The following is a 144,179-nucleotide window of genomic DNA, read 5'->3' on the forward strand; positions in this document are numbered from 1 at the left end:
CAATTTGGACTCAGCACCAGACTTGCCAGTTTGAGGCACTCCAAGAAAGATGGTGACCAAAGGAAGAGAGGCGAGAGGAAAGGAACTAAGAAAGATCAGAGCTGTAGCAAAACCAACTAATTGGGTGACTGACGGAACAAATGATGCTTAGTGTGAACAACAGACAGTGAAGTCTGTTAATATAGTTATTACTTAATATAGTGTTGTGTCTTGGTCATGAAGTAATAGGTTAAATGGTTACAAAGAAAAATGAGTCCAGACATTTAGAAAAAAACTCTGAAATTGTAGAGATAAGAAATAAATAGATCATCTGCTGAGGCAGTGAAATCTCCAGCTGTACAGATCTTTAAAACAAGGGGAACAAACTGATTTCAGATAGGATACAGTTAAAGTGATCTTGCTTTGGAAGCCTCCAACTCTCTGATCTTTCCAATTTCGAGTAGCTCGGCTGTAGTCTCAGCAACAGTCCTGAATAGCAGCTTTCCTGCAGTAAAACTCAAATTAATTGCTGCACTTCAGGTCCAGTCCTAAATCTGTCAAGAAATAGAAACAAAAACAAAAATATAAATATAAATATAAATAAATAAAAGAAGTGAATTAAGATTTCAAAAAAAGGATGATCTTTCAAGAACAGAGAATCTGAGATCAACGGAAGCCGAGGTTGCTATTTATTTTAGAAGAATGAGATAGTCTCTACCTCTACAGAGGCAGAAGGGCAGAGTGGCACCTTCTTCTCTTGCACCTTACATTTCCGTACTTAACCAAGTGCAGACCTGTTTATTTTGCTGAGAAAATACAAGGGCTTTTTAAACCTGTGAAAATAGGATGGCTAGACACTTTCCAGAGCTAACTTCCTGTAAGAGATATTGTTTACTAAGCCAATACTCTCCTTTGCTGTACAAAACCCATTGAAGATTAGTGCTTGTCTTGGACTCAGAGTGTTATTTGGGATCGGTCAGCTGTGTGTCCCTGGGATGTGTTCTGGCCCTAAAGATTAGCCAAAGCATATCCTGTAAGGAAAATAACTTCCCTACTGAGCAGGACAAAATAACCCAGCCAAACAAACAAAAACTTCATAGCAATCTTCAAATAACTTCCTCAGGGGAGAAAGAAAAGGCTCCATAAACATGACTTTCTGCATGTTCCTGAAAGTCAACAGTTTTCCTTTGTCAGGTGAAGATGTGTCATTTGGTGAGTCGGGTAAAATGCAGCTACATTGCCTTGATGGCACCTGGACCAGGTGACAGTGCAAGCTGTTTTGGAGTGCACTGGGGACATGGTAAAAGAAAAAAAATCAATTTACATGCAGAGATCCTTAGTCAGGTTCTTATTTGGAAAAATCAGGCCTGAAAGAGCCAGGAACTACAGGAGGACCCTGCTCCCAAAAGAAAAAAAATAATCCCAAATAAATAATTCATGTCCCTTATTAAACTACATCGATAATGAGTGACAGTCAGTGCCTTACAGATGGGATCTGCAAGAGGAAATTATTCCTGCAATCCACTGATGCTTCTCCTTTGGAGGGCTGCTGATTTGTTTAGATTTGTCATTTACATATTTCCAGCCCTTCAACTCTTATGTGAATTGCCAGCTCTACCTCCTCTTTGCCCACAGCTGGCGGTCCACCTCTAAGCTGCGTGAAAAAAATTTGCCCTCCCACAAGTAACTGTTTTGGTTTTTGTATAGGCAGTGATAAGTGTCGAGTGTAAAAGACTCTTTGATAATTTAATTCACTTTGCTGAATTATGATTCTGCATGCACCATTAGTTCAATCACAAACCAGCTACACTAAGAATTAGGTCTGTTTTGCAACATGAGGCAGACAAGGCTGTTCAGTGGAGCAGTCAAGGGTGTTTAATGTTACATTTGTTGTTGAGTTTGAAAACAAACACATGTGCACTGATGTACAGCAATCTGAAAGTCCCATGCAGATGTAACAGCAGTGGCATCTTGGGGATCCTGGGCTTCTGTTCAGAGATGGAAGTGACGGAGTGACAGCAACACTGAGTGGGAGTCTTCCATAGCTGTGCAAGTTGTACCAAGCAGGAGCTGTGGGCAAAGTGGCTTTCCCTGACTTCGTAGGATATCAGAGGATTCAAAAGTGAAAAACTGGAGCTTCCATTTTTAGGAGATATCTGAAGAGCAGCGGGTTTAGATGAAGAGTATGAGCAAGAGCAGTTTAGGTGGGACATCACTCATCTGAATGCAGGCTTGAAATTTTTGAAAGAGGAAATTCCATGTCACTAGGTTACATTTAGTATTGAATTCTGATCAACTTTTCCTTCTAATAACATTTCCCTTGACCTTAGTAGGGCAATTTGTGTCAGAGAGGTAATCTCAACTTCTCCCTCATCACTTCTCCCTCATCACTCTTTCACACCACATTTTAACACTTACTTACGAGAGGTTGGCTGGGAAACCATAACCAAACACCACCTAACTGTGGCTGAGTGCCAGCCTACAGCTACAGTCTAATGCATATATTGCTTAAGAACCTCTCCAATATTTATTTTGGAGAGAATCATCCTGATACTTTCAAAATTAAGTGGTAAAAGATTTAGCATACTCTCTTCTACTTTCCTCTTGGAGCCAGAATTTTCAAAAGGAAGTCCCCAGTCAGAAAAGTGTTCTTGTCAGGGAAATCACTTTTAACCTCTAGTATGTTGTTCACTTATGCTGCTAAAACACAGGCTGGTCAAGGGGGCAAGTCAATAACTATTCTTGAAGAGAGCTGCATGACATGGAGAGGGGTGAGAATTCAGTGATGACAGTTCAGTTATCTCAGCACTCCCCTTATGAAAGAAATGGCACAAAGCCATTTTGGCTGATAGGAAAAGGTAAAGTCACCCCACTCGATAACCTAGGACAACACTAAAAAAATGAAAATGTTGCCATTTACATATGACCAAGGACAGTGAAGGAATTTTTGGTGGTAAATTTTATATCTCTTTTGTTTTCCCAGTCAATGGTGAAACAGACAGTGTAAATTGCTGGATATATATACAAGCAAGAATTTAAGTCACTGTTTGACATACCTTTTCTTAACATAAACAAGAAAATACCTCACTACCCTAAAGGCTAGTGAGCCTGTAGAGCCTTGTGTTTTCCTGCTTTTCCTATAGCACAATTTATAGATTTGAGTTGCTTCATCCAGCACATCCGCCACCTGTAATGTCCAAGGACCTGCTCCAAAATCTATTGAAGTATGTACAAGATCTTTAGATTAGGCCCCAAATATTAAACAGATATTAATTGATTTTTTGTTGTTCCAGATAACGACCTGTTTCCTATCACAAGGTGGTATAGATTTCAGTTCTATCATTATTTTCTAATATTTACATTATAATAGTAGCCTGAGGTCCCAGTCAGATGCTGCCTTGTGCTAGGCTCTGCATGCATATGCCAGAAGCAAAGTCCCTGCCCCAAAGAGCTTATTGCCAATGACATTATCACAGAAGTTTCTTATTGGCATGTTTTTATGTTGTAGGCTTTCATTACACTAAGAAGGCAATAAACCTATGATCTCCATACTATTTATGGATTGGTTCATTACATTTCTTTTAAAAAGCAATATAAGTGTCTAAACTCCTATAAATACATCAGCATTGCTGCTTATCTTGCTTGTTAAACTGGCAGTTTTGTAACCTCAAGACACTGCAGCTGTGTAATCTTTCACATCTATTTGGCACAAGAACCGTGTTTTTTTTTTTCTCTCCCTGGTTTCCATGTATGAAAAGGTGCTTTGATACACTGCTTGTAAACAAACTGTAACTGCTACTGATTGCAAATATATTGGCTTATCCTTAGAAATGCCGGGCTGTAAGGCAAGATAGGAATTTCTGTAGTCATCTGGTATTCCAATCATCAGTGAAAACAAGCCATATAACAACAAAAACATTCTTGTCTTCAGTCATGAATCAAAATCTCTGTCATGATGGAAGTCCACTGGCAAATCCTTGAGAAGGAGATGCTTTAAAATATTCAGAGTTTTCAAGCACTGATGCATCCAAAGACAAGAAGTCTAATCCACATTTCCTCTGATGTTGCTGCATTTGCCATGTCTCAGATGAGAGAAGACAGTGGAGTTCCTAGTCTGAATGAAAATGTCTATGGATTTTGTTATCCTTTGCAGGGATTTTTTTTTTTTTTTTTTTTTTTGTGCTGGACTTAACATGGTATGTCTGCAGTTATGTGCAGCTGCAGTGAGGTTGGTGGCAGAAGAAATAAGAGTTCATTTTACAGCTTAGTAGCTGTTTATTTTTTCTCTTTAGAAGTTTAGTTTTCACATAAAATAACAAAATGAAAAACCAACTCCTTTTAGTTACAAGCAACTTTATGAACTGCACGTCATGAAAGATCTCTTATACTAGGCTGCATAAGTAAGGACCCACTCCAGAAAAGCCATCAAACTCACACTGCCAGGGGGGCAACATACCTGAGATCAGAGTCCAGCCCAGGGAATGCTGAGCTCCTGGGAAAGATCTGCCAAGCTGGCCTGAAAAGCTGTCCCTGAGAAGAACCTGGATTGCTGGCTGCAAATTGCTCATGATGCCTCGAAAGTTTAAGCAGCAGCAGCTCTCTGTATGAGCACAACTTTCTGTCAAAACTGCATGAATCTCATCAGGATGGATGTCAGCTAAACTGATTTTGAAGAACAGCACTGTTGGCTACAACCATTGATAATTGACCTCTTGAAAACTGCAGGCAGTGCGCTACACATGCATACATCCTGTCCCAGCTGCACAAATCATATCTGGAGTGTACCCTTTGGGGAGCAGGGAGGTAAGGAGGAGAGAAGGAGACAGAAAAGAAAAGAAAAAAAACTTAATTCCATAATGTTTTCCAGAGTTGACACTGGTTTTCATTATCTGCTATGTTTCATGCCTGACTTTTACTCTGAGACTTTTGATTTGCATCATCGTAGTTAATTCTGTAGGCCACAGTACGCTTTGGCATCTTTGCTGTTTTAGGAGCCCAAGCAGTTCTTTCTTTTTTTTGTCTGCTTTTAGCAAGAAAAAACTCTCCTTTTCTACAAAGCCCATACTTAATGAGTAATAAGCAATGACACTTTCACTGTGGTGAACTTAGGAAATTAACTCTTAAAACCCTAATTTGCTTCTGTAAATCCATTAAGCAGCCTGGCCTCACCTTATTGCCTTACCTCAAAGAGAACTACAGCCACTGGTCCTTTTTGCCCACTGCCCACCCTACAGAGCACTAGGAGAAAGTTGTGCAATGTGCTGTGTGGTTGTGCTGTAAGGAAAACTGCACAGTGCATCTGGTTGCTTGTGGACTAAGCAGAAAGGGAGACACTGTGCTGGGTAATACTGTGCTGATCTCCAGAGTCGGAGGCCAGCCCTTGTCCAGGCAGCAGCATCTTTTCTGCTTCACATAAGGAGGGGATGGAAGAAGGGGGTAGATTATGCCTGGTTACGGACTTATGATGCAGCCAGGATGTGGTTCTGAGTTCATGACATACATCTGGACATTCAAACTTGATAAAGACTCAAGGGTTAATTCTTTTTTCTCTTCTCACTATGGTATGTACTTGTTTTTCTTTTGCTGTAACAACCTGCCTATGCTTGCTTGGAGTTGGACCCCCTGCCCCTGGGAAGGCTAATCCATACATTGATGCCTCTCCACATTAAGAGTCCTTCTTTAAAACGGAAGGAGAAAAAGTTTACCATGACTAACTTGGATCTTGGAATAGCAGGTGGCAATTTAATTGGAAGATGTAAGCTGCTTACTACTAATTTGCATGATTATAAGATTTTGTAATTGCTCTGTAAAAGTTAATTTGGCATTGGGTTTAGTGAAACTCAACTACGTTAGCATGATATTGATGTGTGTCTGAAATTTGCAGTTGATGTTTGATATGTTTCCTGCTGAAAGACCAAAGGGAAGTTTTGAGCGGGTTATTTTTAAATATATACATGTGCACACAGAGAGGTGAATCTCATTGTAATGACCCCCATGGGGCCTGGATAAATGCGTGTTGTATCAAGGAGTTCACTGAAGCAGGAGTTGGCAATTTGTTCCTTCAAAGTAATGAGGAAATATCTGGTTTGAACTGAATATCAATATCTAGTAATTTTAATGAAGATTACCTCATTGATTAACATTTAACCTGCATTTTTAAAATAATAATAATAATAATAAAAAGTTTAAGAATAAAATGTACACTTAAAAGCTAAATATAGATTGCACTGAGGAAAGTGAGAAAAAATATGATTTTGTATTTAGGTCAACCATGCATTAGTGTTTGCTCTTACACAACTAATTAGGAAGAAAAAATAGCTTTTGTTTTTGGGCATGCACAGAGGGGAGTCTGAAGCAGAGCTTATCCTAGTGCCCCTTGACTCTGTGTGTTTGTGTACCTGCCTGCCTCCTCCCTGCGTATCTTGTGGGCTGCTGTGTATAAAAGGTTTCTTCTGTGCAGAGCAGCTCCCTGTTAAAGGTTTCAGGGCAGGGCTGCAGGAGTGAGGAGCCATGCTGTGCTGAGGAGGGGGATTAGCTGGAGCCTCCAAAGTGGTGCGAGCACTGGGACACGGTGTGCTAGCTTCAGAACCAGCCCCCATGAGGAACAGATTCATCCTCTGTTCCTCGGGGAGCCCAAGGGGAACAGTACCCCTAACAACAAAGCCCTTGAAAACCTGAGAGCAATGCCATGTTTTCTGCTTTCTTCCTTTTCCCTACCTGTAAGTTGGCAGTCCAGAAGGGGGTACTGAGACAGGATAGGTGTAGCAAGGGCTGTGCTAAAATGCTTGATTCCCAACATACATCTACTCTAACAGAAAGCAAACTACCCTGTCCAAGGCGGTAAGGTACAGAAGCATAAACCTAGCTAAAAACAAAGTACTGAAGGCAAACAAAGGAACATGTCCATGTGCTTCAGTGGGCTGGGGCCCAATCTCTCCGAACACACAAACACACACACACGCATGCACACACATCCATATCATTGTTTTAGCCAGTAATATTTGATTTCTGAACTCTTTTTTGGTTCTTCCCTCACCTTTTCTCTCTTTCCCTTCTTGTACTCCATCAGGTCTGAGGACAAGACATTAGGGGGTGGCTGTAGGGGATGTTTGTAGCTGTGATATCTAAATTAGCCTCACCAAGCATGGAAGGGATGGGTGGATGTCCATATGCTGGCATGAAGCAGGCACATAAAGACATGAAAGTAAGAACATTTTATTTGCTCTCCAGCAATGAGAGAATGCCCTGCCAAAAGGGTGCCAGGTCAGGATAGCAGTACTGGCAAGTGCATTGCAACTATATTTCTGTGTAAGAAAGGGAGAAGATTCAGAATAAATTACTACTGCAGGTGAAAGCACAGGCAAATGTATGACAAAGATTTTAATATTGCATTATAGTCCTTATACAAATTCTTTTAGGATAAAAGCGTTGGAAATCTGTTTCTGATGGGATGCTGAAAGATTTGTAGATAAAGAAACAATTAGGAAGGAAATTGGAAATCTGGAGATCTGAACCTATCTTTTAGTAGAATGCTTTAAAGTCATTCAGGTGTTCACAACTATTTAAATCCTTCACTTGTTTTATGTGTCTCAAACAAAGCAATGAAGCAGCACTGTCATAAAGAGGCCGGCCCTGCTCCAGCTGAAATTCGTCTAACATAGACAAAACAAAACAAAACCCCCAGAAGCCCAACAAAGCCATTTCATGTGCAACATTATATCTACTGAATGAGAAGAAATGTAGGCATGCATCAGAGTAAAGTACTCTTAAAAGCTCATTTAGATGGTATGTTTTTTACCTAAAGGGGAAACTACTGTATATGCAAAACTCAGATGAATATTTACAACATCCAGGAATAGGTACCGGGGGGGGGAGGGGGGGGGGGGGGGGGGGGGGGGAACATGCCGCAAATGTAATCATCTTCCGAATGGTCCAAAAACAAATTGTTCTAGCTGCTGTTGCTGAGCAACAGTCCCACGGTGGGATTCAGCCTGAGCAAATGTGTGGTGGGAGAGTCCAACCTACCCGGAGTGAGAAATCAGAGCACGGGGGGAGCTGGCGGAGAGGCCTGGCGTGGCTGAGCTCCTCTTCCCACAGTTGTGACCCCCCTAAGTACATATTTTAGCCATTCTCCTGACCTTTCACTGCCTCCCCGCTCTCATATCTGGCTAAAAATAAATAGTGAAGCCAGACCGGCACTGGAGAGCAATGGGACTCAGGCTGTTGTTGGAGCGGGCCAGTTTGTATCTAGGACATTTTCTGTGAAGTAGAGCATTAGCACTTCTTCTGAGGTGTTCAAAGGCTATGAAACTCTGGGGAGGAAGAGGGGAAAGCAAATAACAAGTCTACCAGACAATTCATGGGATTTAAAAGCAGTGCCCCTCTGTGACTTGAGCTCTGAAGACCACATGTGTTCTCATTAGGTGGTAACACAGTAAAAATCCACTGTCTAAAGGGACAATAATCCACTATATTTTGAAATAAAAATTCTGGAATGCTTAATCATCTGACACAGTGTGATGTCAGTTTTCATTCACTTCCTTCAGTGGGTTATTCTTTATAAACAATTTAGAGACAGAAAGGAAAAGGAAACCACAAAAAATGCATGTTCAAATAATGATAATCAACTGAAGTAAAATTTCTGAAGTGAAAAACAAAAAACACCAAACCAAACCACCATACACACAGACAGAGACACAGACACACACACACACGAAAAGGTGATTTGTGGCTGATGGGACAACTTGACAGAATTCAGTGTACTGAGGTGTGGAAAATGGTACATTGAAATAAAGATATTTCAAGTGTGTGGATGGCAGAACTGGTAATTTAGTACCTAGCTGATTTTGCTGCGATTGTTCATAATGCAGTGTAAAGCTGACAGTCCTCTGGGTGGAGGAGTAAATCGGGGCTTGCCCTGGGTTTTTTAATCAATACGTTTTATAACAGTGTTTATTTTAGCTATTTTTTTTAAAAAGGAAGTTTAAGATTATTATTTTTCTAGGTAGCATTGCCACTGTGCCATGGCATTTGTAGTGTGAAACTTAAACTCTGCCTAGGTTTCCTTTTTTTCCCTAAAAAAATATTATACTATTTGAAACTCTAACTTTAGACTGAGGTAGGAACAGACAGGTTGACCCTTCACAGAAAAAGGCTTACAAGTAAGGAGGGAAGTATAGCAGTAATATGAACTACTTCAGCCCCAAAATGTCATATGAAAGGTGGTTCCCAGTAACTGTTCTTAGTACGAAGCCCACGCAAAGTGTCTGCATCCCAAACTGAGAGCCATTCTGACTGTTTGTGTGACAGCATCAAAATCATCACAGCTGGATCTCACCTCCATACTGGACCAAAACAGAGCACTCAGTGTGAACAATCATAACCTTTCACATGCTCAAAATCAAGATCTCATTCATGCTGGGGGGCAGGAAAAAATCAAAAGCCAGAGAGAGTAACCCCTGTGATTCTACTTCCTTGATTCAAGAGGAAAACTTCCTTTTAACAATATTGGAGAATAAAGTTTTCCTGCTTGTTAGACTGAATACCAATCTGCTGCTATCGGGGTAGCAGTTTAATAGAGTTCCTTGCACATACAACTGGCCAGGCGGGAAATCGCAGAAGAACACAGAGGAAATTCTCACAATATATTTCCCCCCTATTATTTCTCAACCTATTTTGAAATTAGGAAATCATATGGAAGCAGCAGGAGGATTCCTAGCCTTGCGCTATTTCCTTCCCCTGTGATCATGAAGTTTTATTGGTGCATGAGCCCTGCTGCCTACCATTTCAGAGAAGCTCAGCAAGAGGTAAGGTTTTTCTAGTGTGGGTGGTCACGTCCATATATTCAGCGGAAGCAACAGGGCTTTTCAGTTTGAAAAAAGGCAGCTCAAGATGAAGTATGGAAGAATAATTTTCGAAGAGAAAATAATGAAGAGCTAACAAAAGCACCCAGGGAATTCATTCTTTTATTTTTTTTTCCCCTTCAGTAATTACTGTTGAAGAGGCTGGCACTGAAATGACATCATTAAGTCAAGTTATCTCACTTGTACACTTGTGGGAAAAATTGGATGAAATGAAGGGAAATTTCCCCAGGACTCAGCCTGTTGCATTGGAAAGCTCTGCTGCTGCTGAAAAATGTACAAAAAGACATCTTGCTTGGTGATGCAGGCTAACATATGGCCTATAATACATTTCAAAAGTTGGGGAGATAGATATGGAGTTTTTAATATTTTAGTATTATTTGTATGTGTGGCTACTCACGTTCTTATTCACCTTTATGAGTACATTAACATTATCTGTGTCAGATCATGTTGTTCATTTTTCAGAAGGCGTGTACAAACGAGTTTCCTGGAAGGCAATTTCATCAAAACAACCCCTTAAACATTGCTTTTCAGTAAATGGCACATAATATTTCTAGGAAAAATATGTTGATTATTGAATGTCAGTAATGTACTGCTCATGAATGAGCAACAAAGGAATACTGGCACAGTGGGTGTTGAAGAAGGAAGATCTTTCAAGAACATCATATGATTGGAGAAAGATTTTTTTTCCCAGCAAATTAGTGGTTAAAATCAATTTATTCAGTTCAGCTGATATTCCTTAGTCTCTCCCATAGCTATACCAAAGAAAGGCATAACGGCAGAATCCTGTTCTTTTGTTCCTTATAGTATCTTAAATCTCCACAAGCAGTTCAGAGATACATGTCAGAGCATACAGAATACTGTTGGCATGCAATCTCCACTCTGCACCTGTACATAACCTCTCTGAAGACCATAAGGGAAAGAGTACCTCCAAATATGCTACTACACTTGACTTTTTTTTTTTTCCTGAAGCTTGTTAATGAAAAATTCAACGAGCAAAAGAAGAAAACATTTCCATTATCACATATCTGTGCATCTATTTGCTTGCTCACTATAGCAATGGGAAGTTGCTGCAAGCAGAGATATATTTTAAAAAGACAACTATTACCTAGTCTAAATTATGATATTGGTCATCCAAGTTTTCAAAACACATGAAAAATAATGCAGAAAAAGCCTGGAGCTTCCAGTTTCATCAGGAAATGTGGTTAATTTTGGAAGGACAAATCTTGGAAATAATGGTATGGAATAGAAGCTCTTTTCTAACAGAGCAACATTTTTATTTCAAAAATTATGCCAGTAACTTCATAACCAAAGGCACATTTGTCTCTCCTGAGCACCTGGATGCCACAAGCTTTTATTTTAGTTTTGGTCTTCACTTCCTTCCCTCATGCTGATTTTCAGCCTGCTGTGGGAGACAAGTGGTGTTGCAGTGTTCTTGAAAGCAGAAAGAATCAGCCCTTCTGATTTGAATTTACAAAGCAAAATGTTCTCCTTTTCAAGCTCCGCTCCGTGCTTCGTGTACCTTCATATGGTTATAACCGTATTAATTTATTTTCTACACTTTCCCTTATCTCTTCTCTCTTTGGGGTTGCCACATCTCTTGCTCAGACAGGCACAAGAAGGAAGAACTCATCATTGCATTTAGATAGCATTAGAGGAAATATCTAGTCATATCTATAGCTCAGTGTCATACAGATCTTCATGATTCATGAGATCCTCATTGCTGTGCCTCCATGGCCAGGTAGGGAAGCAGCTCTAAAGCTCTAGTTATGATTTGTCCTGTTACTCAGAGTAATTGGCTGCTAAGAGAGGAGCCTAAATTGCTCCTTTTTGCAAGTGAAATATCTCACACAAGACCCCTGCCCCCACTCTAAGCCCTCCAAAGGAGGATACTGTCACTCTTTTCTAGCACACTGCAATTTAGCTACTCCTCTAAATAAGATATTATGTTGAGATTTCCCCATTTTGGTTTTAAGCCACCTTTTCCCCATCTCTGGAGACAGGGGACATGTCAGATCAGGAGAGGGCAAAGCCAGAGCAGCCTGCACCCTCGGTAAATTTTTGCTGGGAGAAAATATCACCCGGCAGCATTTTTGGAGGTACAGCTCAGAGCACGAGGCAGCTGCTGTCCTGGTTTCAGCATTTCAAGAGCTCCCACATGGCACAGCTACCTTACCGCCCTTACCCTCTGCAGCGCAGCACCATTAACCAGGCACAGCGGAGGAGTGAGCCCACGTACATGGGATGCATACAAACTGCTTATTGTCTTTCTGTCAGAAGCATCACCAAATAGTCTCACTTTCCCCAAACAAAAGCAGATATGGATTGCAGAGCTGGCAAGGAAAACAAACAAGAACCCTGTTTAAGCGAAAACACTGCCAGATGCCATGAGTAACACAGAACTAGCACCAGGCAGATATTGGGTAAGAGTAACAATAGTTTTAATATGGGGTTTCTTACCTCTGTCTGGTTATGAGAACAGTTAAGATAAAAATGCTCCCCCCCCCCTTTTTTTTAATGGAGAAATGCATACTCTCTGCTGAGTACCTCAGTGTAATGACTCTTTGCATTCTGTCAACTTAATGCAGTAACCTAAATATCACTGAGCGGGTTGGGGTCTGGGCCAGTCTTAATGAGATAATATCTCATAAGGGATTGATCCCACATACATTTAAGGGGTCTCACAGCTAGTTGTTTTGCAATACGCTGCAGAATCTGCATGGCAGTAAAAGAAACAGAGAATCAGTAAGACGTGTGAAGAAATGCAGAATACAGAGTCTTAGTCCCCAAGACATTTCATGCTCTGTGGATCGCAGACTCTTGTACTGGGCTTATGCAGTCATTTATTTTTTTTGTCTGCCAAGCATGGGTGACATCATTTGACAGTCAGTATGCTTACTTATCGGTTTTCACAAAGTAATGCTTTTGCACATTTTTCTTCATTATAAGCTCTGAACAAGTGAGGTGCAGCGTTCCACTTAAACAGCTTTTGCATGCAAACAGCAGCATCACAAAGCCAGGTTGTAGGAGAAAATACAATAAGAAATAACATTTTAAAAGCAGTACTGCAGGAGCAGGGCAAAAATATGTTTCCTTAAGTGATATTTATCCTTTTCAAATAGTTCACTTTGTGCCGTGACAGGAATGAAATGTATTCCATGGTACAAAATTGTTTCCTGGGAATGAAAAAGTGATTGACATCTACGTTTGAATTACTGTGAATATGTGGAAAAAATGGGATTTTACACATTGACAAAGCCAATCAGAGGTTTGAAAAGCATGTTTATATTGGGAGAATTTTAGCTCAGAACAACCTAGTTTTTAAAAGCAACACCGTCTTCATGCAACAGGCTCTAGTCAAGAATAAAGCGCCATTCAGCAAGAAGGAGCTGATTTAACAGCTCAGTTATTGATGACACTGAGTCAGGAGTCTGTGGATTTAAAGGCTTCTTTTGCTTCGTCACTGGAAGTAGGGAATCAAGCATAATAAAGAAGCCAAAGATTTCTGAGAAACATGCACTGGAAATGATGCATTTCCGAATAAGACGAAATTTCTGTAAGACAAATGATAGATCAGGTACTGAAACCCTTCCTCAGCTATAACTCATCTCCTAGCCAGGCCAGTACTGCTTCAATCCAGTCGAGCTTCCACTGACAAAATAAAAACTGCTATCTGTCCCACACCCATCCAGTCCTGGCACCACCAGGAGTGTGTGCATCCCACCAGTGCTGGGCACTCACCATCTTTGAGAGTATTTGCTAAACTGCAGTTTTTGCATCCTTACATGTGTCGGGTTGGCAAGTACTTGCTGTCCTGCGTGAAGCTGCTCCAGCAGGTGAAGGTGCAACAGCCTGAACACTCACTGTGAGCAGAAGCACAGCCTTCATGTGGAAAAGGCTCCAGATCTGTTCACTCGCCCATGCATTTAACTAATACCACTGCAGTGGAAGCAGCATGTGGGTAAGTAGAATAAAATAACTGAATAGAGTGCTGCCTCTAGTTTTCTCAAATAGAAATTGAAACTACGTTTTGTAAAAGATGAAAGAAACTCTGCTCTCCAATAGAAACATCCAAAGGACAAAGAGGAGCTCATATTGGCAGGGCATTGTTTGGCCACAAGATCAGCCTTTTGCATTCACAGCACTTGGGCTAAATTATGTATTCCTATTGCCTGTATTGTCTGCACACTGCCAAACAAATTATTTTATTCTTCCTCTCTCCAGAAATAAAGGCCACAAGCCTTCATAGTTCTGAGAGAAATTTTTCCCCCCTTTAGACTTTTACTGGGCCATTCCTAATAAACCTTTTTACACAACTACTTTACCTTCCAACCGTTACAGTACTGTACAATTTTTCAAGAATAAAGTGACCATTAGGAGGTATTAGCCAAGAAGTGAGAACCCTAATTACTTCTTCAAGTAAGCAATAAATGAAAGCGGCTGAGTTTCCGGAGCGTCAGCACCTCTGTAGTCATTTTCAATACACCTTTGCTACCCTTGCCTACTTTTATACTAGATGAAGTGGAGCGCTAAATGTAAGGCATTTAGTAGCATTAGTCCTACTGTTTTGTTTTCTTCCTTAAGGAAGAACTTGATCTACCCCACAGCCTCACGCTCACTCTATGAAGAAGCATTGAGGGTGTTGACTTCTTACTGTAAAATATCTTTCACACATGCAGTAAAACTTGGATGTCCATATGGCCTCCAAATGGTCCATGTCCAATTGGGAAACAATGGGGATCTGTTCTTTCTTAGATAAAAGAGTATCAAAGACTGTCTGACTTGTAGAGATAGGTCTGGTTTCTTTTACTTTTAAGTGTATGCAGTTTTCTGGCTCAGTAGGAGACTAGCTGGATGCTGCTTTTTTCAGGTTAAACAATGTCGTCCTTCCTTCAGTATGACTTGATTTGTTGTACCACTGTCTGTTATGTGTCAGTTTTGGAGAGGAAGACAGTGTTCCCCAGAGAGCAGGTGCAGCTTTGCTCCCCACAGACCCTCCACAACCAGAGGGAAGTTCAGAACTCTCTAGTATAAAGTACTCTTGGCTGCTCTATTGCCAATATATATATTTCCTCCATGTATGGGTTGCTTTGTCACCTAGCCATTGTTTTATTTTGTATATATAAATATAGATATATTTTTATACATTATATATTAGTTTATATATATATGTGTGTGCTTGTTTTTTTGTTATTTTTGTTTTTCAAATGCCTCTGTATTCATGTACAAGATGTGGGTGGTATTTTTCCCTTCTTCTCCACATAAATATGTTCTATCCTGATTACAGCAAGCCTTTTGGGAATATTATAGGATTAGGAGCTCCTGAGAAGTGACAGTTAAGTACCTATCATTGGGAACAAGTGAATCAGACCAATTTTCTTTCATTTTTACTTTCAGCCAAATGATTTTTTAGGACAAGGCTTTTTAATTGGATGTCTTGGCACTGAGATAAACACAAATTTTGTTTCTCTGCATAAAGAGAATATATCACAGAGAAGATGGTAGAGTGCAGTAATACCGTCCATTACATGGATATATCTTTCTAGCTCACACTGATTCTCTGCATCTGCCAGGGGTTTTAACACAAATGAAAGCATATTAGCCTCAGAGGCGATCCAGTCAGGAGCATATATTCCCTAATTAGCACTTTGATGTAGTTTTGTCCAGGTAACCATACGTAGCTTTAATCATAGCAAGCCATTGTCTATGATGGTCAGTAAATCCCTAGTCGTCTTTTCATCTTAGGGTCTGATATCTCAAAGATAAATGCCTAAAAATACTTTCTTTTTATACCTGCTTACTAGCAGGTGCATTATGGGAGGCTCACCTTGATCCCTAAGATGCAGAAATTGCTTGGAACAAAGACCCAATAATAATGTAAAACCTTCTCCCAAATGTATCTATTTATCTGATCTTTTCTGGCTAGCCAGCAAGTTTGCTGACAGAAAAAGTGAAATTTTATTTAGAGAGAGTGCTTGTAGACCAGACCCCAACTTCTGAATGTCTGTCAGAAGCAAAAATGTTATAAATTCATCATACATTAATCATATATACCCAACAGGGAATTTTCTGTTTCTGGCCTTATCTGTCATAAAGAAATTCACATAAGCCAAATTATTCCATTTATTTTAATATTAGAAAAAAACAAATTCAGTTTTTGACTCCATGGTTTGTGATGCAGTCAGGCTGACTCAGAAGATGTTGGGAAGGAACAAGCTGGGTCTGTCCCTGAGCTTTACCAGGACTCCCAGCTGCTCACGTCACACGGTGTAGGGCACCATACCATAGGGTTTCCAAGACCTCATTCTAAGCCCACAGCAAGGCTTTATTTCATGAGGCTGGTTACAATGACTAGTACAGACATCTGTACTGCAGGACCAATCTGTTGGCTTGGATGAGAATTATTGTGGCTTGGGAAAGCAACATTGATTGTGAAGTGTTTGCTAAGGGCTTTGATGCAAAGAAGAAATGCTGGGTGATAGTGCAAGGTTGAATATTGTTAGCACGAATCTGTTCAGACAGAAACATGGTCAATGGTTTGCTTTTCACAGTTCAGTTAACATTTATTTCAAGGTTGAGAGGAAAACACTATGGAAATTTCCAACCCACTCAGACACTGTGGACTCGGGAAATTCTTTTAAGACCAAAAATCTCACAAACTATGTAGTAGGATCTTTCTCTTTAGAAGCAGCGAGCAAGAGAGTGTGCATTACATCAGGCCAGCAAATCAAATGACATGGGATTAATGGAGCAGCAGCTTTGGAGGCAGTTGGCAACAGACTTCAAGAGTCTGCTGGATGTGCTGTGTGTCAGGGGTGGCCAAGAAGGTCCCGTTCAGAGGCAGCAATTACCCAGAGCGGATGAAAGAGCAGAGAAATGCTGTGAAAGGGTGGTGGGAAGAGAAGACGCAGGCTGGGCCTGGGCTAGGAGGTGAGGGACATGGCTGCTCCTGTGGCTGGGGAGGGCTGGGAAGGGGAGAGCTGTCAGCAGCCCAGGGAGGAAGGTTTGAGACAACTTACTGGCTGTGACAAATGGGTAGCAAGCACAGATCACACGGAGAAAAAGAAAGAGGAGTACTGGCGGTGGCCGGGTCAGCCATTTCCTGAAGCAGCTGCAAGCAGCCACCCCGGACTAGGTACTGTAGAACAGCCAGCAAAAGGGGACGAGTGAGCTAATTAGCAGCTGTTGGAAGGAAAAAGAATGGCAGAAAAGCCATGCTTCATGTGGAATCTAATCCAGTGTTCGCAATGATCCCTATTCATCTCTGCAGCCTCCCATTCAGCCCCACAGACAGTGAGGAGAACAGCAGGTATGGGAGTCATGTCAGTGTGTGGCCTCCTGTACGGGCTACCACTGTACCCGTATATTGGTCCTGCTCTGTCAATACAACTCAAACTCCTTCTTAAAATTCTGTATGCTCCTAGTCCCGGTCGTTGCCCTTGGTCTGCTACGTGATTCACCCCCTGTGCAAAGAACCCCGCCCCGGCCCCTCTAAGGCCTGCCCTTCGCTGAAGTCCATGCCTCCCTGCCCTCACTGTTGTCACTGGCTCCAAGAACCTGGTATCGTTTCTCCTCTTTTTCCCTTAGGACTGTGTGTACTGCAGCAAGGCCTCCTTTTAATCTTCTATCCTCAGTAATACAAACCTGGATTTCATCTCCAGTCCCTGGATAATCAAGATATTTCAACAGCTGTCAGTTTCTGGCAGAAGCCTATTCTACCATTTTTTTTCAACAACATGTTTTTCATAGCTGGTTAGAAATATGCAATATTTTGTCACAAAACCAGCCTCATTTGCAGGATTTGAATGATTTTTTTTTTCCTGCTTTACAGTTACCTTTCTCTATATTACAGTTTAGAGATTTTTTTCCCACTTTCTTGCTGCTCTTCAGCACTTTTGCTAACAATGTTAGAGTTTTATCCACCACTAACCCCATATACTGCACTTCCTTAATGTCTCATAATGCATGACTATTGAGTGGATTTTTTTTTGTTGTTGTTGTTCCCAGACTCATTACCTTACATACTTTGAAACCTATAAACTACTTATCTGTCTGTGGCTCCTAGACTGTATATTCTGAATTTTGCTGCCCTCCTTCTTTGCTTTGACTGCCCCTTCACTTTATAACATCAGTGAATGTAATCCATTTACTGCATCTTCTTTCTTCCAGGTCACTGATATAGAAAGTGAAGAAAATTGATCCTCATACTAATCCTTGTGACTCTCTTTTAGTCACATCCTTACATGTTAAACTTTTAACATTCACAGATACATCTTAAAAAATACTCATGCTACTTTGTAGCTTATTAAATTTGGATATCCAGAGAAGGCAAATATAGAGAAACAGTATAGGAAGATGGGGCATTACCTGGTAGCCGTCAGACTTTTCTATTGTACCAGAGTCAAACAGGGGTCTCCAGCCGTCTCACATCTCCATGTGCCTCTCTAGCTAGGGGCAAGCTGGCTGTGGGGAGAAGAGGCTGATATGTATCCTGCTCTGGGCTTATATCTCCTTGGTGAGTCTCACTGTGAATGGCCCGATGAGAGACTCCCTCCTTTTTAATGTTTTCAATCATGTTTTGAAGTTTCTGGAGGTTTAAAGCTGTCTTCTCATCCCCATCTCTGATGTGAGAGAGAAGTCTCTGTAGTTTCTAACAGAAAGCTGTCATCAGCAGGTGTTAAAAGAGGATTTCTTTTGCATACCTATAGTCAGACGTAGAACACAAAGAACCTGATCTTTTTTCTACATAAAAATATAGTTAAACAGAATGTATAGCTTCCTGTTATCAGATATTTTTTATTATCCAACCTAAAAAAAATCCCATCAGTGGATTGTTAAGCCCAAGCTTGCTTTTGTGAATCCATGCTGACTTTTTGTAATTAAATCATAATTTCCCCCTTGCCTGACCCTGACTAGCATTTAAATTTCTTCCTACTGCTGCAATTAGACAAGCAATGCAGGTCTCTTGCTTCAGAGGGTTTTCAGTCACATTTCCAGAGGAGAAAGGCAGCCTATCATCTAGTGCAGTGGGCTGAGACTCTGGAGACCTGGCTCTAAACCCAGGCTCAGACAGGTTTCCTGCGTGAATTTAGACAACGGACCTGACCTACCATATGTTCTAGTACCACATTTCTGAGCAGAGATAATAGTTTCCTATCTTTCGGGAATCTTGTGCAGATAACTGTAAGGCACTGAGATCCATGAAAAATAAGTATTAAATGATTGTCACGACAATATAGAGTTTCTTTATCAAATGGTCTTGGTTGAAGATGGAACTCCTCAAAGGTTGTAGGCATCTAACTATGGATTAGACATCTAAGCAAATACTTTTGAGGCATTGGATCCAAGTTTACATCATCAGACTGGTTTTAGCAGGGGGTCCAGCCTCTTTAAACAGAGCTGGCAAAATAACTGCTGACACTGCTGTAGCTCCACTGTAAGTGAAGATGTCTTTGTAGAGACTTGTCTCTGCGGTCACACAGTCTGAGCTGAGCAGGGGCTGCTGGCAGGCACTGTGCTCCACTGGGGTGCGGTTCCCATGTTGTCTTGGCACTGGCTCCTGCTCCCTTTCTCCCGGCCTCCTGAGGAGGAGGACAGAGCAAGTGCCTTTCTCTTTAAAGCTGAGGACCCGCTCAATCTCCTCGGCTGGTTTTCAGAAAGATGTACAATACTGGAGTAACAGGAAGGCTTTAGCTGTAGAAAAATAAAGTAAAAAAAAAAAAAAAAAAAAAAGAGACTTCATGCCTGCTATTGTATCACATTCATTCACCCAGTCACCCCACAGCTAACATTCCTCTGGCAGGACACCCTGTCTCCAGCTTCTTACCAAAAAAAAAAAAAAAAAATAGATTCCTTCACTAGCAGTACATAACATTATTAGGTCTATTTTACAGATGGCCTGGCTTAATAGAAGTAAAATTGTGTCTTTCTTAGGATACCTGAAAGTGCTCTGTGCTGAGAATCCTGGATTTTGTCTCTTTTCTTCAACTCTAAATTTCATTTACAACCAGGAATGAATTTGTCAGGCATGGACAAGAGAGACCGTATCTTTCTCTTGAGCATTGGCTAGTATTGTATGTATTTCTGATCGCATAGTGGGGGAGCAGCTGCAAACTCCTCATCCTCATCCCACATCTCAGATGTGTTCAGCCCTGCACAGTATTCAAGAAGTTTCCCTTTTTTTGTTGTTGTTCGATTTTGATTTTAATACCAAGTTGTAACCTGCAAATCTGCTCCAAAGAGACCAGGGTTTTTGCTAAACATGCAAAGGTCATTCATCAGACAAATAGGTTAGGAAATGGTTTGGGTGCTTAAGAACAAAGAATTAGTCTGGCTACCAAGACAGACATTTTGAATGAGAACAATTTACTATGGAGGGCTGTGCCTTGAGGAAGGGGATAATGATAAGTGTTAGGATCAATTTTGTTCACTTTCTGTACCAACGAAGAAATAAAGAGGCAGTAAGTGGATTCATTTGCTGTTCAATTGTGAAGTGGAAGTCAGGACAAAAGAGGAGGGCAAGGAAGTACAGACTGAAATGATGAGGAGCTGGAGGAAGAAAAGCAACTTAAAAAATTCCATCTAATGTAAGCTTTTTAGCAGGAAACAAAAATAAACACAAAGGAGATATGCTATGCACTCGAAAGTCATAAATGATGAAATGGGTGCATACAGTGAACTTGGATACACAGGTGCTGCCATTATGGATGCATGTTATAAATCTGCAGGGCACTAAAGTGATTACTCTTTCCCCCATGTCTCTGAATGCCATATTTTTCCAGCATGCTGGATCCCATCTGGCCTCAAAGTTCTGTCATTCTTCAGACATTTCAATTTCTTGATTACCTGTCAGGTTATGACCCTCAATTGTTTTTCTTTTTAATATCTCTTCCTCCCCACTTGGGAGATGTCCATGTGTTTCTGACATCTGCCACCCATCCCCCTCTGTAAGCCCTATGACAAAGCACTAATTAATGTATTTATTTCAACAGCGTCCTTACCTCCTTTCAAGAAAAGACTCAGACTTTCTCTCAGAGCACCCATTCCAATCTGACTTCTTATATTTGTGCTCTACCATAGTTTACCTTAACTGTCTCCATGTTTTTCATTGGGAAAGAATGGCCTTTGAATCCAGAGGGATTTGTCTTCAAGGTCATAGCTGAAGGTGTTATGCAGAAACTACTTCCATTACATTACATCAATGGATAAGCTTATTTTCAGTTCTGCCAGGACTGGTTCAGCCACAGCCATATCCCATTCCTTGATCTTTCTCTGAGATTCTGAATAATATCAATCCCACTCATTCTAGATAGAAAAGCACCCACGATTATTTTGAAAAGTAAACATTCTGATGTTAGTGGAAGAATCCAACAGCAAATTTTAAGTTTGGATCCTGATTTCCATCTTCCTTTCACATTCTTCTCATTTTAATGGTTTAATAGTATGAGAAACATATGAGGAAAATCTTGGCCTAAGTAAATATACAGACAGTGTGAAATTTTGATCTGGATGTACATTCTATTCCTTCATCCCTTTGATGACAAATGATTGCTCAGAACCTAGGGTTTAATTTGCATTGCCCCCACTGTTTCTGTGTTATTTTCTGTGACCACAACCACCCTAAGTACCTTTATTTATTTATTTGTTTGTTTGTTTGTTTTTTGTAGAATCCAAAGCTCAAGCTGAACTTCTGCTGCTGCTTGGGCAAGGACTTTCAGTGGAATTCAAAACAGCCAGAAGCTGAGTGAGGACTTATCAATGACAATCAACAGAAAGGGCAAGGGGAAGATGGTAGGACTCTGGTGTTTAGTAGCCAAGTTCTCAACTTCCCAACTAAATGAACCTTTCTCTCACCAAAATAATCATTCTTCCTCCTTTTTTCCCCCCTCTGGTTTAGCTGGGTCTTAATTTCATCTTAATTTTGACAGATGCCATCAACTATCAATGCCTCTGTATTTTGTGGACAATCTGTTTTTTTTTTCCAGTGTGAGCTATCAGTGGGATCACTCCTTTTTAGGATCTAGTTGGGGAATGCTTGATGGTAGACCTTTAATGAGTTTAAGTTTGGTCTAAGTGCCAGCCTGCTTTTGATGGCCAAAGTGGAAGAGGCTTTGAACACCGACAAAACCTTTGTCTCTAAGGGAACTTAATTTGCACAAGTGTAAGTGCATAATTCATTTTGAGAATCCAATTTTTGGACTTAGGTGCCTTAGTTCCATTGAAATCACCCTTTGGGTACTTAGGTAATTTGGGGGGATTTGGGATGAATAGTTGTTTTATTTGTACAGCTGAAGTGCTAGTGCTGCCTAATACTATGAAGATTAGCATATGGAATATACAAGCAGTAATACATCTTTCACTGTACTTATTCCCACCTCTTCCACTTCAATGGTATTTTTCTTAATTCTTATTAATGACACTTAATCATTAATACATAAAATTATATTCTTTATAAAATTGTTTGAATCTCTTCATAATTAAGGCTGTTAAAGCAGCAGATGAAGGTGGAAGAGAGATGTCAGCTTTGTAGGAAATTAAATAATTTTCTTCATTTGTAAATGACCACAGTACTCATAGTGGTAACATCTATATTAAAGTATTAGCATTACAAGCAAGAGCAGGTTACAGTGCTCTGGAAGTGAACTTGGATTGCAGTGTGGTCATTCCTGAAATGAGAGTTAGTTTTGGACAAAATTATGCCCTCAGAGGTTTTACAAGTTCCTCTCTAAAAGTCTCTCCATACAGAGATTAAATCCATACATTGAAACGATGCTGCAGTTTATAGTGTTCAGGAATTGGAGGGTTTTGGAAAAGATATATCAAGTTACATCATTCAATCTACATTTTATTTGATAGTCAGGCAGTATTACAAGAAAACAGGGCTGATAAGCAGTTGTTTGATGAGCAGTAGGCTTCAGACTGCATACCTTAAGTGGGGATAATTTGGAAATACTGATATTTCTTTTGGCTGTGGCCTATAATAATGAAGTGTACAGGATACTGCTTTAGTTATCTCATTATCTTACAACCCCAAGCAACCTTCTGACATATTATATTGATTAAAGCAGGAGAAAGTTGGGCATTTCTGCATAATTTATGCAAACTCAAACCAACAATTAGAACAGCTAATTAGATATTGGTATCTGATTTTATAATAATCTGGGAACTAAGATAACAGAAACAATACACACAAGTCTTGTTTGGTAATAAGGAGTTTGGTTTCTCTAGCCTAGCCGTGATCATTAATTTTGCTGTGTTTTGATTTAGCGTTTGTGTTAATATATTCCAGTATGTCTGAGGATATGAAAGTAACACCTGGTGTGCTCTGTGCAAATGTTTCTCTGCTTCAGGAGAAAAGCCAAAGGGGACATGCAGCTAAACCTAGAGCATCATTATAAACAGTCTGGTGGGGATAAATGCCCATACTTTCTAAGGAAAAAAAAAAACAAAAAACAATGAAAATGTGTGGCTTTGTTTATATATCTGTATATAGGTAAAGAGAGTGTAGGGGGTAGTGCAGAAGGAGCATTTATGCTGAGAAGTTTATTTGGTGTCTATTTGAACAATACATGGGGTTCTACACGCAGGTTTTTGTTTACAGCTATATTCAGTCTATGTTTGCAATTTGTTAGTGAAGGCAGTAAGCCCAATTAAAAGAAAAACCCTCTGTGCTCAGAGTTTTAATTTTGCTGATATTCCAAGACTGTCAAGATTTGAACATTCTGCCTAGATTTAAGCATGCCAGCATCAAGCTTTGCTAGGCTAGAATGAAAATAAAGACACTGCACTGCCTTTTATTTCCTTAGATTCAAAACTGTCTTTTCTCTCTCTGTGAACAATGCTCATCTCCTTATGCAGAACTGAGATCTGGTAACTCACATAGTTAGCTTATTACACACCAAAAAAAGGCTCCAAGAATAACAGGCAGGGCTACCGACCCCGAGACACAAAAGCAGAACATTGTTCACAACAAGCCAAGCTGCTAGATTGCTGGAGAAATGTAGCATAAACTCAGTCAACTTTAGCAAAGACAGAAGTATCTACTTTTTAATTTCAGTACATAAATACATCAATGTCCTTTGAAGATAGCTTTTATTCTATTATGCCTTTTCAAGAAAGGTTGGTAGCTGAATCAGACCCTTTATCAGATGGCATTTCCCACTGGTACAATACCTACAGATGAAAACAAAATTAATCTGGCCCTATCGTTCACTTTATTAAATTCATCTTTAAAATGGGAAAGTGAGCCTACCTTTATGTGACAGAAAGCCAGGAAGATTTGTGCAGACTTCCCATATATCTTGCACTTAATAGGTAAAAGCATCTTCTTTCCTATGTCCACCCACCCCATGAACATGTGCTTCCCACTCTTTTCTACTTACATTCATTATTAAGCATCCTTGTAAGCATTTCTAGCATTATTAACACATGGAAAACAGAACTTATTGCATTCAGTGTATCTCTATATATATGCATCTCCAGCACAATAGGATGTGGCAGATCTTCAGCAGGGATTTTCTAGCCCATGAGGTGAATGCAGTGGTCGGTGGAGCTGACAGGCTACCTACACCAGCTAATTTACACACTGCTAAATGCCTTTTGGGAAGCTGTACTGGAAGAAAATGAAAACCTTACTCTCTAACAAGTCTTTCTGCAAGACAGTATAAGAAAATTATTACATGCACCATGAGTCCATGAAACCTCAAATCTCAGTTTTGGATTATTCAGACCTAGGCTTTTGACCGATGCCCACTTCTGTATAAAAGCTGAAAACCTAAGAAGATTTTGACCTATGGCAATAATACCTTCTGCTTCTTGAATAGCAGCTATTCAAAATGGATTCTAGGATAGTCCTGTCTTATGACTTGGTCCCATAGCCCAGGCTGTCAATTTGAAAGGGCTCCTTTGCCAATGAATAACATATATACCTACCTATACAGAGCAAAGCTACTTGAAAAGAAAGAATGTGAAAATGACTACAAAAATTCAGGTTAAATGTCTGTCTAGGTCAGTCAGCATGTCACCAACAATGGCAAATGGCTTATGGCCAGTAGGGATGAAAATGTCAGTCAAAGGTGAGTATATGGTGACATTTTATATAGCGTTCCAGTTTTCATCAATCTGCAGGTCAGGGCACTCCTGAACCAAAGGAGGTTTCTTCCTTTTGGGTGGACCTTGATGCTGCTTGCTAAGCACTTTTCTAAAAACTTCTTTAAGCCCAGAAATATCCACCATCAACAACAGCCTACGGGTATGTGTTCCATTGTTTTAACTATGCTTTATAAAAGTTGTCTGATCTCACTGTGCTTATGCAAGATTGAGTCCCTTTGCACACACATTGTAAGTCACATTTTTGATTTTCTGCAAATGTGAGGAGTGCAAAGAGCTCCATTTAGTCTTAAGAAACCCTGGCTAATGATCTGGGTTGGTGAAGAATTCACAGCCAATGTTGTTGCTGCAGAAGACCTTTTGAGAAACAAAACCCCCAAGGATTAAAAGAAAGCAACTTTATGGGGATATTCAGTTGATCACCAGCCAGCTTACATTTACAGATGGTTAACAGGGCTCCAAATTCACATGATGCAAGAGCAGAAAGGTCTCTTTGGGCCTCTCTCTTTCCCTGTATCTACCACCTAGGCAGGACTTTATAAGGTTCAGAGGATAGGGGAACAGGAAAACTTACTCAAAGCCATCATGGACACCTTTTTGGAGAGCGGTAAAGGAGAGGTAGCTGCTCCTGTACCATCTCCAAATGCCAGTCAGCACCACAGGAACGTGCCTGGGGAGAGTGCCATAACTACAGAGACAACTCACTCATTTCCCCAAGGACATTTCTAGCCTGTTCTGCCTCTGCAAAGGCTGGGACAATAAATGCTGCATAACCCCTGAGGAAATGCAGTAGTGGCATTTGGGAAGGTTGTGGTTGCTTTCCACAACCACAACTTCCAGTGTCTGAATTTCAGCTGTTGACTCAGTGCCCGAGTTTTTCTACAAGGTGAAGTGAGGCTGATTTCAGCTTTTGGGTTCGATAGATGGTGTTCAAGGTGCCCCATACAGGCTCGTAAAATGGTGGAACACATTGTGGATCATCCCCATCTATGTACATGAGATGTTACATTTTGGACTACATTCAGTGCCTTGAGGCTAAGGGGAAGGAAAGAGTTATGACAGGCTTACTCAGGCTTGGAGTGGTCTGTGTGCAGTCAGCTGTGTCCTCAGTTATGTGAGACTGGTTGCTGTGAATGTACTGCATTTTCAAGCATGTCAAAATTTGTGAAAAAATGACTTTTTGTGAATGTTTGTGGAGGAGCTTATTTGATGTGATCGAGTACGATATTTTCATTCCACTAAAATGTGTGTGTACTTTTATATTTTGCAGTATTTGATCAGTGTTGGAAACAGCCAATTGAGCCACCAATTAGGTTTATTTTAAAAAGTGCAACCAAAATCATAAAGCCAAACAAGGCGGAATTACAAGCAAACCAGACGGTTTCTCTCTTCTGCTAAGGACCTTTGCAGCAAGCTGTTTTACTGTACCTATTCTTCCTCATAACTGTATCCTTTTTCTCCAGGGGATCATTTTAAGCTTTAGAAATCACCGAAGTCATCCTAAAGCCATTTTTCCTGAAGGCAGTATTTAAATGGAAAAGAATCCTCTTCTCTTGATTTAGAGTGTGTAAAATGCTATCCTGATCCTACCAGCCTGAAACCTGCAGCCCTCATTCTTTCCCAAAACTCTTGCATCTGCAAAGAGACCCACTGAATGCAGAAATGCAGTACATGAGCTTAGCAGCGTGCCCATGTGTTTTCCATTATAAGAAGGGGCCTAAGAAGCCATTTTCCTTGCACTTTCCAGAGGAACCTCCCTTTTAGTAAAGAGTACTTAATCTGTTGGGATGAAAATTACAACCAACTGAAAATCCACCCAGAATCTTGAGACAATCCTAAACTGAGCATTTTCAGACACTGAATCTTTCCAGTTGCTTTAAAAGTATATATATATATATATTTCCATCTGTGATGGCTTTCCCTGTCTCCTGGTTTCTTCCCATAAAAAAAAAATCAGGATTGCCAGCATACCACAAGTGATCCTGTGCTTCAAATATTTCCTGCCTGTTGGGAAGTAGTAAACATGATGAGAGAGAAAAATTGTCCCTGAGAGATTTTCAACCTAATTTTGAGGACTTAGGATATCTGATTGTCCTGGGAACTCTGTGCTTGCAGTTCCCATTAACTTCAGTAACAGGTGCCTGAATATTTCTAATGCCCATAGGTTCACATATTTGTAGGTGGATGCAGACAAGTTTTGGATAAGCATATGGCAATTCTCAGGCTAAACAAAGCAGAACTCATTGCCTCTTGCAGTTCACCTATTGCTACTTGTTGTTAGACATAAAATAAGCAGGTGATGAGAACGTACCAAGCTGATCCAAGAGAAAAACAGAGGATGGTGTTCACTTCCAAATGGATAATGACCTCTGTGTAGGACATGGTTTGCTATATGTAAACACTCTTAGTGTATGCACTGCAATTTCTTCACTCAGTTTCTTAAAGTTTGGGAGAAAAAAAAAAGGGGGGGGGGGGAATGAAGGTCATTGACCTTATCCTCTGTTTTCAGAGATTTGTTTGCTTAATCCAAGCCACTTTTCTCATTCCCTCACCTCTTTTTTGGTTCTTGTAGGGAAGGTATCCCTATCCCACAATAAACTTGCTGTGATTCAGAAGAAAGGAAGCCCACAAGTATCAAAAAGTACATGACTCACTCTTCCAAGGAGACCTCTTGCTACTAACGTAGTGCAGTGGTTTTAAAACAGCTCTAGTAGAGTAGGATGGTAGCACAAGTGTTCTCTAAAAGTTCATTTTCTCCTTTGCTGGTGGCAAATAAATAAGTAAATAAATAAATCATACTTACTTTGCATCTGATGGCTTCCACTGAGCAAATAGTTGTGAAATGACAAATCAGCATGTCTTAGCCCAGCACAGCAAGGGTATGCACATATGTGTCACTTCCCCAGTGCCCTCAGATCAGGGAAAGCCATCCCCAAAGCTGGCTGCAGGCTCACCCGCAGATGCAGCCTGTGAGTTGTACACCCATGTCAGGGAAATGGTGTTTAGCAGCAGCTGCAGTGCAGCAGACACTCAAACTGAGATGACTATATTTAACTTAAGGAGTTGTCAGCGAGAGTCTGTCTGAGTAGGATGAGTGCAGCCTTTTTTTTTCCCCTTTTTCTCCAGTAGAGAAGAACATGTGATGCTCATGTCCATCTCCTCTTTGACTTGCTGGGTTGCAGCCTTTGGCATGCCAGGATGAAAAGTGCATGTCCTTAATATTTCTGGGAGAAAAACATGACAGATTCTTTCCTACTGAGAATTAAAATTGCAGATTCAAGATTTGATTCATAAAGTGAGCATTACAACCCTGTCTATATACCCAGATTAATCCAAGGGGACCCTGGTCATGTAGCAACCATTTATTTCTGGCATGTTAAATGATCTGAGAAGTACTTTTTTACTTTTTTTTTTTTTTTTCAGTTGAGTTTGGTTCCTTGCTATTTAGTCAGTTGTTTTCCTTTTATCACTGAAGAAAGTCTTCAGAAGGATTGTTGTAGAAAAAATTCCTGATAACAATACTGGAGCTGATAAAGGGAGGTAGCCTGAGAAGCTGGTTTTGATAGATGCAAAGCTAATATTCAAGTACTTTTTATTAAACAAAACAAATAAACAAACAAACAAAAAGCCCTGCAACATGCCTGAGTATTGGATATGTAAGAATCAAATTTTTACTCTTTATTTTGATTCTTTTTATCTCTTGTGATTTTGTTTCTTTTTTACCTCCTTAAAAGTGTTGATATATTAATGCAAAACTGGATAGGGCAATCAGAATGATAAAACAGGGTAATGACAATGAGATAAAATGCTTCGAAAAGAGACATTATTTTAATATTTGTGGTTTTGATCTGGATCTAGGCTAGTGTCTCACCGGATTCCTTTTTTATCTGTTCATTTCCTGAGTCTCCTTCCCACTTCATTAAGACATCCTTTAATTTGCATTAAGCAACTAGAATCAGGCACTAAGAATCATATAATAAAGGTGTCTTAAGAGTTGGGCAGTTCATGTACTTGCTCATACGTCTTACATTGCCAGTTTTCTCTGAACTCTATGAGATAATGGTGAGATATTACTTAGTTTTTTTAGTTTTTTTTTTTAAAAAAAAGTTTTTTTTTTTCACTTAGTTTTTTTTTTAGGTTTTTGTGCTTTTCTGATATAAAAGTGTTCCTTTGATTTGTTAGATTTTCTTGCCCTTTAACTTCAGACATATCTTGAATGTCAAGCTTGATTTTTTCATGTTTTAGTCATGTGCATTCATTTAGTGAGCTCAAATAATTTTCCTGCCTTTCTGGTTAAATTATGCCTTTTTAAAAGGTGTCCTTTAGACAAATAGCAGTCTTAGTTAACAAGAACCAAAATTTACAGACAGACTAGTACTTTTTTTTCCTCCGAAATCTGATTGCCATGCTCCTGACTTTCTTTTGAATTGTATTTTTATAAATTTTAGAGAGGAAGTGTAGATACTGATAGTATATATAAGCTTATTTATTTATTTATTTATTTATTTGATATGTATTGATGATTAGTGGATGGACTACAAGTTGAAATCAATTATTCCTACAGCAGCTTTGGAACACTAGTTATCCAGTAGCTAGATCTGTTGCAGATACTCTGTTTTACATTTCAAAGCACAAGTGTTGTAATTCCCCTCAGTGAAGGATTGAGGAAAGTGAGTGAACTAAATTTGTCCATTTGATGCAAGTGCAAAATAGCTATGGGATATATAATTAAGAGTAAGCTGGAAATTAATGTTTTAATGTGCCAGAAATATCCTGATTTCATTTTACTATGCTGAAAACAAGTAATAGCTGTGACTGTGACCTTACCAACAACAGTAAGAATCTAGTTATGGGGAATCCTTGTTGAAGAAGAATCCCTGCATGATCCCTGGATGATGCACATCTGCTGAACCTCCCGCAGACGTGGCCCTGCTGGCTGGACCACTGCAGCAATTTGTCTCCATTAACAGTAGATGAGTAGATGAGAAATCACAGTGGTATAACATGTTAGACTGAGAAACACCAGGTAGTTGAGATATAGCTGGGATAGGGCAAAATCAGTTCTTTTGTTGTTTTTTTTTTACAGGGCAGGTAAGGAAAATCTTACTAAATTGCTATATATTTTTTTCTGCAATTCCTGCCTATAAAAGTTTTAGTTCTTTGCCTCATGCCCTTGTCCTACCCCATAAAATGGATCTTTCACAAAACAATATCTTCAGTAATGCATATGGGTCTCCTTTTTGGGCCAATACTGGCAGCAGGTTCACGTGGTTACTGCATGTTTCTGAAAAAACAAAACCCTGGCTTTGCAGTGCATGCAGTAGTTTACTGTTGTCAAGAACAACAGAAACATAAATCTGCGTTTAAATTAAATCCCACAAATGCTATGGTTCTTTGACAGTTGTTTCTGTGTTGTTTTTGTTGTTGTTGTTGTTTTGTTTTGTTTTGTTTTTTTGAGGGTCGTAATTTCCAAGTTAGTTTAAATATCAGTATTTTTCAATGTATTTAAAAAATAAGATATAACAGCCATTGATGAGGAAAGCAGTGATGAATCCTGGCATTAGAACCACTGGCACCACATTCATGCTTTTCTGTACAATGCATTACACCTCTCTGAAACACTCAGTTCTGCCCAAGGACAGTGCAGCAAAGAATTAAAATTCAAGCACTAGAGGCAGTCTCTTTCTTTCTTGCTGAATAAATGAAGGAAAACAGAGAAGAAGGAAAAATACAGAAAACAAAGCAATGGATGATTCTGCCAAGATTCACACTAAATATTGCTGTGCTTATTCAATACAGGTGTAATGTTTCCTGTTTGAAAATCACAGTGACTATGAAAATGCATGGTACAGTATCCTAATGCTTACTTTATGGTTACTACTGGCTGCACTGGGATTGCACAGAGCGCCACTCAAAAGGGGGCCCAGGCTCCCTGTGTTCGACACATGAATGCATTTGGGTAGCTGGTTACATATGAGATCTGCCTTGCCTACATATCCTTAAGAGAACATAGGCTTGCCAGATTTTAGCCTTTGTGTCTCATTTGCAAACTAAATGGTTTGCTCAAGAATTTTCTGAAAAGATAGAGGAGAAATGGCCTCTCTGCCATAAATGGAAGACAGAAGAATCCCATCCGAGTACCTACGACTAAAGCAGAGTGAATAAATCAATACGTGCAGCATTCTGCAGGGAAAGCAGAGTCAGCTGAAAGGTGCCGCTACACAAGGGCTAAATCATTTCTCCCCACCCATCTGTGGGGATGCCAGAGGAGGGAAAGCAGGGAGAGCCCCTGGGGCAGGGGGTAGCAGAGGGAAGGGAAAAGGGAATAACCAGCAGGAAGGCGAGGGCAGGATTGATGGAGGGGCCGGGAGAGGCAGAGCAGCACACCTGCCCCCCAGTACCCCAGTGCCTTGCCGTGCCCAGCAGCCAGGGCATCGCGGCTTTGGCAGGGGGCCCTGCGCCTCCCTCCCCGAAAGCGCCTCTGCCTCCTGTGAGGCTTGACTGAGCCTCAACTGTCCTGAGGCAGTGGTGTTTTCCTGGAAAAACACATCTTTATTGCTTTACAAATTCATTATAACAAGGGACTCATGTTCAGACTGAAGGACACACTTATTATCGTCCTGTGGTTTTCAATTAATAAGTTCACAGCTAACAGTTTTTAAGTACAGTGAATCATGCAAATTTCCATATCACAGCAGCTAATTTATTTGTTTATTGGGGAATAGCAGGCACCACATGAATCTGTTTTTGAAATGAATTCCAAGTAAGGCAGACAATTTTGGTCCGAGCTGTGGGGGGGGGGAGCAGGAGGGACCAGCAGGATAATGTAACGCAGCCTCTGCACAGCGCAGGGTGTCTAACACGGGATACGAACATGAAATGAGCAGCAGCACAGACCTAATATCCAGGGGACTGATCCTGAAGCCCAGCCCTCCCTGACTGGTGGATTTCTGGCCAGAGCCAACGTGAGTGTATCTCCAGGTCAGAATGATAAAATCCAGGTGCTTTCAGTATATGATTGCCGATGACTTCATTCTGTCTTCCACGTACAGTTCCAGCTTTTGTTCCCCAGGCAGTTTTCAATGCTGGTTGCAAACACAAGGATCATTAAGTTACAAGCTGGATTTATTTACCGTTTGCAGCTAGATCTGAGAGTAGTTGTCTGTTATACCAGATTTTAATTTCAAGCCTGTCTGATGGGCATATAAGATGTGTTCTTACCTGTTCTTGCAACTTTGCACAATTATGCTTTGGATTCTGTTCTGCCTCTAAGAGCCATAACAGAGCTCAGAGGAAGACTCAGGCAAGAAAGATGTAGCAGAGTGGCGTGCCAGAGGTTTGCAGGGCACAGGAATGTTGTGACTCGAGGTGTTGCTGCTGCAGAGCTCAGGCATGGGCTTGACACCTGCAGATAGCTTTGCAGAAAGCGCATTAATCTGTGGGCATTGCTAGAGGTTTGCTGGATTCCAGCAGCGCAACGGCTCTTCTCTACGTGCATGGCTTTCATTCCGCATTCATACAAATAATCTTCTGCAACCCATGGGTCTGCTCTCAGATTGAAGCTGCCACTGTGCTTTTGGCCTGCTCTTTGTGGGGAGGGAAACCAGGTAGAGATGGTGGTGACTTGTTCCAAGGGAGCAATGCCTTAGGCAAGGGGCTGGGCTCCAGATTCGTCAAACTAAATTTTAGGCACCTGAGACCTAAGCTATATCATTGGTGAAGGGAGGTTGAGAGGTTATCTGTCAGCTATGACCTCGTGCCTTGATTTCAAGTTTGGCTGTCAATGCAGTGCAGGAGGACTGAGGTCCAAACAGTGACTTGGTGAGATGTCAAAAGCAAGGGGGTGGTTCTGCACCAGCAGTGCCCTTCCTGCAGGTGGTGGGTCACAGGATCACCTTTCTCAGCCCTCTTCCCAGTCATCTTTCTCTTATTATTTTTCCAATCAAGCTGAGATATGGGCTAAACATGTCCACAACCTGTGCATTTTGGCTGCTGTATAAAACAGAACTAGTCTGTCTTATTGTAGTCATTTTCACAAATTATATCCCTTAAATGCTTATACAATGAGGCTATAATTTAAACCATAATTTAAATGTAAAAGTGACAGGGGGCCTTAGCAGGCTATCTAAGGGAGAGGTTGACTGATGTACATGATGTTTGAAAGGAGATGAAAGAGTCACTGATACAGAGAAGCCCATTCCAGATAATGGCAGCGGAAGAGGAAATGGTTCCTGCAACATGACAGATGAAAGTGGAAGAGGGAAACACTTATGTAGCTGTGAGAAGGAATTTGTCTGGCTGTGACTGAAAAAGAAAAGATGCTGAAAAGAAACAACACCATGAAAAGGGAGAAAAAAAAAAAAAGATGAATATTTTTTAATAGGGAAATAGACCATTGGTCAGAAGTAGGCAACAACTTCAGCAGAGTGATACAACTCAAACATTTCCCAATGCCTTTCTTCATGCAGGATGGATATTCACATCAAATGCTGAGATTTAATTAAAAACATATTCAACTGAAGAACTCTTCTGTCCTATATATGTATTTTTTTTCATGTTTTTCATTTTCTCTAACTATCCAGAATGGAGAAAAGGCATAATTCCTGCAATTCAAGGAACCTGACTTGAATTTGATGGTTCCTTTTACAACCCATAAAACTCATATGGCTAATAAAGAGCATTTCTGACCTTTCACATTAAGATCACTCTGACTGCTTCCCACATATTCAGCCCATCTGTCTTCCTCTGGATCTGTACTTCTTCTCATCAGGGAAAAAAAAAACCATACACACACACACAAAAAAAAAAAACAACTCAACAACAACAAAAAACAAACAACAGAAATAGGTGACAAAAAAGTGACTATTTAAACTGCAGAAAGCAGCAAAATACTCAAATATTGTCTTCAGAAGTAGATTACGTTTTGCTGTTTAAAAGAATAAAACTCAGCTGTCCCACTGTTTTCACTCAGTGAAGATGAATCCAGAGCATCATGGCAGATGGAGTCTAGAATACCCCAAAAGCTAACATCAACATATTTTCACAAGCACAGGGTTGCTGTAGCATCACTTTTGTCAGGAAAATTTGTTCCTTTTAAACAGAATGGAGCATTAGCAGGTCCCCAACTCAGACCATGTTTCTCCAACAAAATTTCACGTGTCTTTAATAAGAAATAAATAGGTAACAGGAAAAAAAATATATTTTTATTGTGAATTAAGTGATCTCAGTGCAGTACACCGAGTGCAAACTCTGGCCACAAACATGCTTAATATGTAAATAGTTCTGTTTGTAATCAAAGCCTTCAGAAATTCAGTTTCTGGAAGAAAAAAAAAAGTCATACAAGCTTCAGCACTAGGGCTGACCCACTGAAGTCAGCAGAGGTACCTTCTTTGCCAAGGTGGACTTTGACCCATGGATTCACAATGAACAAAAATTATTTCTTGAAGAGTTGTTTAAATAAGTAACAACAGGCTCACACAGGAGAAGAGAGCATGAAAAAGAGAAAAAGAGAGAAGGGGAATGAAACAATCAGAAGGGAGGAAGGAAGGGAAAAAAAGAGAAAAAAAAGAGGCTAGAAATGATCTAGAGGACAAATAAAGACAAAGGGCATGCTTAAAGCACAGGAGAAGAAGATGACAGACAAAAGAAACAGGAATAATGACAGGGAGAGAGTGAAAAATTAAAAGAAAAAAGAAAAACAAAGGCTTAAAATAAGAGTGGGTACTCGGAATGCTGAAAAGAGAGATAGAAACAATAGTAAGAGGGGAAGAGAAGAAAGACTGGCATGAGGCCTTGGTGGCACTGTGAGGAGAGAGGCTTGAAAAAAGCCTCAGCACAACAATAGAGGGATGAGAGACAGAGGCACGAGGGGGGCAGCACAGATTAAATGAGAACCAAATGTAACCGTAACAAAGGTTCTGAGATGTAGGCAATGAAAACATCTTAACAGGGAAATGTTTTGTATGTGTGTGTGCACGTGTGTGTATTTTCACATACTCAAAAAGATTCTTTATCTCAGCCAAGAAACACTCCCTCCCCGCTCCCCCCCCCGCCAACCCAGAACAGCTCAGTCTCAAAAACAAAGGCAAGGAACACTCAATGTCACTCTGGACTTCAATTATTATTTCTTTTTCTTTTCTTTTCCTTTCTCAATTTTCAAACAAGCACCTCTGTGGAGGCTGCCCCTCCTTAAAATCCATTTTTAAAATTCTCTCTTGCTGTGATGGCTGCAAAAGATGTGACAATTGGCAGGCTGCTGCTGTGCTGAAACTAGTGTTTGTTGTGCTGACCAGTTTTCTAGCTGTTTCCTTGTAATTCTTAGATAGCTTTTCATACCCGCTTATTGTCTTTTCTCTTGGAGTGGAAGAACTTTAAGATGGGGCTGTCTCTGTGCCTGTGCAGCAGCCAGTGAAGGGCAATATTAGCAAAGGTTCTCCCGTGATTTTTGCAAGTCACTTTTGAAAATTTGTTCCTGTTCCTGAGGGATTCAAAAACGGCCTTTATCTTGGTTGAAAAGAAGTATTTAGCTGTAACACTGCATTTCTGTTTACACATGCCACAGCAGAGCTCCCACAGAAGCCTCCAGACCTGAAGGGAAGTCATAGCAGCATCTACACGGACTGATGGCTATGGCTCCCATGATGCTGGTGCAGTGGGGTGGTAGGGGCTGTGTAGCATGGACTTGTCATGCCAAACCCTGCAAGCTCCCTTCTCACTTTCCCGTGACCCACTCTGGCAGGTGAGTGTCCTTGTTTGCGCACAGTCCCACAGGGTGGGCTTGTATTGGCCCAGTCACCCACAGAGCACAGCAGGAGCCAAGAGAGCATGAGGCAGAGAAGCAAAAAGTGTTCTCGTTTATGGTGTGTTGTGTGCTTGGGGGAAGTAGTAAATCCTGCTTCCTTTGTGCCCTTGTGAAGTGTGCAGGAGAACTCCCTTGCATGTGGACCTTCTCTGGAGAGGGTTAGAATTTTGTCCTCTCCAACCCGGGTGGCTGTCCCCTGTCACACAGCTTTGGTCTGCTCTGCCCTGACTACCATTTCGTTCCTGGTGCCTGGGACAGCAGATACCTCATGACCATATGACAGGAATGCATCTATACTGCTCAAACATCTGATGGAAAAGACGGCTGTTGATCCTGCTGGGGAATGAGTGGCTTTATGAAGCACGTGCAGGGTAGTTGTTCAGTTCTCTTCTGTAAAACAGCACAGAAAGATAGCAACAGCTTCTGCTACCTGCTGCTCAGACAGGTGGTACAAGAGCCCCTAAATCTGTGTGCAGCAGTACGGGGATATATTGAAGATGTACCTTAAATATTGACTGTCACTGATATTTCTTGTCGATTTCTGTTTTTCAAAAGACAGCTGCTGCCAGACTCAAACAGGTCACTCGGGACAAGAAGGAGAACATGGGAGAGGAATAAAATGCAATTATTTACAGTGTAAACGAGCAGTTTTTACACAGAGGGTGATATAAAAGTGAGGGAAGCAACAGAAGTGAGGAACAGTTGCTATCTTAATAGAAGAGCAGCTTCCTGCAGCTTCCTGGTTCCTTAGATTTTTATTTTAATACGTTTGTACCAAGACCAAGCAAAAGAAACTCTTGAACTACTAAGTGCAAATTACGGGGCAAAGTGGGGAACTGCCGTGAGTACTGTGCTTCAGAGGAGCCAGTGCTCCTAATGTACTGCTCAGGTACCGTTCAACACACAGGTTGAAATAGGCTTAAGTTGTAAAGTTTGGATAAAAAACTGCAGAGAATTCCAAGTTTCTCTAAACCTATTTGTGCATATGTTACGGGGAGGTTGCAAGAATGAAGTTCTGCAAGTGAATTTGAATTTCCCAAAGGTCCGGGCTGTACTTTCATGCCAAGAAATCGCATTATTGAGTTTTTAAACAAATGATCATTAATGATGATCTTAACGATCATTGACATTGTTCTTGTAGAGGAGCCAGGGAAATGTCACCCAGTGCAATCCTTGCTGCTAAAGGGTTAAACACTTTCTTGGCTGAGGCAGCTTGCTGACCTAGCTGAGAGAAAAAAGCTATAGGTCAGCGAGTGAGATTGCCCTTCCTTTAGAAGAACTGCCCAGACAGTCCAGGAAGATTACAATAAGTGTGTAGAGACTAAGCTAGGAATTAGAGACTAGGGAGTGCTGATTTCAATTCTTTTATGTGCAGTCTTTGGGCTGAAATCCAGGGAGTTGAATTAGCATAAACTGTTCCGGTAACCCCGAGGATATATTGCTCAGCCCCACCTAGCTGGAGGGCTTGAGCACCACCATACTTGGAACTGCTGACACTCAGACAGGGAGCTGACAGACAGAAAGATAGATTGGTCTGATCGGGTAAGCGGAGGCATGGCTAAATGATTTACACAGGGCAAAAGGGAATGAGGAAGGGAAAAAGACATTATTAATAATCTTTAGATTTCTTTCATTCTCCTCTCATTGAGGCTTTCTCTTGTTCTCCAGCTCTGAGATAAAAGCAGGTGGTGAAGGCAATGCTGAACACATTCAGCACACTCAGCTGAACACAATTCACAGAAATGGAGTTGCATTTCAGTCAATGCACAGGAAGGTAGGTTGTATCAAAGAAATAAAATCTGGATAATGCAGGACATGATCCTACTGTTGGCCCATTAAAAGGGTTTGGAGCCTTGGAACAACAGCAACAGAGAGGGTCCTCAATCTACTACTTCTCTAGGTGGAGCAGTAGCAGAACAAAGAAAATGTGGATGCTTTGACAGTCGTCAACTGTAGATACTAGAGCTGATAATTTACCAGCAGCACTATCTCCAAATTAGCATCCTGAGTGTTTGGAGATGCCAGACAGCCAATGGCAGCCAGATTTACAACTGATAAGCTCGCTGTTTGAGCTCACAAGTACCCAGCATCCTGTGTCAGCTGGCTGGCACCTGTTCTCACAAAAATAATGCAACTAGTGTATTACACTCTGCAACAGCAGTGACAATGTGACCATGAGTAGCACCATGTTTAATTACAGTCATACTTCACCTTCTGGAATTAAACAGTGGGAAATACCAACTGTGAATTCATCAAGAAGAGATTTGGTTAGGAGAAGAGGGGAGTGGCTGTGCATTGGTTCAAAACTAAAGTCACAGATGGAGCTGGTAAGGCAGAGGCCTGGAAATGTCTGTAAGAAGCTGAACGGGGAATCTGAAAGCAATTCCTTAAAGTTCTGCCAGCTGAAGAAGACAGTGCAAAACCCTAATTAGAAGTCTGGTGAGAAATCTTTCTGGGGAAAACCACCTGCAGGCAGATTGCTTTCAAATGTGGTCTTGCAAATCACTCTGAAACCAAGGGAGCCAGCCCTAGCCATAGTGCTTTTAATGCATGGAGACAAGGACCATCTCCCCTCCATGCTGACCTGTGCTCCAATGCAATTACCTCTGCAGCTGATTGTACAAGCCTCTTCCTCACAAGTGGGAGCTATTTTCATAGACCTCATTGTTTTAGACAGTTTTAGAAATGATGGTCTATTTCTAATGTAAGAGAGCCCTGACAGTGGCATCCCTGCTAATGGACTGTAATTACAGGATTGATCCCACATCCCTGCCAATATGAACCCTTCTGTGCTTTCTAAGGCAACAACAACAGCATAAATCAATGGTCTGCCACGACAAGCTTCAGTGGATTCAGGGTGAGTAGACTTTCCTCTATACACAGTAAAGCTTGCTAAATGGGGACAACACACACCTGATTAGCATAGTATCATTAGCTTATCTCCGTGGACATGTGAAGGACTGTCCTTGCATTGTGCTTCATTTAACAGCTGGCAAGAAGCTGATCGTTTTCAACATAGGTCTTTACACTTGAGAGTGGCATTATCTGTGTTAGAAGCAGCAGCAGGAGCTGCAGAAGACATAGAACAGATGTTGAACAAGACTCTCCCCTTGGGGGAGAATGATCTTTTTCTTCTGTGAAGACATGGCACTGACATGTTATTGGATAGGAGCAGGGAAACTATCAGAGCACAGACATTGGCTTTACAGTCTCTCATGGATCAAGCAAGGAAAATCATGCTAATAAAGAGGAACACTTCTTTATGGAGCAATAAAGACTTTTTTGGTATATTCATGAAAAAGGATAGCTACTTCATATTTTTGTATTTGAAAGTGAGGCGTCTGTTATGTCACATTACTAAAACTAAACTTGTAAAGGATAACAGATCTGATTCACCCTATATGTTTTGACAGGAACCATTAAACCTGTTGCTCAAAAGCCTTGGTCCTATTCTGAGCAAAGTTTCAGCTATTTCTGTTCCTGGCTATACAACCTACTGAGGTAGGTTCTGACCCTGAAAAACAGATTTGGCCTCCTGGTTTGACTTCAGACCTGCCTGGTCACTACAGGCTTGTCTAGTAATCTTGACTCTTAGCTGAAGCCAGCTTCTGTCCCTGGACCTGCTTTGCCCGCGTTGCTGGGGTGCTGCAGGGCTAGGTTGCTGAGAGCCATGCCCTACTTGCTTTGCTGCTGTGCTCAGCTCCTGACTTGCCTTCCTTTACTGAGCAGCCCACTCTCCCGTTCCCTGACATCTAGGGTCTTTTTTTGTGTGTGTGGTCACTTGTGTGTACCCAGCAAAGACACCTAGATGCAGTAATTCTCATTTCATTGACAGTAGTGTCCTTGACATGATGGGGTCCTGTAGCAAGCTTATGCAGAATACAATTCTTTTATGGTCTTTTACAGTCAGACCTGCTACTCAGTAACCTAGCTGGATCTAATAACACCCAATGTCTTTGTCAGATTCAAATGTTCTGAATGTCCTAAAGGATGATCTCTAAGTGAACAACAAAATAATATGTGCTTCTAATGAATCAAGAATCTGTGTATGCTGTCATGTGAATCAAACTGATGAGTTAGTGCAGTGGTTCAATTAAACTCAGAGGGAAATGATCAAGTGATTTATGTAAACCAATTGCTTGAACTAGAAGATATTGCTGCTTATTAACAGATAGAATTGTTTCATCAGGCTTTCCCCTTTTTGGCATCCTATGTGGTCCAAGTCCAACAAAAAAAATGTTGTCTGAGGGGACAGGAAAACAATGCCCCTGCCATCATGAAGTATACCCAGAAACTAAAAGGTTGGCTAAGGAATTTATGAGACTTTGCACAACATCATGTCTACTGGGTCCAGATAAAAGCAAGAACAAACAGATCAAAAAGGGGCCAGAGAAAGAAAATGTGAGTCTGGAACTGAATCTTGGTGTTAGTGTCCAGCTGGCCACATTATTAGACAGATGGCAGGTTCAATATCAAGCCCTTGGAAGGGTCATCCCAGCAAATTACAAAATCTGCCAACTGGATATGGGAAAAGAAGAAAAAAGACAAAAAGCCAGATCTATCATGTCCATCTGTTGGGCAGACGGACAGCCAGAGAAGGAGTTCTCATCGTCCCATGTAAGTATGGTCCAGGGCTGGACCTAACTGATAATTCCTCAGAGTACAGATTATACCAAACAGATATCTATCTTTGCACAATACAAAACGATGACTTGTCTTGTAGACGTGTTCCAGGCAATCTTTTTCTAGATCTATTAGATGAAGTATCTCCTATCTTCTAGTACTCATTTCCATACTCCCATTTGGTTGTCCAATCTCCTTTGTGAGGGCACAAGGACTGGCAACAGAAGAACTGTAGAAATGTAGAAAAAGAAAGCATTTGGTACAGGGTCATTGATCTTAGTACTAGCCCAAAGTAGCAGTGGAAAGTTCTGCAATGGCCTCCCAGAGATATGCATTTGAATTAACTTGTTCCCTGTGCTGGGCATAGGACAAGCATGGTACTTGTCCCTAAAATGAACCTACCAAACTTTAGGTAGATATCCATTCCTTAGGTACCCCTTTCTTTTTCAATCAATATTTCTCTGTCCTGAGGACTGTTGTCCATTATACAACACACAGCAGCAATATTTCAATGGAAAAGTCTTACAACCTCACAGAGATTACGTGGGACTTCAAATAATGGTGTGAATTGGAAATATCATCTGGAGAGGAGATCCCATTGCAATACTCCCTGAAAATTTTGTTCTAAGCAGTAGATCCTTCAAATAAGTGACTAGAGGATATAGTACCAGCAATACCAGTTAGGACCATGACATCACTGCAAACTTGCCATTCAAGGCTGCTTAATCTTTGTGGCCAAGTGAGAACTATTGTGCAGCTATTATATGATTTTTTTTATGCTGAACTTGATGCATCTTTTGCGGATCTAACCTAGACATCTTTTGTTTGGAGCACAAAGGTTTAGTACATTGAGCCTTGAGATTTTAGATGGCACCTTTAAAACCTTAACTATTTTACACATGATAGCACTGTTACAGGAACATGAAGAAAAAGTATATCAAATGTTGTATTCAAGCCCCAAGGCTCAACGTGGTAATGAAGGTCGCCTCCAATGTTCAAAGGTACATTGAGACACTGAAATACTTTTTTTAACAGTAACATTTTATTTTGATTTACCTACCATAGCTAGTAGCTTGGGAATTATGATACTGTCACTAACTTACAATCATTTTATTTCATGGTGCAGTATTGCCCTCAATGACAGAGAATATTTGCACCCTGTGTTTTGTTCAGGATGGGATTTAGGGTAACAGGAAACTTTAATCAGGAAATTAGTTTCTAATACACACTTCATATCTGAACTAAAACTGATGTGGATGCACCTGTAGCCAACTGATACAGCACAGTTCATGTCTACCTAACCTCTCTCTCACTCTGTCTAACTCCCAGGCAGGGTAAATGTATCTACATGGAGAACTGGGAACAGTCTCTAGCCCATGCTGAACCCTGAGCCATGCCCATTACTTGTCTGAGAGAACGTTGGATTGTCTGATCCAAAGACATGTCACGTACCATGTTAGTAGTTTTACAGTATGGATAGTGTGTGCCAGTGCTTGGGGCATGCCCTAATCTTACTCAGTTTACTGGCACAGCTGTAGCTGTAGCATCCCAGAAAAAGGGTAGGGGTTTTGAGGATAGAGAGAGGCAAACCAGATTCAATTACCAGCTCCAGTAGATGTGCTGCTGAAGCCTACATAGATGAGTGGTTCATATTTCATGGGGCTAGAAACTTTTAACACTGTAAGAGATTATGGTCATCCAGATCTGTCACAAAGAAGTAGAAAGAATGATTTTTATGGAGGTCTAGCATAATAACTGGAAATTTGAATAGGAAAGTAATGGAGAGCCCATGACAAACCTTTAACTTTCCTCTGCTTTTTCTGAGCTGCAAGAGGGGAAAAGCTGACAAAGGCAGACTCCGAATGAAAGCGAGCTGGTACTCAGTTAAAGGTGCTTTATCATCTGCACTGCACACTGCTGCATCCGTAAGACAAAGCATCTTACATGCACATTGTTAACATGCACTTGCTAGGGACCCAAGGGTCAAAGACTCGGGGGGGGGAAGGGGGGGGGGGGGGAAACGACAACGACACAGTTTGTGAAATAAACAGTAATGAACTGAAGATTTTTAAAACACTCAGTAAACATGTGATTTTTATAAGGCTCATGAAGGCATCAGAGACACTATTTCTCAGCTTTCCACGTTTTCACATTCACTATGATTTCCTGAGATTTCTGAGAATTTTTGGGTTTGTTAAGAAGTGAATGAAAGTGGGGGCAGTGGCTCAGTTTCTCAGAGAGGACAAAGAAACACATGGGTTGATGTGCTAGTATCACAACAAACTAAGATAGACACCAACCAAATTAGGAGAAACAGAGCTGGGGTTGTGCCTCCTGAGCAGGGGAGCACTTGCAGACTTGGACAAAGCAGCGTTTCTACACCAGTCACAAAGGATCCCGCCACTGCTTGAGTCAGCAAGAGCAATGCTAACTTGTCTCGTCCAGAAGAAATTTTCATCACTCTTGACTCAGTGAAATCCTTCAGGAGGCAATATTTATCCAGGCAGTATCTTAGTGTCAGTAGGCAGAGCAGCAACACAGCAGCACCCATGTAATTGAAGCCACAGCATGCCATTGCACGTAGTGAAAGCAGCTCCAGACAAGGTTACCAGATCTGGTGAAGCAAAGCCCATATGAGATATTGTGGCCATTAACTTTCTTTGTCTTTATCCTTTTCATTATGTTTGACAGCAGCAGGCAGCAAAGAGAAGGTTTTGCCATGATGCAATACCCAGAGACAAAACGTGTGACAAAATTGTACTCAGTAGGCAAGGTCCCATTTATAGTTTGATTGGGGATGGTCTTATCTGTTTTCCTTTATGCACAGAGACAGTGATTAAAGACTCATTTTCATTTCCTTTTATACCGTACTGTTATCATCCAGATAATTTCAGTATCCTTAATCAACATTTGGAGGAGTAAACAATGTTATGCTAGTAACAGTCTTGTGCCATAAACATTTCTTAAGTCACACAACAAGATCACAAGGAGGGTAAATAGCAGATTGTCCCATTTTTATAGAGAGAGAAATGGAAAAGGAGACTGGTAAAGTGACTGGTCTATGATTATAATAGCATGTGTCGGGCTGGGGATTCCCAGCTGTCCTGTATTTAAAAAACAGAGAGTTCTGCATCTCAGGTTTTGCCATTCTGCATGAAAATCTCATAAGTGAATTAGTCTATAGATTTTAGCATGAAGAAAAAATCCAGCTTATGGAAAGATTTACTCCCATTCAGTACAGGACAATTGCTTCGGTAACAGGGCAGTGGATGACTAGAGAAAAAGATACACAAGTTACCACTCATTACCTGTTCCACAAGGAAAAAGCAAAGATGATGAACAAGCTTGTTAACAGATATGACACCCCAAGCAACCATGAAGCACTTGCTGAAACAGTTGGGATTTTAGTGCCAAACATCTTGATCTTATCACTATCACATTACATGACTAAATAATACAGAAGTGAATGTGATGTGTTCCCTCCAGTGACAACGTTATCCCATAAATGGAAAAGTGTGCAAGAAAGAATGTGCTATATAAGCATAAAATATAGATGTAGGCCTTAATTTCTACTAAAATCAATGAGCCTGGCCTGTGCTTTGCACTTGTGTAGCACATTCCATCTTCCCTATGTTATTGCCTCACCAATTAGAAAAATTAAAAAGCCAAGATAGGGCGAGCAGCTGCAATATCCAACAAACAACACAGAGTCCAGCACCTCAAGAAAATAATTCATATTCTCCATAAAAAGAAAAAATGATAGCAAACTTAAATGCCTAAAATATGTGACTAGTCCATTATCTTTATCTCATATTCTTCCAGTTTGCTTATCGCTCAATAATCATGGCACTCCTGACAAATCCTCTGAGTTTGGACAGCCTAGATAGAATTTTAGTCTGCATACAGGTCTCATCTTAAGAAGCTGGGCAAGAGATCTATTTTTGACCTCCTGTAATGTTATGATTTACCTTTCTAAATTGCATTCTCTTTTTCCTGAAGTGCTGAAGACATGACATTTTTTTTCCTTTTCTTGTTTTGTTTTGAATGCCACTATGACTCAGCTTGTCTGTAATCACTAAACAATGGGAACATGACAGTTTCTGGCAGAGCATGTGAGACATTTTATCACTGTAACAGACACTCAAGATGGTATGATTGCAAGGGGAAAAATATGTCGGGTCAAATTAAAATACAGACCAGACAAGAAAAATTAGCATCAAACCTATATTTCAGACACCATGCAATGAAGTTTCATTACATGTGTATACATAAACAGTATGAGCCACAGGAACAGGATACAAAACAAGGAAGAGAGTGCTCTCTTCTTCCACAAAGCCAGATATCCTCCTCCAAGTGCCTGCAGGAAAGACATCCTAGCCAGTGCAAGCACCTGACCTGTGCATGCTATTGTACAGGTCAAAGCAGCACTAGGGATCCTGTACCTGTAAACAGTGGGGACCAAGTCTTGATCCTGTGCTCAATGACTGTTAATTGCACAGTATAGACACATTAAATGTTCAAACTGTCACGTAGGTGTCCATCCCAGCCCCACCAAGCCTGCCTGTTGAGGCTTGTTAACAGATATGACACTGAACCACTGGGGCTGCCCTGGGTAAGCCCAGGCAGGTTTGCTGGTTTGTAGGGTTCATGCTCATGCTGGATGCATTGTATATGGGCAGGGCTGGACGTGTCCAACAGCTGGGAGTCTGAACTCAGTCACTGTGTGGCCCCACTGAGGCTGGTCAATAGACCAATTAAAGCCAACGGTGAGGAAAGGAAGATCACAGTCATGGTACTTTTACCTATTTGACTATTTCATTCTTCTGATACAGCGGACATGGCCAAGAGATCTCAGTGCTCCAGCTAATGACTGGGATCTGGACATACAGAACAAAATGGAGGGGCAGAACTAATTCTATGTTCACCTGAACCTTTTGAAGATCCTTCTGTCATAAGTGTTTTCCCTAAGTTCCAGAGATCCCTGAGTTTATGTGGTTCTAATGACAGATGAGGTACAGTTAGGTCTAAAACTGCAAACCCAGGATTTTTTGTGTGGATGCTTCTGAGAAAATATGGTTAAAATTGTGTGAAAATTAAAATGGTCTCTACACATCCTGATTCTTGTCAGAATTAGTATCTAGCCAGTTAGAAGATATTTAGATGTTATTCTGACCTTGTTGTCTACAAGAACTGTCAGAAAGCCTGTTCTTACAGGAAAAAAAGCAAACAAACAAAGAAAAAAAAAACTATTCCAAATAACCAAGTAGTGGAGACTTCTGTGGGCAAAAGAGCTCTCAATTCAAAGCTCTGTTAAGACAAAACTCTCCTTGGCCTCTATGAACTTTGAATAAACTTAAAAGTAGATCATGGATATCACATTACTTCAAATACTTTATTTTCTGCATAAATCCAGCCTACAATGTCCATGAAGGAAAAAGACCTAATTACTATCCGGGAAATGACTGCCTTATCCACTGGGGAAGAATGCCACACATTCCTCCTGTTCTTTCCTACTTTGATTCTTAGGAGACAAAATATTTGGTTTCATTTTTCTTTTAGTAGATAATATGCCAACATTAGCTGATATGAGGCTGTCACCCGCTCACTCTTTATAAGTAAATTACTACAAGCTTACTGTTTAATCTTGCTGATTGGCAAGTCTAAGAAATATATATCTGTAAAGGGACCTGAGCTGTTAATCAGTGTGCCAGCATCAAATTAAAAAATGTTCTCTGTCATGCAGATGATTGGCTGGCTAAAGCAAATAAGACAGAAGTCCAAGAAGCTGCTGTGCCTTTTTCTGTGAAGTGAACAAACTCTTTCATGTCACGTATTTCTATACAACAGAATCTAAGCAGAACACCCAGGGAAACCACACAAGAAAGGCAGATGTTTGGACTGACTTCCAATCACTACTTTTTGATTGACAGGTTGGTTGGCTTTGTGTAGCTGCTGAGGAGACCTGCATGGGAAGTGGGACCTTTCCCAGGAATTGTGAGGCCACCTGCGACTTTAAACCTTCCTTCCTTCTACAAGCTAAATGGTACCATGAGGATTCCAGTACTAGGAATGCTGGTATGTCTGATCCCTCTGCTTGAGTTCAGGGAAATGGTTTTAAATGGTTTAGAGATTGAGCTCATGCAGTAAATCACATGCAAGATTTTGTTAAATTATTTCATGCAAATATTTAAAAATCAATTACCTATATTCTTCCTTGAGTTCTGTAGCTGGTCAGTCGGTTGCCAATTTAGGTTGCTGTTGCTGGCCCACGAGCCTGCAATATATCAACCAGTATGTGGAAGTTGGTATATTTTGAATAAATTAGGTCTAAAGAGAATAAAACATTGCAGATTGCTTTTTAGCCCAGACATTCCTAAAAGACATATTCAGGGAAGTGGTAATTCAAGAATAACTGGATAGGAAATTGCCCAATCAATGTAGTTTGATGTTTACATATAATTTCACAATATGTTATTATGCTAACCACTTGATTGGCATATATTTATATTGTCATGCTTTCCAAGCACTCAGGAAATGTGGACCTAAGGAAGGGGTGATTTCTTTGGGAGATGAAATAGTTGTCAAATGCAAAGAATACTGATTGCTGCTCCACTTTGCTTACCCATTTCTGCCATCCTTAACAGAGAAATAAAATGGCAAAGCCCAGTGCGGCTGACAGGTCACAGATGAAGAACAACATTTTCTGAATCCAAGAGAGTTCAGCATCTTTGTGCTAATGGCTTTTTACCATTTTGACCATAAAGTGCTTCGAAAATCTGTTGCAAAAACTTTCAGCCCTAACCTGCTTTTCACACCATCATACAGCGTGGAGTTGAGTCTATGTTAACTCCGGTAAGTCTACATTTTAATATAGTTTCCATTAAGCCTGTGCAATAGTGCTTTCTCCTCACAAAGGAAGGGTTTTCACTCTAAATAAGCAAGCAAACATTTCATATTGGTCCTTGCTTATCACAGTTAGTCCTGTCCTTATAAATAACATTAATAGTTCAATAGCTTTTGTACTTTTGCCACACTACCACTTAGTCAGTTTCCATCAATCACATGCTGAAATAAATCTCTGATAGAATCAAATTAAGTGCTCTGTGAACAGTTTACATCACTTCCCGAGCTTGGTCCCTGAACAAGGACTCTCCAGTGCCTATTGAATATTTACTTCTTGCTACCCACTGCACAATACATTCTATTGCTCTTATCCAGAATCCCCATCCTTAATGAGTCTTTTAGCATGTAGAAGGGAAAGGTTTATAAATAACTACGCGATCAGAAAACGCCCTCAAGCACTTCCTTTTGCAGTATTTACTAACAGCTTTTCTATGTTATTTTTTATTATTTATCTTGAGTTTAAAATCAGACTTTATTGTGTCATGTTCAATATTCTACGGGAAAATATATATAGCAGATCTTGTCTCGCCAACTGCCATTCACAAATTGCCTGTAAGATGCAAAGCAAAGTGACATGTAGCCCAGAAAGTCATTATATGCTATGATAGATCCAATTGTGTCTGTCCCTAATGGATTCTTATATAAGTTCTGCCCTTAAGGTTACTTCCATGAAAAGCAACATTCAAGAAGCTAGTCCCCATTCTGGAAATGGCTGCATGGACATATCTCTCAACAGGTGGTTCCTGTTCTTTGGCCTGAATTCAAAGTAACCCCTACAGAGCAACTCTTTGCAGACTATTGTGATAATTAGGAAAAGTATAATATCCCTGGACATATTCAGAATAAATGAACCTAAATGTGGCATGAGTAAGCTTAACTAAAAGTGTTGCACTGCTCTCCTTCTGCCTTTGATTATGAGCAGGAATCGGTGTTAAAAATCCCATCCATGTGAAAAACTAGGAATCTGTCCATCATTCTAGAGCAAGTCCAAAACCAATTTAGAAAAAAAGGCTTATAACCTGCAGTTCCCATTTCTCCCATTATGAAACCTATAGAATAAAACCATTCCTTGGAGAAGAATTGCTGCCATTGTTGATTAATTTGACTGTTCATATTCTTGAAGTAATTATCTAAAGAGTAAAAAAAAAAAAAAAAAAAAAAGCAAAACAAAAAACCCTAGGTTTAGAATGAACAGTTGTATTTACTTCTATCTTACACAATATTAAATAGTCTTAAGTAGAAAATAATCTCTCCTTTCATTCTTCTAGCAGCATTTACCTGTTGGCTTTTACCTGTATACAGCATTTACCTGTATACACCTATTCATTTAAGGAGGAAGAAATATCTGCTTCTGCTTGTTTTTTATATATGTTTTTCCTTTTACACAGGTTTCCATCAGATCAGAACTGGAAAGACTGACTATAGGTTCATAGAATCCTGGTTTCGTTATTTCTCTTGTTGTAGAAGATATATATCATCTGATGGGTCAAATTCATAATCATTTTCAGATTAATCAGATTTTTTTCTCTGATTTTGCAAATAATTATCATCACAGCAAGAATTATGAATATTATAAATGGAAAATCTTCCTCTTTATCAATAAAGTCATTGGTTTCTTGCAGAATTTGAAATGAAAATCTTTGGTGAATACAGTAGAATTATGTACAAATGCATCTTACTTTATTTTACTTTATTTTTGTTTTTAATCCTGTAGAAAAATGTTTCACATTTTAAAGCATATTTGCTAGAAAAAGGAAACCTGAGGTGGAGTTTTTCCAGGAATTTCCATGAAGAACATGGACATGGAATTTTGCCACCTTTATTCTTCTCAGAAAGTGTTTTCATGTTAATATGCTAAGGGACTCAATTTTGCACTTTTGCAACACATTTTCAAAGAAATGTGTTCATATAAAAACAAAAACAGGTACATTTTGTTAAGAAACTCTTGGCTTTAATCTTTTTACACATATAAAGATTTTTAGGTTTTGTACAAATAAGGACTTTTAATGTAGCTTTATGTTTACTTGATATTATTCTGCACAGTTTTATATGCGAACTTGCCAAAAAGTATTTCTAGATACATTTTGCTTGATACAATGTAGGATCTTCAGTTTCATGTCCATTACTGCAATGTATATGTGATTCTGGTGTGCCACTTCACTGTACAACGTACTTTGCTATTTCACAATGATGAATGGAATAGGATGGTAGCACAAACTTTTAACAAAGTTCAGAGACCACAATAAAGGTGGATCTAAGAGCTAATTCCTTCTGTCAAAACCACTTACATAACTGAAGGACCTAAGCATTGCTCTTCCTTTACAACTGCAGTAAAGCCACTAAGATGTCAACTCAAAGTAATGGGAAGGTCCTTATTCTCCACTTCAGTAGTGCTAAAGAAGCTAATGATTATTTATTTATTTATTTTGTAAATAAGTCAACATGCAGCAGAACCATAAAACATCATTTTGCTCCTTCCAAAAGTGCTACCATGTAATGTCTGTAGCTTTGGTTTTTATTTAATTTTGTGATTAAAGTTTTTATTGATTTCCCTGCTGTGTAGAATATATCAATATCTTTGGTTTCAAAGGAGCATTCAGTAGCACAGAAACACGTAAGGACTCAACATAGAAGCAGGTGCTTTATTTTAAATTTATGAAACCTCCATAGCAAATCCCCCGAGCATGCTCCCAGCAATACCTTTCAATTGTGCAACTCAGACTCTCTTGTTGAACCAAGTCCCTTTGGTGCCTCCCCATTTGCAGGCCTGTGTTTTTTAACTAGAAAAAGGCTTGTTTAGGAGTCAGTAGGAACCAATATTGTTATATAGAAAGCTTTTAAGCCATCAAGTGAATTCCATTAAAGTTACTGTAAATCATGTGTGCTTATCCCTTCTCTGCCATTGGCAGGTTATCGCATGCTGCCTAGGAGATGCTGCCTGGGAAAGGAGGCGAGAGAGGTCCTTTTGTCAGAGCCTATAAGGATGAGTATGCTTTGCACTTCTCCTGAAGAATTATAGCCTGGGCACAGCATGAACAATGACACCAATGTCCTGGCCACTGGTAGACACACACCTATACATTTTATGATGTTTTACACCTGTGATAAAAATTCCATTTGTTCATGTTTACAAGACTTCAGACAAAGCCATTGTCCAATTTCCACACGTGTTCTCCCTCCAGAGCTCAGCTGTTGTATAGTAACATGTTTTGAAAATGAACATACTGGCAACCTTGTATGGGGAAATCATTACAACTCATCTCTGAGTGCATGTACATAACTCCTGGTATGTCATGAGGAGACCAGGCCATGGAGGATGAGTGAACTAGTAAATAACATAGGTAGAAAACCCTTTCACAGAAAATACAACCCAAATCCCCTACAATACTTGAGAACTTTATTGAATAAACAGAGAAAAAGACAAAGAAGCAATAAATAATACAAATTAATAAATATTTATTTATAATAATTATTATATTAAACTCTTTAATTTATAGAAATTAAATAAATAAAACTGGAGCAGAATTTACCTGAATGAACATACGAGATCATTGATGTGGTTTCTTTGGACAGGAAGGAGGCTGCCTAATAGCCTCCTTGACAGGCCTCTGTCTGATCAGTTCCCATTTCTACTTGAGAGACATTCCACATCTAAGTGGTTTGTAAAGGGTTAATCAATTATTAATGATGTCTGAATAAATAATAGACACAAGCCATGCCACAGCCGGATGTAAGTGTTCTGGCATACAGTACTATTGTTAGTGATGAACCATGGATAAAGCAACCTGTTGACCGATTGGACTGCTTACAACCTTATTAAACATCTTTGAACAGCTATGAAAGGTGTTAGCAAACCTTTGAATGTATTTTGCAGGTAAATCCTCAGTAGAACATGTAATCCTTTTCCCTTTCATTTTATCAATCCATTGCTTTTAATCTCTAAAATCAGAGTGGAGCATAAGGCAAGGTGGCAGAGGCGTATGTGCATAAACAACAGAGAGAGAGCGAATGTTAGGAGGGCCGAAGCAAGCATGCTGTGGCCTGTGCTGGGAGAGGAGGCGGGCTGAGATGGCTTCTCTTCAGTAAAAACAACATGCTGAAAGAATTCCATAAACACAGATGAACTTTGTTTTACTACAAGGGTGGCCATTCCTCTTGGCCCTATGAGCCACGTGCCTGAATCTTTGTGTGGCTGAGCGCCATGAGACGCATACCTCAGGGACCCGAAGGGAAGGGGACCTCCAGGAGAGTTTCGGAGGCAAGAAACACTAGCTGCTCCCCAGGGCCCTGTCGTCACAGCCGAGGACTTGGTGGTGTGCAGTGGCTGCTCTGCTGAGTTTCCCAGTGACCCCCCCCCTCAATGGCAATTTTGGCTGCCTCTGCTGCCAGGGCTCTGGCTCGCTCAACAGAGTGCAGCCCACATACCACCTCCCTGCACAGTCCCTTTGCCACATTTTGCCCAGGTTTAGCCCCAGGACAAGTACCACATTTCAGCTGCTTGCCAGCCTCAAGCCACCACTATTCTACAAGAACAAAAATGAAAAATAACCTGGAGAAAGGGAAAAGTGTGCTTATTTTACTAACTATGGCTGTTATCTCATGCTGTCTTTGTTAGTTTGTCCCATCTGTCTATTTCTTATTGTGTGTAGATTAGGTGACCTGGCCAGTAATCCTGTTTTCGTGATGAGATTATCCCAATTCCTAAACAAATTGATAAAAAAATCTGCACATCCTTGTATCTTCCAAAATCTAAGAGGGGACCGCATTCACCTGACTGACCACTGCACTGCACTACAAGACTCAGTCCTCCAGTCTTGACAAAAACCATTAAATTCCTTGGGAATTTTGTCTCAGAAGTTATGAGGTACTATTCCTGTTATGGCTTTTAAAATGAATTTGTTCCACTCTCAGGTCATGTTCAAACCACCACCAACTAGTTAGTAATATTATTATTAAGGTCTTAAAACAGCATGTTTTAGTACACAGATGCATGGTCTCTTTTTAAGCATTGGCAGAATATTTCCATCCTGCCAGGCTTAGTTTCAGATATCTTAACCCCACAAAAACCTTATCACTCTTCAATGGAACACCACAAAAACCCCTAACAAGCAGACAGGGAAACATTTGTTCCTCCTTTCCCCTTCCAGAACATCTGATCATTCAGGACCCAGCATAAATATTTCCTGGCTGACTTCACCTTGCATATGAACCATACTTTGAGGGTTTTTCTCCCTTTCTTTTCTTTTCTTTTTCTTTTTCTTTTTCTTTTTCTTTTTCTTTCTTTTTCTTTTTCTTTTTCTTTTTCTTTTTCTTTTTCTTTTTCTTTTTCTTTTTCTTTTTCTTTTTCTTTTTCTTTTTTTTTCTTTTTCTTTTTCTTTTTCTTTCTTTTTTTTCTTTTTCTGTTTCATCTTTTTCTTTTTCCTTTTTCCTTTTTCTTTTCTTTTTCTTTTTTCCTTTTTCTTTTCTTTTTCTTTTTTCCTTTTTTTTCTCTTTCTCCTTTTTCTTTCTCTCTCTCTCTTTTTTTTTTTTTTTTTATTTACAAGCATCGTTGTAATTTGTCAGCAAGCAACTTGGGCCAATCTCACAAATAGTTTAGTTAACAGCTTATGAAATGAAATGATGTAAGGGACCACTCTAAACAGGGTCAATTTAAACAGGCTGCCAAGTCTGTAATCTCAAGGGACTTGGATTGGGTTTAGGGGAGGAACCAAGCAGTGTGGGCTTGCAAAGATTGCTGCCAGGTGGGCTACAGATGTTCAGATTCAGTCCACTTGCATGGCATTCACCTAGGGAGATGCTAATGCAATCCTGTGCATGTAGAAAATTAGCATGCACATACACATTTACCCCGCAAAGGCCTCTCTGCAGCTCTGCATTTTAAAGCACCAAGGTTTATAGGTACAGTAAAATGGCTTCATAGGAAGCCACAGAGCTGCTTATATCAGCCCTGAGTTTGAATTCGTTTAGTCAGCTATCTCAAAAAAGCAAAAACATAGCAACCCTTACTGTAGATGGAAGCTGGGTTTCACGGCACATGCAGCTGCGGTCACTGTCTTGCAGCTGTTAAATGAAGAAATACCATGTGAACACTTGGTCTGGTTTCAAAAGACCTAAAAACACTAGCCAAGAAAAATGGTACATCACGGTGCTGCTTGGCCACTTGCCAAGACAAAGAAACTTGTAGATTTCTAGGGACAAGAGGCCATGTGAAAGGAATTTTCCTCCTTTCAAAGGCACATCAAAATATACTGGAGGATTTATTTATTTATTTATTTTGCGTGCTCTTGGCAAAGCTTTGATTGATCACTAATGCAGTATCAGCAGTAAACTCGCATCACTTAAAGAACAACCAAGAAAACAAGGCAAAGGGGGATATTTTAAAACTGTCGGCCCAAGGTGCAACAAAGAAGTTTAATGCAGAATTATTTTACATAAAGAAAAACAAGTAAATGGATAAGAGTCCCCAAAAGGCAATTAAAGCTCGATGTTTATGGGGAGAAAAGGATTATTCTGTGGCAAAGGCTCAAGAAAAAACGCTATTGGAGTAAAAGGATTTTTTTTTTTTTTGACTCAGGCTCAGACATTGGTATGAGCATGTCAGCAGGCCAAAAATGCAGTGATGCAAAGCAGAGATTTACAAGTTGTCTCTGTAAGACCTACCTTGGCTCCCCAAATGATATAGATGCAATGCTCTGCTAATGGCCAATATTAATTTGGAGATGACAGTGCTCCACACAGGGCTTACCACACTGCCTGAGCTGATGCACATGCCCCCCCATGGAGCTGCAACTGTAACCTCCTTTCACCACCTGCAAAAGAGGTACTGTTCCACTGCATCTCATTTGCATGAGGAACAACCACATGTGTATCAGGAAACTGTCTTAGAGTCAACGGGAAATTTCACTTGAAACGCAGCACAAAAATAGCAAGCTTTCTTGTTGCTTTTGTTTGGCAGTTTTTCCAAAAGGATGGAGAGGGATGTTTAAAAAGCCAGGCATAGGAACATAGGACACCCAAAAACAGATCAGGTCCTGTGGGGAGAATTATCTACTTCATTGGAAAGCATCTTCCGTAGTTAGCTGTGCAAAATGTCTGGCTTGGGCCAGCTCCTGGGCTTGTTTATGTACTGGAGACTGAATGCCAAACTCCCCTGACAGGAAATGAGTGAGACTGCAAAAAGGATAGTTCGACAATACAAGAGAAACTCATAAGTTTCAGTAACCATGTCATTTTATTGGTTTGCTTGCTTAACGTTGGTACTATATTAAAGGTCAAAGGTGCGTTAGATGTTAGGGGAAATAAATATGCTGGTGAACAGATAAACAACACTATAGAAGCCCCAGTAATTAACAAAGTCCGTATGTATACGGACTCATAAGAGAACAAACAATTCTTCCAATCTGAACAGACATCATTTTTTTTGCTAAATCTATGTGCAGGGTTTATGAGCCAAACCTTGCCGCCGTTTCTTAAGGGAAACTCCCATTGAGCTCAGGGGGATTTACCTCTGAATAAGACTTCAGTATTTGGCCTGTTTTTTTGGCCTTGTTTCTTTACCTTGCCCTTGAAAGGCCCCTTCAGCCTAAGTCTCTATAAAACTCAGTGTTGGAGTCATCAGATACTGAACACGCTTCTGTAAGCAGAGGACACACTCCCAGGCCCTTTGTCTGGTTCTCAGAAATAACATTTCCATTTCTATTCCATTTTCTTGCTTGCATTCCTCTGAGTGTACAAAGTTAATGGAGGAAGTTAAACTTCCTGGACGCGCTAGTCTGAAATAGCATCTGAGGACTGGAAGCAGTGGTTGCGTTATGGACTTAGTCCAAAGCCCTGAGAAGTCAAGAGAAAGATTTCTGTGATATCTCCAGCTAGGAGTAGCTTAGGAGTAGAGTCCACTTGCAATAGAGAACTCAAGAAAGACATTGGTCCTGGTCACAGTACACTGGCTGGATAGTCTTTGCCAAGAATGTCCTGCAGATCTTTGGTAGAAGAAAGAGGCTAAAATGAAAGCCATCAGAACACATGGTTAACTGCATTACATCTCATATGAAATATGCTTAGGAATCACCCACAGGAGATTACTATGGAGGCAAAACGCTGTTTGGAATTGAAGCCAAATGCTGATTAAAGGAAGCTGAATGTTTCATGCAGTGATCCCTCCCACAAACACATCCTGCATTTACATTCCCTTTGCGCTCCTGCAGTCCTCTACGTCTGCATCATTATCCCATTCAAAGTACCCACCCCAAATGCTGAAGAATTAGGACTGGTCGATAGTCTCATTTTCTCCCCAGCATTCTCCAGAGCCCTTGTGAGCTGAGCTGGGATTCCAGCCTTCAGCTGCTGGCCCCCCAGAGCCCTCCCAGCCATGGCTCTGGACTTGTCTTGGAAAGTTAGTTCAGCAGCTGAACTTATAAAAATAACGTGAAGAGTCAAAATCAGTATGGCACCTAACATTTATAGGAAAGAAATGTAAGTATTGTATTACCCCCTTTAGGGACAATTAATGTTTTTTTATAAAACCTTTCAGAGGTGTCATGTTCTGTGAGGAACTTTAGAAAGGGAAGCCCATGGGTTTTGGATGATGTTCTTTAGTTACCAAAGCAACAAATCACAACCCTCACCAGAAGCATCTCTGAGCCCATACAGAGGCTAAGTGCTAATTCCCTCTCCCCCCTCCCTGTGAGCAGTTGCATCAGACAGGCCACTGGGACAACTGACCTGAGGGGCTGGTAGGGGAGCTGAGGGGGCAAACCGCAGACCTTGTGTTCAGTGGCTGAGGACTTTGAAGGGCTGCCAGTCTAGGATCTTTCACTAGTAATAATATTTGTTTCCAAATAAATAAATAAATAAATAAATAAATCCAAAGGTAATAAATTACAGGGAGTACAAGGTATTTTATGCTTTGTGGTGTGATGATCAAAAGATGTTATCTTTCCCTTTCACATATTTGCAGACAGTTAGCTGTTACTCTGGGAAAGCGAAAGCTACAGGCAGCTTTTGTCTCCCTTGAATACTGAAACTTTATCTTCTTGTTAACGGATGGACTGTGGGTGAGTGCACAAGGGAAAGAAGAAGCTCTTCTCCTTTCTAGCTCCCCTTACTCCCCTGTCCAGGATCCAGCCTCAGCTTCTTCTCCAAAAGGAAGACTGACACTGAGAGCAACAGTGGGAAATTGAGAGAACAGAGGCAAAGATGCCTTTCTGGTTAGTATTTCCAGCTCCCCCTTGAGAAATTCTGCTGAAATATCCCAAGGGCTTAGGATGAGACACAGTTCTAGAAAAGAACAGATATTGGTAAAGCATTTGCACAATGGCACTCTGGGCTCCATTACTGGACTATCAGGGCAGACCTCCTCCAAATGCTACATCCTGACAGACACTGTGGTTTAGCCATCACCAAGGGAAAGGCCAGGCCTTTTTTCCTTAACCCAAAGTAATCAGAAATCTTTAATTTCAGGGTGTTTTGTTCTATTTTCTCTGTTGTTCTGTATTTCCAGTTTCCATCTGGTACCTGAAATTAAAATGTTGCGGGAAGCAGTTCTGGTGGTACAGCTGAGATGGCAAAGAGCAAAATTAAATCCCAATACAAAAGCCAGACACATCTTAGGCTGACATCTAGTCTTGATTAGGTTTTTAACAATTCTTTGAAAGTTTCTACTTTGCATCTCAGAAAATAATTCCTACATTTAAGCCATTGGATAAACTGAATCTTGGGGGGGGGGGAGATACATTTGTAACGCAACATCAAACAGTTGTTCTATTGGCACACCTTCATAATGGTTTCTTTATGCAAACTTTATAGCCTTCGCACCGTTTCCTGATTCTGTTGTTTCCAGTACATTTATTTCAATGAAAGCAGCTGTAAACGTTTTAAACAATCCTGAAGATTGGTCCTTATTCTTGTGCTTTAGGATGTGCAGTTATACTTAGAGCTTGCGTAAACTGCTAGTGGATAGCATAAGTGGAGCATTCTCCTCTTCAAGCTACACTATTTGCAATCCCTGTGTAAATATGTACTGTTTATGGTACACCTCCATGCTTCTTTTTATTTTCTACAGAAATCTTTCTTTATGGTGTTAGATGAAGAACAAAACAAGAGCACAGGGTAAATTGCTTTGAATAAATAAAACCTGACCAGATCCTTTAGCTGGACCTTGAACAGAACAAAACCTAAACCTTTTTAGATGTTTACGTAAAAGTGTTCACTTCCTTCTACTTTCTGGTTTGATCCAGCCCTCTGAAGATTAATCTGTCAGTATACTGATCCACTCACAACCCAACAATACTGCAACCTTTCAGGATACTCTGCTCTATCTGGTTTTCTAACCTGGTTTCCACTCCATATGTTCTAAATTTGCAGATATTTCCCTGGACCTCCAAACCTCAAGATATGAACAGATGTAACCTGAGCTTTGGGCAAAATTGGCTGCTGAATCTCACGCTATGGCTTGAGTCCCATCTCTAGGTTTAAGGTTTGTTTGTCATCAAACCAGAATAGTGATAATATCATACAAAATATCCTTCAACTTCTATCTCAGCAATTTAAGTACCATAATATTTGTATAATAGCAAAATTTACATTGCTTTCTTGTCTTTGCTACGTCTTCAAAGAATGTGGGGGATTTATTATGATCATTATTCTTCTTTGGTATTTTATCTGTCTCCTCATCTTTGTTTGTTTTGCTGAGAATGAAAAAGTGAGGTAGACGCAATAAGTTTTGTTCCTGACTTTGGAAGTTATGAGATCTGCAATCACACTTACCTTTTTCAGAAGAGAACATTGTAATCTTTGGCCATATGTTAAGAGGATTCTGTGACTTGCTGAACTTTAACAGAAATGTCAGCTTCCCTAATCAAAGAATGTGTCAAGGTTGCTCTTTATAATACTGGAGATACCATCTCAAACACTTCATTTATGGTGTCAGACTGTTGAAAAAGATTTGCTTAAATTTGCTAAGGCCATTGAGAATCACATCCTTAATGTTGTGTGGTTGGTATTGTCCTATTTGTCTTAGTAACCTTATCTCTCAGCAAAGTAGCTAGATGACAAAGATCTTTTCTCTAAGGATCTTTAACCTCTTGTGTTGCATGTAGACTGTGTGCAGAGAGCTTGCAAGAAAGTAAATTAAAAGATATGGTTTCTCTTACCCTTTACACAGGCATTAGTCGAATATTGCTGAATTCTACCACTCTGAATGGGCTACTCTATGAATAGCTGCAAGAAAGATTGGAAAGATACCTGGGTGAAGATTTTGCAGCGTTTTCCCCTGAAAGGTGACCAACTACTGGAGCTATCCCAGAGTCTCTTTTCATGATCTGGTTTAGCTCAACTAGCCAGCCCCTGGCAGTACAATGTTAGCAGCAGACATAGCCCCAAGTCTGCATCCCATATAAAATGTCCTGAGCTGTGCTCAGAATACAAGATAAAGCTTTAAAACAGTGTATTTCAGGGCATGATGGTGTTTTCCCTGAGTGTTTTCAATTTTTATTGAAATCAGTATGTGTGAAGGCTGCTCAGATCCTTAACAATTTCCTTTTGAATTGATGAGTTTGCATACTGAAAGTAGTTTTACATATATCTTCCTTTAATTCACATGGGAAAGATATTCCCTAAACTATTTCACTTCTTTTTCTCATGGGAGAGAGAGCTGCTGCACCCACCTGTACTTCTGTTCTCATTAACTGTTTTCAAAAATCCAAGCTTAGATCTTGTGGCTTTCATTCAGGAAGGAATCCAAATGAAATATGGGTGAATTTAACCTGACCAGAGAACATAAGATTGGATTTTAAGATTTTAATGGAAATGCAACCCTGTCCTTTGAGAGAGATTTTTCCCAGTCAGGACTAAAACAGGATTACAGTTTGTTAAGAACTTTATAACAGAAGCATTCATATCTTCACCTGTTGTGGAATTATGTCAGCTTCATTAAAACCACATTTTAAGAAATGTGAAATATTTAAATAGCTTATTTTTGACACTGCTTTTCCTTTTAAATGTTTGGATTGTGGATTATAACAGAACGTTTATAGAAACAAAATAAAAATACATTTTTCTAATAGTAATTAATGTGAAGAATTTTGGACAAGCCATAAGAATTGTTCTTGTTTTGTAATATGCAAAGCCAAAAAAAAAAAAAAAAAGCTATTTTTGAGATATCTAAACAATTCTGGAAAGGTTTTTCATTCCCAGCTCCACTTTACCTGCAGCCTTGCCAGGTTCTTGATGGAGTCAATGGCACTACATGGCACCTGGGTGTTTCTACGCAGCAGTCACAGAGGCCCACGTAGGCATGAACGAGCCAGCTCCTGGAAGGTTAACAGCCAGAATACTTACTCATCACTCTGCAGCACTAGCCAGCACAACCAGCTCAAAGTCCCCTCAGATACTCCAGTGCATATTGCTGTGACAGCAGGCTATGTAAGGACCCAACTGAGCAACCTGCTCTTGATCTCCAGAGGCATCTTCACACCTCAACCAATTCCGTGATTCTGGAATATCTCATCTTTCCTCCCCTCTATACACATGTTCAAATGTTTAAGTACTTCACCTTATTTCATGAAGCAGATTAACCCAGTATCACCTTATAAAACTAACAGCTTCCATTCCCGGGGCAATTCCTGCCCCTCTCCATCCTTCCCGGCCCATGGCTTGTAGCAAAGAGCCCCAGCAGATCTGTTTTTAGGGTGGCATCCATGTCTGCACCACCTCAGTGATGCAGAGCTCCAGAGCTGGACCCCGTCTGCAGTTCTGAGGGCACAAGAGGCACGGCCAGGCTGCTGCTGTTCCTCCAGTTCATCCTCTTGCAGATGGTGTAATGAGGAATAAATTGGGACCTGCATGAATGCTCAATAAAAGGATGCAAGAAACTGTCCCTCTGTCAATGGAGCTTTTGCATGGCCCTTATTTTGATTGCTGAATCCATTTAAAGTTTATCTCTGCCCTGCGGTACTAGTAAGCAAGGCTGGCAATTCCCTCAGTCCAGCAGCCTCGCTTTGCTGCCCTTTTCTTGGATGTGAGCATTTCCTTTTAAAAGGATTCAATTTAAAACCCTGCAGATTATCTAGGGTGGAGCAGAGCTATTTATTTTGTAAGCCTGATGCTGTGGATTGAAATTGCTTTTCTTTATCATGGCATGTGGCAGGGGGAGAGCATCACCCTCCTCCCACAGGCCCCCAGCACCCTGATGCAGCCTGCCTTCCCCAGCAGGTAAACCTGGCTTCTTCTGGGGGCAGGATGAAAAAAAAAAAAAAAAAAAAAAAAGGAACAGATGTGACACACACAAGCAGCTGTTTGAAGAGGCTCAATTCTTGAAAGAAAATGAGGCTTCAGTCTGCTTAACACTGCCTGAAGGAAAGTAAAGCTTTGAAAAGGCTCACCCTTCGCACCTGGGGTTTGTACCCAGATATATACTCAAGTCACAGTTCCATGTTCAAGGAAATTAATTAGGGGTCCTGGCACTGCCCCTCCCAAGCCAAATGAATGCAGAGGAAAATCACATAGGGAGATATTGGTGTCATTTGCTTCCTCCAGATTGCTTTATAAACTGAAAAACATTAAATCTGGAGGAAGGAATCCCCAAACTTCCTGTTTTTCTGAAAGCAAAGCTGCCTTGGAGTTGTCTCAAATTAGAAAGAGGATACAAAACAGCAGACTCATTTGTTTGATACAGTTTAGCAAAGAACTCCACTGCAAAATGCATAACTCAACATTTTCTTTTGTGAAATACTTGCCAACATACAAAGGAAAGGAAGTTTAAAGCTATATGAAGCACACATCTTTCCCCCCTCCTCCACATATTTGTTTCTCTACCACCATTTATCTTTATGGGAATAACTGAAAGCTCCAGCCAAATTATACCCCATAGCATAGATATAATTCAAACAGACATTAAGAATCATTCAACAGAATGCATTTCCACATTATTTAGCAGCATTTAGAAGGGGATTTGGTATGGATATGAATAACGATAACAGCTTGTAATAGCTAAAATAAATTTGTCCAGATAGAAAACTTCATGCTTCATGGTTTAGGTCAATCTCTAATTTCTAGGGATTAGAGTGAATCTTTCATAAAGGTGGATTATGCTACTGTTCCTTTCCCTGGAGTATCTTGCACAGTCTTCTGAAGATCCACTCTTAGTCACTGCCAGAGGGAAAGTATTGTGTTTGATGTGTTTGATTTCATAAGGCAGTTCCTACTTCTTCATGATTTATATTCAAAGTAGGCCAGAAAAGTAAAGAAAGGGAGAAATAAAGTAATATCATTCTTTCTTTAGCAATGGAAGATGAAGGCTCACACATACTTGTGGCATTTTTCAAGGGCATTTAAAGAATCTGTGGCAAAGTCAGACCTCTTGATTGTCTTATCCACAAGAACAATGTCATTCTCAAACATTTTGTTTTTACTTTGATGGAACAGCATCCTTGTTTTTACTCCTGTTCCAGAATGAAAATCACAAAGAAGATGCCTTGTCTTGAGACTCCCAGAGTTCAACAGAGTTTGATTTTCAAATGGGATGCAGTGAAGTTGGCTTACTTGTTATTGACTCCAATTCTAGAATGTGAACACTCATTTAAAATCATGAAAGTCATGGAATCTGAGATTCATGTCATGGGCACAAGAGATATGGACTGCTGAGGAATAAAAATATGTTTGTGGGTAATTCGTTAGAGAAACTACTCATAGAAGATGTAGTTGATCATGATTTCCCTGTAGTGTTGTGAAAATTAGTATCTGCCTGGCTTATATCTGCCCTGTAAATGAAAAGACCTCAAGAGAAATGTCAACTTCAGCCATGTTTTAAGAATGTGTAAATCTGGGGGGTCTGAATAACCTAACTTGCTTTGATCCCAGTTCTTTCTCTTTGTTTCTGTTCTTCAGGCAGAATTTGAACATAATTCAATGTTGTCTGTAACACAGGTGTCTGCTGCCACAAGGAGGAAATAAATCCCACACTATCTGTTTTACTAGGATATGCTCGCTATCTCACTAATGGAAAAAAATAATTATATTTTATTTTCAAATAAAATTTACATATTTTTTTTACTAGTTGTCATGTCATTTTAAATTATCTCTCTTGTCTCATCTTTCTCAGTCTGTAAAATACAGTTAATACAACTAACATGGGAAGTTCTGTGATTAGAGCTCTTTCTTAACATGAAATGATAGTACAATACAAGTTGTGTCAGGTATCAAGAATGGGAAAATTTGTTCCAGTTTAAGACCCAAGAATAAAGATGAGCCGAGAAGAGAGAAAGAAAGAGTATATATTTCTCTGTCTCTCTTAATTTAGAGAGGATTTAAAGCTAAACTCTCTACAATATTTTTGTAACTATGAGCTATCCTTGAGCTATGTAATGTATGTCTCATAGAAGACATACTTCAAGATAATTGATAAATGTATTGAAGTAAATACTTCAAGGTAATTGATGAATTTTAGTTTAGAATACTGATTCTAAATTTGTATTTGAAGACAAGAAGAATCATGATTTTGCTACCTGGTTTGTTCTTCCAAAATCTTTGGTTTCTACATCTTTCTTTACTCATATCTGCCTGGTTTGTGCATGGGAAATTAAAATTATCACATAAAACCAGATGGAGTTCGATGAACGAAAAACCTCCATGTAGAGGAAGTCTCCAGCCTCTCCACTGTGAGGGAGAGGGCAATCAGCGAGAGTGTGCCTTGCACAATCTGCAGATTTGACAGTGAAGCAAAGACAGGGAAGTACATTTCCTTTCCCTAAATATGCATTGCACCAGCCTTGATGTTTTGGAAGCAAATGAAGTTCCTTTCCTCTGGTCTTACTGTCGTGTGGAGTGGCTGAAGGCTGCTGCACAGCTTCCATTCACAGGGCTTTACATACTCAGAGGTTACTGAAGGGTCTGACTGGTCTGGTTCTTCAGCTAGTGTTTTTCCAGGGTTAAGAAATTCCTGGTATTTTCCCTATGATATACTGGATACCTATTCACAAATAATGAAACAACTGTGAGGTGATAGATGCACAAGTGCAACTGCTGTTACCTGCATATATCCTGAGCTGAGGGTCAAACATGCAGGTCTGTTGCAAGCTTATTCCTTTTCTCTGTTTTATATTTCATGACAGAATGGCTTGAAAAATTTGGAGGTGAAATAAACAAATCAGACTAACTGAACAGGAGAAAAGCAGCTTAAGAAGAGCCTGTCAGCACAGCCTCCTCCCTTTTCTAACCTGGCAGCAATTCCCGCTGGGTTCCTGTCGTTCTCACATGTATTTCCCTTTCAGCCCTTGTTTCCCTATGGAGTTCCCTCAGCCCATCCGATTTGGAACATCTGCTGGCACTGAACTCCTGCAACTCTCAATCTGTTTCCCCTTGGCTTCCGTCTTCCTTCCAGTTCATCCTTCTTATTTTAGTCTTGATGAGACTTCCTTTCTTCTCTCAGTCTTCCTGCTGCTTTCACCATTTCCATCTCTCTGCCGTCCAGGTGACACTAGTCCAAGTCTCACCATGAGGAGAGCTGCACGAACAAGTCCTCCCTACCACCCAAGGGTCAGTCCTGCTATTCTCCTCCAGGCTACCAGAATCCCCTTACTCCCCTTTTGCTCGTTCTAATTCTCATCTCACCTTAAATAAACTGACAAGTCAACCTCTGGGAAACTAACCCAGTATAAAACAGTGAATAATTTTCTGCCTGCTCAGTGAGTTAAACTGGTCATTGATGGATGAAGGAAGTGTCAGCACTGTGTGTGGAAGGAAAGGTGCCTTGCTGAGAGGGGGGACACTGCTGCTTCAGGAGGTTTCGTTTTCTTGCCCGGTATACTCACAGTCCCTAGTGGCAAGGTCACATTGCAGAGAAACAACTGCAGCTTGACTTGATCTGTCCCACCACATGGGATATATTCCACAGGCTGAGAAATGCTATGATCTTATACACACAGGGCCAATACATTGCTGCCTCAGGCCTCTCAGGTGGTGTAGTGCAGCAGCCTGCATGAGTCTGACCAGGCTGAGTATAAGCCCGGGAGTGCTAGAGTAACCCAGGCCTCGGTCTGGAGGAGCAGAGGGCTTCTATAACTCCTATCTTTGTATGAGGGTTCTTCAGACACTAAGCTGTGTTTCATCTCATCAAAAGGCCAAATAAACATAAATATCCATGTTAATTTTATTATAATTCAGCCTTAAAGTGTAAGAAACTGAGACTGCAGAGGTTAAGTGATCTGTGTCTACACAGAGAACAGCCTGAGATCGGCCCCTGCCTCCACTGTCAGAAGTCAGGAGGTTAACTCCTTAGCTGGGAGAAATGCTATTAAAGTCAGCAGGTTCTAACAGACTAAGCATAAAGCCTGAGTTTGACTTTAAGTTCTTCCAATAACTTCTTGAGTAGCCTCCAATGAGCAATTTACTTCTCTAATGTAAAACAATAAGGGGCAACTGTACTCTGACAGGCATATCATTCTTATTTCAGTACAAATGGGAAACCTAATGTTGGGAAAAATTAAGTAGGGGAATTAGAAATTAATATATAGAAATAAGAAACTGATTTTAGAAAGCATATATGAAGTTATATTAGAAGGGTTTGGGTAAGGCTGATGTACATCTTTCCCAAGGAACACATTTAAGGCCTGTTGTTCACCTATTCATTTCTTGCACAGAAACACCAGCCAAGCTTGTAAGTTACCCCTAAACACATAGCATGATGATTTTCTTCCTACTACCTCAGGCTTTGAAATACTGAAATTAGACTAAGCTATTCCTGATTCATGCCAATTTAAATGAGAGGAATTCAGCCCTGTTAGATGTCTGACCTGAAAAATATTATGCATGTTTCCAATGCAGCAGTCTGCCTGATATTCCTTATGTTGTCTAATACCTTGTTGTACCAACAGGCAGGTAAGCAACTTGTCTAAAACACTGACAAATATACAGAAATGTATTGTTAGTGTAAAGTAGCTGTACTTAATTTTTATTTTATTTTATTTTACTTTATTTTTTGTGGAATCTTTTGTAGTCAGCCTTTTCCATTCCTGTATGTCTGCAGTTGATAAATTATTTCTGTTCACTTTAATCCATTTTTTATTATTTCTCCAGATCTTTTTATTTTTCTGGTGTTGCTGAAAATAAATCTTTTCAAGAACTCAGCAGTATATTCAGAGGTATATTTTGAACAGCGTGGGTGCTTCTCCTAGGGATTAATGAATTAGAAAATGAGGAAATAGTGATTTGAAATTAGTTAATTGTCTTAACTTTAAAAAACACATGTATTAATGAATGTTGTTAGCTTAATTGTCATGTATTGTTTTTGACATACTCCCCACTTGAGTTTTCTTGCTGTCTCTTTGTTTCCATGCTGAGTGCATGAGCGGTATCCTAATGCACCACAGATCTGCAGCCTCGTTTCCTATGGAAACAAGGCTTCTGCAGTCAGCTCTCAGGCTTGTACTCGTCTAAATTTTGAACCTGTTGACTGATTCTGGCAGAGAGGTAGAAGTCCAAAAGACAACCAAGTTCCTAAAAGCTTCAATAAATCAAGTCGCCACATACAGAAAGACCTAAGTCACTTGACTGAAGGCAAGGTGCATTATACATACGTGTGGTCAGACTTCAGAGAATCCAAGCAGAAGAGAGACCATATGAAAATGTATCTCAAACAGAAATAAGCTTTAGTCAAAAGCTCCTTAAATACCAAAGTCAATCAACCGAGAAACATAAATCGTTACAAATCAGACTTCATTAATGCTAAGGCTCACCAACATTAATTATTTTCTTGTGCCAGCTCAACACTCTCAATTTGTTTTCTTAGGTGACCTTACATCTATAGCCAGTGTATTTTTATTACTGTTTATGCTCAAATCAGATCCTGTTGCATCTGCACTTTTTCCCAGGCTCCTGTTGGTTTCACCTCTACTATATTTCCAAGTATTTATTTTGCTTACAATGAATCAAGCTCTATCTAGATTTTAACAGACTGGTGAGTCAACTGAATCAGCACTGTGCCCATGAATAGGACCTATGGCTACATCTGCATTAGTAAATTAAGCATGCCCAGGAACATTTGCTGGCACTGAGGCAAGCTGATGCAGAACAGTCTGCGTCCGTACTATTGAGTTAACGTGCCCTCCAGAACATAGTGGCTGAATGCAAACTGCCTATGGAGGAGGGCTCCTTCCCCTTGCTGTTCTTGGGAATTACTTGGCAGTGTGTTAGCTGGCGGTGTTCGTGTCTTTGCCAAAAACATGCCAGCCATCATCCTAACAATTTCATAGTATAAATAATCAAGCTCCAGTGCCTGGGAATGTCCCCTGACCCTGCTAATTAACCGTATAACATGAGACTCCTATATCCTTAACCATGGGCAGTTTGTGCATAGCCATCTCCGCTTCCAGTGTGCCGATTGAGTGCTCGGTGTGCTTATGTCAGTTATGCATAACCTATAAGCTGAGCATATGAGCTGAGCATCCCTAATCTGTTCAATTAATAATAATAATAATAATAATAATAATAATAATAATAATAATGAGCTCAGACCTTCCCTTTAAATTAGCTCAGCATGTTTTGTCCAAAGCAAAGAGCTGCATCTTATGCAACTGTGTCATCGGAAGGCTAAAAGGGATAGGATTTCCAACAGGGAGTCTGAATGAGAATGGCAAACCAAAGATATGTGAGTAAAACTGATCCTACAGAGTCCTGAAGCTACAAGTTCTCAGGTGGTATCCTCTTTTTTCTCTAAAAAGTATAAATTTCCTCAATTTTTCAGTGCAGTTATTTTGATATAAGGCCAATGGTTGTTGAATCATTTCTGCAAGTATTGTATATTTCTCTTTGGTCTCAAGCAGAAGCACTGGATACTCATCTCCTCCTGTGATGCTCAGTTTGAGTTTGTTGTTTTCTAACCTAAGCCAGGCTTCCTTCCTTCCTTCCTTCCTTCCTTCCTTCCTTCCTTCCTTCCTTCCTTGTACTCCTTCCCACAATACAACATATATAACTAATCCTTACACTCCTTTTAAAAGCCACAGTCCAGAAAAGCACCTGACCACATGCTAATCTCAAGTGAATAGGCTACTCATATGCTTGAAGTTATGCAAGTACATAAGTGTTTTTGTAGATCAAAGTCTGGATTTACTGATGTATATCTGAACATCAGAGGCTGATCCATTACTCCAGAACACCTTAGAAATAGGTTTTATGTTTGCTCCTTCTTCTCTGTTTGCATTCCTGTGAGGCTCAGGTAACAAAAGAGACTATTTTCTCACTATTTATGTTCTCGACTGGAAAGCAGAAATCCTATTTTTAGTAGTACATTATTCTGTTTCAAAAGGGAGAAGTAGAGGGAAGGATGGAAATTGTTTATGAATATAATATACCTTGGATTCAGATATAAGGCTACTTTATCAGGGCTTGTTTTGTTACAGATGTTACGGGCACCTGCTAAGCATGAAAGGAATTAGAACTGAGGCTCATGGCATCACAGTGCCTATGCCTGAATCAGGGCTCCTGTGCTCCTAGGTACCGTTTCTCAGGGCTTTCCTCCTCAGCAGCAAAAGCCACACACTCCTCAAAGCAAAGGAGCAAAGTCTTGGCTCAGGGAAAATATTTTTATTTTTATTAATTTGTTTCTATACCTTATTTTTCTGTAATTTATTCACATTTTAGAAGAAATTTACATGCCTGAAATACTAAAGCTGATTTAATTTTATTCTTCAAGCCTGAGTTAATTAAAAAGAAAACTTAACTAGAAAGCAGACAATTATTTCACAGTCACTCAAATCCATATCTGTCCCCTGTTCTGTGAGCAGCAACTTGAGGAAAGAAGTGGAGCTGGCTGATCTGTGGGAGAGGTGAAAACAAGGCAACCTGCTCCCTTAGAGCCTTGAGTCCTACTTGGACATAGGGGAAAGTCCTCAGTAAACAAACCACGGGATCAAAATTTTCCGTTAAGCTTAGAGGCAGAGAAAACCTTTGTCTTTCTTCTTTGTAAACATTCTGATTTTCCTGTTGGAAATCTGGTAGGGAATTAATGGAGACGTAACCCTCAGATCACTGACTGTAGAAGGAGGTTCCCTCCTTTCCCCAATTACTCAGTAGGTATTTGTTTTCTCTTGGCAGGCTACAGTCTTTTCTGTCCTCTAGATCTGCTCTCATGTTTAACTTGTGACTTCTGAGCAGGGTGTCCCCAGTCAAAAAGTCTGGCATGTATCAGGCCGTTGTAATGCCCACTCTTCTCAATGGTCCCTGTGGTTTGCATAGATGCTGTATTTGGAAGCAGGATGATTCTGCCTATGCTGGGATCCGGGCATGGCCAGAAAAGAGACCCAGGGCTTCGCTCTCGGAGCAGCCACCTGGGCTGTAGGTCTCTTCATAAGGGTTCACCAGCACGGAGAGGAACAGTAAAACAGCACAGATGTTCTCTTGATCCTTGGAGGGGACCTTGCTTGCTTGTGGCAAACAAACAGCTAAAATCCAACTTGAAGGGCATGCTGAAATCATCCCTTAAAGCCTGCAAGATCTTTATCAATAAGAGGGAAAAAAGTCTTTGGAAAAACTATCTGATTTTTGAAGATACAACAGACTATGAGGCAAAATGTGTAATAAAATGGAGGCCAAGAAAGCCTCAAGGAAGAAAGCTCAAGGAGAATCAATTAGCACTTTCCAGTCATCAAAAACAAACATGCACAACCATAGATGTTCAACACAGTTGAATCTATTCTCACACAAACAAATACATGGGTGGTGAAAGTAAATAGCTGCATTACCCTAAGTGCCTCGTAATCATCCTTAATTATGAAGAACAGCCATTATTACGATTATTATTACTATTAGACCTGTTAGACATAATACTGGCTTCAGAAGGCTTTGAATTAGGCCTTAAAGTGTCCCACACTAATATTGCACTGGTCTATGATTTCCATCTGTATTTTCTGATGCTTCCTCTACTTGTGCTTTACCATAATTTAAAATACAGCTATTCCAGTGGAAGGAATTTCGTCTCTCATTTTCAAACTCTGCTTTTGCTCAATCACTAACAGAATTTTATTGTGTCTTAGTTTGGTTTTTCATTTCCATAGTGTTTGCAACAGTCTGCATATAAGACTCTGACAGATATAAACAGTTTCTATAAGAGCAAAGATTTCTCCGTAACATCATTACACTAATGCTTTGTGAGCATAGCACCTATGGGAATTTCATGTTGTCAAGGTTTTTTCTAAAAGGCATGTGTTATGCCATTGTATAATATACACTGTCTCTGCTGCAACATTAAACCAAGGGAGAGGAGAAAATTTAATCCAACTTGCAGAGCAATTATTCAGAACTAAATAGAGCAGTCACTTGCAGTAGAGATAACAGCAAAACAAAACTCTGGTACAAACCAAATTCCTGACATTTTATTTCACTCCCTACCTTTTTTTTTTTTTTTTTTAATCGCTGTGCACGTCTGATTGGAGTAAATTGGGTCAGACTGTCCTTTTCTGTCTATAGAATCTGTTTTTATTTGGTTTGTTTGGTTTTTTAATTATTATTATATTTATTATTATTGTTATGACAGATTTTTCCAAGCAGCATTAAATGATTTTCTGTTATGGACTGGGAAATTCTAAATTACATTCCTAGATACAATTTTCTTTGCATACAACTGCCCACACTCCCAGTCCTCTTGTGAGTGGACCACACGTTACATGTCAGCTACTCCTCCGAAAAGAATTCCATGATTTAAAACGCAGACTCATCTATTATGCAAAATCCATGATTACAATGCAAGTTGCTGGCTTCCTAAGAGCGTAGTCCAGCTCTTTCATAATGGAGACTCGATGTCATTGAGTATTTTATAGTGAATGTAAGCACTTTAATAAGAAAGTGATTGATTTTGCAGCTGGCACAAGATTCTAATGATTTAAAATAATGTATTGATTTTTTTTTATTTATTTTATTTTTTAAATTAAAGCCATATTTCCATTCATAATGGAAGGTCCTGCCCTTCTTGAGATTTATCACCATAGACCGCGGATGAAGCCTGCAATTTTGCTCTACACAGTGACCATAAAGGAAGAAACAAACAATTAAGATAGATGCCTTTTTTATTTTATTTATTTAAACTTTGTTAGTATTAGATTTTTATGTAGACAGAGAATTGTGAGCAAGAAAATCTGGGAAATTATATGGGAAGAGAAGAACCAAAAGAAATGGAAGCCTTGATTCTATATCCTGCTTTACCCAGGGTAGTCCTTAAGGACCGAGACTTCAGGCTTTCAGCTGCCTGCCCTCAGCTGTGAATGCCTGATTGGAAAGGTAAGACTCAAGGCATATACCTAAAAAAAAAAGTCACTCTGTGCCAGTGACCTGGCTCTGTACTTGAAAGCACAAGAAAAAAGGAGGCAGTGCACTGAATTACAGGTGTCTTGTCTCATCACAAACGTAGACTTGATCCCTCTAAGGTAAGTTTGCCATTGCTGTGGCAAACTTACGCTGCTTTTAGGGTTTTCTCTGGGCTAATGGGATCACACGTGCAAGGTCTGAGGCTTTTGATCCAGAATAATCCACAAGAATATGGTGTCCCTTTGCCTCTCTTCATTGTTTTTGTTGATGTACAGCATTGTTTTTGTATGTTCTTAAGCCAATATTTGTAATTATTGTTGAATTTATTATTGCTTATTTTACTAGTTTATAACACCTTCTGCCTAGCAAAAGTGACTTTAATATATATTTAAATTTTAAAAATCCCCATGAATTAACATGTCATCCCCAACAAGTGCCGGTACTAAAGCCATCACTAACTTGTCACTAGCTGATGATTAAAGCAAGGGGCAGAACAATAATCTACCTAAAGCCACGCAGCAGCAAAAGCTGCATGTACAATATGCAGAGAAGGAGCCTTGTTCCTCCTTACAAGCAGTATCACGTTGAGTCCAGCAGACAGGAGACCAACTGTGGGAAGAGGAGTGTGTCTTTCTGGCTCAGTAACAGTGGTTTTGAATTTGTCCAGCCTATTTATGTTATGATGATGTTTTTCTCAGTCTGCATGCTGGTATAACTAAGTACAGTTACTTTGCGCCTGTCACCTGATATAATCTGTGCCCAATGCTAAAAGCATCTAGGCTTAAATATTCCAGAGCAGAGTGCATGGGCCAGATTTTCCTGGTGGTGTAAAGTAGCTCCACTGAGGAAGGGAATAAATAAAAGCCAATCACTGGACAGGAGTGGTGGAATCTCAGGGTACCCTGAAGTTGTTTCTGTTCCAGTTGTATTCACAGTCACAGCTGTACCAGCAACACACAGAGGTCTCCTATTTACCTTTCTACCTGCCTCTAATTTTAAGGCCTGATCCAATGATCACTAAAGCCAATGGAAATCTTTCAGTTGAGTGAGATTTGGAACTTGCTGCATTGTTGCTAATCAGAAACACTCAACCTGTGCTCTATGGGCCCTGTGCAGTTCGCTAGGATAATTTATATATGCCATGGCCTGCCCTGAGCCTCCCTCTTTCCCTGGGAAAACATTGCCTCCCCATCATGTGATGATGATTTGGAAAGATTGCAGATCAGGCAGGCTGGATTGCTGGAGAAGAAGACATCCCTGCCTGTCTCCCTGCTCTTTCAGGGATGTCTCAGGAACCAACAGGCTCCTACCTGTATGCTGCTACTCTACAACGTGTGCAGAGTCAGTCACATAAACACAAGCATATTAAAACTGTGCATGTAGCAGCAAGCCCACAGAAGCCCCACGAATAGCCTCTGCTCCACAGAACAAGGTATGCTCTCCTCTTGGCTGGAAGCACTGGGTCCCACATGATCACAATCATAATATCATGTACCCAGACCGTGCAGACGGCGTGCTGGGTTAGTCTGCGGTCGGGGGAAAGGAGGTGTGTAGTTTTTGCTGCTCCTGCTGTAACCGACTTTCCATTCTTTCATAATGTAAAATTCTCCCTGGGTTGCAGCCCAAGCCTTTCAGGAGGCAAAACCACTTGCTGAATGTCATGAAGAAAGCAAGTTGCTATGCTAAAATACTGGCAGGAGTTCAAACCCAGCAGAAAGTTTAGAGCAGTATGAAAATACAACACAGAAAACTCGTGTGAACAGCACCTTTTGTCTGCTGCAAATAGTGTGCATTTGGGTGACTTTTTCTATTATACAACAGTGGTTTGGCTTTTGTTTTTGTTTTGTCAAAAAAAGAAAGAAAGCGAAAGAGCATTTTCTTAAAGGGAGACCACCTGGAATGAACATAGCCATGGTTGTTAGCTTTGGCAGTAATTAAGAGGGGGCAGTTATTCATCAGCATAGTCTTGTTGGCAGTCTCTGCTCAGTGCCTATTGCTCTGGTGTTCATAATCACTGACCGAGGACACGGAGCAGGAAAATGAAGGGTTTGAATGGGTTTGGAAGGCAGTGACCCGTTGTTCAGCTGTCTCTGGAGTGACTCTTTCTTACAAAGATACGCTGAGTCTGCTTAACCCTGCAAAGTGCGGATTACTGATACGTGCAACAAATTAGGGGTATTAGCCCACTTAAATTAATCTGAGCAGTGCTAATATGCATAGACTGCTTCTGAGGCTTGGCTAAGAAGCTCAGAGCGAGCTCCTCAGTTTTATGCAGCGCAGACATACTTTCACAGGGCTGCGTGGGACTTCATCACTGTCACACACTGAGCACTTCTTCTGTCTCCCAGTGCTAACACTTACTGTCTTGTGCCAACACTATCTAGTCCCTCTATAAAAACACTTGGTTGCACATTTTGTAGCTTCTGTAAGCCATGTACTTGGCTTAGTCTCCTGAGGCTGCAGTCTTCCCTGTCTCTCTCCTGACATGTCAACCTCCTGTTGGTTTTTATTTCTTCACTTCCCTGCAATGCCTCCTCCCTGCTCCTTCATGCCAAGGAGTCGATAGAGCATTAGTTTCATTCCTTTTTATTCTGTTTTACAGATCGGGGAACCTAAAGGCTCTCAATTCAAACTCTCTTCCTGACTCCCCCATTCCATACTCACATTGTTTTGACTCCATTTGCCTCAGTTATATGTCTCATGCACTTTCTTCCTCCGTATCTGAGTTTCAGTTTGACCCCGGCTCCCCCTCGTCTTTTCCTGCTCCCTTGCATAGTTTCCTTCATGTTTTCAGGTCAAAAGATACCCGTATCAAACCTTCAAGTTCTGGCCAGCCTAGCAGTTATCACAAAACAGAGCATTTATTTGACCTTAAATTGCTGTGATGTTTAAGGGTTGTTGTTCTGTGTTTTTTTTTTTTGTTGGTGCTAGTGTTTTTTTGTTGCTGTTGTTTTTTTTTAAAGAGCTTTCTCTTTTTACAGGGGATGTGTTCCTAACCAGAAAGACAACAGTCAGTCCCTGGGTGTCTGTCAAGGTGGATGGCATTGCAAGTAACTGTTTGCCAGTAGTCACCCCGATATTGAACATGGATATCCTCGGATGTGCAGCTGTAGGTTTGTGTACCCAATAAATACACATTTCTTTCTGTGACTCACATTCTTTTGCCATGGTTGGCAAAAGGACCCTTGCTTCTCACTTCCCTTCCTTCCTTCTCCTATGGAGTATCTTGCAGATAGGTCTCAAAGTTTTAGTGGTGTTTTAATGGAAACGAGATAACCAGTCCATGTAATGGGCAGTTAACTGGCAGATTCCCTTTTCTTAAAAGTACTAAGTTTAATGAGTTGAAGCTCACAAGTATAATTAGCTAAAGGCTTAAGATACTACTCTCTGAACTTAATTGAATTTAATTTACAGTCTGAACAATTACATTTACATGTTCAAGCAAATGTTTGCCTTTATTTTAAAGTCTTCATCTCTTCTTATCTTCCAGGCCTTAGTGAGGCAAAAGTTCACTCATTAAGCTTTGTGGTGCTAGGACTTCTGACTTTATTTGGCTTGGAAACCAAATTTGTGCAACGTGATCCCTGAACATATTGTAGAAGGATTTAAGCTCTTCTAATGGGAAAAAAATGTTATCAGCTTTTAAAATGTATGTGCTTAAGCCTTAAAGGAATGCTGTGTAGTATTAGCACAGCAACCTGCAAGTTCACGAGAAAAAAAATTCTTACGGTAATTAAGTTGTGGACTGTTTTTGAAAGAGGTAGAGTGTTTTGTTTTGTTTTTAATTTCAGAAGAATTTCTAAGCTTATTGCTACAGGTCACTTTGTTGCTTTAAAGTATGTTCATTTTACTCTCTCACTGTAGGACTTTGTTGAAAGAGTTTGTAAATTATATCTGTATAAGCCACAGGACTGTTTTTCTATGGCATCTTCTAATACGCAGGTATCATAGTTAGCCAAGAACATTGTGCTTACAGATCTGAGCAACTTGGACAGAAATCCTCCTTCACCAGCCAGAAGTCATGAAACCAAAGGCAGAAATCAGCATAAGGAGACCAGGCACCTCAGACTGATGGCAGAGTTAATCTTCAGAGCCCATTAAGGTAAATAAAGGCTTCTTCTGTTCTGTTCTGGACTTGGAGAGAAAATTCAGTAGCAGTTGGGGCCTTTCTTTGAAATGACAAGAAGCCAACTATTCATCAGAATATGAAGTGTTGGAAAGCCATGGATGGCAATATCCTGTAGCAGCAGGTGCAGAGGCTGGTTAGCCCGAGTAGGGGAAGATGTAAAAGGTGAGAAAAATATCAATCTGTGAGCAGCAGAATGCTCCCAGGGCAGGCTGTGGAGAAGGGCGCTCTGAACAGATTCTCGACTGTCCTCCTGCCACTCCTATATCAATATTTTTGGAGAGAAACTGCTTCTTAAGAAAACCAATTAAAGAGAACTGAGTGCAAAAGCAACACTGTTCTGCAGTTACAGGCTGTGTGACGGCAACCAGAAGACAGGTTTTACTTGCAGATATTCCTATTTGGTCCTCCTTTGGCAAACAGCAGAAAATTGTGGCCTAAGCAGAACAATAAAGACTATATTCTGACTCTTTTTCTCTCACCAAAGCAGTAAATGGAATCTTACAGCAAACAGGCTCCCAGATGCCCCAGCTCGCGTGGCCTTCTTTCTTACTAGCTAAGAAGGGTCTCTGTTCTCTTCCTCAGCATCACATGTGGAGCAATCAATAAGCAAGTTCCTGATTTCAAATTTGGTAGTGGTCAGAAGCCCCAAGCAGGAATCACTGAAGTGTAAAACCAGTCGGTCTACAATGCACTTAGTATTTGTCTCCAGTAATATTAGGGCAAGGTAAAAGTAAGGCATTAGGTTTGAAGGAGTATCTCTGATTGGTTCTGTGCTGCAGCACGTCTGGAAGCGTGCCCGATGCCTTTGGACTGGCCAGGCTGAGGGCAGCTGGCACAGTGCCTGCAGCAGCAGCATTGCAGGGGCACCTCCAGGAGCAGGCACTGGTGGGTAATGGTGGTAAGTTCGTTTAAAATTTAGTCTGGTTATGTCTGCAAGACCTGCAGGAATGTTTAATATTGCCTGAGTGTAAGCCTGGAGCAAGTCCACACTGTCTTACTTAGTTAAATTTGCAAAGTCCAGGTCCAAACAGAAGTCTGTTTTGTTTGTGATGGGTGAAGGTGCTCTGAGTCCTCTCAGTGTCCGTGGGATTCACTTGGCTGTATCAACGACCCGCCAGGCCTGCAAATGTTTGTACATTAAGTTGTCTCCTTTTAACATTACACCTGTGTGAAAACTGACTGGGGAGCTGCTAACAGACTCTCACTCTGTGGTTCCACAAAGCCCGTGCCATAAAAGCTGTTGTCTTTTATTACACTAACCATCAGCATCAACATATACAAAGGTGCTCATTTTAATTTGACAGCTCTTTCCAAATAGGTGTGCATGGGAAAGGTCTGATTCACTGTGTGGGGTCAGCTGTGACATTGGCCTTTTGGGAAACCATTTGGCTTCTGGACCCTTGTGCAGCTGTTATCCTGCAAGCGCTGGTCTGGTGGTGTGGGAGCCCCACTGCCCCCTCCTGCAGTCACAGTGCTGCGTGGTGGAATTTGCTCTGGGTTTTGTAAAACCCTCCTGTGGGTTATACAAGTCTTACCTGCTTCCTCTCTCTCCTCTCGTTTCAAAGCCAGGAGAATGCTCACAAGGTTTTCCAGCCCCAAGGTTATCAAGTTTTCCAGCCCCATCAGAATGACAGGGAAACACACTGGCACAGTGTGTTCAGTCCCAAACACATGCCGCACTCTGGGATGTCAAGGAGAGCTGCTTGGGTGCAAGGAGTAAGGATAGATCCCTCGCTTCTGCTTTTCTCTCACACCCACACACCCGCTCATGTGCATAAGGACGAAGCTCTGATCCCATGCCTGTGGCTACCCTGCTTCCTCTCAAATCACACCACCCACAATGTAAGCAGGCTTTAAAACTTGGCATTGAGAAAAACAGAAGTAGATTTCCCTGCTGGTAAATTAATCTGCCAAGGCAGACCCATCCCTTATAACATGAAACTTTAACAAGCTCTTGCATTGAGATGCCCTAATTTGAACAAGGAAAAGTTTGCAGAGAACTGAAACCTGACTTTTCGCTTGGAGATAAGGCTATATACATCTCTGCCTACAAGCCCACGGGTATTTAAAAAAACCCACAAAACAAAACAGAATGTCTTTACATATTTAAATGAATTAGAATGAATCTGTTCTAGATGAAACATTCAATTCAATTCCTTAACTGAGTTTCTAAGGAGTGAGTTCCACTACAAAAGAAACTTATTAAAGAATAATGAAGACTGTCAAAAACCATATGCTTAAAAGCTAGTAAATAACAAAGTAAGGCTTTTAGTCATCTTGACTGGACAAGGTGAGGTCAGAAAGAAACAACAACACATCCGGCACCATGGCAATGGGCTTTTCATGCTTCTTGTCTTTAGTAACTGCTTTTTTAGAGAAGTCTTGCTTTTCCTTGGTCATATATTCTCTTCTGTTATCATTGTCTTTACTCTGACCTTCTGATATAGAAATTGTCTTTCATGCAATATTTTACTTGACATGGTATCTTTTTTTCTTTGTTTTTCTTTTTTTAACTGAAGCTATAGTTCCCTCATTTGGAATTACAGACAGCAGAATGAAAGAATAACATATTTTAAGCCACTAGTGAAATATTTTCTCAAACAATGCAATTTTGGATAGGTCCTGGGGCTGTCGTTAGTTTCTTGACATCCATTTATACTGAATCAGTTAATAAGTCAGATCCGATGTCATGTAAAACATTTTTCCATGTTTATTTTCTTTGCATTAATGGCTATATTGTAATTGTACACAATGCCCTGAGCAAAATTTAATTCACTGGCACTGATTTACATCTGTAGAACATGTTCTGATGGGGATAGCTGTTGAAAAAAATTATGTTTAAAACATGCACAGCTGTAAAGAACTGATTGGTTGACATTTAGTTTTTTCTGTGTGGGAATGAATCATTAGTTAATTATTTTAGTTTTGTTGTTGTTTTTCATTCCTTAGCATATTCTCTTTTCTTCTTTATAAGTAGGCAAATGATCAATGGTGATCAGGTGCTGTTCCATCTTAAATGCTGTTTGACAGCCTTAGGGTTAACAGAAATCTCATTGCAAAATGTTCGTAAACTTATGGTGACAAGAGCAGAGACTTGCAGTACTGTGCTCATTCATGTAACAATGCATCTGAAATCGAACTTAGAAGACAATGGTATCTCAACAATCAGCACTGCAGATGTTACACATTTTTCAAGTAAAGCAAATGGTTTTCCAGTGTGATCTTGATGTGTAAATAAGGTAATTCATGAAGACATTAGTGCAATTTTATAGAACACAAATCTCCCCCTCCAAAATCTTAGCAAGGAAAATCAAAGTATATTTTGTTATTTTTAACGGCAATGGCATTAAAAAACAAAAAAAGCTTAAGTTACCGAAGAAGGCTTTGATGGCCAGAATACACTGGAGGGATGATAAGGAAATGCTTTTAATAAAATGCAATGCTTATTCCTGTCCCTGAGACTAACATGGTGGTGTAGTTCTGCAGCTTGTAACATCCATTTCTGCCTCTCTCTTCTTCCAACTCTTTTACAGCAGCCAAGTAAATAATAAAATATTCTTATCCTCACCTTAATATAAAAACTCTAAACCTGTAAACAATGTATCATTCATAATAAGAAGGCATTCTAAAACTAAAAAGTTTTGTCTGAGTACAACTCTGACAGAGCTGAAGAAGATTTTTGACATAAATCTCATGCATAAGAAAAAAGAAAAAAAAGAAAACATGTTTAACGTAGGCCATCTGCAATTTCTGTGCCAGTAGTGAGTTACATAATTGTTTTGAAAATATACACCATTCATTTTATGTGAAGATTTATATAACCCAAAAAAGACATCACGTAAATCATTTGAACAAAAGGGACCAATCCAATTTTGGCCCCGCTGAGTGTGTGAGGCACTCATTTCCAAAATATGAAGTATATTTTACAATAACCAAGTCAATTTCTTAAATGTTGTATCAAACTGATGTACAGTTGCATACTTAGAGTGACAGAAGTGTTTAACTTTGCTTTCCAGTTGTCTTACCCTAAAAGCCTGTGAGGCCTCCTGCCATAAGAAATAAAATATCATTTTTTTAAAGTTTAGAAAAGGAGAAAAAAAGGAAAAAAATAAGGCAGGGAGGAACAGAAGATTGGAGAAGATGGGAACAAGAAAGTAAGGAAGAAAGGAAGTAAAGAAAGAATGGAGGGACACATATGGGCAAAACTTGTGACTCCATACCTAGAAAAGTAACCCATACTATCATTTTCAAACAAGGGTTCCTAAATTTTATTGTACATAATTATCTCTTCTTGCAAATTTAAGCCTCAGAACTAATTGTTAGGCATCACAGGTAGCATTTACAAAGCATGTGCAATGATCTGTAACGTCTACTTAGTCTGTGGCATTGAAAAGTCAAACTGTGAGTGTGAGGTAGGACACTCATTTAATGTCTCATGACTACAGTTTAATCTCCCTTTGTTGATAGTCTAGTGGTAGCTACCTTGCCTGCTATAATTTTATTTGTCTCAAATTTTTGCACTGAAAGTCTAACAGAAATTTATTCAACTTTTGTTTGTTTTCCCCAAAGATAATTTCTATTTCTAGTAGAATTTGTGCTCTTTAGCACTGGACATAACCAAGATTTAAAAAAAAAAAAAAAAAAAAAAAAAAAAAAAAAAAACCACCTTTGGCACTGTTTTTGAGATTTATTTACTTATTTATTTATTTATTTATTTTGCATTTCAAATCAGAAGAATAAAAATGTTCTGCAAAATAGAATTCCAAAACAATTGTTTGTACTCTGAAAAATATACAATTTTAACTTCTTTAATATTCTTTGCATATATTTAGTTAGTTTATGATGTCATAGTATGGCATATCATCATTTCTGTTATTTTAAAGATAAATGAGAGCTGTACTCACATTGATTATGTTTATACAACTTTTCTAGATTAGAACCTCCTGTTTATTCTATAGTGAAATGGCTTACAAAAAAAAGAGTTGCATTTACAGACTAAGGCAAATATTACACAAATCAGGGTTCTCATTATATTTTCAATATAATTTTGTTACGTATTTTAGCATTGATAAAAGTATTGTTCATCTAATTCATGCCTTGAATAACTTCTCTGCTAAAGTAGGGTTTTGCAATGAAACATTAAGTATCAAACAATTCCATTACAACATGTGTTCTTGAAAAGATTAGGCATTTCAATTAAAACCAATTAATGGCTGTTTATATTTATTTTAACAATTATGTGAAATGAAGACTTTTGATATGTTTACACATGATGTACCATAGTTCTAAACTGCTGCCGCTAACATTTCATGCAGAATTGTAAATAAATAAAAATGAAGCCAAAGGAAAACCATGTGGAACCCATGCTGACCTGACACTGAAGTTTGCACATTGATAAAAGTGATGGTAGCTATCAAATTAGTGCTTGGTCATTCACTCTGTTTGCATGTATGCATAAGTTGCTTCAACATCTTGGCCTTTTCAATGTATAATACAAGTTAAGACACCCATGTATACAAAACTGTGATCAGTATTAAAAAGAAGCAATAAAATGGAAATCACATTTGGTAGAACTCTGGAGCAGGCTTAGCTTAGAGGTAAGCAGCAGCCATTAAGAGACGAAGAGTCCTCATGAAACCTCAGTCCAAACTGGAATGAAACCTTGAGTAAGTTCTGAAGTTTCTAGTTTTTTTAACATTCAGACTTGCTGGCCAAGTGCAGATGGTAAGCACACCATCAGGTTGTGAAGAGGGCTGTTCCTGCAGTATTGATGACTGCAGCTAGAGAGGGAAACATTTTCATGCAAGATTCTTACCAGTTTTGCAAACTCAGAAACAAACACACTGACAAAATTTGAGCCTGATATGCCTGCACAGATAATAGAAGCCTCAGCAGCTGAAAGACACATTATCTACAGCTTGGCAAAAATAAGACACTTTCCAGGCCACAGGATCTCTAAATATTCATTTGTTATTTGTTTCTTCTTTTATTGCACTGCTGTAGATCATTTCTCTTGTTCTGTCTCACATTGTTCTTGGTTAGTGGCACTTGCCTGAAATTAGTTTCTAATTGGGATAAATGAACTGCATGTATTCATGGGGCCTGGGCAGTTGTTTTTGGCTTCCAGCAAAAAGCAGTGAACAAGCAGAATCTGGTGGCTGCTGACAGCTGTTTCTCATAGGCTCATGTTATCAGGGCAAACACATGTAAACGATATGAATAAATAACATGCAAATGTTTATAAATTGAGTTAATTTAACTTTATCAGATTATCCCCAAGCTAGTTTTAGACTGAATTTAGTGACACAAAATCCTTTAGCAAGTACCACAGAACAATGTTTCCTATTAGCACAGTTAAAGGTATAATGCTTTATTTTTTTAGTCAACTTTCCACTTGATACCTACAGTGCAATAACTTATAGCTCATGACAAAGCAAGGGCAGCATGCAGTGTGCACCAGCCATCCCCAGGTGTGTACCAGGGGAAGCAGTTCACCATCCTCCTGCCAACAAGCTCACCAAACCCACAACATTCAGAGGCGTCCTTATTTTCTTGCCAAAAACATTTCTGTGTTTTGGCTTTCAGATGCCAACATCTACAAAATATAGTACATAGAAATGTCTAATGTGAACTGTAAAGCGAAGTGGGTGTTGGACAACGGTTCAGTTTGCTTGGATGCCAAGAATGGATTCAGAAATTGGACACAGAATTCTTCACTCATTTTCTTTGTATTTATTACTATGTATTTATTACTTATATAGTTTATTTATATATTTATTTATTAGAAATTCACTGAAGGAAAAAAAAAAAAAAGAGAGAGAGAGAGATTCATGCAGAGTAAGTGATCTTAGTCCCCTGTGTCCTAAACAGAAATCCCTGCAAGAAGTAACCAAACATACTCAGGATCTAAGCTAATATTCCCATGGCAACTACTTCCACTGAAGTATGGTGAATGCTTACCCTTGTTATGAATAGTATCCACTCTCACCACTCTCCATCACTTTTCTGTAACATCGGTAAACACCAATCCAGTCATTTTCCAAATTATACAGTGTTCTTTTTCGACCAGGTGTTTACACTGTGACACCTTCTACTGATCTGTAAGCTGGCAATGTATAGTGTCATTGCATAAGGATAGTCTTTTTTAACTAGAGAGTTTATTTAACAATTTCCACTTTCTGCTTCTGCTGGGGTCTGCTTTTGTCTCTATTTTATTTATGTCAAATTGCTAGTTGTCCTTCAATATGCTAAATTGCAATTTTATTGCTTCTGCTAAATATGCTTTATCCATAATCCTATAGTGGTTAAATTCATCTGTATGGTTAAAACCTTTGATTCAATTACACTCTGCATGAATATTGCATATTGAATTCTAGTCTTCTTTTTGTTTAATATGCATGGGAACTAACCATATAAGATTTTGATGTAAATCAAGAACTAAAATATTAGAGATGTATAAATATTTTTACCTCCAGAAGTCCTTGGAGATACACTAAAGAAGTAATGCTTATAGCAGAATTGAGTTAGAGTGACATTCAAAGCTGAATCCAGAACAAGTCTGAGTTTAGATGCAAAGCGACAAAACTTTCTCTAATTCTTTAGTATAAAAACATTGCATGGTCAATTTATTTTTTATTTTTTACTAAAGATTTGAATTTTGATAGTTAGCAGATATTACAGTAGCTCTTTCCACTGCATGTTAAAAATTCATTTCATTTCTAGCTAACTTTTCCTGGCCTTTCATCTTTTCTTGCTGGATCTTCATATGCTGAATTTAAGAATTTGCTATAAAATAGCTTCTCCCTTTTAGACCAAGCCACCTCTTTTTTTTTTTCTTTTCTTGATCAACAGAATAGATGGAGATCCTTGTTTGTCTTGAGTGCTCTCTCTAGTTTTGAAAACAGTACAATGCATTATCTGTTCACATAATGTCTTGCCTGTAGACTAGAGCTGGGTTTGTTCTTTGTCTCCTATGAAATTAGAAGAAATGCAGATATTAACATGCTGGGCTTTTTACTATTTTCTTGCTTCCTCCTTTCTTCTCTGGCTTGCTGTCTTTTTGATTTTACAAAATTCTGATTACACCTGCTTTGAGAATAATGGTGTCATTGGTTGTTCCTTCTGAGACGACTTTTCCTTACCAGAAATACAGTTTGATGCTTAAATGACCTTGGGAGCGAATCACTTCTTCCCCACTGGGCCATAGATTTGGAACAAAGTAATTCTGGGGAAAAGATCTGGCAGATGACATTATTTTCTTTCTTTCTCTGGCATTCTGTCAAGGTACATTTACCTGTGATAAAAGCACCAAACGAAATTCTTTAAAAATAAATACTGGTAGAGTAAAGTTTCTTTCTGTTAGGTCTCATAAGAATTATGTGCAGTGACTAGTTCATGTGCTTAGACATTAAGAAATATTTTTGGTCTTCATTTCCGAGTAAAAGATTTGATTGAAAATAAATGATCCCTCTCAGAATAATCTGTATTTGAAAGCACTTGCTCAGAATGTTGTGTTTGATACCAAGAAAACCAGATCTTGGGAGAAGACCTGAGCACCTTCCACCATGTTATTTGTTATTTATTAGATAATCACTGTTTTCTTGAAAGGAACTCGTTTGTTGGCCAAATCGAGGCACAGATATGATTTCTGCACAGTACCACAGTGTATCAATGAGGAGGAGGCAATCACTGTGTTCCTGTAGAGCACCTATGAGGGCGTTCAGTTACCAAATCATGCAGGCACATCCCTCATGCCTGAAGCCCTCAGTCTGCAGTGCAAGTGTCAGTGGATCCTGTCTTCTGTTTCTACATCCACTGGTAACAGCAATCCTTATAAACAATCTTGAAAAACAGATGCTCCTGAAAAGTATATGTGCTATATTAGCCACACTGAGGTCAAAATGCCATTACAGAGACTGCAGCACTTGCATATGCCCCAAAGCAGAGGTTTCACTCTGGCTAAAAAGCACCATGTAACAGAGGTAGCAGATGTTTAATAGCTGCACCATTGACAATGTGTTTAACTGTTATTAATATTTATAATTCAGTAATGATAACCATGGCTCCAAAGTGCACTAAATGCACTATCATTATTGCTTTAAGTTAAACCTTTGTCTCAGTTAATTGGCTATGTGTCCCACTTCTATGCAGCCCATATGGCAAGTCCAGGAAATAATAATATTGTTATGCTGGAAAAAATGAGTGACTGCTCTCAACTGACGCTTTGGTCCCCAGACAATTATTGAACTGGTTTAAGCAATGGTCATGCTAAACAGCCACTCTTCAGCCTTAAGGAAAGGAGTAATTAAACAACTTCATTTAGTGAGAACCCCAGAAACAGCAGAAGCCATTGTCTGAGGCAGTGGGTAACATGGCAAAACTTGATAAAAATTGCTACCTGTGGTTTGAGAGGTTGACTAGTTAAAACTGCAGGGATAAAAGGCTGATGTGGCAATCTATGGATAGGTGTTTCAGAAGAGGAAGTGAATATAAAAAGCCATCAGAGTGAGAGTTAGTCATAGGCACAGGAAAGGAAAATGGAGAAAACATTGCTTTGTCTTGGAGCTAAGTAGAAAGATAGGTTAGGGATTTCTCTGTGGAAGAGTGGCTATTTATAGCTAGTGAGCTCCAGCAAAGAGCCTGTGTTGTGTAGCTTTTCAAAACAAGGAGGATGCACCAAAGAATATACCCAGGAAGTTTTCCTTCCTTCTATTACAAGGAGTACCTTGTAATGGAAAGCAAGGCTACTGGCATTAGGATAAGTGCTTGTGTCAAAAGGGTTAACAACCTTACAGCTTTGGTCTTATACAATGCATTTGTCTGATAGTCTATTTGTCTGATAGTCTAACTGATCAACAGATAATAACAACAGTATTGTACGTCATGTATGTATGAAGTACTTCATACGTACTTATGTATAAGAAAATTTTCAATGTTTGTATCTTTGGTTAGGCTTCATTCCTCCCTTTAATGTAATTAGAGAAAATATTTTTATTCCTGCACAAGGTTGGATCTGACCAAAGGCAAATGAGGATCCAAATATTGGATGAGGGCTGGAAATAGCAGACTGCAATTTTGGTGATACCTATATGACATATCTAACATCCAGGTATATTCAGCTTAGAGATGCTTCCACTCACCTCCTGGGGAGCTCAGGAGAGGAGAATGAGTCTGCTTGATTCGTCCATGGCAGTTTTCCTTTCCAATGTCTTGTCCTGCAAAGCTTCCCAGATGTGCACTGGTCTAAGCCATCACTGATAGTCTATTCCCATATCTGTTACATTTGTAAGCTAAATTAGGATGTCTTGTTTCACTGGAATCTTTTTTTTTTTTTTTTTTTTTTTTTTTGGGGGGTGGGAGGGAGCATGCTGTTGCCTTTATTCTGCATAAAATGAATGTTAATTCTACCTCTCCCATAAAAATTGTTTCTTGGCCTTCTCAAATACTAGTGACAAGACAACCTGACTGCTTTCTGATGACTGTTCCCATTATTAAATAGGTTACATGGTACCTGCTTCCTGCAGGTCTGGCTGGCTGATCCCCAGATGAACTCAAAGGGTTTACAAACCCAATTTCCCTCCTCTCTTTGCCCAGTCTGCACTCTTGTTCAAAAGATCCCCACCTTGACAAAGTGCATGTGCATGGGGAAGTTAGAGGCAATGACAGAGAGGGATGCAGAAGAGGTGGAGGGGCAACCCCTAGCTGTGCAGCATCTGGACCAGCCAAAAAATCCTTCTGGCCACTGGGCCAAAATATTAAGCACATTGACAATCTGGATTGAAACCATGAAGAATTGATAAATAAATACTGTCACTTCTTTGTAATTTTCCTCCTTCATAACAAGTATTGTAGCATTAAAAGTCAGTTAGTTATTAAATCACACTGTGCAAGGGTGTATTTCTAAATATGTGACAGCTTCACGTCTAAAACCATAAAGAAGAAATGAACATCAATCAAGATATTTTTAATATTTAGATTAAAAATGAAATTCAAGGAATCAAAAAGAAAACAAGAAATTAGAAAAAAAAAAAAAAGTTGCTAGATGAAAATCTTCTTCCATGAAGCTGCTGCAGTCTGGAACTGTTTTTGCCTACTTCACCAGATGTCAATTTAAAATACATTCCTTGCCTCTGATCATTTCCTCTTTCTCATTTCAGTATACACAAAGAAGTCTTGCCCTGTCATTGATTGAAAAGCATTGTAGCATCACGTGCTAGGTTCATACATATATACTTTACCAATATGTTTTGAATACCAGTAGAAAATAATAACGAATCACATTTATACATGCAGATAAATTCACTGTTGCCAGGATGATCAACATTTCTTGACAAACAGAAATCCTGATTCTTGAATGTTATGTTAATAAAATGAAGAGTATAGTTGCTGATTGTTCTGACATACATTCCTCATAGTTCCAGGATCTTCTAGAAGCTGCGAGGTATTCAGGGAAATGTTTGAGTCCTAAAAGTTACATGAATTATGTATCTCTTGTATGAAATTTCAGATGATCCAATATTTGTTATACCCTATTGGCTATTCATCATTTGCTATTCATTATACTTGTATTTATAAGTTTCAGTTACCCAATCAGGGAGTGCAGACAATGCGATATGATTTGGTTGACCAGTCAAACACTTCAAATAGTGAATAAATGACACTAACAATTTGAGAACAAAAAATAGGCTGAAATCTGTTCGCATAAAACTGTTCAGTGAATACTTACAAAGAACAAATGTGTTCGTAGAAATCAGGATTGTTTCCAGAATGATTAATGAACAGCAAAACGGCCAAATTAGCAACAAACTATTTGCAATGGATAATTCAATCAGTCATAGATAAAACAGAATTCAGCAGATTTTCCTCTCAGGAAATGTTGAGAAGCGTTTTCCTTCTCTGCTCTACCATCAAAGCTGACTGGAAAACATGCTCTTTTCTTGCAAACTTCAGTTTATATGAGACATTAGCAATACTTTTAATCTTAACAGCATTCTGAAAAATGTTGTCCTCTCTTTCTTGAGTCCCCACGTATTTTTAGCCACATTGATTGGCAATAAACCGAGGCATGACTGTATTTGATTAAACCTGAGAATCCATGCCTGCTTGACGTACCTAAATAATCAATCAATTTTGATACTTAACTTTAGAAAGCTGGTTTTAACTATTTTGGGAAAACCCCAGAAAGATGTTGTCAGGGCTGGATCTTCTCCCCCTTCAGTGTCCTTAGATTATCTGTGAGATCCACAGAGACCACTGAAGTTTGTGACTGCTCCTTTTCTGTTCAGGCAGTGACACCAGTGGTATCATCATGTTCCAGTGGGATGACTGATGGCTGAGCTGTATCATACAGATACAAAATATTGTATGGATTTGGCAACTCTTTTTGAATAATATTCTAGTATAGGGATTGACATTCCCTACCTTTAGCTATGTAAAATATCAGGGCCCACTCCATTTAGTCATCTAGACTCTTTCAATAAAAAGAGAAAAAATCTACACCAAGTTGCCTGGGATAGATGACTGGCAGTGGAACGAGATTGGATGAACAGCCTTTTCCAGATGAACAAGGTGAGATTCGTGGGGTGGTGTTAGAAACACCAGGTGTCCCATAAGGCCTCCCAAGGCCTCTCCAGAAATCTGTGGATCTCTCTGAGGTCCTGTGACATACGTGCCAGCTCTGCACTGGTGTTCTGCATACACCAAGCTGCATAAAATTGCAGTGGCTGTCTGTACACATTGCTCTAACTTTTAGATTACATAGAAAGAGTTTACCACTGGTATTAAATAACTACTCTCAAATCTCTGTGCTTACCTGTGCTTTGAGCAGATGCTCAATACCACTTAGATGATTTTTATTTAAAACCCAAAAAGTGTCTTAGGAAATGTTAGCTGTTATATACTATACTAAATAAGTGAGGATAATATGGAAAGATCACACATTTTCAGTTATGAGATGGTGAATTATCTTCTTTTGTTTTAATTGTATTCACACTGTTACCTCCTTCCATGTGTGCACCACTTTGTTCACAGCCCAGGAATGAAGGCTAGCAGGAAAGACAGGAGAGAATGCATTTGCAACCTGTACAAGAGCTTAGGAGAGGAGCTGTGAATCACATATATGGCCCCATCCTGACTCCCTGCCTGCTTCGTCCTCCTTGGAGAGCAAGAAAAAGAGGATGTGATACTGTTTGTCTCCCACTTGACCAATACTTATAGGGATCCTCTCACACCTGTTTTGTTACATATATCAAATGTTTCTTGTTTTCCTTACCAGGTCCCCGCACCAAGCAGACATGCAAAGGGGGGAAAAGTGTCATAAAGAGCTGATGGATCAAATATTCTCTCAATTTATTCATATGCCATGTACGTTATGTACTTCCATCTCCTCATAAACAACTCTGTCATCACTTTTATATATGGCATCAGGCTGAAAAACCTGTATTAATTGCCCCACTTCTTAAATTGTGAGAACTGTTTCTTCTGCTGCCCACAGTTTAGATACATATGATTATATGAAAAATCTGCTGTATATTTCCAAGTGTTCTCTTTGATGTGTATAACTATGTTTGTTAAGTAACAAACCCGTGAAAATAGAAGGCAACAGAATGAAGTACATCAGGACAGTACTGAAAAAAAATTGTTCTTTTTAGCTTACAGCACTTGTCACAATGAAATCTCAACTTGAAATTCACATTTACATTTGTTTATGTATTATTTTAATACTGGGAGGCTTTAATCTTCAGTCCTGGAAATGTGGATAAATTTAACATCAATGATTTGCTCACCTACTTTATTGTGTTTCTTCCCTTTTTTAATATATCTGCAGTCTATATCCTAACCATGCAGCTATCTTTCCTCTCTCTCTCTCTCCCTCTCTTTTTAAACAGGAACATGTTGCTATTTTGCAAGCCATAAAGGATTTTTTTTTCCAGATTAATTAAAAAAGGCTTACCAGGCTTGTACTAGAAAAAAACAGATGGGATGGCTCTTTAAGTAGAGAGTCATTCATTTACTTCAGAGCTTGAAATGAGTGGGGCTACTCAAGTGAGTCAAGTTACATAAGTAAAGAATGGTTTGGACAATAAAATAGACTATTACAGCTAATCAAATGTTAATACTTGGAGTCCAAGGATGACCTTAGGTTACTGAATCTGGCAAGATGCTTTTACCCACCTTGAGTTGAAAAGTGTCACAGAGGAAAGCCTGAATGTTCACCGGAGAAACTTTAAAATAGAAGCATCATAATGTCTCTGAGTCACAGAGCTTTACAGAAAGCAAAGAGGTCATAGTGTGGTCATCCCCTTGAGGAAATCTGAGTAATATAAAAATTTTCTGCCCTCTGACTTGACTTCATGGGTGGTTGAGCTATTTTACCACTCAGGAAGTCTTGAACAGAAAAAATGCTGATCAGAGAACAAAAGTTGCAGCACTGTTTTCCTTCCTCATTCAGTTTCTTTCACATTTATTTTGATATTGGGGGTTTTAAACTGCATGGAATGACTTGGATGATAATGTTTACTGAAATATCCTGGAAAGAAAATCCTATCAGCCTTGTATAACAGAAAAGGGTTTTGCTTTAAGAAATGTATATGAGGGAAGCAGAAGGTAAATTAAATTTTAGAGAAAGGAAGGAAAATGGGATAGCTCAGCCATATGTAGAAAGACATGAGTGCTCACAAATGTACATTCTTTGTGAGTGTAAAAATAATATCTAAATATATGCAAACAGATCAACTCACGCAAACATTTGTATAGTCATATAGGGATACTAGCATAAGCATACATTTTTACATTCCTTATACATCTTACAAAATTACATATAAACTGGCACATACCACATCATATTCATATTCATTGATCTAATTAGAAATCTTTTAGTCCAGCATCATTGTTTTTTAATCATTTCCACAGTTTATTTGTGCCAGAATATAGTGTTTCTGAGATTAATGTAGGAACGGTCTTACTGCCTGATTGGAGGCAGTATATTTCCTGAAAGAACTCACATTTGCTTTTATTTGTAGTGCTTTTTCATCTCAGTGTATTCCCAAACTTATCGACAAATTTCTTGAACTATGAAAAGCATTATAGGGATGTTTAAGAACAAAGTAAAGAACTTAGAAGTGCTAAACTCATGAAGAACTTCCTAACAAAATGCACCTACAGATACACCCAAACACCTGATTGTTTTCTGGCTCCTATTCACACATTCATATGTGCTAAAGGCAAAGTGTTGAAAAACTTGCTGAACTAGTTGCTTGGTTAGGTTTCTTCCCATCTACCCCTATACAGGTTATATCTTGCCATAAAGATAAGATTTTGTGGATTAGGACTATCTCTTGACTCTGTATTTGTATAACTATCACAGTGACTACAGCAAAACACCACAAAAAAGAAAATTCCTACTCACAAGGCCGTGGTTAGAAGATTGCAAAAACTGCTGTTCTGGTTTAGGCCAATGGTCCACCTAGCTGAATATCTTGTTTCTATCAGTATCCACAAGTAAAAATCCAAGGAAGAACAAGCATACATACATAATGCTTTGCATATTCAGACTCAAACTATTTTCATTTCAAAGATTCTTCGTTTTGATTAGATTTGTCTATTTAGCAATATCCAGAGGGTGACTCTTTCAAGTATTTGTCCAGGCTCCAATTGATATCATGCTAATTTTATGCACAAGACCCTCTGGCAAGCTGTCTCATAGGTCCAGCACCTGCCACATGGAGAACCACCCTTTGAAATTTATTCTGAACATGGTCCTTATGCATGCACATGAAGGTTACATTTCTTGTTTTTGGCAAAGAAAGTGAGCTGTCAGTCATCACATCACTCATAATTATACGGAGCTCTACGAAATCCTCCCTAAGTTTCTCTTCTGACTTAGAAGCTCCAGACTATGCAGTTGCTGTTTGTGCAGAAACCATTTAAAAAAATAAAAAAAAAAAAAAAGGATCAAAATAGGATCATCATCCTTGATGCCCCTCTCTGGACCTTCCCAAATTCTAATATACCTCAGAGGCCATTTTATAAGTGGAGATGGGACTGTTTTCCCTCATATGCATCACTTTACATATATCTACATTGCATTTCATCTATCATTTTATTGCCCAGTCATTCAGTCTTTGTAATACTTCACAGTCTGCCCTTGTCCTGCAAGTCTGAATAACATTGTATCATCAGCATATTTTCTTACCTTACTGCCTACTCTCTTTTTCAGGTCGTTTTTGACATTTCTGTCTGAGGCAGTGCTGGCTTAACCAGCTTGTACCTGCTGCACACCCTCAGCATAGCTGGAATAGTTCTCCATGACCTGGTCTGGGGTAGCACAGTGAATTGGATCAGGCAAGTGACCTGCAGGTTTTCTTTCTGGGCTATTTTTAAACAGAGAGGCAGAAATAGAATAAACTGATACTGCCAGACATAGAAGCATTATCTTCCACTGCCCCAGTGGTAAGGTGAATGAGCAAGCTTAACCTTGAAATCATCAGCTTACAATGACTGCAAAACTCACATGTTTAAAACGTCACGGCCACTGTATGTAATGGCCTTAGCTGATAAATAAAGCAAAGGATAGGGAAAAGAGGCACAGGTATGTAAGTTCCACTTCTGTGTGGTGATTTTGTGTGGGTTTGCAAAGCCTTTTTCTGTGTTAATTGTGAGAGATAAAATAGAATAGCTTACGAAAGAGGACACAGAAGGAGGAGGTAAAAAGGAGGGAGGTAAAGACAAGAAGAAGACTAAGTGAGGAAGAAAGTGCAGTGAATATACTAGGGGGTTGTCAATCTACTAAACCTTACCATGTTGCTATACCTTTATTTCTGTCTTCACCATCATGTGCCTGAGAATATATCCCATTGGACAGAGATACTCTGGAAGGTTGTGGTTTTTTTTTTCAGTTAGTTGTGGCAGTTGCCAAAGAACCCTTTCATCCATCAGGGAAAATGTGGGAGTGCCTTGGAAGTTGCTTCATCAGCATCCTAACTGAAGAGTACAGAGCACCTCATCTAAGTGAAAATGGAAATGAAGACTAAATTATTTTTGCAGCTGTATTGACTATCCCAAACTTAAGGTACTCCATACTTGGATTAAAAATTTTCATGTGTGTGTCATAAGAGATTGCAGCTAAAACATAGGCAGGACGCCTTATGGACTCTGTATGGATATTATACTTGTGATCTTAAGAGGAAGAAGATGGAAGAAATGTGGATCCAAATGAGTATGTTTTGGAGTAGGTCTCTAAGCTTCAATCATTAGACAACTATACCTAGGCTCATCACTCCAAACTCCATTTAGCCAGCAAAGGCAGATATTTTTTATATATTTATATTTATATTTATATTTTATTATATTTTATAATATATTATATTATTAATTTATTATATATTTATATTTTATTATAAATAATTATTATAATAATAATATAATATAATATAATATATTATAATAATATAATATATAATATATTATAATATAATAATATTATAAATATAATAATTATATTTTATTATATATTATATATTTATATTATATATATATATTTTATATTTATAGAAGTAATTCACACAAAAGTAATTCACAAAACCTCTTTTGCATGTCCCTATTGGAATAGATTGTGCCTTTGATTCCAATGGCAGTAATGATTACATCACCATTGCCTGTAAAAAAAGCTTAGGACAGTTAGTTCAGGAGTAGACATCTTGTTTGTAGAGCCCCAATTTATGTCCTTTATGTCTTGCTTGTGTCTAGAAATAGTTAAGTAATTTGTGAGTTGGCATCTCATGCATTGGTTCTGAAGGGCTTAGTCCCTTTGGTTGAACTTTTCAGCACTTTCTATCCCCAGAAGACTCCTTAAATAATTTCATTCATCCTAGGACATCCAAGATAGACATCACGGATAGTATCTTCAATTTTTCTTATCACATTTGTCACAATAAATTTGCTGAAAAATCTGTTCAGCATTTCCAGTATGAGCTATTTACATGCTCCTAGCTTAAAAAAAAAAAAAAATCTACTTCAAATTGTCTACAGCAATCTCATCTGCAGCTGTTTACCCATAGTTATTTAGTTATTTGAGTGGCAGAGTCATTTAAAAACAGTGACCAGAACTGCTTAATAATAAAGAAAAAGATAGGTGTTTTGTTTTGTTTTGTTTTGTTTTTTTACATTTATTTCCCTTATTCAAAAACAATTAAGTGAATGCTTTAGAAACTTATGAAATATTGAAAATAAAGTGTGAGAATGGAAAATATTATACACAATCAATTATAGTTATCGCTGTTGCCATGATTGGGATTTACAACACGTATCTCTCCTTGCAGTAAAAAAGACATAAAACAGGACATGAAATTAGTTGAACAGCAATACCTTTTTCTCTATGTTTTCCTGAGTACCAGACTTCTAAAAATTCCCTAACTATGACCAGTTTCCTCCTGTATCACAATCACATTGGGAGTAGCTTTTATTTTCCAATATGAGAGGCATTAGACAGCACAACTATGTGAAAATACAAGGTTAGCTAGCCTTCCTTAAGGCAAGTAAATGAAGTCAAATAGGATGCTGAAAAGTGGGACAACCTTAAAACAGTGGGACATCTGGCTAGCCTATCTGAGATGGAATTGAGCAGCTGCTGAACTGTCAGAGGAATGCTCCACAAAGGCGCACAGGAATTGCTGTTCCAGTTCAAACTAATGGTACCAGTACCAGATGCTTCAGAGGAAGACGTAAAACTCCCATAATAGGCAATTATACAACAACATGTTGGTGAGGGAAGTTTCTCCTTTAAGACCCAGACATTTAGTGCATGATTTATAGCCTGAAGAATGTAGGTTGATTTATGTCCTGGAGAAACCACAGTTATCCTTATAATTCATATAATGTCTAACCCTTTCTTTTGAAACATCTACATTCTTTGTCTCAGTTACATGTTATGGTAGTTGTGTATTATTAGGAACCAAATATGAAGAAATACTGCAACCAACTGAAATGCAAGGAGGAATGCAGAGGGAAAAGGCAGTCGGTGACGTAAATTAGAATATGGCCAAGAGGCCAGGCATAATCTTAATAAATAAATAAATAAATAAATAATAAAAATAAAAATTTTCACTTCTAACCACATGACAGCACTAGGAATGGCAAAAACATAGCCAACAAAGCACAGGTTGGAGGCATCCAGGTGTGAGGCTGTGTGGATGGAGGGAGATGGGGAAGAGCACTGCCAGTTGCCTGAATGTGGCCCCCTGTGCTTCCTTGTGTCAGAGCTGCTAACAGCCACTCTGCCAGAGAGGAGAAGTACCAACAGTGAGGCTCTCTAATCCGGTTTCCTTAGGCACCGAAATGTGGCCTGAAAAGGAGCATGTCTTAAGTCCCATCCTTCTCAGATACTTAGATTGCTTACTCTCATCACACAGTACATAGTCCGGTATTATCTCTGGGCAGCTTGAAGTTCAAATTTTGACCAGGCTGTTGAACTGGTTCTGAGAGTTGTTAAATGATAGACTAAGCCAGTAGATTTGTGTCATTGAGATGGCTTCTCTAAAGAGGGCATTAAATCCCATTGGTCAGGGTTGCTACAGTAGACTGAGCAATTTTTTTCTCTCTCAGAGCATGAGCATGTACTCTAAACTATTTATGTTAAGAAAATGCATGCCAGGATCTGAATGCTTGCTAGGGGTATGACATGACAGGCACACATGCTACAGCTGTGTACATCCTGCTGCTGCCAGAGACTGTATTTCATTTTGCACTGCTTAAAGGAGTAGTTTAAATTTTATGGCAACCCACAAACTGCATCAGCATATAAACACATTCTCATCTGAGAAAGGAGTTTTGGTCCATGCTACCATTTTCGAGCCAGCAAAAAATGGTAATAAACAAATGGAAGAAGTTCATTTAAACATGAGCAGACTAAATAGTTAAGTCACCCAAACATTTCTGAGATTATAAAACTGTGAGGAACTACTGTGTTAATCTAATCCAATCTTTCTGAAAGACAACCTATTGTGACTTACAGATTGCCAGAGACAGAGATTCCACCATTATCCTTGTTAAATATTTCCCAAGGTTAATCATTTTCCTTATAAAACTACTGCCTGTAAATATGATTTTTTTTCAGCTTCAGTGTCCATCTACTTCATCTTGTTATGTCTTTGTCTGTTGGACTAAAGAACCCATAATTATCAAATATATTCTCTCCATGGAGATACTTATAAACTGTGATTATGTCATCTCTTAACCTTTCTTTTGATAAACTAAACAGATTGAACCCATTAAGTTTACAAGCAGTATTTTCTTGTCTTTTAACCATCCCTGTACTTCTTCTCCAGATTACCCCTTTCTCCTCACCAGTTAACAAATGTCTTTGTAAAATGGCAAACCCTAAAATTGGATCCATTAATCCAGTCACAGCCATACAGATACAAAATATAAAGATATAACAGCCCAACTCCTCTACACTCTTCCAAGACTCACAAAAGCCATATTTGTTCAGTTATGAGACCGTTTACATTTTGAGACCTACCAGTTAGCGAGTTCTAATAAACTCAATGTGTGCTGTGTTGACTTTTAGTCATTACAGTTCCTTAAAGAAAATGTTTGCTGGGCAATCAAATGAATGCCTGACATAAATCTATGTATATTGTATCAATGCTATTTACCTTTATTAATCCAGTTTGTAATCCCATCAGAGAAAGACATCTGCTTGGTTTGACAAGAACTATTTTCATAAACTCATGTTGATTGACATTTAATATATTATGCTCTTTTGGAAATTGCAGTATCCCAGTTGATAACATTTCATGAGGAATTATTCCATCAACTGCTGAAAGACTATATTCTGCCCCTGTGGAAATTCTGTGGGTCACTTTGTATTAAGTAGATTCTAACTTATATTAAACCTATTTCAAACTTTTGTCATATACTATAAAGCAGCCATCACTGCAAAGAGGCTGCCTTATACTAGTGAAACAGCTGTGGTAAGAGTGTAAACACTTCACTACAAATTAAACTAAGCAGGTAGTCATATTTAAGCCTTAGGCTTCCAGAAAATCAATCTTCCCATGTGAGAAAAACTCACTGATCTATAGCCTACATGAGTGTGTTTATTTAAAAAATACATTACATTTATTATGATAACATAGGTCAGTATATAAAAAGATGCATTAAACCCAAACCACTTAGATTTCTGCAAAGCCCATGTACCAATGATAATACCATACTAGCAGACAAAGAAAATTCTCGTCATTTATTACAAAACAGTTTACCCTCTTAAAGGCAGCAGAAGTAATAATCTGTATTCCAGAAGTGAACTGCAATGGACAGAAGAATAATAACATGAAATGTAATCAAAATGCCCAAAGTTCACATAGAATAGGTCTGAAAACCAGTAGTGGGCTCTAGGGTCCTACAACATAGACCATATAATCAAATTAAAAATAAATTGAGGGAAAGTTACTACCTAGGCTTTCCTGGTAGTCTGTAATCCTACGATTAGGTCAATGAGAGTATTGCAGTTTAGAGCACTGCGGCATCTTGTCTTTAATTTATCCATCCAGGCTTGTTATATACACAAAGGATTGGGATAGATAAGCCTGTAAGAAGTTTTACCTAAGACAGCAAGCTGAATTTTCTTAAACAGGATAGTAAGAAATTACAATAAAATCATTCGTTCCTCATCCTTCTTCCTTGATCTCTGGGGCCTGGACACCCGTTTCTCCCATTGCTACCTTTCTTCCATGGAGACAGATCTTTTTTTTTGAAACCCAACTAGAGAAGAAAAAGGTGTTATTCCTCACCCCTATTTCCAGAGCTTCCAAGGGCTGGAACAGAATTAGGGGATCTGGGTTTGATTCCGTTCTGTGTCTAAAGAATCTGAACTTCCATCCAACTCCCTAATACACCATAGTCAATAAGAAGAGACGTAAGGGTGTTAAGAAGTATTGTTCTCATTTCCGTGTGCTGAAGTTCTTCCACTATATGTGACCCATTTAAACAATGAAATAGAAAAGAGAGCAATGGCTCTAAATCCCAGGGCTTAAATCACTCACAAGGATGTCCAATAATAAAACGTTTTATTAAATGAGACACTCTCCTACCCCAACCTCTGTTATTTGTACTTATTTTCTCTTTCTCAGTGAATGTTAGTTCAGCCATACAAAGTAGAAGAGCCTCAGCATGGGAGAACAAGGGTGTCCACACCTTCCCACTCAGGCTAGTGGCAAAGACACACTTCAGGACACAGGAGATGAAGGCTTAAACCCACCTAGACCTAAGAAGAAGCTGAGCATTTGTCCTGGACTGGTGTTCTACCCACTGATGAAGAACACCACTTGCTGCATTCCTGTTTCCTGGCTTTGTTAGAGATACATCAGCTGTTAGGTTTGCTCTAGAATGCACTGATCCTTTTAGGAGAATCTTTGTGATTTACAACAAGATTTAGGCCAGAGATATGTCTAGAGATGTTTTGGGAGTCTACCTAGGCTGGAAATTTAAGACATCCAAGGAGTATTAATCTCACCAAATTTGAGTTGCCTAACACTTATGTGCTTAGCCTAATTTGTCTAAGTTCAGTCTATACAGGCTGTGATTAAATACATGCTGCAGAGAGCACGTCACTCCAGCTATCATGAAAAGGACACCTTGCACACATACCTGTTGCTCCAGTGACTACAGAGGGAAGCTAAACAACTCACTCAGATTAGACACCTTTTTTTTTTTTTTTTTTTTATGGCTAAATTAAGGTAAAATGAAACCTAATCTTGAAGTCACAGATATACAAAACCTTCAGGTTTAAGGGACAGTTAGTAAAGGAGTTGTGGTGCTAATTTGTGCATCTGAGGTGACCAATCCCATCTAATAGTCCTTCTGGTTATGGCCCAGTCTTTTATAGTGAGATTGAAGAAAAAAAATATCTTGCTTATTTCTTTTCCAGAAATTCAAAATCATCCCTTTGGAATTCACCTTGCAAGTCTAGCACTATATATAAAGTGTGATTCCTGCTTTCTGTAACACAGGACTCGCCTGTCCTTTTCCCTTTGACTGCACCTGTATAATCCCAAGAAAACATTATTTTCAGAGCTTAACTCCACAGATTGGTTGTGTTCAGTTGTGCCAGACCAAATGTACTTTTCTAAGCTCCAATTCAGATATCAACACAGTTGACACAAAGCTGACCTGAAGGCATAAGATAAAGTCCAAGACTACCTGGCCAGAAGCAATCAAAATTTCTTTGTATTAAAGTAAAGATAACCGCTTATTAATTGAATTTTCTATATCCTTGTCTTATCTGGCTGATCATCAGAAATGTATCTGCTCTGACTGCTGGCCACTGACTGGTAAATTGATTCCTTTCCTGAGTATAGGCTTGTGACGAGTGACCACAGAGAGTGATTCTGCACAGATGATAGATATCTGAAATTTCCACACTCCAGATCTCCTGAGTTCCTGGAGAACATGTGAATTATTGTTTACTGTGGGGGAGAAGGATAAAACTAAAAGAACGTTACTGATCTCACAGAAATTGAGTTTACTATTTGATAAATTATTCTGATAAAACATTCCCAAGTAATGTTTGTGGTTTTTTGTTTGTTTGTTTGTTTGTTTTTTCATTCAATCAACTATATTTTTGTTCTCTAAGAATGGCACAATGTGGACAAGGCTGTCAAAAGGGTAAAACTCAGAGCAGAAAAGACTTGCATGCATCTTCCACCATATTACTGAGATCTTTTCTGAGATTGTCTGAGTTGTCTAGATTAGCACTTTTATCATTGCTTGCAATGGTTGTAAGACCATGTATGTAAATACCATGCATGCGTCGCCAGAACTAACAATAAAGAGAAGGAAATAGGGTGGGATTAACTTCTGGAAAACCTGGAAGATTCTTCCAGCACTTTTGTGTTTCTAAGCATCGTTGCCAAGGCCTAAAATTATACACATTAGATTCTTGCACCTGGGTTAATGGCATAAGCAAGTCTGAGAGCCAAGCCAAAATTGTCATGTGACATAGAGTCAGCTGCAAATCACAGACACGCTGAATCAAATAATTTCTAAAACTTTCTTTGCAAACTCTCCAGGAGCTTAGTTGACCCCTGTCAACCTTCCAGTATGTTATAGCTAAAAAATGAAAAATGCAGAGCTTGAAATGAAATGTACAGAAAACTGATTCAGCTGTCATTTTCTGATACTGAGAAAAACAGATACACTAAATAGGAAGTGCTTCATCTTCTTTCTTCTACCCCCACTTCAATTTTTAAGGACAGAAAGTCACGTTTTCCTATACACAGAAAAAGGCAACTCATTTTCCAACTAAAACAAATATTTTTCTTAAACCAAATTTTATTTTCCCAAATATTTCACAGGAGCAGACTGTATGGTTCTGAAGAAGTTTAGTCAGCTGTGCAGATTGACTTTTGAAGTGTAAAATAAACCTTTACTTAACAGATGTCAAGAATATGACTTTGTGAGATAATGACAGGTTTTGTAATAGGTTGGTGGTGGTTCTTTCTAAGTGGAATGAATGAAGTTTTGGTGCCAACTCTTTAAACTCTTTAAAAATGACAACATGATTATTAACAATTGACTGGAATCAAGAAAGAAAAAGCAACAACAAAATTAGCTATATTTCTTTTTTGTGTGCTTGGAAGGCACACATTGCTCACTACATTTGTGAGCCAAATTGTGCCAAAACACAACTGTCTTTAATGGGTACACTCATCCTTCATTTGGGAGCTGCAATGGAACTGAAATAAGATAACCCAGGACGATGGTCTTAGACCCAGTCTTGAGATATCAGGAAAAACTGACCTTTCCCTTAGGCCCATCTTCTTCCACAGGACCTGGATATCTTGATCCCACACCAATCTGATGACAATTTCAGGAACTGACTCATCCCTTATCCAGTCAAAACCTGCCCACTGCTCCACCAGTTCCTACAGTTTCTACTTTTAGGGAAGAAAAGTGGGAACCACTGCAAGAATAATGGTTTCTACCATCTTCCCAGGCAACAGGGCTGGTCAGTAGTCAGCATGGTCAACTGCACAAGGAAGGCATTAACACTCCCTCTGAAAGTTTCACACAGAGCCAACCCTTTGCTGTGCAAAACACCAGCCGTGAAGGCTTGGAAAAGTTGATGCACCTGAGGTGAGTGGCACTAACTTTCACTTCTGGCTGAACCCATTGGTATTTGGTAGTGATTCCAGCAAACTTTCTCATCTTCCAAAAATAGCCCTGTGGACTGTCACGGTGCTGTCTGGCTGGCTGCGATTGTTCTATACTGTCAGCCAAAGTATATCATCCTGAGCTGTAAACTGAAATGTGGGCTTATTGCAGGATTTGGAGAAAAGATGAGGGACAATTTTATCTCTGGTGGCCCCACTCTGAACTTGCTTGATGGCAATCAGGAGCTGCTCTGTGCAAACCTGAGAGCATGAGCTTTCACAGAGGCTGGGTCCCATTAGAAGGGAGTACTAACATGGACATGTGTACTGACTCTTTTCTTACTTGCTGGCCTTGTGCCTGAGAGCCAGACCTGCTTCTATATATATCAAAACTGTTGAAGTCCCATGGGAACAGCTATCCCCTGTCAGTGAAACCACGTGCTGCTCATCTCCCTGTTAATGCTATACTGCCAGCTCCCAGCCCTGCCAGCTGACACACCACTGCAGTGACGGCCAGTTGTCCCCACCTGCCTTTTGGGTCACCCATGGGCCAGTGCTCATCACCTCTCAGGCTTATTACTGTTGTTCAGACTGACCTTTCCAGTTCTTCTCCTGTAACCCCAACTTGTCACTATTTCTGTCCTTTGCTCATTCTGCCCACTTTTATTGGGATTTTCTTCTTCTTGTTGGCTCCTCACTGCTTTGTTGAAATGATGTATTTTCTTTCCTCTCTTCTTCCCTTTTATTTGCAGTTTACACTGTTGTTTCTCAGATTTCCTACCCAACCTTCAGGATCGTATGAATCTTCTGCAGCCAGTTTTTTTGGCTCTCCTCCACACATTACTTCACCTTTCCTTCCATCCTATCAATACACACTTGACAGCCCTCTCCACTCTGTTGCTCCTGATTCCCCCGTCTGCTATAACCCTGAATATTCAGGACGGGGCTGTAAGGAGGAGAGGGATGAGGTAAAATCACCCAAAATTGCACTCACCATTGTACATAGGTACAAATGCCATTGCAAGTATGAGGTTTGAGAGGCCAGGCTATTAAAAGGTGACCATTAGTAACCAGGCCAAACGTTATTTCAAAGCATCCCCTCCCTTCCCTCTCTGAGTTGCTATATATTTGCTTTCCAACAGAAGCTAATGAAGAAAAGGAAAAATCTTTGCTCTGCATAGGGAATTAATGCAGCAGGCCTGCAGTGGCTCTTCTGGAGCCTTCCTCATCTACAAAGAAAATCCCGTAAGTCCCCTGTAAATACACACCCTCAGCATTTCTGTTAAATGCATGCTATTTACACAATAGCCCATTACAACAGCCCATCTGTCAACCCTCTTTCATGACCACAGGTGTAGGATGAAAAATTCTTTTCAGTGGAGCACTGAGGGTCTTTGGAGGAAATCTTGTTTGCCACTGTGTAGCTGGGCCTCCCACAGAGCCAAGAGCTGCAGCCTTCTGGGGCTTCCATCCATGGCTGGCCTTTAGTCAAAGAGTGCCCAGGGCAAGCCAGAATTTCATGCCTTTCCAAAACGCTAATTGATTGGGGATAAACATTAACCTAGAATTTCAGTCATGCACTCTAATCTTAAGCATGCCGGGCAGATGCCCAGCTAACCCACCCCTCAGGCTTACCCTACTTCAAGGGTCTTTGTATAAGACCCAGGAGGTCATGGAGGTTCAGTTCATTTTATTGTACAGAGGACTACAAAGCATCTAAATGTTTTTATTTTTAAGAGCTTCCCTGTGATTCAGAAACTAATTGTGAAAGCATGGACAGAGACATGGCATGTCCCAACCTCTTAAGATGGACTTACTGGTTCAGAGATCAGAGCAATGAACCAGCACCTCAGCTCAGACTGCAAACTGAAGCCAGTGATTATTTAGATTACATAAACACTTATAGTGACAGATAATCCACCCATTCCCTGAACTCTAAGAGACATCTTGCCCTTCCAAAAATGTCATCACAGGTTCTCAGCAGATCTGGCAGAGTATGGGCCGTTCCAATACCACTGGCCAGAGTCCAACACAGAGCATGTAAATCATGGCCTCCCACCCCACCACCAGTGTGGGAATAAAGTTTCTAAGAGGCAGTTGGAAATCAAAGAAAGAATGACAGATTTTTGTGACACTCTGAAACTATTTGCTGAGAGTTGTAAGATTGCTAGCCTCCTCTTTTTTTTTTTTTTTTTTTTCCCCAGAATGATTCAATTACTCAAGTAGAAAACAAATGAGCCACATTGGCACACAATTCAGGCTAAAAAAAAAAAAAAAAAATGCCAGCATGCAGTAACCTGTCCTTAAAGCCAGCTTGCCCCTTGCATTGACTACATGCTACATGGAATGTATTTACTGTATTAATTTTTCCATTAACTTTTTCTCTTATTCTGCTCATCTCGACATCTGTTTATAACTCTGCAAAACTCTTTCTCTTTCCTTTTTTATATATTTTTCTTCTTTTATTGGAAATGATTCTTTCTAGGCCTGCTACCCCAACTTTATCCTAACAGAACATGAAACCAGTAGTATTGAAATTAAACTTTCGAACCCAAAGTGTTTGAGTTGGTTCAAACTCAAGTAAAACCACCCAGAGACCAAAGTTCCTCCTTATGTTGAAAGAAGAAATTGGAAGATAAGACATGGAAGAAGTGATGCAGATAAACCTCTAATTCTCTGAAGCATCACCAGCTGAGGATGTGTCCACACTTTCCAATGCAATGCTACACCTTGGTCTGTTGCCCAAATCCACTTCAAGCAAAAGCACCTTGACACCACCATCTTAGCTCAGGTCCTGGAGGCAGAAGATTTACATTTTCTTAGCACAGGACCCCAGCTAAATTAACTCTGCTCCTCAGCATGGCTAATTACAAAAGGAACTACTCTGTCCTGAAGCCAGATAAGAAACTGGCTTGGGAATATCTATAGTATGTTTTATGGTACAATATAGACATGCCAAATCAAAGCTACTTTTCAGTACAATCTTTCCCGTGAATGCTACTCCCACAAATGTCAGTCAGAATCATATTTCTGACACAAAATGCCCAATGACAGCAACTGCGAAGTGTTTGGGAGTGTGCTGCCTTCCAAATTTTAAGTTTTGTATGCATTTAAGATGTATAGCTGTCAAAAATAGAAATTCTTCCATTATTCTTTGTCTTTTCAATCTTTTATTTTACAACTAGGCATCTTCTCTCCCATCTGCCTTGTTTCCCACAGATAGTCAAGTCTTCTGCCTGTGGTGCATAAATGCAAAGTAATGGGTTATGTAGGCAGGGATGGGGGGATCATAAGACAACAAAATATAGTAAATTCTATGAAAAATGCGCATATCTAGAATACTCAGTTCTAAAAACCTAACTGTCCCATTGAAGTCCTAATTGCCCCATCAATGGCCTATTTCAAACTCCAGAAGTGTTGAGGTCTGAGCTGTGGGAGAGAAAAGTGTATATATATATATATATATATGTGTGTGTGTGTATACACACTTTATATATATATATAGCGTGTGTGTATATATATATATGTGTATATATATGTCCTGGGTATTTCCTATGTTCTTGACTATAGATCAGTTCTAAACATCTATACAATTTTCTCTGGGTGCTGCCCAGATTAGGCTTGTGAAAAGTGGTACAGAACAGTATAATTCTTTTATTCTAGGTCTGCAGTGTCTGCCTGTCTTATTTGTAGCTGATGGCTAAATTTCTGATACAATTGCTGAAATAGCCTTGAAATGGGAACTGCCTGTAACTGATGTAGTGATGTCTATGAGCATTTGCAGAATCTAAATGATGAGCTCCAAACACTGGCCTCTGCTGGAGTTACACATCCAGTTCTGTTTCTCCCTGTTCCAAAAAGACATATTCAAACTGGTGCAGGCCAGGAAAATCACTCCCAGTTTGATATGGGGAATAGCTTTTATATTAGGAAAGGAGACGGGGAACAAGATTACGTAAGAGGATAGAGATTTAAGCTGTCCTTAGAGAATACTAGCCAGATCACAGCACTCTACTCCCATGACACAGCTGGGTCACATTTGACCCATTCAGAGCATGGCAAGAGTGATTTTGGTTTGTCTGTATCTACACACTTGTGGTAGGTTTAGCCTACGAAGACAGAAGGTGTGTTTACACCAGTGTTTTGATTCAGATCAAGAGTATGCTTTTGAAGTAGATCTCCTGATCTGTTTGCTTCACTTTGCAGAATGTTTCTAGGGGGCACCCTCTGGATTCCTTTCAGATTAAATTTATCTAGCATGTGATAAAAGTTCACCTTGTGATTTCCAGCCACTGTTAGGGGTTCAATCCATGGGATCAGGCTCAGCCAAGCAGAGTAGGTAAAATCCCCAAAATGTTTGTAATGTGGATGTGGATTCTTCAGCAACAAGTATCATTCTACAGATTTGGTCATACTATGCCATGCCTCTGTGTAGACATAGCCAAATATGTCTACTTACTCAGAAGCAAACCAAGAGAGTCCATGCTTAGCACCACTGCCCAGATAGATTGTTTCAAAGGCTGCTTGTTTAAAATTAGCCCAAGCATTTTCACACTGCTCTAAGTTAACAACAGTGACTGCAGAGAAGAAATTAAAAAGAGCCATTAGAGTGATGAAGTCCTGGATCATTCTTTCAGCAAGACCATAAAAAAGTAAAAATTTTTTTTTACGTTTTAACTTTTTTGAAAGAATTACACAATCTGACTGCCTATGTTAAACAGGGGATGGGGAAGACTTTGTCATCCCAAGAGTTTCTCCCACCTCTGCCTACTTATAAGGTATCATGTGTTACATTTATTTCAATATGTGTTGGCTAAGAACTAGAAAACAGTACTTTGAATAACAATGAAGCAAGGAAGTAATGGTTTGAAAGAGAACTTTACTTCTTCCCCGTCCCTGTAGTAAACATCAAGGAGCCAAGGCAAGGTCTGTAGCACCAAGCAGGGAAAACTTGAGTCAAAAAGTGTCCCCCTCCCCTCCCCACCCCCCCCCTCCCCAGCATCACATCTGACTAAAGCAAGCCAGCTTTGGGAAACACAAGAAATGCATCTTTGTTCTTAAACCTGAACTAGATTCAGGGAATCATGTCAATTTAATTTAAAGAGGCAGATTTAGATTGGATATTAGGAAGAAATTCTTTATTATGTGGCTGATGAGGTACTGGGACAGGTTGCTCATAGAAGCTGTGGATGCCCCATCCCTGGAAGTGTTCAGGGCCAGGTTGGATGGGGCTTTGGGCAACCTGTGCTAGTGGGAGGTGTCTCTGCCCATGGCAGAGGGGCTGGAATTAGATGATTACCAAGGTCCCTTCCAACACAAACAATTCTATGATTCTATGGTTCTAACCCAGAAGAAGTATAGGATTATATGTGGAATATCTTTGCAATATAGATATATATTTGCAATATAGATCATCTCTGCAACATAGAACAGGTTGCCCAGGTCGGTGGTGGAGTCACTGTCCCTGGGGGTGTTTAAGGAAAGGTTGGATGTGGTGCTTAGGGACGTGGTTTAGTGGGTGACATTGGTGGTAGGGGGATGATTGGACCAGATGATCTTGGAGGTCTTTTCCAACCTTAATGATTCTATGATAGATAAACATTTGCACACATAGATGGACCCTCTTTCACAGACAATGGGTTTACTTCCTTTTTCAGTCAGTAGAGAAGCATTGGGGAGTTTCTTATGACTCCTTAATTCTTTGTCAGGCTTACAAACAAAATTAGAGTAACTTGAAGGTGGTTTTAAATTTTACAGACTTGTTCCCAGGGGATTGTGTCTCTTGTGGCCTGTCAGAATGTACTCAGCTCCAGCACTTCTGCAATCACTGGAGCACACACAGTCTAGCTGGCACACACACAGTCTAACCCAGCAAGACCATCAATATTTGGGCTCAGTCCTTTGACCATAACAGATCTTTACACTTCTCAGGCATATGCCCCATGCTATGGCCTAAGCAAAGAAGACCTGGAGCTGTGATTAGAGTCTGTCGGGGACTGATGCAGCAGAAACACATCTCTTGCATTTCCTAAGGCTAATATGACAATAATTAGATTCTGGCCCTTTAACTGTTTACTTTAAAAGTTTTGTTAAATTATACTTGCTACACAGTGAATTTTGCAGAAAAGTCTCAGTACATAGACATCTCTGAATGGTCAGGAATAGAAAAAATCTCTGAGGTACACAGAAGATGAGTGGTTTTGTGATTTGTAAGCAGGACAAAGAATTTGGGAATTCTGGGCTTCTCATCTGTTCAGGGTTTCCTCTGAGTCCCTGGGAATGTCACTTGAACTTCTGTGCCTCAGAACCCGCATCTCTGAAATAGAGATCATGAAACTACTGACATGATCTGATAATGTCTGTAAAGTCACTTTACATCCTCCAGTGGCAGGATTCTACAGGTCCTAACAATCATTACTGTGGGCTGAGAGATATACAAAGTGAATAGATAGAGTTCCACTCTAAAAGTTATTTAAGGAAAGTGTGGGTGTAAGACCAATATAAGTCATATTGAAGAAACACACTTTCTTTTTTTTTATTATTAATTTCTTACTTGGCATTCAAAACATTGAGAGACTAATGAATGTTAACACTTGTGTGTTTTTTTTTCTGTTACTGAGGATGCAGTAGTTCATAAAAGTTGGACAAGTTTTTAAGGAACAAAGTAGAAAGACATAAACTTAAGAAATTTGAGCAAAAAATAATACCCTCTTAAGGGGGAAACTTTGTTTCTGTCTTTCTGGCTCTACTTGTGAGAAACTTAAAATAGCATTACAACTAATTTTTCAACAATGAGGAACTCCAAAAATTTCAGTGTGATTGTTACTTAATTCTGCACTTTTTTTAATAGTGTTGTTTTGAATGACCTTCTTAAAGTGAATGACATTAAATCATGTATCAGTAACAGCCTTATGGAATTACATCAGGCACCATGTGTTGGCTCTGCCTGCTGTGTCTGCCCATCTCTTTTTAGTGCCACAGCTGTTTAGTGCTTGTTCATAATCAGAATGTCTATACGATTCCAACAAGAAGTAGTAAATCAAGTATCATAATCAGAGTTATCTTGAAAGCCCCGCAGCAGTCACCAAACCCTCTGAACGCTCTGCTACCTGACATTTATCCTACATATGTGAAGGTCAAAGGCTGACATTAGGGCAAATGAGGGATGTTCAGATTGTGTCAAAACTAGAGTAGGTCTGGAGAGAGCTGGGACTGAAACCATGATTCAGTTGGTTCCAGGATCAGTATTTTGGGACAACCCCATAAAACATTCTAGGTAAATTTTAGTTCTGTATAGATATAATCTGTACAAGCAACAGAATGAGGAGAATTTAAGCTAACAAATAGATATGCAAATATAACTGTCATTACATATGCACTTTAAGGCAGAATCAGTCAGAACTCATGCCAAGAAAAGTGATCTTGCACCTACCACTGCAGGCTGCTTGTTCATGCCTTTATGTCACCATTTCTCTGATTAAGTTCATAAGAGAGTTCATATGAATGGTTTTGCCAGCATAACAGAAAGAGCAGTGGGAGGACAGTGATGAACAGCAGAAGTAGAAGGGTGCTGGAACTTCTAAGTGACACCAGTAACTCATGTTGCTGTAAAAGTGCAGCTTATGCCTGCAGCAGAAAAAACAATAAATCTGTTTTCAAGAGGGGGTAATTTGTGTGACTTGTATGACTACAAGACTCGTCTCCTTATCTGTTCATGTTTGTGACCATGGGAAAATCAGCAATGGGCTTCCAACAGCCTGATGACTTGACACTGACTTATAGTTTTTGATGTGGTTTTCATACAGGCTTTTCTTCTTGAAAAGAAATGGAGGAAAGATAGATTTGCTTTCACATTTTTGAAATTAGAGGAGGTTTCAGCTGTACTGGCCCTGTAGAAACCTCACTTGTGAGATTTCTGAGACAATGTCAGTTTTGCATTTCAGATGTTCTTGTAAGAATTTCAGCTATTCTTTATGGCATTTAATTTTGATCTGAGAAATTGGATCTTTCTGGCTTGAATTCAGTCCAAAGCCACAGGGAAAGCTGAGGTCTAGAACTTGGGCAAAAATCCCACTAAAGACACAAGAACCACTGCTGAGGAAATTCTTATACAAATCACATTCAGTTACACCTCAGTAAAATGCCAGATCAAGTGCCTGCCAGTCACCGTGCAAGTTAGATTCAAAACAATACTGTGGTCACTGGCACACTTTGAGTCGCTATTGTTCCTCATAAGAACAAGCTAGGGAAGAATGTGCAAACCAATCAAGGCTCACACACTGGGAGCAAAGCCTGCACATTCAGTTCCCAAAACACACACTGGCAAACAGACCTCTTCAATTTCCACAGCAGTGCTTAAGCTGTTCTGCTTTGACTCAGGTGCCAGACCCATCTGGACAGCCATCTACCATCATTTCTGCTCAGCACCTGTGTGGCATACAGGGGCAGAGGGGGTTTAGTTCCCATCTGAGCCTGACACTACAGAATGTGGCTGACCAGTCACATGACCTGAAGCCCTACAGCTCACTCACAGAAAGTCCCACAGATCTCTGTCTTAAATGCCTTGTCTCATTAACAGGTCTGCAATGGGCACTGAGTGTTGCCCAAAATAAAGCAATCCGGGCAAGACAGAGCCAAGGAGATATTCACGGAGAACCAGAAAAATTTCTGAAAAAGTACAGACTCTTACTTCCCTGCTTGCCATGAGGCTGTGAAAGGGACGGTGGCCACCCCAGGCACAGTCACTACTTAGGATGTCCCTTGAGCAGCTTTGTGCAGCTCCCATAGCTGTCTTACCTCTTCTTTCATTTTACAAAGACATTTGGTATAAGTGTTGTCCATGCCAATGCATTTTCCTCCTTTGTTAGTGACACCTGTGAAATCGCCTCAAAGGTTTTGAGAGTATTCATTCAGGATTTATGAATGGGCTTAAAAGCAGAAAACCTGCTGCTGAATATCCATGCTCTGTCACAGTTTGAAAACCAGTTGCTTAGATGGTTAAAATATAACTTCTGTGAGATGGGTTTCCTCCCACTTGGACAATTACTAAAAAAAGACTTCGCAGACTGGGACGTCTCACAACAGAGCCCTTCTTCCTGTTTCTCTGCCTATGGCTTCATAAATCTCTGCCTGTGACATCATAATCTGTTGCTGTGGGAATCCTGCTGGTATCACAAACAGGGGATTACGACCTCAAAGTGGGAGCAAACAGAAAGAAGAGATTGGTTCCGTGAGAAACAAAACATCATAAGGGAAGATAAATAGATCGTCCTCCCAGACCTTTCAAGATCAGGTCCTGGAAACCTGAGATCAGATTCCAGATTGCCGTGTCATAGTAACCTTATGGACAGTGTAAAGGACTTGCTAAAGACTCCCTTCACATTCCCTACAAAAAGCTGGATATGGATGCAAGGCAGATAGGCATATAGAACAGGCTCTTAGGCAAAGAATAGAAAAAGATCTGTTTTTTAATGATAGGGTAAATACATTCCTACTAGACAGGATAAAGTAGCTATATTCAAATATCTGTGTAAACTGAGTTTATACAAAGAAAGTTCCATTCAACCTCAATCTCCTGCTCATTTAATGACTTTTTTCTTGCACACTCATCTTTAAAGAAGAGCATGCATGAGGTTTTGGTGGTACCACTGTGGAGACCTATGGATAGGGTCCCTAATGGGAACAACTACAAAAGGCACTCTGTGCAGGGTGCTTACATCTGAGCAGCTCGGGGACACAGCGAGTCACAGGCAGGCATTAGCAGTATCGTGCTCCTTATGCTTGCTTTGGTAAGAGGGAGGAGAGTGCCTGAGGACATTCAGCGCGCCCACGCTAGGGCTGACAGAGATCCCCAAGAGTCTCTGCAGACTTGGAGCCAAGGTCAGGGCTCACAGCAGCACTGCAGCTGGGAAAGAACACGGGGTTTGGTGCTGTCCTTCAGTCTTTCCACACAGGGCTCCTCCAGTGTTTATCCTTTATTACTAATCTATTCAAAAAGAATACGAAGGAAATGCAAGATCAGTAAAGGCATATGCAAATATAACTTTTTTCTTGTAGGTCATTGCCATAGAAACTATTGCTACAGGATCTAGAGAGACATGGCTGGATCATCAGGGCACAGAAATGAGGGTCTCAGGCTCTTGGGTCCAGTACCATTAACACTTATGATGGTTTGCCCCATTTTCAGACAAATTATTTATGTTCTTTTTCTTAGTATTTATATCTGCTAAGTGAGAATAAAAATCCCAGTCCATCTCACTGGAGTGTTAAGAGGAAAAACTCATTTTGTGTGGGTAGGCAGCTAGACAAGGCAACCCAAGTGCTTTCTTGAGCAACTTTTAAGTGAGGTTCAACCTCTGTTACTGACTCAGGCCTAGGGAGTCCTCGCATCCCACCATCCCAAAGACCCTGTTTGTGTCTTGGGATAATAACTGAGTGTCACCCAGCTGGCACTTACTCTTCACCAAGCAATGAATGTGCCTACAGTCACTGCAATATTCTGTGTTGCATCTTATGTGCAATGCTGCTGCACCATGGGAGGCACATGGAGGTCCCTGGAATGGCTCTTGCATGATGCCCAAGTCAGCATCATTCTCGTTCCTCTGGGTAGGTACTGAGAACTCCACTTTAATTTTGTTTCATTACAGTTGCTTCCCAAATTTTCCTGGGCAGGCAAAGATACAGGTAACGTGGCAGACTGTATTACATCTTGAGAGAGTACTGGAGTGGAGGGTACTTTGGAAGACTGCAATAGTTGTTGAAAGCTATTTGCTGTCTGGTTTCTAGGAGACAGCATGACTCATTGCATCTTTCCTTGTAGTCTGCACCTCTCAACCATTTATCAACTAACACACTTGATCAAGACTGATAAAAAATCTTTTAGAAAAATTATAGAGAGCTTCACTATAGAATGGGGACATTAAAGTGTGGAAATAAAATGATTGCTGAAGATAAGGTCTGCTCCAGCAGCATTGAAGAATGTAGGCTCACATTCATCCCGAGGGATTTATTAGTGGAACTCCCACTAGTGCAAGTAATAAATGCATGCATAAATCCCTTTGTATCTTGACAATTTCCCTTAAACATGCTTTCACTGAACTTCATAGTCAGCAGTCTTTCTGTATGTGGGGTGTGTTTATGTCTTTAAATTACTATTGCCATTATTTAATTCAGCGCTCTCTAAATATATTGAAATTAGAAAAGAGCCTTAATTTTAGTTGAAAAGTATCATTTACATATGCACACCTTTATAATGACAATAAATAACAGTAATAGCAATAAAAACAGTAATGGTCCAGAACATGATTTCAGAACTGCAAAAAAAGCAGATGTGGATTTGGTGCAGTAATCATAAATAAGTAATAGGTTGCAATTAACACATTGCATTTCAAGCTTTGAAAGGAAAATGACACTAGTGTGATAAGGCTGTTTACTGCAGATCGTTTAGAATAGAGGTGTAAATGGCATATATGACATTTCACAACTGTATATGCCCAGAGATTAGAATGCAGGAAGGAAGGCAGGGACATCACATATAGATTTCAAAGGAAAGTTCAGCTATTGCTGTAGAATGTAAAGATTAGGTCTTATAAAAACAGCACTCTGAATGCCTTTTCTGACAAGCAAGAAAATGTCAAAAATTTGATTCATCAGATGTTATCTTCACTATACAAGAAAAATATTCTAAGACCTGACAAAGCTCAGAAAGCAGAAAGTAAAATAAAATAAAATAAAATAAAAAGACAACTTTGCTGCCAAGACAGAAAAAATAAAAATGACCACTGAAAATGAGAAAAGTCCTTTTTATGCAAATATAGGCTTCCATTTGGAGGTTCATGTGGTGAAATACTCCATCATGAAATATTTTAAAAGGCAGAGCTGAAAAGTATGGGTGACATTTTCCTAAGTGCATACCTGCTTTAAAACTGTAAACCCCATTTTACTTGGTTTAGACATCTGTAAGTGACATGTTCAGGATGGAGACCCTAAATGTCATGGATGTGCACCAGAGGATGCAGTTTCAGATCATCCAGACCTACTCCTGAACCTAGGAGGAAACCAGGTGAGGGGAGTTCTATGAATGAAAAAAATGAAGACCCAAACTCTGGCTGAGGTCACTCTCTTGTGCCGCCCACCTCACCATGAGTGCCGGGGCAGCTGCTCCCCGTGTAAACCAGGGCTTGACGCTGCCGTGTTGCTAAGCCTACTGGAACCAGAGACGGCTGCCTCCTGGCCACAGGCTCCATGGTGCCATGGGTGGGCAGTCGGCACAGAAAGGGGGCAGCCGTCCGTGCAGGGCAGCCTGGTGGAAGAGCCAGGGGCAGTGGCAGCCTGGTGCCCCCTGCCCTCCGCGCTTGGACCTGCCGCTCTGTGACTCATGGTGAAGCTTGGCCTTCTTTCCCAAGCATGTTTCCTTTCACTAGAAAGGCGGGAATATGAAATACTTCATCCAGCTGAAAACTTTGCAGTGTTGTTTCAGTAAAATTTCCACCACGTGCCCACCAGAGTGTACACCACACTAATTTTAAAATGTGTTAATTTAACCAGCAAAATGACTATTTCAACTAAATGTGCAGCCTGCCTCCTAGATGCCCGTGGCACTTTACTGATCTGTGTTAGGATTACCTTGGATATTTCCAATTTAAATCATTAAAAATTAATACATGACCCATTTTGCTGGACAGAGCTTCAATTCCTGTGCATATCTATTAAAACTATATATATATAAGGGGTTTTTTTGTTTGTTTGTTGTTTTGTTTGTTTTTTTGCTACAGCATGAAGCATGCAGCATATAGACACATTTACCATGGGGGGTGTGGGGAAGGCTGGTGGCTGGGTGATCTGTTCTCCACTAGCATGTGGGAGAAGCAGGTTCTCTTCCAACCCTCTTGTTCCCCAGGCTGTCATGGGCACCGAGTGCTGCAGAGATAGCAGCAGCAGCTTCTCCAGCTGATTAACCAGAGACAGTGACAGACTTTAGCAGGAGTGCTACCCGGCACTCCAGAGCCAGAAGAATAGTTGCCTCAAAATAGAAGCAGATGGGGCTGTGCAAAACGATGGGACTTTGGAATTCAAAAAAAAAAAAAAAAGTGTGTTAGTGGGGAGGGAAAGAGGGAATTGTATATCTCATTTTAAAGGAATATGTACATGCTGTCTCTCACTATCTTTTCCAGTAGGAAGATAAGGAGGTCAGGCTGTGCTAAAACATAATGAGCTGTAGTAAACTGTGATTTAAAAATATGTTGAAATCTTTAGTAATAACAGTAGAAGATATTTGTGAAAGTACTATATTATAGATCATTTATATAGGCATAGTTATCCTGATAAAAAATCTAAATGGGAACAAATATTTTTTCTGTCATATTTGGACAAGCTAAATGGACTGTATGAAAAATAAGGAAATGTCTTATTTCACAAATCATTTTTGAGTATGGAGCTGGATTTGAAATTACTCACTGAGATTTCCTGAGTTTTCTGGTGTTAAAGACTGAGCTCTGAAGTCAGTAGTCCTGAGTCTCCAGCAGCTTTTACACCAGGGTAACACCTTACATCTCAGTGAAATTGCCATGATCTGTGCTCTGGCACTGAAAAAGAGAATTTTCCTCAAAGGAGCGTTTCCCATTCACTGTAGAAAAAAATAATGGATTGGACTTTAATTTATTGATATGATCCCAATATGACAAATATATATCTTAAGGGCACGTTGCAGGGTTTTAGGACTGTTTTATACTGTGCTGACATGGAACTTATTTCTTCCCACACTATATCACAGGTGTGCTGTAGTACTCTCCAAAACACTGAAAATTATGTTTACTGTAGGATTCAGCTCATCTTTGGTTACAAACCTCGAGAAATTCACACTAGAAAATGAGACTGGACCCACTCTCTGACTCTGAGCTAACTTTCTCAGATCCATACAATTCTCTCAGTCCCCAAAGCAGACTAACTACATTAATTCACTTACTGAGAATGTGTCAGGCCCACGCTGAGCCCTGAGCTGTGTGTGGGCACTGTCTGGGAGAGCATTGGGATGTCACTGACGGTGCTCACAATCTGACCATATGGATGGTCATGCGCTGGTGTGCAGGGCTGTGTGATTGCCTGGCTCAGCTGAGTAGTGTAGAAATAGTCTGTGTCTAAGTCTCTCTTCTGTCTCTTCAACACCCTTCTCAGATAAATCAACATCTAGAGATGCCCATTTCTCCCCACTGAGTCTAGAAGTCTATGGAGACTAACACACCTAGACTTTACCTTTCTCATGCCTGAGTGAAGTGTCTGCTAGCCAGAGTGTTTCGGGGACACAAGATACATCAGTGAAGAAAGAAAAAGGAGGGCAGATTTCTTGCTGTGTGTGTCTGGATTTAGTATCTGGTAAAGTTGATTCTTTGTGTAAAGAACTAGAGAGTGAAAATAAGGCAGTCTCTGCCACATGTAGATCAATGCAGAAGCAAGCACTCATTGAGCCAGGCAAGATGCTGACACCATGCCTTTTGCCTCTCTGCTCTGTAAGCAATATAAACAGTAATAGACATTGTATCATTTTAAATTGCCTCCGCATTGTAATGCTGATTTTAGACTTGGTTTGAGCTACTGTGGAGCAGAGAATATTTACTCTCATCTTAGAAGATCTTACCTGGCGCGACAGAATGAGCAGCAGTCAATACCATTAGGGTGAACGAGGCCCTTCTGCACTCCCAGCAATTCTTCAGGGCATCATCCCCGCAGAGCTCTGGAGAATCTCAGAATCAACTGGAAAAACAGAGTAATGGGCATGTCAGTGCAGACTGATTAATCATCAGTCAAGTCAGAGTTTGGGGGACACACGTACACTTATCCTAATGTAAGGAGAGTAAGCCCCCACTTACTGCTCCTGTTACCTAATGCTTGACATTGCCTCAGTACTCACTTAAGCCTGGCAGAGACCCAGTGAGAGATGCTGACACTCAAAGCTGCAGTTGCTGATTCTTAGAGTGTCCCTTGATGCATCTGATTAAAGCAAATGATCAATACTAAACTTTGAGAAAAACTAGTGTGGGGATGTTACAGATGACAGCCCATGAATAAATAACTCTGATAATGGCATTTGTCTTACTATAAAGCTCATTCATAATTTAGCAAGAATAATGCCCATTAAAGAACACCTAGAATGATCACTGCCAAAATAAAGACCTATTTGGTTTCTATCTTCTGGGAACTCTCTCATAATTAGCTCAGTATGGAAAAGTGGCTACAAACTCCATATAGTGATTATAAAAGTATCTACTTTACATTTTACCTCCTCATTTAGTCTTTCTTCAGCACTTTTTGGATGTCTGCTTTTGCTATATGTCCTTTAACTCTGAAAAAAAAAAAAAAAAGTCCCATCTCTATCTCTTTTTCTTAAAAAAAAAAATAAAAATAAAAATAAAAAATAAAAGGAAGGATTTGACCCAGTCTCCACTGCAGCCATCAGAAACTGATTTAGGTTCCAAAGTTAATACCATGGGAATCTTAAAGTAAATATTGCTCTTTATTAAGCAAATCAGTGTTGCTGTATGCTAAATTTAGAGGAAGAAATAACCCAGTTATGTCAGAGAAGTTATATACTTTAATAAAATGGAGCTTGAATATTCATACTGTACAGTTATGTAATGCCTATAAAACGTTTCCTGCCCCTCCACCAGAAAAACAGTTTGCAGATGTGTTTTAATCTCGAAATACTGTCTGTCTAAGGCAAGGGGAGAACGGCAATACCAGAACCTTGCTCTAACAAAATACAAGTGGTTTGTATTTTCACATAAGGGTTGTGCATATGCACTGGCACATCTGTTCACTATGCAGTCCCACAGCCTGGAATGGATAACACTGACTTCAGGGATTAATGCCAGCCACACTCGAATAACAAACACTTGTACTCTTACAGTCTTTGCAGCGCTAAAGCAGGATATGTTTCTGTGGACATCATGTCAAAATGCAGAGTACCAGCTGATCCTGCCCTCACCAGGTGATCACCTGTTTCTATTTAACATCTTCTATTTAACAAGTATAGTACAATAGTGATGGAGCCAAAGAGTTTCAAAAGCATCCTGGAACAATACTCCATGTGGAAAATTAAGGTGTCCCATAGTGTTTCGCATCTACCTCAACTATATTAAACACTACATAAAACAAGCCAAATTCCAGACGTTCTCTCTAGATATTGTAAGTATTTATGAGATCAAAAACATGCCAGAGCTTTAAATCCGTGATTCTGTATAGAAACTTTGGTTTTCGTGCAATACTAAGCTTTCAGCACACTCTCTCCTTCCCTGAACATGGCACAGCTACAACCCGGAATATGACCACAAATGTCACCACTGTCTCTTCTTTTGAGTCAAAATACAGAAAAGGAGGAGGGTGTATAACAGTGTGCTCCATAGCTCTGCTTTCTGAGATCAAATAGTTCAGAGGACCACTACTGAAATCCAGTCACTCCTACAGATCATCTCATCTGATGCCTCTGCACACAGTCCCTGGCAGTGCCTCTTCTGCCTCTTGTGCATAAGGATCAACATCAGGAAACAGTCATTGCTAATTGGCATTGTTTTAGCAGTCACATAAGTAAGAGAAACAGTTTCACAGGCCTGAAGGAAAAGGCCAGGGAGACTTGTAAGAGGGCAGGGGTGGTGGATCAGCTCCCCGCAGTCCCACCAACCACAGTGTTTACTGAGATCTCAAACAATGCCCAGAATTTGCACTGCTATCCCCTTGTACCACCATCCCCCGCATTACTGAGGTTTCACCTCTCTTTCCAGGTTGCTTCAGCCCCTTTTACATGCTTAGGTCTATAGGAATACAGAGAGTAGGGTGCTGAGGTATCAGGGCAGATGGATGCAGCAAAGCAGGAGACAGGGCAGGGGAAAAAATCTGGAAGGAAAAGGGCTCTTGTGCTTCTGCCCCCTGGGCAGAGGTATTGCAGGAAGAAAAACACCCTGCACAATATGAGGGGAACCATTGCAGGACAACTGCACAGCGTGCGTGCACACAAACACACACAGACACACACACAAGTAGCTATTCTGGAGAAAATGAGATTGGAGCACCTTGAGCTCAGTTCCACCGCAGACCAAAGGGCTATGCCATGCGGTCAGTTTTCTGGTGGTTTTTCTTTTTCCCAGGGGCAAATGGGGTTTTCCTGGAATAATACACATACACCTCCATGCCCTGAATTACACTTTCCTCCTGTGGCTGTCCAGAGTGAATTGTGGAGAAGCAAAGCACGCTAATGCAGAAAGCTCACTCTGTGTACACTATAGGAGGTGCACTAGGGAGATTCTACTCTCCAAGGACAGCAGCCCTACACATTTAATGAACATTGTTGCTTCCTATTATTTACTGCAAGAGAAAGTTGAGACAGATGATTCACTAAGGACATCTGCATAATTGGGGTCCATCATTTCCTCCAGAGAGGAACATCACAGACAAAGCAGACAATCCCGCCCCCACCACCCCCACACCCCTTCATCAATTCTCCTCAAGTAATTGTTACCTCCGCCTCTCAGAGGACTAAAGGCAGAGTTATACCAAAGAAACCTTCACCAGGATAACTGCTTCCTGCAACTACCACGTTACCGCAGCTTTCTAATGCTCAATATCCTGTTTAGGAAATGTTCTGATCCATTCACTTTATAAACCATGCACTAACCTAAAACCGAATTTTGGCCTGGCAGCTCAGGAACAGAACAGCAATCCACTGAAGCCTAGTCTGCGTCAGGATCTGCCAGGTGCCACAGGCATGGTGCAGACTGTCGTAGGATCAGTCCTGGAGGGCAGCATCATGAGTTACTGCTTCAGCCAACTTCATATTTTGCTCTACTTCTTTCCCAGCAGACCGGGTGACTGCTGTGCATGACTCACGTAGAAGGGTTTCTCCAACCTGTGGTCACCCAGAGGGAAAGAGGGCATGAAAGAGGATGTTGAACAGTTCAAAATGGGGAGGGGAACATCGGGAAATTACAGAATAACAGAATGCTTGAGGTTAGAAAGGGCCTTTGGAGGCCATCTGGTCCGAACTCCTGTTCAAGAAAAGCCACCTAGAGCAGGTTGCCCATGGCTGTGTCCAGATGGCTCCACAACCTCTCTGGGCAACGTGCTCCACCATATGCACTGTAAAGAAATGTTTCTTGATTTAGATGGAATAGAATAGAATAGAATAGAATAGAATAGAATAGAATAGAATAGAATAGAATAGAATGGTTAGAATGGTTCAGTTGGAAGGGGCCTTCAAAGATCATCTAGTCCAACTTCCTGACTACTCTAACCAAAAGTTATGCATATTACTGAAGGCATCATCCAACAGCCTCTTGAACTCTGACAGGCATGAGACATCAACCACCTCACTAGGAAGCCTGTTCCAGTGTTTTCCCACCCTCCCAGTAAAGACTTTTTATTTTCCTAGTGTCCAGTTTGAACCTCTCCTGCACAGCCTTGTGCCATTCACTTTTGTTCTATTTGTGGTTACCAGCGGAACCTCCTGTTTTCCAGTTAGTGCCTATTGCCTTTTTCCTGGCACTGGGCACCACAGAAAAGAGCCTGGCTCCATCTTCATCGGACTCTCTCTTCAAGTATTTTTAGACATTGATAAGATCCCCCCGAGCTTTTTCTTCTCCAGGCTGAATGGTCCCAGCTTTCTCAACCTTTCCTCATAGAAGAAGTGCTCCAGTCCTTTAGATTCTTGTATTTCATACAAGTGTTAGTAGATGTTGGAAATGTATAGTCATGATTTATATATTTCATATTAGTTCACCAGAAGTTAGTAGCATAAAATTCTGATGTCATAAAAAAATCTAAGTAGTTCTGGAGCATGAGCTGGAGTTCACTGCTACCAACAAATGGGAGGTCCCACTCTACTCCACCATTCCCACCTGTGAAACATTACCTCCTATTTCAGACTATCTGTGGCATCTGTTTGCACAGCCCTATTCCCTTCCTTGTGCTGGTTTGACTTGCTACTCAGGCAGAAAACCGATTTAAGATATGGGAGGAGAAGAATAGATTTCTGCTGGCTCAGTGAGCTAAAACAGCCCAGGGAGGCACATGGAAATGATAGAGCAAGTGCAAAGGAGAAAGTAGGGCCTTAGGGGTAGAGACAGAAGAGGTGAAGAGGGCAGTGGTGAGAAGAGAGAGAGGAGATCAGCATTTCAATAGCAGCTAACTCTTTTACAGTCTCAGTTGCTCTTAGGAAAGGTCTCTCCTTTGTATCAACATTAAGGTAGGTAATACCAGCTTAGGACATATATAAATTAGGACACAATCACAATGCTTCTACTTTTAAAGCTACTTCAACATAAACATCACCTGTAAGCAAAAGCAGAGAGGAAGATTTAAAATGTGCAAATCAGACCTGAGTTTATCTTCATTCAGAAGCTCTGAGCAGCTTAGTAATATCGCGTTGGAATGTCTCACTTGGGGACATCTACAGGACTGCTCTTCCTTCAAAACTTTTTCCAACTTTTCTCAGCTGAGTGTGCACATTTTACATCTTCTCTTATTTGGCTATTGTTTTTCTTATTTCTGCAGCTGATAGGAGAATCCTGGAACTTGGATTGCTTTATATGTTAATATAATTTTTATTTTTTTAAGGTCTTTTTAAAATAAATTATATGACAAATGAACAGAAAAGTCTTCAAAAGAAAATAGAATAATATACTTTATGCAGAGTCAATCAAATTAGGAATCAAACAGATTTTCTAAAAAGTGTCCTTGTGACAACAGATGATCATAATCTTGATTTTCTGTAAAGCACATGGACTGTATACTTTCCAATTTGTTCCCCCCCCCCCCCCCCTTTGATTGCTAACATTGAATTATTTTATCTCCGGTGTTCACACACCTTTCTCTGATTAGTCACTCAATATATTATCTAAGGAATCATTTTACACACCTTCTCTCTCAGGTCCAGCAAAAGCAGGAAGTTTCATAAATCACGTGAGAAAGTCTTTCCTTGTAAGGGTCTAAGAGTTAATCAGTCTGGATAAGTTTTGTATACAGTCCTAAGCACCTCATTTTTCAGCTAAGCCTTCAAAAGTCAGAAATCAGCCCCTCTGCATTCCACCTTTTAAGATGAGAATAATTACCCTCAACTCCACGGTAGCTGGAAGCTTCAAAGCTACATCTAAAACCTGTGCTGTACCTAAAGACAATTTCAAATGTTTTGTTCCCTTGTTTGTTTGTTTTCTCCCAGTCCTGTTAATACTTTTATTGCTTTGTAGATCAATAGTAACTTTTCCCAAGCAATCACATGCTTGGTAAATCAGAGTCCGGTTTGGGGCATTAATAGGCGGTCAGCTTATGTTAGCTATTTTTTGTGACGTGATTGGTTTATTACAAAGCATTCACCAGCCCCCATCTGTAGGGAAGTGAGGGCTGGGAAGAGGGATAACAAATGGCAATCTGCCTCTCACGGAGACCACAGACATCACTCCTTTGCCCGAAACGCAACTGCCTGAGATTTCTTATCTCTTCTAGAGTTTCACACTAAATCAAGGATCTTGACAAGAACTTCCTGTACCCCCTGTAAACGCCCCTCACTTAAAAAGCTGCGGGAAACCTGTGGCCTTCAAAGGGTGAGATTGAATATATCTCTCTCACCTGTGCCGCTTTGCAATACAAGGAGCCTCTTAGCTTTAATTGTCAGACAAAAGAGAGTGCCTTAACCTACAGTCCCTTTAATTAGGGTCTGCATGTGTATACACAGTGACCTTTAATGGCAGGCCAGTAGCACCTTAAAACATTACACCCACATGGCTTAGAGTCTGTGTGCAGAGGTTTTTGGTCTTAAAGGTCTCTTTAATCTAAGGGAAAGGATAATACGATCCATTACCTGGAAACAGAAGTGCAGAATTTGCATCTGCTCATTTCACAATTAGGATATTTGGCCACTGAAACACCTTCCCCAGAGCTGGTCTCTCTTGGAAGCTACAGCCCCGACTGTTGACAAAATTAAACCAGTCAACTGTGGTAAATACCAGTAAAGGAGTGTAAACTATAGAGGGATGTAAGTCTGGCAACGGGACTGCCATTGACTCATTTACCACACATCAGCTGAATCACCAGAACTGGTCCTCCCCTAGGGCTCCATTCTGGGTTGGCTCCATTCTCCTGTCCATGGCTGCTTGTTGCCCATGCCTGGCCTCCCTCACCCAATAGGTACCACCATAAGTGTTTGTGGGGCTGCAGAATGAACAGAGCAAGGGAAAATATTCAGGGGGAAAAGCAAAAAATAAAACCAGCCTAGACTTCTTTTCACTTCATTCATTGATCTGGTTAAGGCAAGACCCCATCGACAACTGCACCCACAGACCCACAGAGGTGGTGAGGTCCTAGAGCTACAGGTCAAGAATAAGTGCTGTAGGTGAAGTGTCACAGTGTTACTGCCAAGCATTTAACCTGTTCCTTAATATGCCTTTTGTTTTGTTTGTTTTTCAATGTGAAGTACTTTAGCTAAATGTTGAAATTATTAGTTTAGCTATATGGTAAGACTAAAGCAGCAAGCAACAAACAAACAAACAAAACAGTAAAAGGATAAAAGGTTAGCTTTGGTTCTCAGGCCTCCTCCTGGCAGAGGATTTCCATTGCCCAGAGCTTTCCGATGAGAACCTCCTAACTCTGGTCATTTACAAATTCTAAGTGTTAGCCTCCTGCTCCCGTTGACCATGACTGTTACAATAAGTTACAAAGATGTTTTTTGAGGCCTTTGACTAGGGAGTTTTTTTATGATCCATTGAAAGAAGTGATCTCAAACCAAAAATGGTGTGAAAAAAAACCTACAATGCCATAGTAACAAATTTACTCCCAGCTAGAACAGGAATAAATTTGCCACTTTCAAGTGCAATATTTGATATTAAGCTTCTACATGGCCCCCTTCTGTTTCACCTAAAGATTTCCCTAATAATTTCTCCACTGCCTTGCACCCTTTCAGGACAGGCCTATCTGATCAACTTCTCATCTCTTCCACTCCAACATCCCAGAGACTATCTGTCATTTCCCACTTTAGAGACTGGCCCAGGAGCACATTTTCCAATTCCACAGAGATTTCAGAGATGAGACTCTGGGATCCCACCTATGCCTTTACCTCTCTGATCACTGTAAGTCTCCCATCCATCCCCTCAGGGTGCCTTATAAAGATTTCAAACCCAGAGCCTAGGGCAAAAGGAAAAGCCTATCTGGTCCGAGAATATGGAGGCTGACAAGTCTATTTCACTGCAGATAGATGCCAGAAGCTCTTGAGCAAGGACTTTGAGGAGTGCAGAGGTGGGCAAGAGATATTGATCATCATTCCATCGCTAAGGGTGTCACAACCACTATTAAACAGGAAGCTGCTACAGTCTGCAAAGTCATCACACCAAGGCATATTTTGTTGCATTCTGCACTTGACTTGGATAAGGCTGGGAAAAATGGTGTGGGTAGATCCTCAGCAACCAGGACTCTCTACCAGCCAGGAGACTTTTTAGTATCATGATCCTGCACATACATTAGAGGCTCCTTCCAGACGATGCAAAAGCAGCTGGTGACGCTCATATTACCATGGCTGTGGACTGCACCATGCCCAGATGTGAGAAAATGTCCTTTCCCTTCCTTTTCCTTCTTACTTTATTTTCCCCTGGTATCCTCCTCACATAGAGGCTGTTGGCCAAACCAACACACAAAGATCTCCTCCCTTATCCCAGACTTGTTATCTGGCTTAGGCAGACACCCAGGTCTCTTCAGACTCCAGAGTTTTCAGCATGCATGCCAGGAACCAGCCATGCTTCGTGCACTCCTTTCTCTTCCTGACCTACCCCTGACATCCCCAGGCTGCTGAACTCCAATCATATTTTTCAGTTATTCAGAATCCAATTGTTTATCATAGCAATACCCACCAGGGTTCACAGAGGAGCCAATAGGATTAGAACAAGCCTTCTAATTTACCACTGAAAGCATTGGATAGAGCAAACAGGCCAGTGCCTGAGCACAAATGTTCTGCTGACCCTTACCCTGCCAAAGCCCAAATTAACTTTTTTTAGGAGAGCAAAAACACTGTTAGTCACCAGTCACTGCAGATAAGCATTTGTAATCTGACAGCCTTGGGTCATGTTTGCTTGGGAGATAAGTTGGAGGCTGAGGCACAGGAAGTACTGTGGCCAAGCTGTAATGTTTGTGATGGTGCCTGGCCTGTTCTCAGTTCCTGAACTAGCAGCATCCCTTTTCCAGACCTGCAAGAGCCCTGGTGGTACCAGTTTAACACTACAGGGCAAATCTTTGTGAAGATGCCCTTCTGCCACATCAACTGGGAACATATCAGTTATAACAGAAATTTTCTCTGCTCTTGTACAACCGATCACCTGTACGATGCTGTTCAGACAGCCTGCCTACACCACCACTCTTATAGAACCACCACCAACTACAAACCCTCCCTTCTTCTTTCCCACCCACCATGACTACAGGAGGATTGTTCAAAAAGCAGTGTATACCACACTAAGAAAAGTCTGGGGTTTCAAGAAGCCTACCTAGAGCACCAGCAGTTATGCCAGAAAAGAACTCCCAGGCTTCATGTCTCTCAGGAAAAAATATTTGTGAACATGACGCCCTAGAAATGATTGGGAGATCAAGAACTTCACTCACAGGCTACCGAAAGAGGAGAGTTACACTCTCTTGTGTAATAAACACAAGACAACAACAAACACATCTGCTTGTTACACTCACCTTTCAAGGTAGGCACCTCAAAGCTTGTTGGTGAATGGAGCTCACTGCTTAGCTGAGAGCCAAGTAGGAACCAAGTCCAGCAAGAGCTGGTAGACTCAGCTCTCTTTGCAGAATAGCATATAAATCCTTCTTTTTGTACTTGCGTTATGTGTTTGTTTTAAAGCCTTGTCCAAATATTCAGTGTCTGGTTCTGTCCCAGAAAAATGTGTTTTTCTTGTGATTCAGGAGGTTTATTGTTCATTTTACCCGGCACCTACAGAAATCAATTGATGAATGGGACTTCCAAGGAATGGCCTATCCATGTGTGGCTGACAGACCAAACGTACTTGGATTGCTGGCAGTCAAAGGAGTTTGCCTACAGCAGACACAAGTTTTATGGGGGGAAAAATCAATAATTAAACAGGATTAAGGAGTGAGGTAGAATAACAAAAGATGTCCTCAACCAGTACAGATGTGGGCCAAGCTCCAGATAATTAGTTGACCAGCCTTTTGAGACACAAAGACTTTTTTTTTTTTTAAAAAAGAATTGCCCACATATAATTGCCATATTGCTTTTTTAATAGGAAGCATTATGGCTTTCAGAAAGCTTGTGCTGCTTAGCAGATGTCACCAACCTCTGGGACTTTGGCCTTAACTGCTCCTCTTTTCCATGATGCTTGCTGTCACTGTCAGTCACTGGAAGGAGGTTTCCTCTGCTAAATGCAGACATTTACAGTGACTTACTCAGGCTGTACTTATAATAGTGGATATCTGTTCATTATGTCTAGTTCTCATGGAAGCCTGTGGTGGGCAGCTTGCCTGCAGATGTCTGCTCTGTGGGCAGCTAGAGTTAACTGAGATGAATCTTAACTTGTTTGTTTGCAGTACAGTCACTTCCAACAAATCCACCTTTATTTTCTGTATTCTTAACAGACCAGAGAGAGTTTCAATGCAAACCATCTTCATTAAATGTCTGTTTACATTCCCATCTTTGGGTAGATTGCTATCATCCTCCCAGAAAATGATGCAAATGTATGGTCATCTGAGTGTTTCAGAAATCCCGTTCTTGGTCCCTTAATCTTGGAGATTTCTGATTAGCTGCCTCGAATATCCCATCAACCCCAAGGAAAATATCCCATGCTGCAGTGAGAAAGATCAGGCATAACTGGTGGGAATCTTTCCTTCGACTCAAACAGATTTTATCTCATAGTCGATATTTTCAAATGGAAACACAACCGGACAGCTGTCCATTTCCAAGACATTTCCTAATTTGGGACATAACTGGAAAGGATCTTAGATATTTGATTTAGGGGTTAAGTACTGCTTTGACTAATTTGGCTATTTGAACTTGCCAGATGCAAATGCGGACATTTCGTAAAGCACCTGCTGTCTCCAGGGATATTTGTGAAAATGAGGTGCTGTCTCTCTTGAGGCTTATCTTGGCAAACAGAACTCAGTAAACCAAAGCCCAGCATTGCAAAATGTCTTTTACTTTTTTTACATGCCTGCTTTTTAAAAATAAAAAATAAAAAAATCCATGAGACCAAACAAATCCTAATTAAGTTAAATCAACTGAAGGATGCAGAGAGAGAAAAAGAGGAGAAGAATATTTCAAACAAGCTATTTTTGGTTTTGCCTTCACAAAACTCTTTTTCTTTCTCTCTTTGTTTATGTGGCTGAGCTCAACCTCAGCTAGAACAGCTGATTCCAATAAAGAAGTACTGGCAGCTCTCAGACCTGCTTTCCCCCTTGAATCTAAGAGGAAAACAGAGAAAAGTTTGCAAACTTTTCCAAGTGGACCTGGAGGGGCTTGCTTTCTAGAATTTGAATGTCTGGCAAAAGAACTCATGCTAATTATAACATCTCAGTGCTCTCAGCTTCCCAACCCCTTTCCTGGCCTTTCCCCAGAGCAAGAGAAGGAATGTGCAAGACTCCTATTGCCAGTTAATGGTAAACTCAGGAGCCCCCATTTCTTCCCTTTCTCCAGCTGAACCCACACCTGCCTTGGACAGGTCCATCCATAACAGCTGTGAAATGCATGTTTCATCCTTGTAGCTTGGAAATGCTAAGATGTGAGACCACGGCAAATTGAAAGCCTGTATCCTGCTAAGACAATTTGTCAGTCTTCATTTGCGGCAAGCTGTGTGGCAGTGCCACTACTAGTTAAAGGGTCAGAATGACTTTCATTTCAGATTACCTGTTCTTTTTGAGGGCCCCTCTGCATTTCCACTTGTGGGATATATTATTCCTTCTGCAATGAGCCACAGATCTACTTTGAAAAGCTAAGCCCATAATAGACTGCTTGAGAATGAGCGTAAGGATGACTTGATTACCTGCTTCTTATTAGGGACTCTGTCTTCTCAGTGGCTGCCTTAATGCAGCAAAGAGCAGCTGGAAATGTGCTGTATATCTTCAGACAAAACCTTTCTTTTGCCTAGGCAGACCGAGTATGAGAAAATAGCTAAATGTTTTTGGCTTCTTAAATATTCTCCATAACAATGCATTATAAAGGACATGATTTTTGAATCTGGCCAAACAGCACATGGGTCCATTGTGAGAGGAGCGTGAAGGATCCTGCTATATATATATATATCTATCTGGAAAGCTGGGTACAGCAGGGATACAATAGGATTCCAGGAACAGATGAGCATCCCCCCAGGGACTCCGATTTGGGCTGGGACTGAGATGTCCTGAGGAACAATTACACAGCTGGCCTCACTTCCTTTTCCTAATGTATCTGTAGCACATCATCCAGTGCAATCCCTTGGATGTCATGTTGTACCCATATGCCAAGAGAATCTGCAACTACACAATTAGGGCTGCTTTTTACAGTTCTTTATGTACAGCAGAATAGCAGAAAGCAGAACCTGACCCAGAAAGCTTACCTTGTAAAAGAATCTATTGTTCAAGCTGGAACTTTGCAATGCTTTTAATAATTATTATTTTCTTACTATTATTTTCACTTAAATATTAAGCCTTTTATCAAGACGTAGTAGTTTATTTCTCATTTTCTATTTTTCCTCTGAACATTATTTTCTACCCATTTATTTCTCAGGTCTCTCTCTTTTTTTTTTCTTTTTTTTTTTCTTATGTCTAATGGTTTGCTTACACTTTTAAAGTAAATGGTGAAAAAGTATGGGAAATATATAATAAATCATGCTCCAGCTACCATCTCTGGGGGAAAATGGAGAAATCAAATAAAATGGTATTGCCTTGTGGGCCCTGATAATGGGTCTATGTCTCTGCATGTATTCTTCACCTTTTTGCTGTTTCCACCTTCCAATATTTGTAATTTGTGTCCCAGGCTCCTAATACATTATTCAAACAATGAGTATCTCCTAATTTCCAGTATCTCCTCTGATAACCTTGAGCCTTTTTTATCTCAAAAACTAAGCAAATGATCCTGTTTTATTTTTACACGCTGTTTGCTGAGCTTCAGCTAAGCTTCAGTTCTGAAATAGCCAGACTTACTGGAACCACAGGTTTGAATACATGTAGGTTAATCTTTCCAATGCACAAAAGCGAAGTCCAACAGTCCTGCTCAAACAATAATTTCTTTCTGAAAAGCACCCCAGAAATGGCAAGTTTTGCATGGGCACCTCAAAGTCAGGTTTTCTTAGAGGTCTGCTCTTCTCAGAGAAGATGGGTAAGTTCTAAAGTCAGAGCCCCTCAAGAACCATAATCTTCCACTGGCAGGCTCCTTTCTTATTAGAGCTCAGAAGATAAAGTGTGAGTCTGCACAGATTTCTGCTGCATCAGCGCAGCATAAAGAAAAAAGTAGTTTCTCAAGGGAGAAATTAAGCCAGTTAGTATACCGTAAATCCAAACCAACACTCTAAACTCCACCCAAAAATCAATAAGCAATCAACATAGATCACAGGGTACCCAAAATATAATCATCTCAACATTTCTCCAGTGAACAGCTGGAATCCCTTCCTCTACACCAACAAAATTATTTTAACAGATTTAAGAAGCAGATTTTACTTAAACCATTTTATTGTGGTTTTGCACCTATGAATGAAGATTGCACCTTCTTGTCCACATATAAAGGTAAGAAAGGTGTTCTGGCTACTCCTAAGACAGTCAAGAAATAACTGAGAATCAAATCAGACTATTCACTGGTAAAATAAAAAACAAATGGTTGACAAACACCTGCAATCCAACAGGAAGAAACATTATTTGTAATAATCCCTGTTTTGTTTGATTTTTAACAGTCTTAGCATTGTGACAGGATAAAACACTGGTGATGCCGGGGTTGGGTTTAGACTTTTGCTCTATAGGGAAATCCTCAAAGAAGGTCAAAGAAAGAACAGCTAGCTTTTATCTGAGGAAACAAACAAACAACAAAAAAGTAACCTTTCAAATAAAGGAAACTCAGCATAACCAAGGACAAATGAATGTTAAATCACATTAAATTAATTAAATGTTAAAACTTGTGTACAAAGACTCTATCCTCATCCAGTGCATCCTTGCTTCCAGGCAACTCCATGACTGTGGAGTAGCAGCAAACTCTTCCCTGTGCCCTTTGGATTCTAGGAAATCTGTTGTCATCATCTCTAAGGCCTGGATGGCTTCTCACAGCACCATGCTGCAAGCATCCAGCTCCCTGTGCCTTTGACAAGTTCATGCTGCAGTTTCTCCATCCCATTGTGCCCAAATATGCTCAGCTGCCTAGGGGGGAGGAACAATCTCCCCTTTTCCCATGCCCTACCCAGCCAGTCACTTAAGGGAAGGTAAATATAATTGTGAAGATACCAGTAAAGCAAATGCCACCCAATACAAGCTTTAACTTTCATGTATCTATGTGAGAATACCAGCCAAACCCAGGAACAAGCATTTAACAGTGCCATCTGCAGCAGAAGAAAGAAAAGATAAAGTGTGTATGTGCACTGAAGGCAAGGTAACCAGGTGTTCATACCAGCACCTTCAATAGCTTGTTTTCAAGCAGAGCAAGAGAAACAGAGCAGAATAAACTCTTGCAAAGAAATAGTCCTCAGAGGAGAGAAACCAACTGTCCGACATTACTCACTAGAACTGTCTAGTATAAGAGCAGATCAGTGCATACCACTTATGTTTGGAGATATTTTAACAGTATCCCATGGATAGCCAAAGGGATATGCATAACTGCTGTGACTTCATCCATCAGTACAAGAAAAATCAGCTACTAGATAAAGTCCACCCTCACACTGTGCCCTGACTGGAAATGTTTATATGTGAATATATAATGTACATACAAGCGGGTACACACAGATAAAACCTGTAATTTTGGTCTCACCATGACCTTGTCAACAAGCTTCATCACAAATGAAAGAGCTAACATAAAGCAAAGCTGGGCAGCCCACCTGTGCCTGCTGATGGTGTCATTAATACTAACCATATCACTGCTGCTATAAGCAAAGCTGCTTGCCTGGGCTCATGAAGTAACTCTTCCATTTGCACAGGACCTCATACCTCCTGCTAGGATTTAATAGCTGTGAAGCTCATGTTTTCAGCCTCCAAGTCATGGCCCAAATGTCACCAATCTTTTCACTGCTGCATAGACAGGGACAAAAATGAAGCAGAAAAAAAATGTGGTGTTTCTGCTGGGAAGCTATTGCACTACCTCCACACAGACCATGTTGTTCTGAAAGCAGCTTGATTTTTCTCACAAGGATCTCATGTCAGTCATGGAGTAGAGCCAAGGTTGGATTGTTCTCTAGATATCTGTAACCTAAAGCAACTAGGGGGTTTTTAAATTCTATGTGCAAGATACCTCTTCTTTGCTTCCAATATAGCAGTGGTATTAGAGTTTTTAGCACATTTTTGCTGCAGTCAGGTAGCTGGGTAGTCATCGTGGGCTCTGCCTACTTTCTGGCCCTCTTGGACTGTTCTGGATGACCCCAATCAATGTGATCTCCAAGTGCAAAGTTATGGAGGAGGATATCTCAGAGTAAAATCTAGGTCTAAATCCATCAATATAGCGCCCATGGGAGGAAAAATATCTTCGTCAGGGTTTCTATCTTCTAGCACAGGCCATTAAAACAAGAGTCCAATGCTGACAGTAGATTCATGACCAAATTTCTGATTAACAGCCTAAAGGAAAAAATAAAAAATAAAATAAAAAATAAAAGTGTCCAGACCCGATCTTAGGTCAAACAGCTCAAAGAATCTTCAGACTCCAAACAACAGCTAGGTTACAATGGGCTGCTAGAAAGCCCTGAGCTGCAGCAAAGCAATGAAACAAACCTCTCCAACTCATATTTCCCTTCTCTTTTGACTCCCCTTCTGCAGAGACTGAATAAGTCCCTAACCACCTGTCAAGTCATGCCTTGCCTCCTGTACTCTTGGCATCTTGCTCTTTTCTTCCTACATGTCACTCATGTGCCAGCAAAGCTGGCCGCCCAACTTCTGCTATGAGTCATCACTCTGAAAAACACTGCAAAAGATCCCCACTTCTTCCAACCATTTCAAAGAGACCTTCAATGGCTCTTACAGTTGCTGATATTTTTTTAATAGGTGTGATTTTTTTTGTCAGTTGCTAATCTGCAGAGAAGGTTACAAACTCTGTGAACATACACACTGCTGAAGTTCTGTTACTGGTGTATGTTTTAAGTTATAACAAAGACTTGTGAGAGAGGAAAGTGTCCCAACTTCTAATTGCAAAAGCAAAAATCTTCACAAGGGAAGCAGTAGAAAAGATCAAGGAATTTGGCAGTGTATATATTCTGGAAATACAAATGATTTTCATATTCTTTCAAGGGTGTATAAAAAAGAAATATTAAAGGAGAGAAAAAAAAAACCTTTACAATAACGTTAGAGATTATACCTAGTCCTGATGTTTCAGTAATCGAATGCTTTATCAAGCAAAAAGAGATTTTAATTTGCTATTTTAAAAGCTCACCAGCTGGAAATAGTCTAATCTCTAAAGGAAGCAGAGCCAGATGCATAGGACAAGAACAGTAAAAGCTCTAACCCAGCAGACTTCCTCTTATCTTCACTGGTAAGAGGAAATGAATGAGTCAGCAGATCAGAGAGGGAGAAATGGACTGTGTCAGTCCAGTAATTCTAAAACATATGAACCCAAGAAAGTGTCTCAGTTATCAGGCAAACTTTTAACACTAATGAAGAATTTCATTGGAAGTCAATGGAAGGATTTCAAGTTTGAAAGCATAATAAGCCAGAGGTTCTTTGTATGGGTCATTATTTTGGATCTTGATTTAGTAATAATGCCTAGTTCTCACATAGCATTTTTTATCATTTGATCAGAAACTGCTTTACCAAGGAGTTCACTGTTTTTTGTTGCTATTAAATAGAAGAGAAAAATAAGTTACAAAAAGAAATGAATCTTGTTTGATAAGATGTTTCAAGAGCTACAGGAGACTGTTTTGTGATCTAGCATAAAAGAAAAAAGACAAGTTTCTATCTTTGCTTTTGATGGATTAGATTGCACTGTTCTCGCATTGGTAAGCATGTTAGCTAAAATTGCAATGTGTTTCTTAAATGGCAGCAAACTGTCAAATAATATATGATTAATTTTGTGTTGAAAAATTGTTAAAAATAAAAATGTTCAATGGAGATATATAACCAGACCCTGTTTAAAGTAAAATTTCAAATGTTCCAGAAAATTTTAGATAAATATTCCATACATCAAAGGGTTAATTCAGTTTATCTTAGCTATTAGTTTGATTCTATAACTGTAAATTTCACAACTTCTCACAAGTTTTTAAATATTCATTGTTCTTACACAATCTGAAATGTTCTCAAAATACAAATATCTTTCAAAGTACTTCGGCATTTTCACTTGTGACCATAGATATGTATGTTACATAAAAAAAGTTTGTTCCACAGTTCCACTAAAGTTATTGCCTAAACCATCTCAAGTCTGCTAGGAGAGTTGAATTTTTAAAACTTCTTCTATTATTTAACTTTGCTTGTGTAGAACCCACATAATATGTTTCTGGTGACCTCTAAATCATAGGTACCTAAAATTAATCCAGATAAGAGCTTTTACCATTTTCCCATTTCCCCACAGTAAACGACTTGAGAGAATTACTAGCTGACCAACTACAACAATCTAAGCATCATAGCAAGGTACATATATTGAGGATCATAGGAGGGTATATATATATTTTTATATATATAAAAAGGTGGCTTCATGAGACATGCAATGTTTTTAACATTTTTTGGTAGCCTGTGAGAAGCTGAAATTAGACACCTATAGTTTTCATGTTGGTCTGGAATGGTAAGAGAAGTGTGGCTCTGGTATTTAGAGCATGTGAATTGCTTTCTCTAAGGAGCTCTGACAATCTGTACATGTGAGAAGAGTAACCCCTCTTATTATACAACCAGGCCTCAGAGGTGTAGGGTGAAATTCTCCTGTCTGCAAAGCAGATCCATACCAGGGGAAAAAAAAAAAAAAAATCCAGAACAGTTTTTTCAAGTGCATGCCAGGCAATCTGCTACCTACAAAAATAATAGCATTTATACCTCAGCTTGTTTAAACCTTTTGTCCGAGAAATAGTAGTGGTCACAGTAGTATGCATTGTGACAGCATTGACATTGTGCTCTCTGAGCATGGATTCCTGTCTAGTTCCACAGGCATCACACTGAGAAGTTACATTTCCTTTCCATAATGAAAATATATATGCCTACTGCCTCCATGGTGCTCACCAGTCAGTAAGGGCGGCTGTCAGGGAGAGAGGATGTTGCCTCCCTGCCCCCTGCTCCTTTCTTTGCCACTTTTTGTTCACTCTCATTGATAAAGTCAACCTGGACAGTGTGGACCCATTAAGAGATTATTCCCAAATTTTTAGATTGAGAATCATCAACAAGCACATCTGGAGAATATTGGAAAAAAAAAAAAAAAACAGACATGCAATCACTGGTAGCTAATTCTCACATAAATGAAACAATGCCAGTGAGACTCTCAGCTGCTTTGTCAAGAGTCGAGTCACTCAGGCATGGCGTTCAGCTTTGGTCCAAAATGAGCTTTCTCTAACTGAATGGTTTGCTTTAGCAGGGTAAACAGTGACCACCTGCTATTCTTTGAGCTGCAACCAAAGCACAAGGAACACTTTTTTATTTTAACTAGCTTGCAGCCTGAGTTACATATCCCAGTGCATATTAATCAGTAAATTTAGAGCTGTGGTGCTATCAAAAATTGTAACATTTAAAATTTATTTTCATAAAATACAAGGCCAAAAAGAGTGTTAATCTTTCACGGGATAAAAACATGTCATTTCCTTGTGGGAATTAAAAGGTAGACATAATCTATAATTGACTTATAAAGTAGACAATAAGGCAGTCAACTTTATCCAGGAATAATATATTTGGCATTTTAGAGGAGCATTTTCTATGAATTATTTGCAACACGGGTAGAACTATGCCTTGCTTGTGAAATTATTTCCTGGCATTTGTCAAAGCTCTTTTCCACTAATTAACTAAATATCTTCAATCAGTGATTTCTGTTTATTTATTAAATAGGCATTGTAAGTCATGTTGCCAAGTTGTCATTTATTTTAAAGAAATAATATTTAGAAACCAAGTTTAGAACTAGGTTATATATATTATACTTTTCAAGGTACCATTCAAGTTCTAGTAAAAATTACTTATCTCAGTATTTATCTCTTACTGTTCTGCAACATGTGATGGGATTTCCTCTCTGGAATCCAATCTGTTCTCTTGTAGACCATCTTTCCAGTTGTATCTTCTTTACAGAACATGACATTTAGGTGCCTTAGACAGTTTTTGATTGGTCAGTGCTTTCCTGTCATTTGGTCTTCTTAACGTGAAATAGGCTGGAAAGTTTGTACCAGTACTTCCAAAAAGAAAGAGAACACCAGTCCTGACATGTACTAGGGAAGTTCTTTTTAATTTTAACTGTATTATGCAAACATAAAACTGAAGTAGGAAGTCCAGTTACTATTCCTCATTTTAATTATGCTTTAGATGGAATGATTGATTCAAGATTTGCTAATGAGATGAGATGTTTATGAGTTGTTATGTATTAACGTAATACTTTAAAAGTTCAAGATGCCATGCCAAAATATACATTTGTACACAGAAATCAATATGCATTTTTTGACAAATAGACATTTTGGGGGTAAAGATGAAACTACCGTTTAACAAGGTACAATGGGCCTGCACAGAAGAATAAGAAAACCAGAGGACCCAGCTCTCATGTGAATGAATATCTGCTTTTGTGCCCCTCTTGGACTCAGAGAACGATGCCTATTTGCCTTCTTCAAATAGGTTTCAGGTCTGGGATTTCATAGTCACCTAGGGAATGCTGGTGGGACTTACACAGGAGAAAGTGATTTTTCTCACGGGAGTAATATTAACTGCATTTTCTCTGTCTCTGGTGTACATGCTGGAGAAAGTAAACATAGGTGTCAGGGAGCTGTGGGCCACACAGGGAGGTGCCAGGGGCTGAGGGCTCCCTGAGGAGTCAGGGCAGGGCCTTGCAGGCAGGGCCCATCTCACTGCCCCCTCTGGGAACAGGGCAGCCAGGGTGCACCAGAGCAGCCCCAGCCCTGGGCATCAGGCACTGTTGTGGGGATGGGTTGAACAATGGCCCTAGGGGCTAGGACCTAGGGGCCTAGTTGGCCCCATGGCACAAGTCCTGCAGGGTACAGCTGTGCGGCTGGAGATGGCAGCCCAGGACTGGGGCAGGGACTGATGGCCCTGGGCTGGGCTGAGGTGGGGCGAGGGGAGGGTCTAAGGCCTGTGGGTGCCCTCAGGGCCTTAGTAGTGTGAAAAATCACTTGTTAAAAAAAAAAAAAAAAAAAAAAAAAAAAAAAAAAAAAAAAGATTTAAAATTATAACTGTGTGGTCAGTTGTCTTTAGAACAAATATAACAAATATTTCTAGGCAGGAGCATCACAAGAAAGTAGATGTAGGGGTGAAAGTCCTGAACACTCAAGGCCAGTGCTTTGCTCCATGTTTGCCATAAGACAACAAGGAGCATCCTGTCCTGTTCCAGTGATAGCAGTGACAGACTAGAGGCGGTCTCACCTACTGACTGTTTTCAACCAGAATTTGTAGAAGCACTTTGGAAAAAAAGATAAAAAACATTAGTACATTAAAAAAGCATACATCTACAAATTTGGGAATGACTGGGTGGGTAGAAATTTTTCAAGAGAAAGGTCGTACTATCTAAGTCCAATATGTACAATTTTCATTGTAATGAAATGAATGCAAGTACAATTTTCATTGTAATGTTGGTATTAACTAGTGATTAGTTTCTGTAACACTACCTCTGAATTATTTAAATAAGCAGGATAGCTTTCCAAATTTTGAGTAGGTGACCTGAAGTGTTCTTTATAGCTTCATGCATTTGAAAAAATAAATAAAAAAATAAATGTAAATTGGTCAACTAAAAATGATTTTTCCCCCCGTAAATCTTGTTTTGATCAATTTTCTATTTAGCTTTTTCATTATTGTTGAGTATTAGTCTGCTGCATTCAAAGAATTATCCACAGTGATAGTATCTGTTAAAAATCTGTTTACAATGCCTGTGTACTTGGAGAAGAACTTATGCCTTTTGTGCACAGCCACTGTCTTTCACTGACACTCATTTTTATTTATTTATTTATTTATTTATTTATTTATTATTAAAATGCTATGTTATTCTGTAGTTATTCATGACTGGAGGATCTTCCCGTAGCTCTTCAGTCAATTTCAAAACAGACTATGCCAAAAAGTTCTATAACATACAGAGACTTAACAGTGACAGACAACACGTTCATCCCCATTTTCAGATCCATACTGCTGAACTTACGTTTGTCCCAGTACTGATCTTAAGAAGATTTTACTCATTTATGAGGTACCTAACCCTTTTCCATTTCTCCATTGTGTAAACATGTCATGTGTTTCTAACCTTCTTTGATCAGCCATTAATCCATAAGAAAAATTCCTCTGTTATCCCTTGAGTGCTTAGTTTCTTTAAAAGAAGTTTTGTCAAATGCTTTTTGATAATCTGCACACATTATACCCTTTGGATCAGCCATATCCACATGTTCATTTATTCTTTAGTGAACTATAATAAATCTATGACTTCCATCAAAAGCTTATTGCCAAATATGTCATATTCCTCACAGTATTACCAAATTTATTCATTATCATTTTTTTAATATCTACTGCTTTTCTGACAATACGACAGATGTAAACAATAATCACCAGTGTCAATTAGCAGTTCAAAAAATTATATATATATATACACACATATATATTGAAATTCTTTAGAGAGTGTTACTAGGTTCTATCAATTTATTATTAAGTGTATCCATTTATCTTAAAACTCTTTCATTGGCACATCACACATCAATCTGAAAGATTTCCTCATTCATTGTAAAGTGTGGCTGTGATATAGGAACAAATCAGTCAGCCTTTCTGCAATCACTTATATTACATGAATATTCCTATTTTTTTCTGAGCCATACCTTGGAACTAAACTAGCTTTCTTATTTTGATAGGTTTGAAAAAGAAACAGCTTCTGTATCACTAAAGATTAGTTTTTCCAAATCTTTTTTGCATGTTTCTTGTGATTTTGGTTTTAACAAATCTAGGACTGTGTGCCTTTCTAGTCTTCTTTATTATCATTTCCACTTTTTGATTTTGAGCCTCTTGTGGAATTTATCCATATACATGTAGTTTCTGTTTCATTTACTCTAGCTTTCTCCTTTTTTTTTTTTTTAGTTTTATTCCTTTTCTAAAATTCCTTTAATTACCTTTTTTAAAAGACATTACTTAGAAACCTTCTCACTCTCCCATGTGGAATTTGAATACATATCATTTGAGTAGTGACCAGTACAAATTCATGCTTTTATACTTACATGTCAGTCTTCTTCAAACATGTAAACTCTGACAGAAGAGAATAAATATTCTCCCTGTTTATTGTGATCCATAAAATAATAACAATCATAATAAAAGATGGACTTAAGTTGCAAAGTTTACTTTTTCTGTCTATAAAGAAATTTAAGCAATTGTCAAGGAAATTTGCATAAAAACAAACAAACAACAAAAAAAAAAAACAGGTCATCAAATACGTATGATGGTTTGGTATGATTCATCTTAACATAATAGATGGAAATGGATACTAGATGACTTCCAGTACTGGTTCATTCTCCGGTTCATTTTCTATAGCTGTACAATCCTTCATCCAATTTAACATGTATGTTTCCACATTGTTATTGAAGTCCCCTTGTACAGTGTATTGTTTTGACACACACAGAAAACGTGTAAAACAGGAGCCAAGCTGACTCCATCTCAGAGAAGTTACAGGACTGGTAGGTGTTAAGCGAACACATCCAAGAGAAAGGAGATCCTTTAGGGCCTCTATCTGAGCAGAGAGCACACCACCAACAGGTTTATTCTTTATGTCTTCAGGTGTGGATGGAGGCTTTTAAACAAGGTTTTTATACATTTATGGAAATAAATTAACAGTAGGTGGCCTGAAAATCTCACTAACAAATCTCAAATCTCTGAGCTGGAATTTGAAGGCCAAGTCAATTCAATCATCACATGATTGTTAGCTTCAAGAGAGTGAGACTTCGCTATTTCCTAATTTTCCCATTCACCTGGGCCTACTTAAATAATCAAGTTTTTATATTTTTTCATATAATTTATAGCCTGATAGTTCTCATGTGATAAAACTCTAGAATTAATATAACTAACAGATACAATGGATTCTCTGATTAATAGATCCCTGTATCTCTGGCAATATTTAGCAGGCAGCAATAATATACTGCTTTTTAATTAGCATCTACTGAGAGAATTTTTTTTCCATTTCAGATTATTAGGGTTATTATTCATATTCTTTTTATGGATGGAAACCTTAAAAAGTTTAGCACTCTTGTTTTGTAGGAACTGTGAGATTACTTGGAAGTGTCCCAAGTTTTTTTCTGGTTCCTCTACTACCTTTTCTCTTCTGTCATAGATCTCTCTTTCAAGGGAGAATCTTCACTAATATGCGCCCTTCTGTCATATCTTTGACTTTGCTTGTGACCTTGCAACCAGCTGTATCTATTAGTGAAATTCTAAATTCTGTACATGTTTTGACTGACTCATGTGGGCCCTTCTAGTTCCTTCCTACCCTCTTTTGAGACTTTCCTTTTACTCTTAACTTCACACTCCTTCAAACAAATCCCATTGAGCTTCCTGCTTTTGTCCCATCAAACTATTTGTGGAACAGTAACAGATGTTGCAAAGTCTGCATAATACTTTGAACCTGTACATTTCTTTCCCCAGATCATTTAGTGCATGTGATATTGGATATCAGCAGCCAGCCTAGAGCTGGTTCACTTTTTGGCTAAGGCCCTTCAACAGAAGGGTAGAATAACAAGAGAAGTGTCTGGGGCAGAGGGTAAGTCAATGGTGGGCAGTGGAGTCAGGCAATGATTCTTACCAGAGCAGTTATAGAAGCTGGAGGTTAACAGCTCTGCTTCAGTTTACACGCATTACTTTTTTCCAAACTGATTTGTCCCTCCATAATTAATACTAAGAAATAGTCATAAGCAACATTAGAGTACCACCACTTATGATAATGCTAGTATCCCTTTAATACACATCTATAAAAAATCACTCTAGGCCATAGGTGCTTAGCCTTTTGTGCTGAAAAACACAACATTTGCAAATCTGACAGCCTGAGAGATGAACTTGGTTTGCATAAATGTTTTAATAAATTTGCATATACTTGTCCTGCAAATAAGCAGTAAGATCCAATACTTGCTATTAAGGCTTAACTGATGATAGTAGATGATGATTAAATTTAGTGACAACAGAAAGAAGAAAAGACAGAGAGTAAGTCATGTTACCTATAAACTTTATGTGCTGTTCTTTTGCTGAATATTTGATTTAAAAATGAATTCTGGCCAGTCTGAGGACGATTCCGTAAGGAACATACATAATTCCAGTCCAGATCAAATCATTTATGGCTTAAATTTGCCTTATGTTACTAGAGGTTGATGGATTTTCAATACTATTCACCAGTTCTGTATAAAGCTCTTTTTTAAGTCACCTTTCTTTCCAGGAGATTTCTATTTCTCGTTAAATATAAAACAAACAAAAAAGCTAACACAAAAACAACAACAACAACAACAAACAACACACCAAAGGCATGAAAAAATGAAATATGTTGTCTTTTAGCTTTGTTATTTTCCCTTTCCCTTTCCTCCTCTCTTACCTTCTTCTACCTTTTTCATTCTTGGTCCTGCATTTGGGGCAGCTCTTAGACAGTTGTTGCAATTTCAGCATGAGAACATATCAATGTTCCTGGCTAAGCCCAAGAATAATGAAAAGAGAAAACAGCTTTTTATACAAGCGAAGTTCATTATAACAGCCTTTAGTAAGAGCTGACATGACTATGCCCTAGGAGGGCTTTGAAGGGCTCTTCTGAACAAAGCTATTTTCATCCTACAGAGAAAGGCCACTTTTCAGAATGATGACCAAGAAATGGATTTGGACTGGAGCTTCTTCTGCTAACAACAGGTCCAAAGGAATGAGTACTGAGGCTTTATGAACTTTGTGATAGAAATGTAATACAGGTGGAAGCAATGATGTTCTTTCATAACCACTGCTTTACGCACTTATGATCCCTTAATGGTGGGAGAGGTACTGACATCCTAAGGGAATCCTGGTGTTGCTTTGAAGAAGCTGGTCATGGTCAGTGATCAGAGATTGGTGCTTGCTATAGCACAGATGTCCCTGTCAGATAAGTCCGTCTCCACGAGATTTAGGGGTGGATCACTCAGACTGTTCCCCAAAGCTAAGGATGTGACCTGTTTTTCCAGTGAAAGAGATTTTCTTACCCCTTTACACAGATTGTTTTCATGGGAAATGGCAGTAGAAAAGCACCGTCTTTTTAAGTTTCATATTGTTAATATGCTTTTACTTTGCTTTACATCCGCTTTTAAGATACAGGTGTATATTTACTTCCATGTAAGTAAATATATCTGCAGAGTGTCAGCACAACGTATTTGTACAGTGCTGCCAAGATGCTCATAACACCAGTACTGTTTTATCTGTCTCAGACAGCCTGTGAATTTAGTCATGGCCTTTATTGTCTTTAGCTGATAAATGGCCTCTTCAATAAATATTGTTTTCATTACTTCAAGAATCCAAGGCTTAACCCATAAAATTGACATTGTCATAGAGAGGAGAGCTATTTCACTCTTAGCATACAACAACGTTAGTGATTTTGTTGGTGGGACTAATTAAATTTTTGTTATATTTATGTTGCAACTGAGGTATCATGGTCAAGATACAATTGCTGGAGCCAGTCAGTTTTATCTAATATTCCTTAAAGAAAGTCAAGGGCATTCAGGGCTTGAGACTTGCATTTATTTTATTTTGTGTAGATAGAAATCTAAGTAAGGTAGATAGAAATCTGAGCTCTTTTATCAGTGTAAATCTGGAGTAATTCCACTGAAGCCAACCAAGGGAGATGAATTTGTACAAACACAGTAGAGTCAAATTCAGACCTCATAATTTCTTTATTTCTATTCCCTGTGCCATGCTATGAACTTGAAAAAGATAGACGGGTCTCTGTTTTCTTTAATAATATCTGACAGCATCTTCAATAAGCACATGCATCTCCATTAACATTTCTGTACTTCAGGTAAGAAGATGGCCATATTATCACTGGGACTTGAAATTGCCACAGTGTGCTAAGTTATCTTTCTAAAATATTTCACCATTTCAATAGTAAAAAAGGTTTTGCAGGGAAAAAGTTATAATTCTTTAAGATTTTTTTTAGTGTTTTTTGGGGCTTTTTTAGTCTGCATTTTGGTAGATACAGGAAGTGGTCAAACCCACAAATATTCTGTCTTTCTAGCTAGAATTTTAAGTGGCATTTGAGGACTGTGCACAGAGTCAGACAGGACACAAGATTTCCTGAAGTCCAACAATCAGGTCAGAGCAGAATCAGAGCAGTTTGGAAATCCTGACCATGTCCACAGCAGTGTGGAGATGAAGAGGACAGCACATGCACAGTGACAATGGGCCATCTAGGTTGCACTGCATCTCTTGCAAATGTACAGACTGGCTGTGGGAGCACATGAGAATAAATCACACAGGTCATTTGCTGCCAGACCGTACTGGGTTTGTATACCTCATCCTGTCTCAGAAAACCTGGATGAGGATATGTCAGCCAGTCCTTATCTGCAGTCCCCTTGCCAAGGAGACAGAGCATTGGTCTCTCACTGGGAACTGATCCCCTCTTTCTCTCTAATACAAAGCACAGGCAATTCCCACTGGAGATACAATCTTTTGAGTCTGAATTCACAGAGCCTGGGGCACAGGATGTGGGAGACTCTTCAGTGCCTTTCTGAGCCTGAGATGATTCAGACCCCTATTTCTGACCTCCCAGAAGGGTGTCCTAACCATAAAACTGGAAATGAGGAGCCTCTGAGTTCCTTTATGCAACAGCAATGCTGTAGCTGTATTAAAGCAAGCCCACATCTGTTTCTCTGAACAGCAACTACTACAATAAGACAGCACAGTCTGACAAGGTGCCTAGATTTTAAGACTTAGATTTTACAAATGTCTTCTCAGGATGTTGCTGCTTCTCAGGGATCTAGGGACTTACACAGTCCCCTAGGTCACTGGATATCACTGGGCGTCCAGTTCCCTGCTCCAGCTTCTGTGGCTGCTTGCGTGCATGTGTCAGTCTCATATGTCTGCATAACTTGTCCTGTTCTGGGGAGTGAGATGGGGTCTGGTATTGAATATGCATCAGAGACACATGGATCTGAGCCCATGGCAACCTTCACAGGACTCCTGTGGTGCAGACAGAGAGGTTGTCAGGCTGACACAGCCGAGTGCCTTGCATATTATAATCTGTCTCTTCTAGTCTCCAGCTGCCTCTGTTACTGATGGCATTGCCCATTGGGGTTTAGATTTGTGAGCAACTTCCTCTGCTCCACCTCACCCTGGTCTTCAGATCTGTATTTATGAAGTCAGTTTAGTAAAACTGTATTAAATAGCACCATTGCACCACACACTTTCACCATTCTTTTATGTCTGTAATAGTTTAACCAGGGCCAATAACATTTTGTAAATGACTTGCAGCAAATGTGGTAAGTGCTTAAACAATAGACTCCATCAGTTCCAGAGAAGCTGTTTTATTCTACTAAGTCAATTATCAGTGGTTTCAAAAGTCCCTAAATAAGTAGTTGTCTGACAGATCATAATGGCTCCTTCTGTTACTCTATGAGAACTCATATACTGCTGCAGAATAATTTGTCTTATTCTTTTGTTTAGGATTTGAAAAACAATCATGTTGAAAAGAAACAGAAGAAAAAATATGTTTATAGGAATAATGGAATAAGAAAACAAAAGCAATTCTGGGAAAAAAAAAATAAACTTCTGACTCTAAATATTGCTGGGATCTTTTAGCAGTGTATTTTGCTACATGAGCAATGATTTACCAGAGCTCTCAGTTCCCTGGCAATCACATTAGTGTGCCACAGTTGCACTGGCTGAAATAATTTGCCCTTACCTCCATCAGATTGATATTCACTGCCAGCCCCTTTCACAACTGATGCTGAGCCCTGGGGAAACCACCTGGTTGCCTGTGCTGTAAGTGAAAAAACTCACTTCTTGGACCTCTTTTGTGCCAAAAGCATCAAGACTAGATGTAATGCTGCCAAAAAAAAAAAATTAAATAAAAAAATTTGCAGTTTTATTAATGGGCTCCCTTCAGGTGTGCTGTATCCTTTCTCTTTCCATAATTGCTTCAGGGACTGAGTTTCACCGAGTGTTCATAGAGGCCAGATTTTAGGTTAGATGTGCAAGTCCTGTAGTGGTGATTGTCCAAGGCTAGCCCTGGACAATTGGGGGTTTTCCTGTCAAGGAGAGAAAGCAATATACATTATTAGTTGTGACTATCCAAACCAGACAAGCAAACACATTAAGAAAACCATGTATGATCACTTGCCAGACATTCCTTGGACAACACTTGCAAGCAGGGTCTTCACCAATGTGGTGGACTATGGACAGGCAGACGCTCTCTGAAATAGCAGTGACAAGAGCTGCCAACGGTTTCAGGGATCGGGTCTGAGGGAGGGAAACTGAACAGTTCTGAGGCTGGAGCAATGTGCTCTTCCTAGCCTATAACAGCAGTAAACTGAATAAGTTGAAGTCTCTGAAGTGTGATCTCTAGCTAGAGATGCCAATTAAATGTGTAGGCAGGGCCAAATTTCAAGTTGGGAAGAAAGTGCTAGTTACTACCTGTTGCAAGAAGAAATAGAAGAGTAGTTTATTTTCTTCCATTGACTGTCAAAAGCGTTTGGACTAGTGTGGAAGAGAAGTTCAACCATTTAATGAACTGAGGAACATACTCTGTTTGGACTACTTATCCAAATCATCCCCCCCTTTCAGCCAGCTTCGTGTCAGTTCTGCATGTATCCAACTTGAGCCAGTGCTTCTGTAAAGACAGTGTCCACAGTGTGAAAACCCTTTGTTAGGACTAGTGCAAAATGAGATATTACTTTGGATGATGATTGGCATGCTTCCAAATACTGTTAGTTTGGACTTCTGCTATATGCCTTTCCATCCTCAAGTACCTTTTAATTCTGTAAATTTACAGGTGGTATAGTATCTATTACAGGTGGTATAGTATCTATTATAAAGGAAATTTTAAAATAAACTAAGATGGACATGTGGACACCCCTTTCTAATCCATTTGTAAGATGTTCCAGCAGAATAATAAAAGAAAATATCACTGCAAAACATACTAAGGAATCCTCAAAGAACAATTTAAGCCAGCTTTATCTATGCTTTTTGCCAAGTAGAGAAAAGCAGTCTAAATTGGTCCTCTTTTTTCTGTTCTGTGTTCACCATTTTCCTTCATACCATAAAAACATTTTCAGAACAGCCTTTCCCTCTCTGTGCATGATTTATATTCCCACTATCCCATGCTTGGTTGATTTCCAAACATGTCTAGAAACTCCTGGGTTAATTTGTGGAGAAGTTCTTGAAAAACCATGCTCTTAAGGGTTTGCATTCTTTGTCCTCAGCAATTTTCCTTTTCTATGTGTATTGTGAGAGGGGAAAAATGAAGGAAATAATCTGTCTCCTTCACTAGAATTCAAAAACAAAGTTTCTGTGATGCTTTGCTCATTATTTTTATAAATAGCCATAAAATAGTGCATTCTTTATCCATAATTTAACAGATCACTGTGTTTATTTCCCTGTACTTTTTTTTTTCCTGCAAACTGCAGATAAGAAGTCACTCATATGTGGCATAAAGCTCTTTTAAAGAAAAAATTAGTCATGGTGAGTAATACTTGGAATCTTTCAAACTTCTGGCTATTCAGCCACTAGATGATTGAGATGCAGAATCAGAAATTCATAAGAAATATCAAAAACCTTTTGTCAGACTGAGAAAACCGAAGGAGTGTGAAGTTGTATTATCTCAGGCACAGTGAGATGAGAAATGGTGGCATCCCCCAAATGAGAGGTTTTAAAAGGTTTAGCCAACAGTACTCAATAAGCTTTTTTTTTTTTTTTTTTTTTTTTTTAAGGCAAAATTATCTACAATAGTTTGGGAACACTGCCTAAGGTTACCTTTCAGGGAAAAAAAATGGATATTATGCATTATTGCTGTTGTTGTTTTAAATACATTTGACCACAGGCTATTGAAGCAGATTATAAAGCTTTTTTTAGCATGAACATGTTTTCCA

The 144,179-nt window shown here is 39.7% G+C and overlaps 5 long non-coding RNA genes across 8 annotated transcripts; 2 read left to right on the top strand and 3 right to left on the bottom strand.

Annotated features, from left to right (window-relative positions):
- Positions 1-18,615: 18,615 nt before the first annotated feature.
- On the bottom strand, positions 18,616-28,397 carry LOC121066316. 2 transcript variants are annotated; one of them, XR_005817668.1, is made up of 2 exons: positions 27,751-28,397; positions 18,616-19,532 (listed from the first exon to the last, which is right to left on the bottom strand). It is a non-coding gene; the product is annotated as an uncharacterized LOC121066316 (long non-coding RNA). The 2 variants fall into 2 exon arrangements; XR_005817667.1 differs by lacking the exon at positions 27,751-28,397 and adding an exon at positions 20,924-21,122.
- Positions 28,398-31,552: 3,155 nt separating this feature from the next.
- On the bottom strand, positions 31,553-46,761 carry LOC121065457. 2 transcript variants are annotated; one of them, XR_005817074.1, is made up of 2 exons: positions 46,574-46,761; positions 31,553-32,032 (listed from the first exon to the last, which is right to left on the bottom strand). It is a non-coding gene; the product is annotated as an uncharacterized LOC121065457 (long non-coding RNA). The 2 variants fall into 2 exon arrangements; XR_005817073.1 differs by lacking the exon at positions 46,574-46,761 and adding an exon at positions 32,169-32,454.
- On the top strand, positions 46,322-62,108 carry LOC121065456. Its single transcript, XR_005817072.1, has 5 exons — positions 46,322-46,446; positions 50,184-50,336; positions 57,637-57,748; positions 58,436-58,550; positions 61,722-62,108. It is a non-coding gene; the product is annotated as an uncharacterized LOC121065456 (long non-coding RNA).
- Positions 62,109-70,428: 8,320 nt separating this feature from the next.
- LOC121065927 lies at positions 70,429-75,072 on the top strand. 2 transcript variants are annotated; one of them, XR_005817397.1, is made up of 3 exons: positions 70,429-70,536; positions 73,545-73,676; positions 74,506-75,072. It is a non-coding gene; the product is annotated as an uncharacterized LOC121065927 (long non-coding RNA). The 2 variants fall into 2 exon arrangements; XR_005817396.1 differs by having other exon boundaries at positions 73,545-73,672.
- A 27,917-nt stretch (positions 75,073-102,989) lies between these two features.
- On the bottom strand, positions 102,990-114,523 carry LOC121065506. Its single transcript, XR_005817120.1, has 5 exons — positions 114,473-114,523; positions 108,637-109,825; positions 107,273-107,466; positions 104,300-104,417; positions 102,990-103,076 (listed from the first exon to the last, which is right to left on the bottom strand). It is a non-coding gene; the product is annotated as an uncharacterized LOC121065506 (long non-coding RNA).
- Between the last annotated feature and the right edge of the window lie 29,656 nt (positions 114,524-144,179).

The sequence above is a fragment of the Cygnus olor genome, chromosome 2, assembly GCF_009769625.2.
Source record: "Cygnus olor isolate bCygOlo1 chromosome 2, bCygOlo1.pri.v2, whole genome shotgun sequence".
In the NCBI taxonomy this organism is placed as follows: domain Eukaryota; kingdom Metazoa; phylum Chordata; class Aves; order Anseriformes; family Anatidae; genus Cygnus; species Cygnus olor.